Genomic DNA, 144179 nt, shown 5'->3' on the forward strand with positions numbered 1-144179 from the left:
TAGTTGTCTTTTTTTAATGCCAGGATTCAAAGCACAATACCACACAAAGAACTTTTGACCCACAAGAAATATATACATTATTTCTACTTAACACACACCGAGTATTATTATAATGGTTAGGAGAAAATGAATCAGAGCATTTTAGAGAACTTTAGGACTGTCCAGCGAACAGCCCAGACGCAGGGCCTACCTGGCCTCGGGAGCCTTTAGCCATCTTGTCGCTGTCCTCGGGGCCGATGGTCAGCGCACGCAGGACAGGAGGAAACTTCTGGATCACTCCCCGAAGACCCAGGGCGCCCCTAGAGACAGGGCCCTGGAACCCGGGACAGAGTGGAGGGAAGCAGAAACATTGCGAATCGGGGGTGGCGGCAGCAGCGACGTGGGATTCTTTGCCCTCCGCCCTCTGGGCTGCGGGACCCAGTGACTTCGAGGAGGAGCGCGAGCGCAGCCGCGCGGGGCGCACCCGGATCCGCCTGGCGCGGGAGCCGCCCCCTTCCCGCCGCAGGCGGCGCGGGGCTGCGATTCAAGTCCAGGACTCGGGCCAGTCTCTCCGGAAAACAAGACTAACCTCGCGCCGCGGCGCAGCAGGACGCGGGTTCTGAGAAGCGCGTGGCTCCGGCGACAAGACCCCAAGCACCCTCGGCCGGTGGCCCGGGCCCGACCACCCCAGCTGCGCGTCGTTACTGGCCACAAGTTTGCGCTGGGCCAGCCAAGTTGGCGACTTGGAAGCTTCTCCCGGGCTCTGGAGGAGGGTCCCTGCTTCTTCCTACAGCCGTTCCGGGCATGGCCGGGCTGGGGGCGTCGCTCCACGTCTGGGGTTGGCTGATGCTCGGCAGCTGCCTCCTGGCCAGAGCCCAGGTAAGAGCCAGTGCTCCGCGACACCTGTTTTCGCGGAGCCTCCGGCGGGGACTCAGCTTTAGCGACACGGAGGCCAGGTGCGCGCGAGAGCTCATTCATGTTCACACGTCCACAAACGCCCCGGCACGCACCGAGGCGTACCCGGCAGGTGCTGGCAGGCAATTAGTGGAGGGAGCTTCAAAGATCTGCTTTAGTGGAGTGATGTCCTGGGGCCGGCACTGTTTAGACCAGAATCCTGGCATCCGCAAAGTAAGGTGATATTTCCGAACAGCGGAGTCGTGGATCAAGAGTGTGAGGCTGGGAAGGTGAAGGAACTTTTCTTACTCTTAAACTCCGTGGTCCCCATTTAATTAATCGAAATGACTTTTGTCTGCTGGTAATTTACCATCGCTTTTGAGAATTTAAACTTACAGGATCGATTGTGACCACTATCTGAAAGAATAATTGGCTGTCTGTGATACAGAATCACATACATTCAAGTTAGGAGACAGAATAAAAATACCAAAATACAGCTCATTTGTTAATGTTAAGAAGCGGTGGCTGTCACTTTTGTACTGCTAATATCATTTAGAGATTTTCTGGGCGATCTTTCACAATGAAGCCTCTTTAATGTGCAAGGCACAATTCATACGCACTTTTTTTTTGAGTCAAATCAAATGTAGGGTTTACAGTCAGCTTTTCAGATGAGCTAGAGAGATGCGTGTAGTGGTGGATGTTATGCAGTTCAAGTGCCCTGTGAATTTAAACCGAATCAAGGTATTTCTCTCCGGTTCGGTAGGGGGTGCACCTAGACCGTCAAATGAAGGCCCAATAAAAAATTATTTCACCGTGAGAATTCAAAGCAGTGATTTATGTATTGATACTGTCTAAACTTAATACTATGTTCTCGGCTTTCAGATGACTAGTTTAAATTTCAATTATTCTAAAAGTGCAGTTTAAAAAACCTATCTGTTAAAGTCATAACCAGAGACATTAAAACTTAAAGGGGATTTCTAGGCTGGGTGCCACACTAAAAGTGGGCTTTACTTAACATGACCAAGATGTTTCATGTAGATTTATTTTGTTAATAAATAAATTTTGTTAATAAACTAAACAATTTGCGTGTCATACATTGACTAATAATATTAGCAATGGATAGCTGAAAGTAAGATACACTTAAACCTGAAAAAATTCATCAAGTTACCAGAAGGAATATGAATGCATGGAAAAAAATTTGGTGATAAATTTCCATGATCGTTATAGAACTCTGGTAATCTCTACTATACTTCCTACATTTTTATCTCATAAGATATTTGGATAATATGCTTAAAAATGGCATCTTCTTGTATACAAGAGGCAACTGAACTCTAACCGTTTATTTTATTTAGTGTTCTAGATTACTTTTTATAAGGAAATGGGGAGGTATTATTTAGTACAATAAGAAAAAAAAAAAAAGGCTTGGTGTGGTGGCTCATGCCTGTAATCCCAGAACTTTGGGAGACGGGAGGATCTCTTGAGCCCAGGAGTTCGGGGCTGCTCTGAGCTATGATCATGCCACTGCACTCCAGCCTGGCAACAAAGTGAGACCCTGTCTTGAAGGAAGGAAAGAAAGAAAAGAAAGAGAAGAAAGGAAAGAGAGAGAGAGAGAGAGAAAGAGAGAGAGAGAGAAATAAATAAATAATAAATAAATCACCATGGGATTGTGGGCAGAACATTTTCTTTTGCTTTCAATAAAACAATCAGGACACTGAATACTTTTTCTATAAATTTAAACCAGGGTTTCCCAACCTTGGCATTGTTGACATTTTGGGACATATATAATAATTCTTTGTTTTGCTGGGGGTGGGTGTGTTGTCCTGTATATTGCAGGGTATTTAGTGCCACCCCTGTCTCCTCTATCCACTAGATGCCAGTAACCCCCCTCCCCCTAACTGAGACAACCAAAAATGTCTCTAGATGTTGCTATACATAGTTTGGAAGGCAAAATCACTCCTGGTTGAAAACCATTGCTTTACACTGATTTCCATTTATATCTATAGATTATGAATTGCATAAAATGACAGTTTGTGGTGTTATTTTACATTTGCCAAATTTTTGACATTTTAAACAAAATCTGGAGGTTAAATTCAAGTGATTTACATTGACAAACTGATGCATTTTATGACCTTCAGTTTCTTCATCTTCAAAAGAGTCATATTGGGCTAAGATTCTTTTAATTCTATAAGTCTTGGTCTATTACAGTCATTCTCTACTCTGAAATTCCATTAGTTAACCTGGAGTATAATAGAGACTAAATACATTCTGGGTATTATTTACTTCAAATATCAATTGCTGATATTATTAGCTTAAGTATGAGAGACAAGGTATTTATGAAAAATGAGCCTGGCTTTATTAATTTTTTTTAGCATACCCAGTTAATGATGAATATATTGCTAGCTAACACAGATATTTCAAAAAAATTATAACATATTGATAGAAAACCAAAGGGAACTCACCCAGGCAGAATGAGCTTGTGTAGAGTAAATATTTAGTATTCGGTAAACATTAGATCACACCATAAAATAGATGATATAGACCAGTGCTCATCAATTGTTTTAAGGGTCTCTGTGGTTTCTGGTTGGTAAAGATATACTTTTGTCTCAAAGCACAGTTTAAAACCCGTGCATTCATACATCATTACAGAGCCCAGCAATGCATTTTCTATAGTCAGATTATCACATGGTAATGAGGACCACTATATAAACATGTTCAGTATTTTCTTTACTGTGTTAGTGGATCCTCCTGGTAACAGACTGTAGGATGGAACTGGGGTGCCAGAGGTTTATTAGGGGAGGAGGTAATGCTTGTGAAAGTTGAAAGGGAGAGGGAGAAGGATTGGACAGGGGTAACCTCAGACTGGCAAGCAAATCTGACAAAATTTTGTCCAACTCAAAGGAGAACCTTGGGGGAAAGGTGCCCATCAGAGGAGTCCCATGCTGTGAAAAAATGGCCAGGTCTTAGAATTCCTACTGTTGACCTTCCAGCATGAAGATTCAGAGCCTACTAGAAAATCAGAAATCTCTTTCTAGGTGTGGAAAAATGGTAATCAGTAATGCTACTTGCCAAGTACCAAATACTGTGCTAAGTACTTGATTCTCTCATTTAATTATCATAGTAACGTTATGAGATGGGCACTGTAATTGTTCACATTTTTATAAATGAGAAAACGGGGCTATGAGATGTTAGATAATATACTCAACTCACATAAGCAGCCATGATTTATACTCTGGCTTTTACCTCTGGGGCCCACCCCTCCTACTGGTACCCTCATTGTGGAGATCAGCTGGGCACTGCTTAGTGACATTATGTATACACATGTCCTCTGTCCCAGCAATCTCCGCCCCGAGTCTCTATCCCAGGGAATTTCTCACCCAGGTCTATAATGATTCTTGCAGTAATTCTGTGGTGTTAGAGAATTAGGGACAATCTGGGTGTTTATAATGGGGTATTGTGCAGCAATAAAAAGCAATGGCTTAAATGTGCACAAATCAGCATGGACAAGATCGTAAAAACAGGATAACGTGACAGAAACAATAGGATATATGGTATGATGTCATTTACATACATTAAAATACATGCACATAGAACAGTAATATATGTTTTATGAACATATTCAGATAAAAGATTTGTGTGTGTGTGTGTGTGTGTGTGTGTGTGTGTCTCACATAAATGCTTGTATATGGGAGGTAGAGAAGTAGGAGTGGGGTATAGACATCAAATGGGATAAATCAATAAATCAAGTAGGCCTACACTCTGCATCTCAACGCATGTGTTAATTACAAATTGTGGTGATAATAAACAGAACTGTCAAAACTATTACTGATGGAGTTAAGAATGAGGACAGCCGGGCGCAATGGCTCATGCCTGTAATCCCAGCACTTTGGGAGGCCGAGGCGGGCAGATCACTTGAGGTCAGGAGTTCGAGACCAGCCTGGCTGACATGGTGAAACACCATCTCTACTAAAAATACAAAAATTAGCTGGGCATGGTGGCACACGTCTGTAGTTCCAGCTACTTGGGAGGCTCAGGTGGGAGGATCGCTTGAACCCTGGAGGCAGAGGTTGCAGTGAGCTGAGATCATGCCAAGTCCTAGAATATAGGCAGCTTCTCCAAAGTGGAAACTAGGGACTGTCTTTGGCAGAATGAAATGGAAACTCAACAGTTGATTATCTCTATACTGTGTTTATTGCCACAAACACTATTGTAGTTAAAGATAAGAGAGTTGGTTTGTTCTCATTCTTTTCTGTTGACAACCAGAACTATTTCCATTTGTCTTCTAGTTATAAGGAAGTCTTAAATCCCTGAGGAATGGGCTTCCTGGTGGCTGCATTAATTGTGAGTAGTCTCTTCAGCCCTGGTAGACCAGAGGCAGTGAGATGGAAGGGTCCCAGGTGTGGCTCTTCCTTGCCAATGCACAGAGAGTAGGTTTCATATTCCCAGAACTTCCTCAATTCTTTGTGACAAAATAAAATATTTTCAACAGGCATTCATGCATCTCACTTATTTTCCTGTCTTGAACTTCAATTGGTTTTGTCATCTACTGGAACCCATCTTGTCCTTTCTTTCCCCTCTGTTTTGTTTTGTTTTTTCTCTGGGTTATTCATTAAACAGCCATGTAACTTTAGGCAGTTAATTTTGTCTCTTGGTTGTCTCCACTGGCTCCACTGTAAAATAGGACTTACTCATAGAATAAGCATTATAGTGACATCTACTCATAGAATGTGAGTCTTGAGTTAAAAATATACAAACAAAAAGCTTAAAGGTGCCTGATAACAAAAGATGTCAGCTCTTTCCTCTTCTTTTATTAGCAGATCAGTTAAGTTATTTTTAATGGAATGATTACTAGATTAAGATTATTTCTAAGCATTAGTGAGAACTCCTGAAGGCTTTTAAATGGGGTGTGTGTGTGTGTGAGAATTTTGCGAGGCTATTTTCTCTTCCTTATATTTCTTACGGCTTCTCCTTCAGAACCCACATTTTTTCTGATAGCAATTGGACATTTTCTTCATAACACTGATAGCTGTTATAATATTACATTTATTAATATAAGTACTTGATCAATATCTAACTTCCTCATTGCTTTTGCTCAAAATTTGTTTCTTTCTTGCTGATGGATATTACCACTTTACTTTTCCCGGTTGTTATTGTCTCCCAGGATCGCACAGCTGTGCTGCATGACAGATCTGTTGCCTAGAGGGAGTGACACTAGTTAGAAATGAATAGAACATTGGCCACTGTTGCTATTATGTGTAGATCTATAATTTGGCCTTCAGCCTGATTTTCTGTAATCTCAGATTCTCATTGCCAATTGCTGGCAGGAAACAGTCTTCTTGATGATTTGTCATGTCCAAAAACAGGTCAACACTATTTCTAGAGTGATAATCATTGGCTGATTTCATTTCCCATGAAATGAACTCCATCACTGAGTAGAGCTGCCATAGAATAGCCTTGAAAGGCAGAGGTAGTGCTGTGTGAGGACACTGTACTGGGAGATAGGACACCTGGCTGTAGTCCACGTTTTACTATAAATTAGCTGGGTGGCCACAGATAAGTGGCAAAATTCTGGGTCTCATTTTATCATGTCAAGAGTATAAGGTTTAGAGTTCCAGCATACCAGAGATTCATATTTTTTCAGGTTATCAACAGAGCTAGCTTTAAGGAGTGTTTTTACTATATACATATAACAGGGATCAAAAGCAGAAACTACCCACATTTCTATTTAGTCTTTGTCTATGTACCTATTCAATTAATATATACTTTCAATTATGTCATAAATGAAATTTTATATATATTTTCACTTGACATTATACAATCCACTTTTTTTCCATTTTCCTATGACTATTTTCCTGTCTTATGTACTCATTCTCTTTCTCTCTCACTACTGTCCCATCTCCTCTCAATCCCACTCAGATAATACTGTGTATCTTCCACCTCTTTCTCCATAATTTATTTGCTCATATAAAAGATAAACACAGATGTAGTTATTTCATCTTTGTTTGTTTAAAAAGTGACCACACACACACAGAATGTTTATAAACAATGTAGAAGACTGGCAATTTGAACTCATTATATTATATTACAAATGACAGAGAGCCACCACTTGAATCTTGAGAAAGTTATCCTCCTTTCATCTTGGAGTGTTATTATCATGGTATGTGCTCCCCATGTGATGCCACTGTAGCAATTTCAGACACAGCTACATAGAAGTCATGATTACAGAAACTCCAAGAGCCAACCTTACCAGAGACAGCATTTGACACTGTCAAGTGTCACTGATGTACCGAAAGAAAAATTAGGCTTTAAGGAATGAAAGTGTAAAAATGATTCAGTGCTCAGGAACTATAAAGTGAGTTACTTCAAAATGGAATTTGAGCTCTGTTATGATTTCAGTAGTCCAAGAACTACACTTAATTATTCCTGCATTAACCATTATTTTTATATTTTTGAACATTTTTAACATATGGAATGTAAAATATTGACTAAATGGAACATGTATTATTTTTACATTCTTGAAGTTTTCTATGTGTTGCTGAAAACCACTTATTTATTTGTATTACCTAATTAGCCACCTTGAATAATGTTACAACTAAAAGTGTAAGGGTTGAAGAAGGAAGAAAGAAACACAAAAAGTGGCTCAACAGTCAAAGACAGAATAAACCTGAGATGGGCTTCTGGCCAGTTTTGGTCAGGAGCATGCTCTCTTGCAGACTAAGAGTATTTAAGGGTTCAGTGTGGGAGAGCTTATCACAGGCTTGGACTGCTTCTGTGCCTCTTTGTCTTGCTTATCTGGGAGGGAGAGTTTTTGTGTTTGTTCCCATACATCTTCCTGCAGCTGCAGGCATATCCCCCAAGTCTGCTTTTAGCTTCCCTATCTTAATGCACCTAATGGGAAAGGAATATGCTTACTAGGGCCCACTGTTTTACTGGGGCTCATTGTATGAGTGTGAAGTTTGGTGGTTACTCAAGAGACTTTCCCCCTCCTTCTGTGCCCGAGCTGTCTTATCTTTGTTTTACTGTCTGCTCTTTCTGGTTGCTTGTTTAGAAGAGAAGTGATTTTCTTGAAATGCTTGAGGTTAGAAAGGGAGCTAGAACTTAAAATGGTGGTGTTTGTCCAAGATGACAGTGCTCCTGCTCTGGCAAAAGCAACTAAAAGTGGAGTTTAATATAATAAAAGTTTAATATAAAAAATATAATTTAATAAAAGTGGAGCCCATTTAATATATCTGGTGACAATAGTAGTTAATGATATTTTTGTATTCAGTCTTGTGCATGTGTAGATATAATATATCCCGCATGGTTACATTCCTCACAGTATTCCCCCAAGTTCAATAAAAGCAATAACCATTGTACTATTTCTTTTTCTGATTATCTTTTGAGTCCTTTGTCAGCTAATGAGGACAGTGAATTTTTTTTCAGTTTTTTTTTCTATTAGGATATCTATTAGAATAAGTAATTTTGGGTTGATATAGCCTCAGTTCTCAAACTTTATTCCAAAATTTTTATCCACTAGAACAAAAATGGACAAACTATGGTCTGTTAACCAAATTCATTCCATCATCTGTTCTTCTATGCCTCATAAGCTAAGAATGATTTTCACATTTTTAAGTCACTGAATAAAAATCAGAAGAAGGATCGAGGTTAACATTAAGAGTGAAGTCATGTTGATAGCTTGCACTCTTGATAGGTGAGTGGCACTTTACCTCTGTGGTCTTCCTTTTCAAAACATATTGGCCCAGTTCCATAATGAGAAAACCATAAAAAAAAACCCAACTGTGGAACAAAATGTCTGACTAGTGTTTCTCAAAACTATTAAGATAAATAAAAATGAGGAAAGCCTGAGAAACTATCACAACCTAGAAGAACCTAAGGAGACATGACAACTAAACATGATGTGGTGTCTTGATGAGACCCCAGAACAGACAAAGGACATTAGGTAAAAACTAAGAAAATCTGAATAAAGTATCAGCTTAGTGAATAACAATAGATCAATATTGATTCATTAATTATGACAAATATACCTACTAATCTAAGATTTTAATAAGGGGAAACTGAGTGTTTATGGGAACTCTGTATTATCTTATATAACTAAATTTTTTTTCTGTAAATCTAAAACTATTCTAAGATTTAAAACATTTAAAAGGGGATTTTATTGTATTTTAAAAGGACAATATTTTGTAGGTGTGAAGATTAAATAAAATTAAAATTTCAGTATTCATAAAATTTTATTTGAACACAGCCACATTCATTCACCTACTACCGCTTCGCATGGCTGTTTGGTGCGTTCTGAATTGCAGTGACTCAGTCATAACTTGACACATTTCAAGTGCTACATGTATTGCTCTACATTTTCACTTTACTTTTTTCACTACCAGGGAGAACCCATCATGTCAAAATAAGAAGAGAAAAATGGACTAAATATTCTGCTTCTAAAGGCATAGTGTATGTGGATTTTTTTTTGCTATCAAATAAAATGGAAAAGCATTGTGTTTATTATTCAGTGACACTACAGCTGTGCTAATATAATACAATATATGTTGTCATTCCCAGATTAAGCAATAATTACAGTATTCCCAGCTGATAGCACAGCATTCAGTCAGAAAAAATTAGAAAATTTAAGATGAGATATCTCATCACATAACTTCTTTTAAAAAATGAGGCTGCAATAAAAGTAAAGTTCAAAGTAAGGTTCTCATTTGTTAGCTAAGCGAGGAAAACCATTTACCAATGGTGAACTAATAAATGGGTTAAATCATGTTTGATTGTAGCAGGCATGAAATGTGTCTAGAGAAAATAACTAGTTTAAAACTACTTACCTTTTGAAAAGAATAGAGTTGAGGATGTTGTAGCAACATCAATAATCAATTAAAAAACAAAGCAAATGATTTTAAGGGGTTTTCCTTGGCCCTTGATGAGTAATATCAGTAACAAATGTTACTGATATTAATCAGTTGTTTATTTGAGGAGTCAGTGCTGAGTTTGGTTTACTGAAGCGTTTGCCTTGAAAAATAGTCTGTGTGGGAGAGCATTTTCAAAGAATTTGAGAAAATGACTAATTTAGTTCAACCTGAAATGGAGTGTGCTAAGACGTGTTAAAAATGATGGTGTTAAACCTTTGTGTGGAAGACCAATCAAAAGCTCATGAAAATATAAAGCATTTAAAATCAATGGTTATTTATTGTATTATTTATCTGCAAGCACTTTGTAGGAAATATTTGAATATATCATGTGTTATTGAACCAATAATGTCAATGGCCAACTTTGTTCACCCTTACGAACTTAATTATCATCAGTTCTTTAAATTTTTGTCAGAAATAGAAGCCGCATACTTTGACTTGCCCTACTATGGCTTAGCCATGATAAAGCTTACTATGATTTTTCTGAGCTCAGGGTTAAAATGTTGAAATTAGGTGAACTACTTTTTCAAGCTATCTGCCGTTCTGTATGTGATGGTTAATACTGAGGGTCAACTTGATTGGATTGAAGTATACAAAGTATTGATCCTGTGTGTGTCTGTGAGGGTGTTTCCCAAGGAGATTAACATTTGAGTCAGTGGGCTGGGAAAGGCAGACCCACCCTTAAGCTGGGTGGTCACAATCAGCTGCCAGCATGGCTAGAATATAAACAGGTAGAAAAATGTGAAAAGAGAGACTGGCCTAGCCTCCCAGCCTACATCTTTCTCCCGTGCTGGTTGCTTCCTGCCCTTGAACATTGGACTCCAAGTTCTTCAGTTTTGGAACTCGGACTGGCTCTCCTTGCTCTTCAGCCTGCAGATGGCTATTGCGGAACCTTGTGGTTAGTGAGTTAATACTTAATAAACTGCCCTTTATATATATATCTATTCCATTAGTTCTGTCCCTCTAGAGAACCTTGACTAATGCAATGTACCTCTCAATGAAGACTGGAAAAGAAAGAAGGGATGAAGAAAAAAAGAGTTTAGTTTTAGGTAACAAGAGTCTCTTGATCTTTGGTACTTTTGTTTTTCTTTTTTAGAAGGGGTTTATAATTCAGTAGTGATGGATGAATCTCATATTAGTTTCAGGAAATTTGTTAAAGCTGCCAAAATGTCCTTCCTAGATTTCATTATTTATCTCTCGAAATGCAGTAAGGATCCATTTTACATACATTGTATGTAAAATTAGTCTTTTTTTGCTATAATCCTGGAAGCCGAGTAACTAGGCATGTGTATAAAGAAAGAAGAGAGAGAAAATTCCTATGCCAAAATTTGTAACTGGGGTGTAGCTAGATGTTTTTTCTCTTGGAGGCAATCTAGTTCATTTGCAAGAAATGGTGTTGAAAATACATGGATTTATTTATTTGAAAAATTCCAGGTCTGTTTGTTACAATAAAGCTGGTCATAAAAACACAAGTACTTGTTAAGAGAGAAGTACTGACACAAGTACTTGTTAAGAGAGAAGTACTGACACAAGTACTTGTTAAGAGAGAAGTACTGTTCAAAGGTGGGAATCTTTTTTTTTTTTGAGATGGTGTCTCACCCTCTCACCCAGGCTGGAGTGCAATGGCACAATATCAGCTCACTGCAACCTCCTCCCGGATTAAAGCGATTCTCCTGCCTCAGCCTCCCAAGTAGCTGGGATTATGGGCACATGCCACCATGCCCAGCTACAAAAGTGGGAATCTATGGTCTAACAGGAGGAGAACATCATTAGAATAAGCTGGATAAAATAAGAAAAGCTACATAGAAAATCCAGGAGTAACTGTGCAAGTCAGCCATATCTTGAGGGGAGAAAGAAAGGCAAAATATCACAGAAGTAGATCAGTCTTGCTTATCACTGCAAAACATGAAAAATCAATTTTAACTATGTTAAAATACAAATACCTTATGAGCAATTTTGGCTTTATTCTGTTGATTCTGCTATTTGCAGATGTTAGCAATACTTTTATAAGAAAGCCATGAGAATTTACTAGAAACTATTAAAACTAAAAAGAGTTCAGTAATGTCACCAAGAATGACATTAAAAATAGGAAGTAAAATAGCTTCCTTATGTGTAAAAAAACTACCACTTAGCATAATAAAAATATCCTATTAGTAATAGCTATCAAAAATAAAATAACTAGAAATGAATAGAAGAATTATGCTGAACCTATATGACAGAAAAGAAAGCTTTACTAAGCCTTAAAAATATAAACATTAAATAAATGAAGAAATATACCATATACTTATCAAAGGACGATAAAGGGAATGTCTCATATTTTCAGGAGCCTATATAAGTTGTGAGGGACTACCTAATACATGATTTCTTTTGCACTCAATTTTTTTTTTAAGGAGGAAGAATTTTAGCAAATTTTATTAGTGAGTATAAATGAAAAAATCAAAAGCAAAATAATAGCAAACCAACTCCAACAGTGTATGAGAATGATAATACACCACAAATATCATTCCAGCAAATACAGAAAGAAAGTGACATACTTTAACACCCATCCATGAAAGAAATTCTTAATAAAATAAGCATAAAAGGGAATATTTACTTTGAAAAAAGGTACTTAGAAAATATTATCATAAACATTATACTAAATGAGATAGTTAGAAATATTCCACTTAAAGGGAGAAATAAGATAAAAAATTTCATAGTTTTCTGGTTTATCTTTGAGTTTTGTTTTACAAAAATGTATCTGTATATTTTCCCTCTTTTTTTGCACAAAAGGTAGCATTCAATTTATACTCTCTGCATTTTGTTTTTCTTACTTCACAATACATCCTGGAAATCATGTTAGGTCATAGAGTTTTCTCACTCTTTTTTATAGCTTCATAATAGCCTATTTTGTAGAAGTACCAAATGTGTGGGCATTTAGTTTGTTTCTATCTAATATTTTACATGTATAAATAATACTACACTGTATAGTCTTTATGTATTTTCATATTGTTGAAGCTATAACTTAAATGTAAATCCCTAAAAGTGAAGTCAATCCTTTGGGTATATACCCAGTAATGGGATGGCTGGGTCAAATGGTATTTCTAGTTCTAGATCTCTGAGCAATCGCCATACCAACTTCCACAATGGTTGAACTAGTTTACAGTCCCACCAACAGTGTAAAAGTGTTCCTATTTCTCCACATCCTGTCCAGCACCTGTTGTTTCCTGACTTTTTAATGATTGCCATTCTAACTGGTGTGAGATGGTATCTCATTGTGGTTTTGATTTGCATTTCTCTGATGGCCAGTGATGGTGAGCATTTTTTCATGTGTCTTTTGGCTGCATAAATGTCTTCTTTTGAGAAGTGTCTGTTCATGTGCTTCGCCCACTTTTTGATGGGGTTGTTTGTTTTTTTCTTGTAAATTTGTTTGAGTTCATTGTAGATTCTGGATATTAGCCTTTTGTCAGATGAGTAGGTTGCAAAAATTTTCTCCCATTCTGTAGATTGCCTGTTCACTCTGATGGTGGTTTCTTTTGCTGTGCAGAACCTCTTTAGTTTAATTAGATCCCATTTGTCAATTTTGGCTTTTGTTGCCATTGCTTTTGGTGTTTTAGACATGAAGTCCTTGCCCATGTCTATGTCCTGAATGGTATTGCCTACGTTTTCTTCTAGGGTTTTTATGGTTTTAGGTCTAACATTTAAGTCTTTAATCCATCTTGAATTAATTTCTGTATAAGGCGTACGGAAGGGATCCAGTTTCAGCTTTCTACATATGGCTAGGCAGTTTTCCCAGCACCATTTATTAAACAGGGAATCCTTTCCCCATTGCTTGTTTTTTAAATCATGCTGCTATAAAGACACATGCTCACGTATGTTTATTGCGGCACTATTCACAATAGTAAAGACTTGGAACCAACCCAAATGTCCAACAATGATAGACTGGATTAAGAAAATGTGGCACATATACACTGTGGAATACTATGCAGCCATAAAAAATGATGAGTTCATGTCCTTTGTAGGGACATGGATGAAGCTGGAAACCATCATTCTCAGCAAACTATTGCAAGGACAAAAAACCAAACACCGCATGTTCTCACTCATAGGTGGGAATTGAACAATGAGAACACATGGACACAGGAAGGGGAACATCACACACCGGGGACTGTTGTGGGGTGGGGGGACGGGGGAGGGATAGCATTAGGAGATATACTTAATGCTAAATGACGAGTTAATGGGTGCAGCACAGCAACATGGCACATGTATACATATGTAACAAACCTGCACGTTGTGCACAGGTACCCTAAAACTTAAAGTATAATAATTAAAAAAAAAAAAGAAAAAAAAGTAAAGTCAAAAGATAAATGTACATTTAGGACTTTTTCAATTTTGCCTATTTCTTCTCCATAGCAGTGGAAACATTTTACATTCCCACGAGCATTGTATGAGGCTATTTTTTCCACACATATTTGCCAACAGAATGTTGCACTCAGTTTTTTTTTTTTGCTAATGAAGTAGTCTTAATATATTTGACCTTACTTTAGCTCAAAATACTATATTGCACTTAATTTATAATTAAAATTTAATTGGTGTTTTTCATGTTGTAGTCATTAAACTAAACAATTCCTTAAAAACTTTAGCAGATGAATTTTTAAAAATCTGTATTTTGAGAGAATTATAGATTCACATGCAATGTAAGAAGTAATACAGATACTAAATACCTTTCACGTAGTTTCTTTCAATGGTAACATCTTTCATTACTACAGTACAATATTACAATCAGGAAATTGACATTGATATAATCCCTCTGTCTTATGCAGATTCCATTGGTTTTATACATACTTGTGTGTGTGCACATGTATTTAGTTTATGCAGTTTTATCACATGTAAAGTTGCATGTGATCACCACCACAGTGAAGATATACAATAGTTCCAGCACAGGAATCCTTTCATAGCCACAACCACTTACTTCTCCCTTCCCTGCAACACCTGGCAACTACTAATTGGTTTTTTGTCTCTGTAATCATTATATAACTCTTAAAAATTTAACCGTGCTTTGTTTCTAAGTATAATTGGAGCTCTACAAATATCTATAATAAATGCACATGTAGTTAATTAAAATATAAGAGAAAAGGATGAGTAATAGCTTTGAAGGATGACAGCTCAATGTGATCGTATTCTCAATGTTTTCATTTAACTGTGTATGAGCCATACCACAGAGAGATACAAGTTTTTCTTAAATCATTTTCAGTTTGCTTCTTGCATGAATAGGGTCGTGGGGATTTTTAGAATTTGTAGCCAAATGTGCAAAATCAACTGATCTTCAGATTTAGTTTGAATTAGAGTTCATTATATGAAAGGATTAAAAACTTAAGAAGCCAAGACATTTTCATATTGTGTGTGTGTGTGTGTGTGTGTGTGTGTAGTGTCTGTGTGAGTATGCATGCTTCCTTGTGTGTGTTTGTATATATATTTATGATGTATATCTTATCTGTTTTTCTTTTTTTATGTTGAATTAAAAAAGGACTAAACAAAAATAGTTTCATGGTTCATAAAGGTAGATGATTCAATAATATTTTTCTCAAAACTGTAATGTTTATTATAAGATTCCTTTATTTTAAAGCAGTATTACAGACAATACATTCTAAATAATTAAAAACATGTTTTCATTGTTAAACCTCCTTTAGAACATAAAAGCTTCAGCTACTCTCAAGGGAATCACACTCGTGAGAGTGACATTGGCATTTAAGAAAAGGAAAATAAAACAATTATAAGTTCATATGAACTTTTTTGAGGCCTGTGGGAAAACATGGAGTAGAAAGTTCATAAAACTGATTTGTTACTTGGCCCATTCACACTGGAGTATATGAGAAACCCTGAATTCCAAGCAAAATTCCTTCTTATAGACCAGCTCAGTTTTCTCTCAGACTACGGAAAATAGAATGGCTAGCTGTGTTAGAGTTCTTCAGGGAACAGAACCAGTGGGATATACATACAAAGAGATTTATTGTGAGGAAGTGATTTACACAATATGGAGGCTGAGAAGTACTAGGATTTGCTATAAGCAAACTGAAGATCCAAGAAAGCTAGTGGTATAATTCAGTCCAAGTCTGAAGGTCGGAGAACCAGGGGAGCTGATGGCATAAATCTCATTTTGAGGGCTAGAGAAGATGAGATGAAATGTTGCCAGGAAGGGAAAAAAAGGGTGCAAATTCCTTATTCCTCTGCCTTTTATTCAATTGAAACCTTCAACAAATTAGATGAGGCCCAGTTACATTGCGGGAGGGCAATTGGCTTTGCTGAGTCTACTGATTCAAAGGTTAATCTTGGATGAAGACAGACACACAGACACACCGGAAACAAATGTAATCTGGGCACCCATGGCCCATCGAAGTTGCTACATGAAATTAACCACCACACTAGCCTAGAGGGGAATTCATTTTTAAAAAACATATCCTTGTGATCCTTTTGAAATTCAAGTAAAACTTAATATATAAATGTTATTATAACTTTCCAAGAGAATATTATATTCGTTAAGTAGACTTCACTTTAGGAAAGATATATTTTTGTAAAGCTATAAAATAATCATATCTAAAACATTTTTATATACCTTTTTTTATGATCACCTGTGGTAGATTCTCATTTACTAGAATGAGGTAATATTTTGTGGTTTTTTTAAGTGAGAGAAGAATGCTTCTTTTTTTAAAAAATGATTTTTTTGGTGATAATTGTAAATTCACATGCAGTTGGAAGAACTAACGAGAGTGAACATGTGTATCGTTTACCCAGTTTCCCCCCTTATCACTTGTAAGATAACATCTTATAAAACTACAGTGAAATATCATAACCAAGATAATAATATTGATAACCGTCAAGATACAGAACACTTTCTTCCCAGAAGGATCCCTTCTGATATTCTTTATAGCCAAACCCCCTTCCTTTGCACTTCCCACTCCTCAACTCCTGGCAACCACTATCTCTTTTTCATTTCTATAGTTTAATTTGTGTATTCTTCCTTTTTTTTCTTGGTTGGCTTTCTAGAAGCTTGTCAATATTATTGGTAATTTTAAATCACCAGCTCTTTGTTTCACTGACAGTCTGCATTGTTTTTCTGTTTCAATTTCATTGATTTATCCTCTTAACTTTATGATGTCCTTCTTTCTACTTGCTTTGGTTTTATTTTACTCTTCTTTTTCTAGGTTCTCAGGGTGGGAGATTATATTACTGATGCAAAACTTTTCTTCTTTTCTAATGGATGTATTTAGTGCTATGCATTTCTCTTAGCACTGCTTTAGGTCTGTCCCACAAATTTTGATATGTTGTTTTTGTATTTTCATTCAGTTCAACGTACTTTTGATTTCCCTTGAGACTTTGTTTTTGACCCATGGATTGTTTAGAAGTGTGTTTAGTTTCTAAGTGTTTGGAGAGTTTGGTTATCTTTTTGTTATTGATTTCCAGTTTGATTCCATTGTGGTCTGAGAACATTGCGGTCTGAGAACTCTGTATGCTGGCAATTCTTTTAAAATTGTTGAGATTTGTTTTATGATTCAGGATATGGTCTACCTTGGTATTTGTTCTGTATGTATTTGGAAAGAAAGTGTATTCTCCATTGCTGGGTGAAGCGTTCGGTAAATGTCTATTAGATCCTGTTGGTTGATGGCATTGTTGGGTTCTATATCCTTGCTGATTTTCTGTCTAGTTGTTCTATCAGTTGCTGAGAAAGGGGGTTGAAGTTTCCAATTGTAATTGTGGATTTGTTTATCTCTTCTTTCATTCTATCAGTTTTTGCTTCACATATTTTGCAGCTCTGTTTTTTTGATGCATACGCATTTTTGAGGGCCATGTTTTCTTGATGGAGTGACCCTTGTATTATGATATAATGTCCCTCTTTTAGTCTCTGGTAATTTTGTTTGCTCTACTTGGTCTAGTACTAATATAATTGGGGAAGTGGGATTATCACCTTATTACTGCTCATAGAAGTAGAAGTTTTGGTTCCTCCATCAGCTATCACTGACACCTATGGTGGGCTGCTCCATGGTCCTGATGTGTGGGGGTATGAGTGCTGCTCCTCATGTGGCCTCCACTGTCACCACAATGGGAGTAGCCTTGTTACTGCTAGGCTGACTCTCCACTAGGTCTTCTCTGACCCCCCCTCCAGCAGAGGAGTAGAGGGACACTGTGTTACTGTCAGGAGGGGTGGAAGTCCAGGCTTCTTATATGCAGGTTGTGAAGAAAAGGTGGGGGTGTCCAGAAGCCTTGTTTCAGGCCAGTGAGAGGGAATGTTTTAGTTCTTTACTTTGCTCTTAAACCATTCTGGGAGTTTGCAGGGGTCCCTTGTCATTTTGGGTTGGGTTTGTGAGACAGCATGTCAGGCAAGTGTTCTTGTATAAGTGGTTAGCTGTCCTTGTGTTGCTAGCTGTCCTTGTGTAAGCTGTCCATGTAGTAAACTGTGGTTTGGAAAAATTTCTTGCGATAGTTCCCATTATCCAGCAAATCATGTGTGAGAGCCCTGCCTTCATGAGTCTGCCCTGTTCCACTTGCCAAGGCTTGACATAAGTTACTCTAGTTTGGATCTTACAACTTCCACATTTCTCTGAAAGCATCACTGATCGACTCTCCTGTGGGTTGGTTTTAATTGTCCCTTGGTGCTGAGATGCACCTGTCCTGGATTGTTGGTATGGTCTCACATTGGGAAGAAGTGATTGGCGACTGGGAATCAGTATCAAATCACTTTCAGCCATATTTGAGCAACAAGCCTGACCTGGAGAAAGTGGCTCTCAGGCTAAATCTTCCTGGAGTCCACAGTTAAGTTCAATTTTGTTGGTTCCATAAGTATTGGTTATCATTTGAAGCACTGGCCCAGCATTATTCTATGAGGAGTGTTGTTTCTATAGAATTGGGGCAGGACACAGTTAGGTCCAAAGTTTAAAGGAAATAATACAAAGTAAAACCAACAGGAGCATAACGAATTTATTTTGTACAATGATTTTGAACCAAGAGGCCAAGCCTGAGGCCAAGAAACTAAGCAAATCAAAAGACCACTGGGAAACCGGGTGAGACCTGTTGTAGCCATTGAGATCAATGGACTAAATAAAAATTTCTAAAGCTCTAATGAAAAAACTAATGGGTTCATGAAGCTGCAAATCAAAATCAAGCAGAACAAAATAATTACATAAGATTGAATACTTCTTAAAAATTATAATTTTTATGACTTTAAGGAGAGTACATCATTGTGAAGGCAATGATTTATGACTTGCAAATCACATGTAATGAGATGGAGTAAAAAGCTGAACCCTTGAGATATTGAGGTAGGAGGCGGGGCTCAGAGACTGGACCAAATTGAGGACTAGCTAAAAGAGGGACATGGTGGAAGCAGCTTTCCATAAGACACATCCTCCAGTGTTCCATGCCAGTTTACCATTGCCATGGCAACACTGAAAGTTACCACCCCTTTCCATAGCAATGACCCAATGACCCGGAAGTTACCACCCTTTTTAAAGAAATTGCTATATAATCTACCTCTTAATTTGCATATAAGTGGGTATAAATATGACTGCAGAACTGCCTTTGAGCTGCTACTCTGGGCAGACTGCCTGGCCCTGCTCTGCAAGGAATAGTACCTCTGCTGCTGCTGTATACTGTCACTTCAATAAAAGTTGCTGTCAAACACCACCAGCTTGTCTTTGAATTCTTCCTTGGGCAGAGCCAGGAACCCTCCCAGGCTAAGCCCCAGTTGTGGGCTGCAGCTTTTTCTGTGGTGTTTTTCCAGGCTGTCTTTTTTCTTCCTTGGCTAGAGAGCAGGCTTCTCTTGAGACTTTTAAATTTTCCTGCCTGTGCCTATTGATATTCCAGAGTTTCCAGCTTCTTTTACTCCAAGGTGGGGATGTATGAGGCAGAAAGAAAACCCAGGGAATTTACTACCATGTTGTTTTCCAGGATCTGTAGCCTGCTCTGCTATCTCCTCTCTGCCTTTTAGAATATTGTTATATTCATTTTATATGTAATGTGTAGGGCTTTTGTTTATATTTACTGAGAGGAATTAGGGAAAGCACATCAACTCCATCATGCTGAAAGTTCCAGAATACCTCTTAAATTAAGCTAACTTATGGATTTATGGTTACTTAAAAATTGAATAAATGTGAATATTGGGTTAATTATGAAGATTTTCATATCTTGACATTAAAATTGGTATCTATATTTATAACTTTAGGGGCTTTTAATAAAGTACAATTTACCAAATTAGGGCTTCTCTTAGCTATCATATATGTGACAGATTGGAATTTAACATTTTATTTCAAATCATAAATGATCATTTGTCCAGGAAAAATTACTAACATCTGTTTTTCTAAATGTAACATTTTGTTTTGGGTGCAATTGTTGCTTTTGGAGAACTAGACATTGAAAATGTAAACTGCTCTTCTGTTTGAAGTACACTATCATTTTAATGTCATTCTATGTTAAACAGTTCTTGTATCTATAACTAAGGAATAAAAAGAAAGAAATATAAAAAACAAGTACTTATTTGCTTTTACTGGAAATGACTGATTTGGTTTGGCTGTGTCCCCACCCAAAATCTCATCCTGAATTGTAATCCCCATAATCCCCACATGTCAAGGGTGGAAGCAGGGGAGGTAATGAGATCATGGGGGCGGTTACCCCCATGCTGTTCTGATAGTGAGTGAGTCTCATGAGATCTTGTGGTTTTGTAAACGTCTGGCATTTCATCTGCTTGCACTCACTTCGTCCTGCTGCCCGGTGAAGAAGGTGCCTCCTTCTCCTTTGCCTTCTGCCGTGATTGTAAGTTTCTTGAGGCTTCCCCAGCAATGTGGAACTGTGAGTCAATCAAATCTCTTTCCTTACCCAGTCTTGGGTATTTCTTCATAGCAGTGTGAGAATGGACTAATACAATGACTAAAGATCAATGTAACAGATTGTGATTTAGCACATTCTGATCATACTTGCTCCTGGCTAAACTGATGAGATGTTTTAGAACAAAATATCTTTAGAAGCTGTAGTTTATAAAATGCATGGCTTCCTGAACAGGTTATCCCTATAAAAAGGCTGCATGTACACAGAAAGAAATACAAAATAATATTTTCGAGTAAAAATGGCACAAGGGGTGATTTGAAATATTCACGTTTGATAATTGAAGTCAAATTTCTCTGAATCAAATGTATAGTTCTGAAATTTGGTCACAATTTATACAATGTTTTCTAGGATTGAAGTAAAAGGAAGTAACGGTTTAACTGAAAAAACAGCCAGGAAAAAACCAAAACAAAACAAAACAAAAAACTTCAGGTGTGCCTGACTGTTTCTAGAGAACGAATGGGAAGGAGTCAATTTTTCCTGCCATGCCCACTCAGAGACTCATGTGTTTCCAGTTCATTCACTCTTTGATATGTGAGATTTTAGGCTCACTTTCAGTGTATCTACTTACAACTCAGAATCCATGTTGTATTATATCGATAGATAAATTCTGGTATGTATTTCAACCCCCAAAATTAGTTTTTGCTTATTCTCTCATTTCCTAAAAAAAAATTGTTAAAGTAAATATGGGCATTGAGCTATGAATATAATCCAGAAATCTCCAAAACTATATATCTGACTATTCACTGAGATTCTCTTTGTGCTGTAGATATCTTAGAAAATAATACCCAGCTATGCATTTCCCAAACTGTGAAACAAATTAATATTTGTTATTTTAAATCACAACAATATTTTGGGATGTTTTGTTACACAGCTATAGGTGATAAATACAGATGGTTTCTTCTTTAAGGTTCTGTTCCTCTGGAACCAACCACTCTTGGTACTAAATAAATTGTATCATGTTAGATGGAATTATAATATTGCAGGAAATTATATATATTTTTGTATATTGTTTATTTTTTGTAGTATATTATCTCTAATATAATTATTTTATTTTAAATATTTTTTCTTAGTATAATATCTCCATTTTATTTTTTGTAGTCTATTATCTCTAATATAATTACCTAACTATATTAAAATTTTCTCACTTCTTCTGGTATGAGATTTTTTAAAAGGCTAATCAGGTAAAAGTAAAATTGTTCTAAAATCTTACACATTGATGGATTTTGAATTTTGATTCAGATAAAGGACTATTTCAAATAGCTTGATATCAAACTCATTTTCAATTATATTAGAAGGTGAAATAATGAAAGCTTGTATCCTGGCTTGAAAAAACATGATGAAAATGTTTGTATTTTGTTCACTTCTACAGCTGGATTCTGATGGCACCATTACTATAGAGGAGCAGATTGTCCTTGTGCTGAAAGCGAAAGTACAATGTGAACTCAACATCACAGCTCAACTCCAGGAGGGAGGTAAAGATGCCAAGAAAATCGGCTCTCCTTGTGCCTCCTATCCGTTCTCATAAAGATCGCACATTTCCCTCCTTCTTTAGTGTTAGGGAGATCCTTATCAGTCAATCCACATTTCCATGTGGAGGGGTGTGCAGCAGAATAACGACACTCTTTTCATCTCTACCCTACATGCTTTTCCTTCCCTGTGGAAAAAGTAACTTGCCTGATAGTGAGTTTGAGAATAGCAACTGGGCATGTGCACATCAGCCTATCCCTTAGTCCTTTCTTCAGGGTTTGTCTGCCTGTAGAGAGCATGCATACTGATTTGCCCTCGACCATGCAGTAAGCTTGGAGGAGTAGGCTCTGTCCCTGTGGACATTGCCTCTATTATAAAATATGCAGTTCAAAATCTACTTCAGACTTCTCTAAATGCCAACAAATAAATGTGATTGATTTCTCAATTGTTTATGATCAGAGAATGTGGTCTGCATGATACTGAGTTTTAAAAATGTGTTGGGACAGCCGGGCGCGGTGGCTCACGCCTGTAATCCCAGCACTTTGGGAGGCCGAGGTGGGCGGATCACCTGAGGTCGGGAGCTCCAGACCAGCCTGGCCAACATGGTGAAACCCTATCTCTACTAAAAATGCAAAAATTAGCTGGGCGTGGTGGCGCATGCCTGTAATCCCAGCTACTCAGGAGGCTGAGGCAGGAGAATCGCTTGAACCTGGGAGGTGGAGGTTGCGGTGAGCTGAGATCGCACCATTGAACTCCAGCCTGGGTGACAGAGCGACTCTCTGTCTCAAAAAAAAAAAAAAAAAAAAAAAAAGTGTTGAGACTTAATGTCTTATAGTCTTGTCAATTTTGATAATTTTCCATGTGGTCTTCAAAGGTATGTATGCCCTCTAGTTTCTGAGTACAATGTTTTATAGTGTCCACTAGATTAAGCTTGTTAGTTGTGTGGTTCATATATTCTGCATCCACAATGATTTTTAAAATGTGCTTGACCTATTATTTTCTGAGATATATATATCTTAAAATATGCTACTATGATGATGAATTTTTCAACTTTTCATTGAAAAATTCACTGGATATTTTTACTTCATATATTTTGAAAATAGGAGGTTATTTAAGTTTAGAAATATTAGATTTCCTGGTGAATGAAACCTTTTGTAGATATGCAGTAGCCCTCTTTATCTCTAGGATACTTGTCCTTCATATTTAAAAAATATGTACAATTTAAAATTACTATATTTAAAAAAATTTAACAATACTAATTTCCTTCTTTCTTGGTTAGTATCTGCCTTGTATATCTTTTCCAATCCTTTAAAAATGTTTTAATTGTGATAAAATATACATAGCATTAAATTTACCATTAAAATTTTTTTCATTGTACTGCTCAGTAGTGTTAAGTATATTCGCATTGTTGTGCAATCAGTCTCCAGAAATTTTCCATCTAAATTGACACTCTGTACCCATTAAATAACAACTCATATTTCCTCATTCTTTTATTAAACTTTTCTGTATATTTACATTTCAGGAGTATCTTTTACAAACGGGACACACATAGAGTTTTTCTCATTATCCATTCTGATAATCTTTGTCTATTAACTGAAGAATTTAGCTCAATTACATTAATTGTAGTTACTAATATACAGTATTTGAGTTTAATTCTAAAATCTCATGTGGGCTTTCTATTTCACCAGCTCTTCCTCTGCCCTTCCACTTCCCCAGTTCCAACTCTCTTTTGGATTGATAGAGACCTTTTTCTCATTTTATTCCATCCCCTGCCACCCCCAACTAGTATGGAAGATATGTATTATATTTAATTCTTTTAGTGGTTATCCTAGAAATTTTTCACATATATTTAATTTCAGAAAGTTTAAAGTTTATCATTTGCTTCCTTTTTCCAAATAATAAACACAGTTTGAGATACTTTAATTGCTTCCAAATTATATGCTCTTTAGTTCTACCTTAATTTTATGTTATTATAATTTTTCTTCTTTGAATAAAATGTCCTTTATTTATATATTTTTGAATCTTTATGTTAGAATATGTTTATAGTGATCTCAGTTTTTGTCTGTTGGAAAATGTCTTTATTTTGGTGTCAACCTTGAAAGATACTTTTTCTGGACATATGATCCTTGGCTAAAAATTATTTACTTTTATCACCTAAAGATACTGTTTTTTTTTTTCTAGCTTCCATTGTTATTACTGACAAATCAATTCTCAGCCTTTGTTGGTGATTAGCTTTTTCTGTCTGGCTTCTTTTTTTTTTTTTTGAGATGGAGTCTCGCTCTGTCACCCAGGCTGGAGTGCAGTGGCATGATCTTGGCTCACTGCAAGCTCCGCCTCCCGGGTTCACACCATTCTCCTGCCTCAGCCTCCCGAGTAGCTGGGACTACAGACGCCTGCCACCACGCCCGGCTAATTTTTTTGTATTTTTTGTTTTTTGTATTTTTTTAGTAGAGACGGGGTTTCACCATGTTAGCCAGGATGGTCTCAATCTCCCGACCTCGTGATCTGCTCGCCTCTGCCTCCCAAAGTGCTGGGATTACAGGTGTGAGCCAGCATGCCCGGCCTCTGTCTGGCTCTCTTTAAGAACTCTTTAACATTGATATTCTGCAGTTTCACTCTGTATCTAGGTATAGATTCATTGGATTTCCTGAATCTGTACATCTGTATCTTTATTCGGTGATTGGAATGTTTTAGTTATTTTGCCTCTGAAATTTTGCTCCCCTTTATTCTCTCTCATCTCCTTCTGGAACTTTAATAAGACAAATATGGGACCTACTCATACTACTCTTTGTGTGTCGATGTCTTATGTATTTTCCTTTTCTTTGTTTCTTTACTGCTATTTTGGTAATTTCTTTGTATATATTTTCCAGTTTGCCAGCTCTTTGTTCAGCTTTGTCTAACAACTGTTCAATCCATCCATTAGTAAATTTTCTTTATGTTTTTATTTTCTGAAGTCTTCATATTCAATTTTGATAGTCTCCTGCTCCTTCAATATTCTTTCAAATCTCTTCTTTTTTTCCTAGACATGCTTTATATGCTGCATATGATAATTGTAATATCTGTAGACTGCTGGTCAATGCTGACCACCACACATGATGGCTTATTTCCTTGTGTGTCTAATGATTTGTGATGAGCAACTCATGAGGTTCTTGTTTAAAGAACATTTCTTTAGAGAAAATTTGTGTTTGCAACTGCAAGGTGCCTAGATGAATTATTGACCTAAGTCCAATTTAAACTAAATTTAGATCACACATAAGTATAGGCTTGTGGTTAGAAATGTTTAGAGAAGAATTTTCCCTCCACTGTTTTCTATTCCAACTCCAAATGTAGCCAAGAATGACACAAACCAATCTCTTTCTGAAGGATGGTTTTATTTCTTGCCCACCCACTTAGTGGGAGAAGTGTCATCTTTTGGGGATACTGACTTTCTAGAGGGGTCTCCTGTTCAATTTCTCCACCCCATCAGGCCTCAAGCTCTTCTTTTGTTACCTGAACACCACCAAAACTCTAAGTAAACAGGTCAATAGAAGCCTCTAAGGTAAACCCCAAATGTGGAGCTTGCTGCTCCTATATTTCTGGCCTACAATTTATTCCTTTACTTTACAGCCAGCTAAGCCATATTTAAAGAAAGAAGGCTTTTACATTAATATAGCCTTTGTAGGTATCTTGTACTAAGATGAAGCTTTCTGAATGGCTACTCTAATAGTGTCTGAAAAGGGAATCACTCGTGCAACTTCTAAAGAATGCTGATCCTAATATCTTAGATATGGAAATCTACTAACAAAGATATACATCATCATGAAAAAATTTGAAAGCATTATTATCTGTGATGGCCGAGTAAGCTGTTTTCTGTGAAATCTTGTAAACTGTTGAGCTAGAAGATATTTCAGAGATCACCTAGGCCAACATTATCATCGTCAGTGTCCCTTTAACAGTTCAACAAATATTATTATGTGCCCAGAGTAAGCTCTAAAAAGTATGAATAAGTTTTTGCCTTTTCCCTGTGGGGTTAATGGCTTAATAAAGAAGGCAGGCATCTTTCAGGATGGTGTATAATTTTAACAACAGCGGTGTTTTAACAACTATAGAACCACTGAAGAGGAATCTTAATTAATCAGGGAAGGCTTCCTGGAAGAATAATGATCTCATCTTAAAAGTAAAGAAATAGGAATTAGATGTGATGAAAGGAAAGTAAGACTGTATTAGTCAAAGTTCTCCAGAGGAACAGAACTAATAGGATATAAGTATATGTGAAAGGGAGTTTGTTAGAAAGAATTGGCTCACATGATCACAGGGTAAAGTCCCACGATAGGCCATCTGCAAGCTGGGGAAGAAAGAAGACAATAGTGGCTCAGTTAAGTCCAAGAGCCTCAAAAACAGGGAAGCCTTCAGTCCATGGCCAAAGACCTGAGAGCCCCCAGCAAACCACTGGTGTAAGTCCAAGAGTCCAAAGGCCGAAGAACCTGGAGTGTGATGTCCAAGGATAGGAGAAATGGATGGAAGCATCCAGCTCAGGGGAAAGATGATAACTCAGCAAGCCAGCTTATCCCACCTTCTTCCCCCTGCTTTGTTCTAGCCAACTGGAGGGTGCCCACCCTCATTGAGGGTGGGTCTTTCTCTCCCAGTCCACTAACTCAAATGTCAGTCTCCTCTGGCACCACCCTCACAGAGACACCCAGAAACAATACTTTGCCAACTATCTAGGCATCTTTCAATCCAATCAAGTTGACCCTAATATTAACCATCACAAAGACATTTCAAAAGAGGAAATAGGATGGGTCAAGATAAGCAAGTGTGCATCAGTCACACACCATATGAATTATACATAAAAGAATAAATTAACTGGTAGTAAACTTAGGTCACATCTAAAATTTGTGAAGATGTGGATGATGTGAAGCATGTAGATAAATAAATACTGAAAGAGAAAAAACACTTTCTTCGAGATCCTTATTTGCATGGAGATCTTTCTCTATGCAAGTAAGACAGAATTAAATGTGGTCAAACTTTGGTTTACCTTTCAATTAAAATGTCTAATTATATATAAATTGACTCAAGTGCTCTTTACTTTAAAATTGTAAAACACTAGAATGACATTTTGAATTCACTAGCTAATTTAAGGAATTTTCATTTTTACATTCTTCTAAAATCAAGAGATGCATATCAAAATATTTAGGAGTGAGCTGTCAGACTGTCTGTACTTTAAAAATCTGTAGCAAAAAATAAATTAGATTAACTATTGCAAAATATTAGCAGCTGTCAATTCTAGTTTATGAGTATATGATTTTCTGTTTTATTTAAGAAAGATTTTTTTAATAAAAGAACATGAGAACATAAAAGTTTTCCTAATGTTTATGAAAGAGAGAAAAGGATATATAAATGCAAATATTCAGCTCTAAAACTATTCAAGTACTTAAAAAACACAGACCAAAATATTATTGATCCAAAATATTATTATTTCAAGTGTGGTCACATTTCGTTTGAAAAGAGAAAAACGTTCTCCAAATTTTAGATTGTTCTGTGTAAATGTCATGGTTTGACAAGCTTCACTCATAATTAGTTTGTCCTGGCACACAAAAATAATTACAGAGTTATAATTAATGGTGCTAATTTATAAAGAGAGATGGGGAGCCATTAGTCAATTAATTAGGTCCTTGCCAAATAGTGAAAGTATTTACTCACATTGGATGGCAATCTGATCAAGGAGAGAATGCTAGTTAAGATCTCTATTTTTGGCCAGGCGCAGTAGCTCGTGCCTGTAATCCCAACACTTTGGGAGGCTGAGGCGGGCGGATCACCTGAGGTCAGGAGTTCAAGACCAGCCTGACCAATATGGTGAAACCCTATCTCTACTAAAAATACAAAAATTAGCTGGGTGTGGTGGCAGGTGCCTGTAGTCCCAGCTACTCGGGAGGCTGAACAGGAAAACTGCTTGAACTCGGGAGGCGGAGGTTGCAGTGAGCTGAGATGGTGCCACTAACTCCAGAGTGAGACTCTGTCTCAAAAAAAAAAAAAAATCTCCATTTTCTATGTGAGATTCATGGCTTCTTCAATTTTTTCAACCTTTTGTGAACATTTATTATTCTCTTTGTCAAAGAGCAACCAAAAAAATAAGCATGATCTACAGAAATATTTTGGGAAAGTGTCAGTTTTCTAAAAATTGGGCAGCATGTGTGAGGCAGTATCTTGCAGGGAACGAGAAAGCTGTCCCTTTTAGAGCATGAGGAAAAAAAATTTCCATAGCAGTTTTAAAACTATATAATTATAGAATAAACTGGCCATTGGCTTTTGCTAGAAAATAGCACATGACATTGCAGCATACATTTTGGAGGGATATCTAGTTACCGAGAAATAAGAATGTGTGTCCAGGTCCAATTTATGTAATTACACAATAGATACTGGGCACATATCGACTGGACAGTTCAGATATATAAAGACATGTGGCTTGTTAATGAAAAGGTGAATTGAAAGATATCAAGATATACTGTTGAGGGCAAAGTTGTTGGGAGAGGTGGAGTCATTACATTCTGTATAAATGAAAAGGAAAACATACAAACAACAAAGCAGATAATGGTGGAAAGAGAGGCAGGTGGAGCTGTGCACCAGAAGCAGGAGCCAGTGGGATGGGCTCCTGCCTTGCCTGTGATATGTAAAGCTCGGGCTTTTATTATGTGAGCAAAGCAAGGCTTTTTCTAAGAAAAATGTTTTTGGAAAGACATTTTCTTTTCTTATTGCTTCGGCAATGCACAAAGCAAATCAAGTATTTGTTTCTGTGTGATATGGTGGATGCTAAGAAGTTAATTTCAGGTTCATAACTGAATTTATTTTTCTGTAGAGATCAGTGTTTCTGTAAGGTTCTGTTATGCCGACTGTTCAAAACTAAGCAAACAACTTGACAAAATGAACATTAGCTACAACAAAAATCCTCAGCACAGTTAGTGTAACTGGTAACTAAAAAATTGAGAGAGCTATAATGGGTAGTACTTGTGGTGGCAGAATGATGGCCCTCCAAGGATGTCCATGCCCTAATACCTGCTGTTGTGCCTGTGTATGCTGTGTCACATGGCAGAAGGGACTTTGCAGATGGAATTAAGGTTATGGACCTTAAAATGAGGGAGCTTATTCTGGATTGTCTGAGTTGGTTCCATGTGATCATACGGGCCCTTTAAAGTGGAAGAGGAAGGCAAAAGAATCAGAGTTGAAGCAGAAAATGAGAGAGGAGGAGAGATTAAACATGTGAGAAGGACTCAACCTGCCTTGCTGACTTTGAAGATGGAAGAAAGGGACCAAGCAGCTTCTGGAAGTTGGGAACAGCTCTCAGCTGACAGCTGTCAGCAAAGAAATGGGAACCTTGGTTCTATGTCTGCAAGGAGCTGAATTCTCCCAACCACCGAAGTGAACAAGGAGACAGATCCTCCCTCAGAGCCTCCAGAGAGGAATGCAGCCCTGCCCAGCCCTTGATTTTGGCCTCACGGGTCTGCAAGGAGAGAAACAGCTGAGTCCAGCAGACTGTTGACCTACAGAAATAGTGAAAAAACAAATTTCTGTTATTTTAAGCTGTGAAGTTTGTGGTAATCTGTTACAGTAGCGATGGAAAACTAATACAGCAGTCACTAAAGGTATCTATTTTTGAGAAGTTGGGGTATAATTTGGCTGACAGGCTGTCTTCTTGGAAGTTCAGTTCATCACTAATCAAAAGGAGTCCTGCAAGAGCACAGAGAATTGACACTGAATATTTGTTAATCCTCCACCAAGTGCCAGGTGCATTCCCAGAATGTGGCTAAAGCTTGAGACAAAACAGGCAAAAATCTCAAGTTTCTTAAATCCTGTGACTTAGGAATATAATAATAAAATAACACCCAATATTGGAAGGTGATGAGAACTCAGGTGAAAAATACAGCAGGAAAAGGTATAAGGAAGATTTTGGGATGCAATTTTAGATAAGCGTGTTTACTCAGAAGTTGACATTTGAGTGAAAATATGAAGGAGGTAAGGGAATAAGTCTGTCTGAGTGAGAGGGCAGACCCTATGGGCACTTCAGGCATTATAAAAACTTATATTTTGAGATGGGGAGCTGTTGGAGGATTTGGGGCTATAGTGTCAAAAATAAAGGAAAGAAAGTGTGAAGCAGGTTTACTGTGCACTAGTTACCAACTTGTCTGAGTCCAGTGAGGCAGAATACCCAGCGCATGAGTTATATGAAACGGGTTTATTACTCATAGGTAGGCAGCAAGGAACAACAGAAGCCTAGGAGTCATTGGGAACTGGTGCCCCATGGTTCGGGAAAGCTGCCTGGGCTGGATAGAATCTCAACTGCTCATGACCTGCGTGCACCACAGCAGAGGGACCCCATAAAACAGCCCAACCCTGATTACATACCTCAGGGAACACAGAGTGCACTGGGCTAATGTCTGGAGACATCCTGTTTCTGGGAGGGCTTGGAACTGAGTCTGGACTGTTCCAGGCAGTTCCTCACCCCTTATCTCAGTATGTTGCATTCCCAGCACATTCTATAGTTATTCTTGAGAACTACAAAAAAAAGGGACAGAGAGAATTGGGTTCATCCAATGCCACCCAGAGAACTGTCCTGCAGAAAGAAATGTTGGAATCAGGAGCACCAGTCATAGACTGTTGCACTCATTCAGGTTGGAGATGAAGTGGCTTGGACTATCGTGGTGGCAGTAGATGTTGTGAGAAGTGATGAAGTTCTGGATTCATCTTGAGAAGAGTAAAGTTGATGAGAATGTTGTTTGAGATGAATGTTAGACTCAAGGAGAAGTACTGGTAAAAAGATAAACCTGAGTCTTGGGGCTTGCCAGTGAAGTGTGCTGCTTCAGGTGTTATGATCTTTAAAAACAGTTTCCAAGAATGTAGTGTAAAAATGTAGTTACAACTTTGGTGGTCAGAAAAACTTTATCACAGAAGTGGTTCACAATGATTTCTAATGTTTCTTATAAATTAATTGCTATAGATGCCATAACTAGTATGCTGGAATAATTTGAATATTTTTGATGTATGCAAAGCAAATGTTCCTATGAATGAGCCTTTGATGAAGCACACAGATGAATTTTGGGACATTTGCATCATGTCTATTCTATCTAGTTTCAAAAACTACCAATTTGTTTTAATTTTGCTACAGACAATGACCTAAAATTTTGTTTTTTGAATGCATTTGTTCTCTGGTTCTAACTACATTTTTCTTTGTTTATTTGCTTTAATTTTTTTTTCTCATTAGAAGGTAATTGTTTCCCTGAATGGGATGGACTCATTTGTTGGCCCAGAGGAACAGTGGGGAAAATATCAGCTGTTCCATGCCCTCCTTATATTTATGACTTCAACCATAAAGGTATTGAATTTTTCTGAAATGATTAATTTAAAACAAACATTTACTTGTCCATTTTCTTGATAATAGATTCTAAGGGAACTGAGCGATCTCAGCATCTTTCATGTCTTTACAGGAGTTGCTTTCCGACACTGTAACCCCAATGGAACATGGGATTTTATGCACAGCTTAAATAAAACATGGGCCAATTATTCAGACTGCCTTCGCTTTCTGCAGCCAGATATCAGCATAGGAAAGGTAATGGAATTTCTCTATTTGTGAATTCCTAAGGGAAAGCAGAATAATGTTTTAATGCAATTCTCCATTGCCAGCCATTATATATAAAAACCCTCTTATTCAACGACACAAGGATCATAAAAGATAAAAGCAATGTTGCAGTCTTTTCAGATGCATATCAATCATTCTGGTATTTTCTATAGCCTAGAGCTACCTGACTGAGATACATACATCCATACTTATACCTGTGTGTGTGTTATGTTTATTATGTTAGATTACATTGTTTACATTGCATTTTATTGTGCTATATTATGAATAAAAATCCCAATAGGTAGTTAGTAACATGATTCATGATTTCTTCTTAGTTACCTATGAATGGCTACATCTCATGTGTATATTCCAGAAGGACCTTTGCATTTTAGAGGTGTATTTTCCACCTCATAAGATTTACCAATAGATGATCTCATTAGCGTATAAAAGATTAGAGTTTTAGGATTAAAGGGGAGCAAGGGGCATCATATAAATCTTCCAGCACAATATATTAATTTCAGAGATGTGAGTCAACTGAGAACCAGAGATTAGGTGTTGGTCAAAGTGACATAGCTCGGTGGCAAGAGGGTTTAATGTAGAGCCCTTATGTCCTAATTTCACATCAGTGCTGTTTCCAATATAGAAATCATATGTAAACTTCGGGATATTCTAGAGAGTTACTTTTAAGTTATAAAAGTTGGTTTAAAAGTCATGTTTAAATTTATATCACTTAGACCTCGTGAGTAAAAATGCATGATGATATATGCATATGATGCTAAGAGTTAATGTGATAAATTAGCTTTATGAAAACCCTGAGAATAGTCCATCATACATAAACTCTTCGAATTTTTGACATATTTCTTTATGTCTGGTGATGCTTTGGGGAGGTGGGGGGGAGAACAGCAGCAAGAGAAGTAGTGAGTTGAAGGTTTCTTTGATTTTGCATTAATAGAACTTCCTGTCTTAACTTTCTACCTTAATGAGTTCTTTAGGAATTGGCAGAAAGACTTTCAGTTATCTGTTTAATTGTTGAAAAGCTTCTTAGATAAAATAAGTCAATATGAGGAGATTGTTAGGTACTCTACAATGGAACTAACATAAGTAACATCAACATTCAGTTAAGCTAAAATGCTTCAAAAGAATTTCAGTCTCATTGATAGAAACAAACATTCACTGATACTTAGTGTACTCTGTGATTATCTTCATTTTTGCATTGCGTGATGAAAAATGCAAACCTTTCAGAGCTGTTAATGGCCATTAAATTAAATCATGGTTTTATTTATACTGAACTCTAATCTTATAACCATTTTCTGTGATTTCTGTATATTTTAAGAATAAAAATAACTAAAGATGGTTGATGTACTCAATATATATACTAGTTTATGTAAAATGATTTAAAAGTTAATAGAAAATTTGAAGAATTGTGTTAGTATAATTTAATCTCCTTAATTAAAAACACAAAAAATGTTTTCTATTGTTTGCAACCTTTAAGTAATAATTTGGAAAAACCCAAGAAAACAAAATATGTCTAATAAGAAAACTAGATATCTCCTGAAGGTTTGACACACAGTAGGGCAAAATGATATTACTTATTTGTGAGATATTAATTATTAATAGTTAATAAAATTTTTTTATAAGGAAGGAAAAGCAAAAAACTAAAAAAGTGTAAATTTAGAATAAATGCCACATTTTTATCAGGAAAACAAGACTAAGATATTTTTGAGCACTATTTTTTTTCTCTAAATTTTTATATAATTGGCTTGGCAAATGAGGTAATTATTTTGGTTAAAAAAAGGGAAGGAATTCTAATGATAAGTCACAAGATTATTAAATTTTTTAGAGTGTGATATTTAAAACAGTAGCATACCGTAGAAACTACCATATAATACATCCGCTATCCAAAGGCTAGATGTACTTTTGGAAAGCCATTAAGCAGTATATATTTAAAAACTTCAAATGAATAATATTTTTTGATCTTATAAATTTACTTCTAAAATCAAGCATAAGGATTTAGAATGGGGGAACTGAATGGAAAAATATGTTCATTGAACAAATAATTATTATAATGAATGTTTCAACGAGTTTAAATTTCTAATGAAGAACTGGTTAAATAAGCTCAAATATATGCATATAAATTTTATAAAGAGTTTACAGCCTTGGGCAATTATGTTGTCACACAAAAAATTCAGGAATAAACTTGTATATAAATTGAGAATGCAGATGCTTAAAATAATAGGCAGTGCTTCACAGAAATAGAATGAAATGAAATAGATGAAGTACTAGCTGGGCATAGTGGCCTGTGTCTGTAGTTGCAGCTACTTGGGAGGCTGGGGCGGGAGTTCAAGATCAGCCTGGGCAACATAGGGAGATGCCATCTCTTAAATAATAACAATAACAACTTCAAGAAATATGTGAAGTGCATGAAGTACTAACAGTGTTTCTTTCTGATTGGTTAGAATTTGTAAGATTTTTTTTCTCCTCTCTTTTATGTTTTACACATTATTCAAATATTTTCTATGAAAAGTTTTACTATTTTATTAAGAGAAAATAATAAGTAGTTAATATTTTTTTTTAAAAGAAACAAGAGGCAAAGTCTTCCTGCTTCCAGTCAGATTGTAGGCAGTCGCAACAATAAGTTGGCTTAGATGCAAAATTAATAATTTGTAAAAATGAGTTGAGGATGCCAAGAAATCTAAATGAACTAAATTCCAGAAATGGGCAAGCCCTTCCTATGAGAGAAGAGATCCATGGCTGCGTGTATCCCTAGGACCACAGTAGAAGGGGAGAAAACAGGCTATTGAAGGGGACAAAGAGAAAAGAGACAAGCTTTTATACCAATAGCAGACAAGGGCTAGCATAAAGAGTTAGAATCCCAAGGAGTAAGCCCTAGTCTTAGTGAGCTATAATCCACCAGGCAATTCTTTGCCGTGAGGTCTTCACCGAGTGCATGGGGGAAGTATGCCAAAGGCTGGGGCAGGCAGAGGGCTCAGAGAATTTCCTTGAGATGTGCACAGGGCTCTCACAGAGTGAAAGGCAGCAGTTGGCTGAAGGCATGGATCAGGACAGAGGAGCTGAGAGGCATCCCTTGAGGCACAGGGGGCCCTCACTAACTGCATGATTGATGCAGCCCACAGGCCAGGAGAAGGGCAGGGAAGCTGAGACAAATCCCCTAGAAATGCATAGTTCCCACTGAGCACAAGGCAGCAGCCAATTGCAAGACCCCCCTGGAACTTCTGAGTAACCACCTTCAAGTTGGGGTTCCCACGAACCCCTCTTTAGGCTTGATTAATTGCTAGAACAGCTCACAAAACTCAGAGAAACACTTACGTTTCCTATATATTATTATAAAGGATATTTTAAAGGATACAAATAAACAGCCAGGTGAAGAGACATATAGGGCGAAGTCTGGAAAAGTCTGAAGTGCAGGAGCTTCTGTTCCGGTGGAGTTGGGGTGCACCACCCTTCTGGTAAATGGAGGAGTTCTGGTTCACCTTCCTGCAAGCCTCCATAAATTCAGCTGTCTAGCAGCTCTTTATATCCCATTTTCTTGGCCCTTTTATGGAGGCTTCATTGGATTAGCCTGATTGAAACATGGAAAACGCTTGTTGAGTTTCCCCATTTAGTCTATTAGTATTAGATTACATCCTTTTTGTCCAATCACATTTCTACACCATTGTCCAATCTTAAAAGATCCCATACTGTATAATTCTACTTATATGACATTTATGAAATGACAAAATTATAGAGACAGAAAACAGATTAATGGTTGCCAGGTGTTTGGTATGGTGGAGAGGAGGAGGTGTCACCATAAGGGACAGAACAAGGAGAACTTTGTGCTGGTGAAATAGTTCTGTACTTGATTACAGTAATGGTTACAAAAATATACATATGATCAAATGACATAGAACTATAAATATGCGTGTTGCATCAATATTAAATTTCTGGTTTTGATATTTTAGTAAAATTACGTAAGATATAAGCTTTGGAGAATACTGGGTGAAGGGAACCTGGGGCTTTTCTTACACTATTTTCTACTTCTTTTGAATCTATAATTATTTTAAAACAAAATAATTGAAAAGGAATGAACCATTTATACATGTAACAATATCGATGAATATAAAAAACAGTATGTTGATAAAAAAGTATATACTGTAACATGTAATCCTAAGAAGTCTAAGAATAGTCAAGAGGTATATGAAGTATGTGAACAGAGAAAGCTAATTTGTGGTGACAGATATTGGAACAGTGATTTCTTGGGGGTGGATAGCGGGTGTTTTTTTGACTAGCAAGGGGCACAAATGAACTTGGTTTGTCAAAACCTATCAAAATGCTCACTCCAGATCTCTACATTTTATTGCATGCAAATTACACCTCAAAAAAGTTAAAGAGAATTAGAAATAAGATTCCAAAAATGACATACTATTTCTTTGCCAGTTTATTGGTAAAATAGTCCCATATCATACATGAGCATCTCTTCCCTTGCAGCAAGAATTCTTTGAACGCCTCTATGTAATGTATACTGTTGGCTACTCCATCTCTTTTGGTTCCTTGGCTGTGGCTATTCTCATCATTGGTTACTTCAGGTGAGTGATGCCCATCACTTTTTCCATGAAGGGACACATTGTTTTTCCTATCCAGAGAAGACATAGCAGTCTCACAATATTTTCCAAATGTTTTCCTCAAATGCAAGTTTTTGAATTCAGCCTAATGTTATCATGTTATTTGACAATTAATTTTTCATGACAAATTCAGGGTTCTTTGTTTAAAAACTTAAAGTATCAAAGTAGTATGAAACCTTTAAGACAATAAGTATGTATTGCAGTATATTTGTTGCAAAGTAAGACAGCATCGAATTGAATGAGTTCCCGAGAGATTTTGGTGCTATTGGACAAAAATTCATCTTAAATAATCTCCCAAATTATTGGATATCAGCACATAAAGAAATAGTATTTATTGCTTTTGTTATGGTTTATTTTTTATCCACTTTAACATGTGTCCAATTCCATTCAACTTAATCTAAATCATTACAAAATTTTGAGCACCAATTCAGTCGGCCCTTCATATACTGGGATTTCACATCCCCAGATTCAATAGACTGTGGATGGAAAATACTCAGAAAAAAAAGTTTGGTTGTGTTCATACTGAACATTTACATACTTATTTTTTGGGTCATTTTTCTCTAAACAATACAGTATAACATCTATTTACATAGCATTCACATTGTATTTGGTATTGTAAGTAATCTAGGGATGATTTAAGGTAACAAGATGATGTACATAGGTTATGTGCAAATACTGCACTATATCGTATAAAGGACTTGAGTATCTGCAGATTTTGGAATTTGTGTGGAGTCTCGAACCAGTCCCTGCTGGAGGGGAGCAGGCTGGTTGGTGGTGGCAGCAGTCGCACTGGGTGTTTCCCCCATTTTTAATTTTATCCAGATTTAAATACTGAATATTTCTCTCCGTAGACGATTGCATTGCACTAGGAACTATATCCACATGCACTTATTTGTGTCTTTCATGCTGAGAGCTACAAGCATCTTTGTCAAAGACAGAGTAGTCCATGCTCACATAGGAGTAAAGGAGCTGGAGTCCCTAATAATGCAGGATGACCCACAAAATTCCATTGAGGCAACTTCTGTGGACAAATCACAATATGTAAGTGTTTTCACCATTTTCTCTCATTACTAATTTGTATAACACTACAAATAAGTACAATTTTACAGTCCACTAAACATGTTAACTTGCTTTTACTTATCTCTGAACTAACTAAAATGGATTATCAATTTGTATAGTGATGTTTTCTCCCTCAATTCTGTCCTTTCATGTCTAATCAATCATTTTATTAAAAGTTCTTGGGTTTTTTCCTCAAGAATATTCTGGAATGGAAACTGCAAAACGCACAAGATTGGAATGGTATTTGGCGTAGGCACCACAGCAACTGTCATAGGGCTCACCACTTTCGGAAGTAAAAATCCCATCAGGAAAACCAGAAGCTTGCAATTTAAAAGCCCATGATATTTAGTCCCTTTACTGAGTACTTGAAGACTTGTTCCAATATAAAATTTTATGTTACTTGATTCTGCTCTTGGATGTCCTGATGGTAGTAAATAGATTGATCCAATAATTCACTCAATTAGATCATTGAAGCAATATATCTGAAATTAGGTATAGTAGATTGATTGTCTTGATGGTGTGAATTAATACCCTGTCTGGATCTGTGTCTTTGCCCTGTAACTTTATAGTCCCTGCTGATTCTGATTCTGGGCTGGCACTGAGACTTGCTTTCCCCAACAGAAGGAAGTGGAAGCAATAGTGTAGCAGTTGAGAGTAGACCTCTACTCAGTGAGCCTAGCCGAGACAAGCCTAGCCCAGATCAGCTGAACTACCCAGCCCATCCACAGATTTATAAGATATGTTAAATGTTTATTATTGTAAGTCACTAACTTTGGGGGCAGGTTGCATAAAAGACCAAAATAAAATAAATTCAAGCTAAAAATATGGGTAACATTTTCTTCTTTATACTTTTCTATATGTTCCTAATTTTCTGTGATGGTCATGTATTATTTTTATAAAGTGAAAAAATTGAGAAAAGGTGATTTTTTTTGGTAACTTCTTAAAGAAAAAACTTATTTTAAAAATAGAATCAAGTTCATAGTCTTGAAAAATGATGCATTAAAATAACTGTTTTGGCGTCTCAACAGTTTTGACTTTACTGTTATAAAGGAGACATATTAGCCTGAAAAAGAAACTGAAGACTTGCTTTTTAGTGGCCTAATGTTGGCATCCAGTACAACAAAGAGTTCTAATATGATGAAATTATGGTTTATTTGTAATAGATCGGGTGCAAGATTGCTGTTGTGATGTTTATTTACTTCCTGGCTACAAATTATTATTGGATCCTGGTAGAAGGTCTCTACCTGCATAATCTCATCTTTGTGGCTTTCTTTTCGGACACCAAATACCTGTGGGGCTTCATCTTGATAGGCTGGGGTAAGACATTTATATCTCTGTTCCTTTCAAACTGGATGATGCATTTGATGACATTCTGTCATGCCCATCATTAGCATCCCTACAGCCATTTTCCTGAAACAATCCCTCCCATTCTTATTTTTTATCTCCCTTTCTTTTATTGTTCTATTCTTAGACAAAAATAATTAAGATCAAGTCTATAATTCTCCCAGTGGTGACAAACTTTTAAAGTTATTTGTGGCTAGTGTTCTTAGGCCAGATTCTTGAGAGGATTCTTTAGAAGAAATATAAGAGAACTCATTGTAAGCCATACACATGTACAACTAAATGTCAGTGTTCTGCTTTATCAATAATTTCATCTTAAAATTTTTTATTTTTGAATTTCTAAGCTATAATGATATATTTTTGGTTTGTATTTCTAGGTCATATGATGAGAATGCCAGAAATGAATTTGTAGGACCATCCCGACTGTATTTAACAAATACAAATTACAAACTAATTATGTGGACTTACCATGTGTTTTAGAAGGAAATTATTCAAATTACTTCTGGCATAAGTAATTAAAAAAGTATTCAGTTCTCATTTCAAAAATGATTTAGCAGTACAAGGGGGATTACTGGATTAGACACTGACTCAACATGACATGGAGAAAAGAAATTGCTTGTTAAAAATTAAGGGAAATTAAAACTCATGTGGTGAAAATTGAGAAGAGGTTGGAGATTAACAGTTGCAGATCTCAATTGCTATTTTAATATTTAAATTAGGAGGTGCTCAGCATAGGAAAAAAATTCACTAAGTAGCTCACGACTAAATTTGAAGGTTTTTTTCCTCTCCAAAATAAGAATATGCCTTTGCCTATTTTGCCTTAACTTTTTTTCTTAACAACTGAAATGCGAAGTAAAGAATGCTGAACTTTCTGCTAGCTAATTAATAACCTTTAAGAAGACAAAGAAAATCAATTTACTGTTAAACTTATTTATTATGAAATAATCATCACAATTAAAGTTGTATTTTTGTAGATAGCTCGTCTGTTTTAAGGCTCTTTCTTATCTTTGACTAGCAGTTACTGAAAATAAAAAAGATAATATTTTGCTTTTTTAGGATCCTTTGGAAATTTTCTTGACAATTTGTGGTAGTTTGCCTTCCCTCAAATCAAAATTATATCTGTGAACCCACATAATTATTAGGAGTTGGAAAAGGTGTTGATAGAAAATTCAATAATGAACGTAGACATTTGTTTATTTGGGTTATATTTTATTTTTCAAATTTCTTCATCATTGCTTACATTTTTAATAAATTCTTTTTTTCTCTTTATTTATGCCTTGATAGCTACCTGGTGCAAGCCTCCTTATTAACTCTTTATTTGGGCTTTATCACTCAGTCTGTCTCTCCTTACAGTTAGGAGTTTGTCCCACCGAATCTCAGAAAACACAAATCTTTCTATGAAAAAGAGAATGTAAAGACAAGCTAAGGTGCTAGTGAGCTTCTATGCGAGTATGGTTTCTTACCTTCCTTTACAGCTTTTATTAATTTGTCCACAAAAGTTTAGGCATAGAAATGACAACTACAATAGAAATCTTCATTTCATGAAATAGTTTGAGAACACACATGAAAACCAGTTGACTTCTCATGGAAACTGTCTGTGAAAGCATTTTACACACCATATTTTGCTCACTTAATTAGCCACAAGTCAAAAGAGTAATAACTATTCTTTATGGAATTATGGTTCTACAGCTAGTCTGTCTTCTGACTTTCTCTTTGCATTTCCATTCTTTAAAAATATACTCTAGTCTAGGGCATATATAATGAAAATAATAGTAGTAGTATTTTAAGATTCTCTGTCTGCTCCTAAAACACAGCTATCACTGAATGAAGTACATATCAAAATCTGTTTGATTTATGGATTGTCTTTCTCTTATCTCAACACTGACTGATTTAAAAACGTTATTTATATATCTGACTCATTTTTCTAAATTCATTATCTAAATGATCAAAAACATTATATATGCTTTGCAGGATACTTTGCTAGAATAACTGAGAGCAAGTCCAATTTTATACTTACTTCCAATGATGCAATTTACCTGCTTCATTAGAGCAGAGAACTTGCTTAAATTCCTTTGTTACTCATTTGGACCCAAATGTTTATAACTTTAAGCTCTTTTCAGCTAGATAAATACTCAGAACTCTGTTAGTCACATTGTAGTAATGTGTGGAGTTACACTTATATTGATTGTGATGATCCTTTTCTTTTTAAATGTTTTATTATTGTATTTCTTATTATTTGTTAGAGATGTGGTCTCGTTATGTTGCCCAGGCTGGTCTTGAACCTCTGACCTCAAGCAATCCTCCTGCCTCAGCCTCTCAAAGTGCTGGGATTACAGATGTGAGCGACCGTGTGCAATCTGATTGTGATGATTCTTAAAAATAAATTGGAAGGAGGCTGGGCGCAGTGGCTCACGCCTGTAATCCCAGCACTTTGGGAGGCCGAGGCGGGCGGATCACGAGGTTAGGAGATTGAGACCATCCTGGCTAACACGGTGAATCCCTGCCTCTACTAAAAATACAAAAAATTAGCCAGACGTGGTGGCAGGTGCCTGTAGTCCCAGCTACTCAGGAGGCTGAGGCAGGAGAATGGCGTGAACCCAGGAGGTGGAGCTTGCAGTGAGCTGAGATCACGCCACTGCATTCTAGTCTGGGTGACAGAGCGAGACTCCATCTAAAAAAAAACAAAAAGAAAAATAAATAAATAAATAAATAAATAAATTGGAAGGAAAGGAAATGACAATCTGAAGAAGAATAGGTGTCATATCTGACCTTTACTAAATTAAGGACAAATATTTAAAATAACTGTTTTTACATTTTATTATTATAAAACAAGATGCATAGAGAATAAAGGTGAATACTAGTGATAACTGTTTCTTTTCTTTCAACCAAGCACATTGTTATTTTCCCCATCCTTGTCTCAGTTTTCCCATAAATAAGGTGCTTTATTCTTAGTTCCATTTTATTTCAACTACACATTTTCCTCTATTTTAATTCTGTATGTAAAAGGTATCTCTTTTTTTTATTGTTACTAAATATGGTAATTTGCTTCTATATTAGTAGCCATCCTTAATTTTCAACTGTCAGATGAAACACCAGTATGTACATATCATCATATAAAAGCACCTATCCTAGTAATACCATCTTACATAGAATATTTTCACATAATATGTTCCCTGAAAATAATCAGGAAACAGTCCCACACTCCCATTTTATTCCCTTTGTAAAATATCTTAATCCAGCAAACATTTTTTGATCATCCACTTGGCAGTAAGCGTTTAAACACAGAGACATGTGTTAAAGTCTCCCACACAAGATGCATGCACTCTGACCCTTTAGGTTATTTTGTTTGTTTGTTTTCTTGTTGTGATCATATGTATCATATTCAACATTTTTAATTTGTAATTATTTTAAAGTTAATTTAAAGTTTTGTCTTCACAAAACTTATTTATTTTGTATTGACGTGTCTTATGAAAATAACTCCACTTTGGGAGGCTGAGTTGGGCAGATCATGAGGTCAGGAGATCGAGACCATCCTGGCTAACATGGGGAAACCCCATCTCTACTAGCTGGGCGTGGCAGCGTGCGCCTGCAGTCCCAGCTGCTGGGGAGGCTGAGGCAGGAGAATGGTGTGAACCCGGGAGGCGGAGCTTGCAGTGAGCCGGGATCATGCCACTGCACTCCAGCCTCGGTGACAGAGCAAGAATCCATCTCAAAAAAAAAAAAGAAAATAACTCAACTTTCAGTAAATGCACATACTAGATAACATTTAAATTTATATTAAATTGACTTGATTTAACATTTAAATTTAAAACAACATTTACATGTCAAGTATTTTTGCCTTTATTTCTGTGTTATAAATTGTGTAACAATTCATATTAAGACTCGTGATCAAAAATCCTTAAAGGATCCCAAAGTAGTTTTCTGTTCTTTATTCTTCCATGGTAGTCTCTATGCTAGTCTTATGCATAAGATTCTCTAAGAAGATGAGAAAAGCAATTCTATGAAGACATAATGCCTGTGTACGATATTTGACATAATTATCATCTAAAGCATAATGCCAACTCAACCACCATTAATAAATACTGTATAGAACAGCATTCAGGAAGTACCTGATCAGAAGAATGTAAAGGAAGCAGAAGATGCAGATATAAGAATGATAAGATGTGAAAATTGATGAAAGACAGGCAGACACTTTTTGAAGACAACCAAGATAGAACAGCTGAGGGATCTATGTCAGGCCATATGGTAGGATCTATGCCAGGCTGTATGGTGGATTTATATCTAATCATCCTACCAGAAGCAGCTGTCCCCTCCCCATTACATAGTATCACTTTTATTTATTCTTCATAGCACCAATTCATAACCAAAAGCAACTGAAGTTGCTTTGTTAATTTTGACTGCTTCACCAGAATATAAGTTTTAGAAAACAGGGATATTGTTTATTTGTTCATTATTTATATCATTTAGAACAATCTTTGACACATAAATAGACACTTAATAAATGATTAATGGAGAAATAGATAGATAGATAGATAGATAGATAGATAGATAGATAGATAGATAGATAGAATATGCAAACTGAACCTAAGAAATAACCAGAAATAGGTAGGTCTATTTTGACAAAAAATTCCTAGAACACAGAATTTGAGCAGATTAAAGAAAGAATACTATAGAAACAAGAAATAAAATTGGAATATAGAATCATAAAATTCAGTAGTGATATAGGCAGGCTGAACTTAAGTTAGATGGTCACCAAGGAGACCAAAGACATTATTGTGCATATCATCATTTTCATCTTTTTCTGAAAATTTTCTTTTTCTAAGCCTATTTCTTTGTTCACTTTGTTGCTAAGAAAGAATATAAAAAAATTACAATTTTTTTTAAAGGTTAAGAATTTAAAGTTATGCTTGATAAACAATGTTCTTGGCTAGACCAAAATTTTGTTTTCCCCTTTTGTAAGGTGCTTCCTAGATTCTAAAATGTTTTCCTTATGGTTTCTCTATATCCTTTATTTAAACCTCTTTCATAAAGGCCACATAATGAAAAGTCATCTCTTAAGTCTTTCAGTCCCCTACTGCAGTATTCCATATAAGTTATGGTTCATGATTTTTTTGTGTGTGATGTCAGAGTTTAATCAAATACAACATGAGCTGGACAGTGAACTTTTACTGGGGGGCAAAAGAAAGTCGGTTTAATGGATTTGATGTTACAAGCCCAGAAGGTGTTTAGCACTTATGACGGACAAATATCTCGTGCTCAAATCATCAGACAAATATAGCGGTCACCCTTTTCTATTAATGCATGAAAATGCTTCTGTCTTGTGCCAATGTGAACTAAAAGAAGAGACTAAACTGGTTAAAACTTCCTGATTTTTATAACTTGCCTCAGTATGCCTTCCACTTTTAGGATGAAAAAATTCTAAGTTTTTAAAACAGCAGCATCCCTCAGCTTTTCAGGAGTCCCTGTTGTTGCTTCACTCCTTGAGAGCATATGATGGTCAGCGTTACAAGAGTCAAAGTCAAATGCCAACCATTGCTTGCTTCCAACCCTAGGAACTTCACTCTTCTCCAAATATGGCTTTTCCCTACACCCCTCAAATGAAAATTAGGCCAGTTTTTATCTTCAGACTAGAGGAACAAATAACATCAATATTCTTGCTAATTTCTCAAACTGACATAATTAAAAATTAAGTGGACTTTTCTTGTTCACATATCAGAAATTTTCATGTCTATTTTTCTCTCTGAACCGCTAATAGTATATTCTTATGTATGGTGAATTTGAGGAAAAAAACTCCTTAATCTTAAAATAAATCTAGTCTCTGAATCATTTTCTGATTTCAGGGTTTCCAGCAGCATTTGTTGCAGCATGGGCTGTGGCACGAGCAACCCTGGCTGATGCGAGGTGAGTGAAAAGGCAGGGGAAAAGAGAGAACCTCAGATGTTCTCAAGACTCAGGCTTCCTGCTCAGAATTCACACTCGCTGCTGTTCTTGATGCCATTGCTCTTTAGGGATGCCACAAGGAAAATTACCTTGATGCGATGGTAGCTTCCAACACATTACCAGCAAGCTGTCTATTCCAGAGGTCATAGAGCAGAAACACTCGCAGGCTAGATGAAGGTGCCTGACCTCCATAGATTAAGAAACAAATTTAAAATATAATGTGAGAAGCAAGTGGAAAGAGATGGGTAAGAGAATCCACTTAGGATTTAGTGAAAGCAGGTTGAAGAACTACACTACCTGATTCCTAGGATAGGCAGCGTTCATACTCTCTCTCTCTCTCTCTCTCTCTCTGCCACATCAACTTTTCCTGAGGATGGTGTGGTTATGAGGACCTGGGATAAGGTGGCACAAAGGGGAACTACAGACAGAATCTGGTGCCCTGGGCCAGTGACACATACTCCCTCGTAGAGATGGAGGGGCAAGTACACTGGCTACATTTGTAGCTTCTGAATTAGCCTGCAGAGAAGTTCTGGGTTTTATTTGTGGCCCTTGGGAAAAGGACATGTGGGAAGGAGTTCCATCAGTCCATGAATCCTCAAAATCAAAATATTTTTGAGGCTGATGATGCCCTCAAAAATATTAAGAACTTCCTGTGTATCAGGGATTGTTCGTGGCTCTTGTATATTTAGTATATTATGAATGTTTAGAGCTCAGTTGCCTCATGTGTCTTTAGTACCTGTGTTTAACACACGTGTGGTCTACTAACTCATCCTTATCTATATTTAATGCAAACTGTGGGTTTCATGCATCCCATTTGTTACCATATCTTCTATAGCAGAATTAAATATTTTAAAATAATAAACACACAATAGAAGTGGAATTTATCTCTGTGAGTCATTAAGTTCTTCCAGGTAGCATGGAGCTAATTTAATGTGTCATTTTAAAGTACAGGGCAACAATGCTATAAATCATTTAAAATGTATCATTTTTAAGGATACATTTGAATGTATCATGGTACACCTAATACATTTAAATAACCATTTAAGTGTAAAGGGTACATTTGCATTAAATAGTAAAGAATCCTTTCTTTATATTTTGACAGACCTGAGTTCAAATCTTGATTTAATTGCTTTGCTAGGTTAGGGACCAACGGACCCAAAACACATGATCTCTTTGTGTATCAGTTTCTCGTGTATAAAGCAGAGATAATAATGTATAGATGACATTAATACATTATTATGAACACTTAGCATAGTACCTGGCACTAAATGGGAGTGTGCTGAGAAGGAGCTCAGGTACAGGTGTCTTATAGGCTTGTTCTGCTACTTCTTGGTTCTGGAACAGCAGATGTACAACCTAACCTCTCTGAGCCTCAGTTTTCTCAGCTGTCAAATGCAGTTAAATTAATACTACTCTTTACAGAGTTGTTGTTGTAAGAATAAATGAGATAATGTATGTAAAATACCTAATGCAAAGTTTGGAATGTACTGATAGTAAGTGCTAAATACTTGTTAGCAAGTATTATTCTTTTGCTTCATTAATTTGTATTCACAAGTAATGTCTAAAGAATTAAAAAATAGCATTTTTGTATATTGTTATTTCATTAGAAAGCCAAACTCATCCTTTCATTAATCCTAGCTTATAATATTTTGATTTTTATCCTGTCAAGTTGATGGAACCCTGGTTCTGCTGAAGCTAGAGCTTATAAATTAGGCTGTAGAAAAGATGAGAGGTGGAGGCTTTATAGACCCTCATAGGCCAGATTAGGATGTTTGGTCTTCGTTCAGTGATAACGACAGCAAATTTGCATTTTGTGAAGATAATTACCAGAACATTGGGTAACAATACGTGATGTTGGAGGAAAGTAATAATGAAAACATTTGCTGGCATTTCTGAGTGCTGATCACATTCCAGGTACTTCATAATTTTGCAAATATTAAGTAAGTTAAAACTCATTATTAACTCTATGAAATTGAGGTCAGAGAAGTTGTGCCCAAGGTTGCACAGCCACGAATGGTAGAAAAGTACTTTGATCTCAGATATTCAGGCTCTAGAGGCATTCAGAAAACACTTATAGGCAGATGAGATGTTTCTATTGAGATAAGTGGAATTTTTATTATATGTGAAGGAATAGAGTTGAAGAGGGATTCTTTTTACAGTATCACTGATAGCTTCTCACTCTTCAGTTGATTTAACACATCTGGTAATCAAGAGTACACAGTGGAAAATGTCCAGCGTACACTAGACAGTTTTTCTCTTATCTTCACTATGTCTAGCCTTTTGTCTTTTTACCTCAGAGAGGTAAAACTTCTAGTTCTTTCTGTTCTCTAAATCAGAAATAGGTTATCACCTACCACGAACTTTTCAACAATTCCCATTTTTTGTTGACATATAAGCTCATGCCTGTGTATTTGTATTGCATGTATACGTGCAGTGTTGTCTCCTGACATATGTTTTTCTCATTCACATGATAAAATTAAATATATCTGCATTTCATGGTGAAAACCATAACTACAAATGCTCTACCTTGTTAGTGCATTTGAAATCTACTATTCTGCCATATAAATCTTCCTTATCAAATTCCTGCAGCATTTAGTATGCATATTATATAATTATTCCTTTCTTATCTATCATCTTATTTCTCTAAATGTGCAAGTGTAACTGTCTCATTTTTCCAACAAACCATGAATTCCAAATGGGCATAAATGAAATTCCCTGTTTTACAGTAGATAACTCTTCAGTGCATGCTGATCAATTCTTCTGGATTCGGCTGACCATTTTTCTCTCTTTGCTCCATATCTATTAAGCAATGATAAAGTTTGAGTTAATGCAAGTTGTGAGTTATAAGGAGATGTGGTTTTTCTTCCATTCATGACTTGCAGCAGTTATTCTCAGCCTCAGTCTTCCATCTGTAAGATGAGAATAATATTCTTGGCCATGACTAATGCTGTGAGTTTGCAGGGGACAGATCTGAGAATTAGATGAGAGGCCAGTATGAAAGGGCTTTGTAAACTCCAAATTTTAGACAAACAATAAATGTTACCTTCATTGTGGGTAAAGAAACAGTAACTTTTAAGTCCCGATCATTATATATAAATAGAAAAAAATCTTGACCGCCCATCTCCTATCATTCCTTATAAGTGTCTGATAGCTTGTAAGTCGCCCTTTACTTCTGTCTGACCCAAGTGCCTCTGGGGCTGACTGCGGGGAGGCTGCCTGGTAAAGGCTTTCATTTGGCTCAAATGGACTTTGGCCAGAGCTCCCCAGTTGTCTGTGTTTCTCTTGAGGGGCTACATGATGAATGAACATGAAAAAATTCTTTTTTTTTTGGTATTATTTCTATTTAAATAATGATGATAAAGAATAGGAAAAAGTAGAAAAACATTCAGGTAACTGCGCTTTGCTCTCATGGTCAGGCTTATTGCTATGGACTGAATTATGTCTCCCAAAATTCACATGTTAAAGCCCTAACCCCCAATGTGACTCTATTTGGAGATAGGGTCTATAAGGACCTAATTAGGGTTAAGGAGGTCATGAGAGTGGGGCCCTGTTATGAAAGGATTAGTGTCCTTATAAGAAGAGATGCCAGAGAGGCTGGCTCTCCCTCTCTCTCTGTGCACACAAAGAAGAGGTCATGTGAGCACACAGCGAGATGGAGGCTACTTACAAGCCAAGAAGAGAGGTCTCACCAGAAAAGGACCATGCTGGCACCCTGATCTTGAACTTCTAGTCTCCAGACTGAGAAAATAAATGTCTATTGTTTAAGCCACCCAGCCTGTAGTATTTTGCTATCACACGTCAAGCAGATTAACACACTTATGATAAAGAAAAGGTAATTTAAAGAGAGGCAGCTTTAACCTATATATGCAGTAATGCCAAGCATTCTTTTATGTTAATAGAGAACAATTTAATATCCACAGATTGTGTACACTTTGTGACAGCAGTTCCCTTTTTGTTATCTCCTGAGAACTTTATTTAAGCCAATATATTGTTTTGAGTTACTAGATATTTCCTTCAGGAATTATTTTTTCTGTTATGCACTGAAAAAAAAATCACATACTGTGAATACCTAAACTCTATAAAGAACCTGTCACTCACTGCTCCTGAAAATTAGAACTGTACAGAGTCATTGTCTTTAGGTGCAGCCTTCCTCCTACTTGCTTCAAAGCTCCCCATTCATCAGCTTCCCTCAGTTCTAAAACTTGTTGGCTTTGCATTTTTCCTTACTTTGATCCCTTTATGCTTTTTGAATTTGTTAACAATTGAAGGTTGATGTTATCTAATTGACATCATTATTGCTATATACACACAGTGAGATTGCAAATCTCAAAGAAAACTTGCAATACCTGTTACTTGATTTACATGGGAGGGAAGTTGCATCAGTAAAGAGGTACTAATTAATGCTATCATGATCATATTCTGAGATGTGTAGCTGTATGACCTAGATTCAGAATTTTGGAGATGATAGGACTTAAGGCATTTTCTGGTTCAATCATCCCATATTACAGATAAGTAAAATGTGATCCAGAGACATCAGGACACATTCTCAAAGCTTACCGCTAGACTGAAGCAGAATTTTGACTCATTCATTCAATTAGTTATATCATGTGACCACCTTGCAAAATATTTCACTTTCTTCCTAACTTATCAGAATAAAATCTTGAATTCTACAGTGCCCAGATCTGGGATAATTGGATGAAGGGTCATTTTATATTTAATTTTGCCTGTAAACATAAACTGTGTTGCCACTTCTCTGAGATGATTTCAAAATTGCCTGATTCAACTTCACATAAAATTCAGCTTTTCTATAGATAAAGTTTTTGTGGGTTTTCTTGGGTGTTATCTGACCTATATAGCGCCATATGACAACACTCTGGGGAGAGAACAGATTTTAAATATCTTCAAAGGATGAATGGGGTTAATATTCATGTCTTATATTTGAGACTCACTGTTTTCTAATCTGGGCTTTCAAAGTGAAACCTCTGATTTTCTCTGCATCTTGGCTATTTAGAGATAAGCATGTCAGACCCAGTTTTAAAAGATATCTTAAATTCTATTGATATACAAAAGAAGTCTCTTTCAGATTTAAAATGCTATTAGGTGTTATTTGGACTGGGCAAGGTGGCTTATGCCTGTAATCCCAGTGCTTTGGGAGGCCAAAGCAGGCTGATCTCTTGAGGCCAGGGGTTCAAGACCAGCATGGCCAACATGGTGAAACTCCATCTCTACTAAAAATGCAAAAAAAATTAGCTGGGCGTGGTGGTGCGTGCCTGTAATTCCAAATACTTGGGAGGTTGAGGCAGGAGAATCGCCTGAACTGGGGAAGCAGAGGCTACAGTGAGCCAAGATCACGCCACTGCACTCCAGCCTGGGCAACAGAGGGAGACTCTGTCTCAAAAAAAAAAAAAAAAAAAAAAAAAAAAAGAGTGTTATTTTACTAAGGTCAGCTAAGATAATCAAGTAGGTTGGGCAAATTAAATTAAAAAGTGAGCAATTTTGTTCTCTTTCTTTTTACTTACAAAAGCAAAAACACCTTACAAGGTAATCTTATTATCTTCTCTTTGCCTCATTTGAAGGAGATAAGAGATGCCAATGAGAGAAGAAACCCTTAACTTCTTTGCAGTATTTTTGTTTCACCATCCAGCAGCGAAGGTGGGGGCTGCAAAGGACCAAGAAGCCATCTGACATTTCTAGAACATCTGCACAGGCTTTTGGGGTCAGCTTCTCTCGCTTCTTCTAATCTTACTGACTGTAAGTTGTGGAGAGAAGGTAGTGCTCAGCCAATTCAATTCTCTGGATCCCTTGGGCAGAACAACACACCTGTTTTCAACCCTGGCTGTAGGAAGTTCCACTTTCTAGTCAGACCTTTGTATCTCATGCTTCACCATCCAGAACTGCATTTCCTAGAAGGTTAAAGTTTATTAAAAAAAATTTGAACAGAGAGTACTTTCTGGGACGTGTTAACAAAGACAGTGTGAGTGGGAGCATTGAAGAATTAACTAAAAACAAGCATTAATAGCATTTTTTTTAAAAAGTTTGAAATCTCAATTTTCTTTCCTATATCACAGGGGAAATTTGAAACTTTGACACTGAAAACCATCAAAGACAAGTGTTTCATGTTTTTAGAGGTAGCTGGTTTTGACCTACTTCCAAATGCAAGCATTTTATAGAGCCTGAATTGTATAATTGAATCCCAATGTGTTAGGAGACACCATGATGAAATGCCATTAAAGCAAAGAAAGAAGACTGTGAAGATATTACCAAATGTCAAAAACTGAAAAGAAAATGTATGGAATCTGAAAGCCTTGTAGCTTAGATCTTGGCTAAGTGAATCAATGTTCAATTTACAGTCACATGATATATGCCACCTTCCTTATGGTAGAAAGCTTTTTTAGGGTAATGTAATTCTGCATAACTCAGTAACATTGTCTTTTATCTTTCTTGTCTGGTTAAATAATGTGAAAAACAGTTACATGTAAATAATGCCAGAAAATGTTCAATAATATGCAAGTGTAAGGTTTTTGTGTCTTAAATTTCCATGTTATTTAAACTTCAAGACCATTGAATATGTGCATTTCATTTTGGCTGGACCAGAATTATACTTTAGTGTAGGTTCTGGTTGATTTGGCTGTGGTATATTCTCCCAGTGGAATGTGGAGCTGCTGAGCTCTATTGGTACGGATATGCAAAGAAATAAAAAATACACTTTTAGAAGGAAAAAGCAAATTGCAGAATAGTGCATACACGACATTTTTGTATGATAGAGGAAAGTAAGAATATAACCTTTGTACTTGTTTGCATATGCATAAACATGGGAAGCATACACAATATGGTAATAAAAGGTGTTATCTGTAAGGAGAGGGATGGGGGCAGAGGCAGACAGGAACATGGGGAGGACTGAGACATCTCAATAGCTGTCTTTATATAGTTTGATTTTAAAAATGAGAACATATTGCCTATATGTAAAAGTTAAACTTTAAAAAAATGTAGTTCTTAGTATGTACTGAAAATGTTTTACCCTTAAGGAAAAGTCAAAATGGTATTTTATTATCTATATCTTGCTCATTAATAAAAAGTAACTTCGTGATAAGTTCATTATCTAGAATTAAAAAACTATCATTATATCCCACAAATTTGTTTATATTATTTACCATTGCCACAATCAATACTGGGTTTTGTGAAAAGAGAAAGAAACTTAAGACTTTTATTTATGCGTCTTTAGTTAAAAAAGACTGTTTCAAGTGTTATATTAAAGTGCCAAGTGGTACTAGTTTCTTATCATTTCTGCGCTATTTATTCCAGTGTAAGATCTTTACTAGTACAAACCAGATTGGGTGAGCATGAGTAAAACTTAATTTGAATTCAATTGATGTCAGTTCAATCCAATAGATATTTATTGACTACCTACATACTGTTCTAGGACTTGCAATACATCAGAACACAAAAACAACAGTGATCTCTGCCCATGTAGAACTTAAACTCAAGTTAGGGTGGAAGGGAAGCACCAAATATAAAAAATAGGCAAATTATATAATTTTTAAATTAAGTACTGTTAAAAACAAACTTTTTAAAATTAGGATAAGGTCATGGATCTTATACAAATAGAAAATGAACACCTGTCAAAGATTTTTAAAAAAATTTTTATTTTAGGTTTGGGGGTACATGTGAAAGTTTGTTCCATAGATAAACATGTGTCACAGAGGTTTGTTGTACATAATATTACATCACCCAGGTATTAAGCCCAGTACCCAATAGTTATCTTTTCTGCTCTTCTCCCTCCTCCTACCTTCCCCCCTCAAGTAGACCCCAGTGTCTGTTGTTTCCTTCTTTGTCTTCACAAATTCTTATCATTTAGCTTCCACTTATAAGTGAGAACATGTGGTATTTGGTTTTCTGTTCCTGTGTTAGTTTGCTAAGGATGATAGCCTCCAGCTCCATCCATGTTCCTGCAAAAGACATGATCTTGTGTTTTTTTTGTGGTTGCATAATATTCCATGGTATACATGTACCACATTTTCTTTATTCTGTCTGTCATTGATGGGCATTGAGATTGATTCCATGTCTTTGCTATTGTGAACAGTGCTGCGATGAATATTTGCATACATGTGTCTTTACGGTAGAATGCTTTATATTCCTCTGGGTATATGCCCAGTAATGGGATTGCTGGGTTGAATGGTAGTTCTTCTTTTAGCTCTTTGAGGAATCGCCATACTGCTTTCCACAGTGGTTGAACTAATTTACACTCCCACCAACAGCATATAAGGGTTCCCTTTTCTCTCTAACCTCACCAGCATCTGTTATTTCTTGACTTTTTAGTAGTAGCCATTCTAACTGGTGTGAGATGATATCTCATTGTGGTTTTGATTTGCATTTCTCTAGATATTTTAACCTTATTAATTAATGGGGGAACTACTAAGATGTTATGATTGGTTCCAAGGAGAAATCTAAAGAACCACATTTACATTCAGTACAATAAATACCAAAAATTTACAAATAAATGCAAAAACGACTCAATATTTACAGGATACTAATCAATTACATTCCACTGAACATCACAGCTAATTTTCATTTCTATGGACGGAATAGTTTGCGTTCATTTTCTATTGCATTTCTATGGATAAGAATAACTTGCATTATTGTAAGGATTCTACAATTTTTAAGTAAAATAGAATTGCCGTAATGTCTGTGAGAGAGAACTTTCTTAATCAATGAATTTAAATTATCATGGCTCATTCCAATAATAGTAAAAGTGAAGTATCAATTGTATGACATTTAGAAGACTATTACCTTTTGTGGCTCTGGAAACATGGTTGACTCTCGTCACAATAAAAGTAATTCACTAATATTTATAATTCTCTACTCATCTTCAAGGGGTAGCTAATAATATGAAAATCAATACCCATTACACTTTTTTCCCCCCACTGGCTTGGGTGTTTTAAGATAAGATTTCTTTGTCTATTTGTTTCTTAATTGGAAGTGTGGGGTTGGAGTTTTTGGTAAAACTTAAAATTCTACTTAATACTACCCATTTGCTTTGCCAATTTATTCATGACAGCTTTTTTTCAATGTCTCAGGTGCTGGGAACTTAGTGCTGGAGACATCAAGTGGATTTATCAAGCACCAATCTTAGCAGCTATTGGGGTAAGTTTAAAAGTTTGTATAGTTAAAAAAGGGATGAAAAATTAACCTGCTGCTAAAACCCAGAGAAAGTGTGTCTGTCACTGCATTCTACAATAGATTTGAGAAACTGACAAGTACAGCAACATCTATTGGGAGAGTCTGGGACAGAGATCAGACCCTTATTATGACTGACACTGAGATCCATGCAGAAAGCCTTCCTTTAATCAGCTAGCACTTGGGGTCAATTCCGAGACTTCAAAATATCTATGAGCATTTATATGTTTAGGGAGTTGGAAGGCCCTTTGTCTCCTTTTCATCCATTATATTATTTTACCACTTTAGCATTCTGATCACCTGGTAGTAGGTCAGTGTGGCAGGGAGGAAAATGTGGAATAGCAGGAAAACAGAGAAATTACTGAGAGAGAAGAGTGGTAATATGATGTATAAAGTATTCCCTAAAGTTTTTATTTGGCATACTTCCCCCAAGGAGTTAAGTACATCCTATACCAAGAAATATCCCACATAATTCTATCTAATAGGTATTAGATAGAATTGAAAGTAATGGCAAAAAACACAATTACTTTTTCACTAACCTAATAATAGGGAGAAAGACCACAATGCATGTTGCACAGGACCTTATCTGCCTATAATATTTCCAATGCACATTGCATCTGTGTTGCAAAGGAAAACAAAATCACACACTTCTTTGTATCTAATAAAACTTATCAAAATGTTTACTCTTGATCTTCTTTGAAGACTTTAAGGCATCAGCTTCTTTTGGGTTGTTGAAGAAATTATACCACCTTGTGTTTTCCTGGTGTTCATGTATGTAATACATATTACAAGCATTTTAAAAAAATAATTACTATCTTGATAATAAATGTTAAGTTAGAAAACAATGTAGCAACTTGATTATTAACTAATTTTGATGTTTTTCTTTGTTTCCCAGTTTCATATTCTTCTTGTTTTCTTTTGGACAATGTGTCACCTACTTTGTCAGAAGGGCAGCTATTAATGTAGTTGAGGTATTGTAACCTCATCCAAAGAATCAGATAAAAGCTTATTTACCTCATAGGAAAAATGCATAAAGAAAATAGGAGAGATCAAAAGGAATCTTCAGTTTAGAAGCCCATTGAAATAAATGTTTAGAGAGGGAAATAAAATACAGAACACGTTTAGAGAAGCTAATTTGTATCCTTGCTAAACCATCCAATTAACAAATTGGTCCCAATTCTATATATCCTAGGAGAAGCTCAAAAATCGATTATGGATGAATGCATGGCTTAAATGTATAAACACCTGTAATTTTAATTTTTGATGTAAATCAAATGCTACTATATTAATTTAGTGATAAAAAATCCTAGATTTGTAACTATATCCCTGAGAGACATCAGTGAACTTAAAGATAAAAATTAACTGCTCAGATTTCCCTTTCACTCATTGGTATTTAATCCTTATTTATACTTTTAAGCCTTTTATTTTCCTCCTTTCTAGTTCCTCCTCTGTGTGTTTGCTTCTCCATATCTTACTATTATCTTTTTAAGGGGACAATCTTTATCTTGTTACTTTTTCTTTGCCTTCAGTGTCTTGTACTGAAACTGACCAATAAGAGTTAATTAATGCTGTTAATTTTACCCACATTTTAATATAATGATTATATAATGATTAAATTTGATTTTACATTTGATGAAAAGGAAGGACATATTGAAATCCAAGAGATCCTTGTAAAATTATCAGGAATTGAAGCAAAGGGCAGTGGAGAAAAGGAAATCCTAGGGCATTTTCCATGGAAATGACTGATTTTTATCCAAAGCTTTATAGTTTGTTTACAGATCTAAGTCACTCACATCATCAACATGGATGAAAAATTTATTTTCTGAGATTTGTAACTTGTAATGTGGAACAGTAAAGCTAGGTGATTAAAGGGCTTCTGAAGATTTGCTGTTGGTGAAGGAGAAATAGAAGTGATGGCACACTCAATAAACTTTGAAGAAAATTAATGTAGAAGGCCATTTTCATCTTCTTGAGCTAAAATTATGACAGTTCTAAGCTAAGAATTCTGAAGTACTTTTCCTATATTATGAAGTTGATTTAATCTCAAAAATCACAGCTGAGACTCAAGAATATCTTTCTGTTCACTAAGAGTTACCTTTTTGTTTCATTATTATAATTTAGTGTTATCACAATTCCCTTGAAGGTTCTTAACTTACTCACAATCTACTAGTGTATCTGAAAGTTTTCATAAAATGTCAAGAATTGGATTTGAAATAAATAATTTACTTATTTTAATCAATAATTTAGAGAAGGCTAAGTTATGAAGGAGAAAAACTAAAAAAGCAAGTGGAAAACTAAAGGAAAGAAAAAATAGAATTATAATGAAAATCTCCAAGGTATAGTTTTCAATTCAGAAGAGGGGAATATCTCAAGAGACAAGAAGATACACCTCAAGAATATAGAGCTCCTAGGAGAGAGATTTGGCCCTCCTGAGAATAAGAATGTGGAAGGCCTGTGTGGATAATTGTGTGATGTGTAACACCAGGTAGTTAGACTGCCGGTGGCACCGGTTCAGAGGATCAACTTGAAGCACACACAGAAATCCTGGAAATCCAGGAGCTTGGATTATACATAGTGAACCCAAGTTGATATGTTTTAAAACCTGGATTCCAAGGATAGTGATTATTTCACTTAGAATGCCAAAGACCAGAGCTCTGTAAGCATGATTAACATTCAGGAAAAAAGCTAATTTAATATCTGCATTGGAAGTAAATAATAAACACAAAATCATGAGCAAAGGTGGTAGTGATTAATGGGGGAAATTTATTCATCACAGGTTGGCAAGTGGTACGAGAGCATTCCAATGGTCTGTGCCAAGGTTGAGCGTGGGTGTGGAATAGTGTCAAGAGCTGAGGCTGCAAAGGAGGCCGGGCCAGACCCTGAAGGGGCTTCTAAGCCTCACTAAAGAATTGACACCCAATCTTGCAAGGGATGACAACCAAAGGTTTAGACATTGGAAAGTGAAGGAATCAGGTTTTTCATTTGGAAAGATCTCAGGGCTTCATTGAAGCTGGCAGTGGGTAACCACTGTGGGTGTCTCCTGGGTGGGGGTTTAAGCCACAGTGCTATGAAGTGGAAAGGACATGGGGCTGAGAGAGTTAGGGCTTGGAATTCTGAGCACTGTCCCTTCACACTTGGCATACACATTTTCCTCATTTCCATGGCCTGGTCCCTTCTTCCTCCCCCATCTCATGTCACCTCATCTTCTCCCTCCTGCTGCCTCAGCTCCACACAATGGCTTTCTTTAGTTCCCTGAACATGCTACACTGTTCCCACCTCAGGGCCTTTGCCTGTGCTGTTCTGTATGCCTGCCATACTGTTCCCCCTGCTTGTCCATTCTTCCTTCAGGTCCCAGCTTACGGACAACCTCTTCAGACATCCCTTTTCTGACCACTTGACAGTGTCACAGTGGTTACAGCATAGGCTCTGGGCGAGACTGCCTTCGTTAGCATCCCAGGTCTGCCCTGTTGTTGAGTGTGCAGGCTGAAATTTTATGGTACAGGCTGGCCTTGGGCAAGTTATTTAAACTCACAATCCCCTTTTGCCATCTAAAAGATGGGAATAATAGTGTAGATTACGAGAGTTAATCACTGGGCTGCATTAGGAACAGTGGCTGGCACACAGCGCTGTAAGCATTAGCTATTATCATTTTTACTTTTCACGTGTTAATAACTTGCCCACACTCCAGGTAGATTTCTCCTACTCCCTGCAACACAGTAACTTAAAAAATGTCTCCATAAAGTCATAAAAATAATGTTGGTTTCTGGACAGCAATAAGGCTAACACATTCTACCTTGTATATCAGGAAGTGGCCGTTCAGGCCTGAGGGGACTCCCAGGGATGATCTGGCTTCCCAGACTCCACGATCCCCTAGGATGACACCATGATTGCTTCTCTGTTTGTGCATAGGCACTTCTGATTACAGAATGTCCACTCTCCTTGTATCCCATAAAACCTGGCATACCATTGGTGTGACTATTTTTTAAAAGGCTATAACCTTATCTACCCAAAATGGTATAATTATTAACTCTTGTTGGTAGGAGTAGAGCTTATTTTTACCCCTTTGTTAAACATTTTAATATTCTCCATTTTAGGGTATCAGAAGGCTTTACTTTATAATCGAGAAATCGATATTTACATTTTGAAAAAGTTATTAAGCTCTCACTTTTGTAATTTTCCAGGTAAACCATTCCATGATTCACCTTCTATTCAAACACAATAAAACACGAGGTGAGAAAAGTATAACATAATGTTATTTTCACTTTCGCTTTCTTCCTATGTGAGGTCCTGTTATTAAATGCAATAAATATTTGATTAAAAAGAAACCTCTTCCTAAGTGCATTCTATGATCTTCCCCGTGACTTGCTGGCAAACCAGGCAGACAGTAAGTTAGCACCCCTGTGGTGAACCTGACGGGCACCTGAGGTCTCTTCTCTCCAGGTCTGCGTGAAGATGTAAAGACGGGGAAAGCTCTGCCACACCAGTGCATGGTTTGTCTGTCCAGCCCATTTGAGATGCACATGGACACAGTATGAAGGACCAAGGAGGTCTGCCCTTTCTTGGGAGTGATGCCAAATGTGTCACAGGAGTTACAGCATAGATTTTGGGCCAGGCTGTCTTTGTTAGCATCCCAGGCCTGCCCTTCTGTTGAATGTGCAGGCTGAAATTTTACTGGGCAGGCTAGGCTTGGGCAAGTTTTAGAAAGTCAGGGTCTACTTTTGACATCTATAAAATGGGAATAGACTGGGCATGGTGGCTTGTGCCTGTAATCCCAGTGCTTTGGTAGACATAGGCAGGAGGCTCGCTTGAGGCCAGGGGTTCAAGACCAGCCTGGGCAACAAAACAAAACCCCTAATTCTTTTTCCCATAATGACTGTACCTACTCACACTCATACTAACAGGGTACACTTTTTTTTTCTCTCCACATCCTAGCTAACGTTTATCTTTTGTCTTTTTGAACTACCAACGGCCATTAAGCCATTCTTTGTTTGTTTGTTTTTTTGAGACAGGATCTCACTCTGTCACCCAGGCTGGAGTGCAGTGGTGCAATCATGGCTCACTGTAGCCTTGATCTCCTGGGCTCAAGTGATCCTCCTGCCTCAGCCTCCTGAGTAAGTAGGACTACAGGCATGTGCCACCATGCCCGGCTAATTTTTGTATTTTTTGTAGAGATGTGATTTTGCCATGTTGTCCAGGCTGGTCTCAAACTCCTGGGCTCAAGCAATCCACTCACCTCTGCCTCCCATAGTGCTGGGATTACAGGTGGGAGCCACCATGCCCAGCCATATGAAGCCATTCTAACAGGTATGAGGTGATAGCTTGTAGTTTTGATTTGGATTTCCCTGATAGTTAGTGATGATGATCACTTTTCACATACTTGTTGGCTATTTGTAAGTCTTTTTTTTTTTTTTTTTTTTTTTTTTTTTTTTTTTTTTTTTGTGATGGAGTCTCACTCTGTCACCCAGGCTGGAGTGCAGTAGTGCGATCTCAGCTCACTGCAACCTCTGCCTCCTGGGTTCAAGCGATTCTCCTGTCTCAGACTCCCGAGTAGCTGAGATTACAGGCATGTGCCACCATGCCCAGCTAATTTTTAAATTTTTAGTAGAGACGGGATTTCGCCGCGTTGGCCAGGCTGGACTCAAACTCCCGACCTCAGTGATCTGCCCGCCTCGGCCTCCCGAAGTGCTGGAATTATAGGCATGAGCCACTGCAGGGCCAACTCCTTTTTTTTTTTTTTAAATATTTTAATGCATTTTGGTAGCAGACTGACAGGAACAGTGCAAAAACAACATTAAAAACATGTACTTGCATGTAGGATTACTCAGAAAAGTATAGTGAGTGGATGGAATTTACTGTATGATAAAAGTGCTACAAACACCAGTTAGTTGCTGTCAAGAAATTTGTTTTTTTAAAAAATCCAAATGCTGGCATTGTTCAGAAAAATTTAACAGGTCTATTTATAACTGCTATAAAGGTGAACTGCTGAAACTTGTTCAGCTGAAACATTTGGTGTGCATTAATACTTTGTTTCCATGCATTTATATTACAAATTCACACAAAAACAAAAATGGAAAAACTGCCAATACCTGATTTCTATTCCCTATTTTTTCACTCACAGTCATTTACTTAGGTGCCTTTTGACTCCATGGGGGCAGCGGCAGGGGGAATCTAACGCTCAGAAATACCAATAAGAGGAAGAAGAGCTTTTCATTTTTTTTTCTTTGAGAATGAAATGTTTCCCATCATAGTGGATTGTCAAGCAAGTTCTCCATGAATGAAGCATGGATGTCTTTTGGCATAATTGTTACACATTTGGCCTGGATTGCACACAGCTCGGTGTCTCCAGAGAGGCCAACCTGATAGATGTCACTTTTTTCCTGCAAAGCACCAGCAGCTGTGCTCTGGATGTGTTGATCTGTTTTGAAGTCCTTAGCAGTTTCTTGCACCAGATGCTAGGAGGAAAGTTTATGGATTAGGCATTCAGTGGACTTCTGATAACATCTAATTTCACCAAGTGCCTTGGTATCCAGCCTGTTAACGGTGAAGTTTCTTCACCCCTCCAGTAGATGGCACACTGGCCTTTGTAGTTTTTTTGTAGGTTGCTTTGAGGGCAATCTGCATGGCATAGAGACCTCCTAACTCACTCCACTTGGGCTTGGTGAGCTAGAGCTGTATGTCTTCTTTTGAGAAACGTCTATTCAGCTCCTTTGCCCATTTTTAAATTGGGTTATTTCTTGGTATTCAGTTGTCTGAGTTCCTTATATAATTTGGATATTAGCCCCTCATTGAATACATTAATTTTTATTGAATACATTCAATACATAAATATTGCAAATATTTGCTACCATTTCACAGGTTGCCTTTTCACTCTATTGATTGTTTCCTTTGCTGTGCAGAGGCATTTTAGTTTAATGCAATCCTGCTTGTTAATTTTTGTTTTTCTTGCCTGTGCTTTTGGTACCTATTTCTAAGTATTTTATTCTTTTTGTTGTTATTGTAAATTGATTTTGTTCTTATTTTTTTTGGATAGTTCATTGTTTGTTCAATTTGTTCAACATTTCAGCCAAATTCTTCTTATCAGCTAGCTTTTGGCATCTGTCCCAGGGAAGAAAGTGCTTACATTCCATCCTCCTTGGAGATGTCAGACTTTCCTTAAATTTCGGGTTAATTGGTCATCCTGTAACTTTGTTCTCTGATGCATTTTAAAAAGTAAAAAAAATTTTTGTCAGATTATCCAGCATTTGTTTGTTATAATAGCAAACAAACGGTGGGAGCAAGTTTTCTTTTCTTTTCTTTTTTTTCCCTCTAGCTTTCTACTATTGGGGAAATATAATTTAATACAAAAATCTTCTCCTAACCTAAAAATCTTCTCCACAAAGGTAATACAGAAGAAAAACACTTTTAGTATTAAGTTATTCAACCAGAATGTGGTGTGCACTACACGCAATCTGCTAAGAGATTGCAAAGAGAAAGAAATCTCACTCCTTTTTATAGCCAAGCAGTTACAACTCATTATATACACGTTTTCAAGAGACACAATAGCTAGTTCTCAAGTAAAAGGGACTTGACAATACTATATGCTACACATGATTCATCCTAACTTTACCTGGTAATTGGGGTGACCACCTGTTGTGGCTAAGTAGCTTTATTGGAGGAAAAACAAGCTTGTCATTTCTTTATGTCAGGAGGAATTTTTGCAACTTCAAGATAGGTGCCTACAGAAGTTAAGCTTCTATCCTACAAAAACTGAGAGACAGGGATGCTATCTCTCTTGATGTTAGCATTTCAGAAAGATGGTTCCTAGGTCCTTGCGAAAGACATTCCTGGGCCATAAAGCTGACCAAAGGCCTAACTAATCTTCAAAACGATTTATAAACATTTCAAAGAGATGAGAAAGTACATACAAGTTTTCTAAGGTAAATGCTCTAAGAAAAAGGAGGAAAGTGAAATCTCTTCCCTCATTTTCAACAGGGAGAATGAAGCCTCTTATTTTTAAATTTGTATTTGGCCTCACACCGTCTCCTATGCAGCAGCTGACATCTCTAGGCTAATCTGATAATGAAATGGTCTTGCAGTGATTTCCAGCAAAGCTCTCCTATATATTTTCCTCCTGGGATTTCAGGCCACATTATTAGGGACCATGAAGCCTACATACCTCATATTACTTTAGAACCTGTCTGTAAAGGGAGAAATAAGCCCAGAACTTAACCACCATGTGTGCAGAGGGTGGTGCTCCTTCTTCTGAGTTGTTCTATGTGGTGAAGCCAGGAAGGATGAAGATAATAATAACAACAACAAACACGACATAGTTCTTACAATGTACTGAGCAGTGTTTTAAGTGTTTTATGTACATCAATGTATCTAATCCGACCAATAACTCTAAATAAGGAAACTGCCCAAGAATACCCAATATTAAGTGATGGAGCCGGGTTCTGACTTCAGGATCAATGTCCCTACCCAATGAACTCCATGCACTTATAATAAAATCTAACATCTCTGCTAATCCAGCAAAGATGGCTCACTGGTGCTTGTGCCTCTTTACATGCCACACCCTGGCTATGTTGCTTTCCAGTCAGTTGCTTGACCTTGTCTGCCTGTGTTTTTCTCAGGGCTGTTCTACATGCCCCACTGTACTTTTAGAAGGTTGGAATGTGCTTCCTTCTGTGCCTCATTTGAAATACTACTTTTTCTTTGTGACCTTGATGCCGTCCAATCTAAATTAGATTACCAATTATAATCTACAGGGCACAGAGAGGCTTTTTCTTTTCAACATCACAGTATATCATGTCTTTCATTGTTGAATGCCCATCTTGTTCACCGAACTGCAAGGTTTATGTAAACAAGAACCATTTTTTTTTCTAAACTTATGATACCTAGAGCTTAGCTAGTTTTCTGGCACAGAATGACCACTCAATAAATACTTGTTGGAAAAACAAAACATGCATATAAAATAGATATCATGGGGAACTGGGAAGAGGAAAGAGGCAAAGTAAGAGCACAAAGCAAGTAAAATTAAAGAACTTGTGAGTTCATTTTATGCAATCTTTTCAATTTCTAGAGGAGAAACTACAGCTCACCCAGATATAGGTCACACGACTAGTATGATGAAACAGACTTTAACATGTGTTTTGTGGCCATGTTCTTTTCACTTGCTTTCTAAAACCTGTCAAACTGTGTCTTGAATTTATGGGAAAAATCTTTCCATTTATATAGCTATGTGCATAGTTTTAAAAATAGGTTAACTTTAGGATATGAAGTTGTTTTTTAGCCATGCATTGCATGTGGCATGGTTTTAAGTAAATATATGCATCATATATGCTAACAAAGAAACTATTTGCCCAGAATTTGAAATCCAAATTAGATCCCTTACTTAATTCTGTCTTTGGCTATTATAATACTGTAGATTCTATTAATTTGATGTTTGTATATCTAGGAGTAACATTAGATAAATTATGGTCAGAATTTCTAAGCAATATATGAGGTAAACTAAATTTAAGAGAGTAAAGGAATTTGTTAAGTATGAGCAGTCAGGAGAAGTCATGTCAAGATAACTGATTTTTAGAGATAACCATAGACTGCAGTATAAGTTTGGAAGGAATCACTTAATTTTGGAATTGTAGGGTCTATAATTATAGCATTGTTGTTTTCTGTTTTGTTAAAGTGTGTTAAAATTATGTTTAAGAGAACTAGAGTCATTGGAAAATACTAAATTTTGTTCTGAAAATAAATGTCCCCAAATCTAATCATTTATCAGACACCTGTGTCATCTTGATGTTGATTTGAGGATGATTTTTTAATTCTTCCCTGTAAGATCAAAATATAAGAGAAATGTTTCCTAATTAACAAAAGAACGTGATGCCTTGTTTTGGTTCTGGGCCTCCTGGAGCATCATGAGAAGGCGTAGGGATGCTCAGCCTGAAGAGCAGGAGATGCTGCAGGCAGGACAGCTGGCCTGAAAGAAGTGGGAAAGGTGAGATCGGTTGAGTCAATACATTTTGACCAAGCTGGGGCACTGACTGAGACACAAGCACCTGCATTTGCACTGATGTCAACCAAGAGGCACTATAACAGCTGAAACAAAATAAAACCAGAGACACAAAAATACAGATTGGGAAATTGAGCAGACTTACTCTTGGGTACTTATGAAAGGGCCTTGAGAATGCCAGTATTATGGTGTGGAGAGTTATATGGTACTAGCAGAAACCTGAGATCTTGAATTTACAGGTTAGGGAAAAGAAAAGGAGGAACTGTGGTATTTGTCTTTATGTAAGTATTTCCTTCATGCTGTGTTACTCTCCCCATTCACCCATCCTTTCATCCAGCATCCAGTGATAGGTGATCAAACTGTCTTTCTAGGCCCTGCTCAAATTTTATCTTTACCAAAATGTTTTGATGTGGTTTGTCTGTGTCCCCATCCAGATCTCATCTTGAATTTCCACGTGTTGTGGGAGAGATCTGTGGGAGGTAATTGAATCATAGGGGCAGGTCTTTCTTGTGCTGTTCTCGTGATAGTGAATTTGTTATGAGATCTGATGATTATATAAGGGGGAGTTTCCCTGCACAAGCTCTCTTCTCTTATCTGCCACCATGTGAGAAGTGCCCTTTCATCTTCTGTCATGATTTGAGGCATCCCCAGCCACGTGGAACTGTAAGTCCATTAAACCTTTTTTTTCTTCCTATTCTCAGGCATGCCTTTATCAGCAGCATGAAAACAGACTAATACAGTAAATTGGTATCAGTAGAGTGGGGCACTGCTGAGAAGATACCTGAAAATGTTTAAGTGACTTTGGAACTGGGTAACAGGCAGAGGTTGGAACAGTTCAAAGGGTTCACAGACAGGAAAATGTGGGCAAGTTTGGAACTCCCTAGAAACTTGTTGAATGGCTTTGACCAAAATGCTGATAATGATGTGGACAATGAAATCCAGGCTAAGGTGGTCTCGGATAGAGGTGAGGAACTTTTTGGGAACTGGAGCAAAGGTGACTCTTGTTATCTTTTATCAAAGAGACTGGTGGCATTTTGTTCCTGCCCTAGAGGTTTTTGGAACTTTGAATTGGAGGGAAATGATTTAGGTATCTGGCAGAAGAAATTTCTAAGCAGCAAAGCATTCAAGAGGTGACTTGGGTGCTGTTAAAGGCATTTAGTTTTAAAAGGGAAACAGATCATAAAAGTTTGGAAAATTTGCAGCCTGACAATGCAATAAAAAAGAGAATCCCATTTTCTGAGGAGAAATTGAAGCTGGTTGCAGAAATTTGTATTAGTAACAAGGAGTCAAATGTTAATCCCCAAGACAATGGAGAAAATGTCTCCAGGGCATATCAGAGGTCTTCACAGCAACCCCTTCCATCACAGGCCTGGAGGTTTAGGAGGAAAAAGTGGTTTTGTGGGCTAGGCCCAAGGTCTCTGTGCTGTGTGCAGCCTAGGGACTTGGTGCCTTGTGTCCCAGCTGCTCCAGCCATGGCTGAAAGGGGCCAGTGTAGAGCTTGGGCCATGGCTTCAGAGGGTGCAAGCCCCAAGCCTTGGCAGCTTCCATGTGGTGTTGAGCCTGTAAGTATACAGAAGTCAAAAATTGAGGTTTGGAAACCTCTGCCTAAATTTCAGAAAATGTATGGAAATGTGTGGATGTCCAGGCAGAAGTTTGCTGCAAGGGCAAGGCCCTCATGGAGAACCTCTGCCAGGGCAGTGCAGAAGGGAAATGGGGGTTGGAGCTGCCACACAGAGTCCCTAATGGGGCACTGCCTAGTGCAGCTGTGAGAAGAGGGCCACTGTCCTCCAGACCCCAGAATGGTAGCTCCACCAACAACTTGCACCATGTGCCTGGAAAAGCTGCAGACACTCAATGCCAGCTTGTGAAAGAAGCAGGAGGGGGCTATACCCTGCAAAGCCAAAAGGGCAGAGCTGCCCAAGGCCATTGGAGCTTTCCTCTTTCATCAGCGTGACCTGGATGTGAGACATGGAGTCAAAGGATGTCATTTTGGAGCTTTAAAATTTGATTACTTCAGTAGATTTCAGACTTGCATGGGCCCTGTAGCCCCTTTGTTTTGGCCAATTTCTCCCATTTGGAATGGCTGTATTTACCCAATGCCTGTACCCCCATTGTATCTAGGAAGTAACTAACTTGATTTTGATTTTACAGACTCATAGGCAGAAGGGACTTGCCTTGTCTTGGATGAGGCTTTGGAATGTGGACTTTGAGCTGTTGCTGAAATGAGTTAAGGCTTTGGGGGCCTTTTGGGAAGGTGTGATTGCTTTTGAAATGTGAGGACATGAGATTTGGGAGAGTCCAGGGGTGGAATGATACCTAAATAATTTCCCTCCAATTCAAAGTTCCAAAAATCTCTAGGGCAGGGACAAAATGCCACCAGTCTCTTTGATAATAGATAACAAGTCACCTTTGCTCCAGTTCCCAACAAGTTCCTCACCTCCAAATCTCATCTTGAATTCCCACATGTTGTGGGAGGGACCCAGTAGGAGGTAACTGAATCATGGGGTCACTTTCCTGTGCCATTCTCAAGATAGTGAATAAGTCTCATGAGGTCTGATGATTATATAAGGGGAAGTTTCCCTGCACAAGCTCTCTTCTCTTGTCTGCCACCACGTGAGATGTGCCTTTCACCTTCCGTTATGATTGTGAGGCATCCCTAGCCACATGGAACTGTAAGTCCATTAAAGCTTTTTTTTGTTTTCAGTCTCAGGTATGTCTTTATCAGCAGCATGTAAATGGACTAATACAGTCTTCCTTTGTCTCTTAAGAACGTTAATCTCCTATATTTTATTAATCATCTGATGAATAAATATTTGAGTCTGTTTTTGTTTCAAGCATATTTCAGAGTCTTTTTTTGCATTAATCCTCAAATACCTCAAGTAGGTATTTTTATTATTCCCAGTTTGGGTTCAAGAAAGGTTATATAACTTGCCTGAGGTTATACATTTAGAAAATGCTGAAGCCAAGGTCAAACCCAGGCAATGCCATGCCAGAGCCCACAGTTTTCGCTCTTTCTTGCCATAGGATTTAAGCTAGAGCAGTGTTTCCTTATGTAGGGGCACATACCCTGGTGCATGAGAGGACTTAGGTGGTATATGCAAGGTCATTAAGCAATATTGAATCGTATATGAATACTGGTCCCTTTCCAACCCTTCTGAACACATCAAGGAGAAAGTTTTATTTTTGTCCTGGTCTTGAACAACAACATGTGTGGTGTCTTTCTTTGGGGGTAGGGAGAGGTAAGACAGGCAACCCAATCTAGATAACATTTCATAAGGCTTTTTGTTTCCATCATATGTATTTCACAGTTGTCTTTTATTTATAAAAGCTTCTACTGGTTCTTTATTTATGTTTAATGGTATGAAATTTGAATTTTAATAATTTAATGAAAGTTGATTGAAGAAAGATATGAAGTAGGCAATAGTAGGTAAATAATATCAATATGGCAAAATCATGATGATGGTACCCTAAATGACTTATTTGGAGAACACTGGACTGGACAAATTCCTTTAACAATGAAACCTGAAATTACACAAAAGTCCTGGCCAGTGTAAGCAGTGGGTGTTCACATGGTTGTGGGAGGCTAGTTGTGTTTCATGTGATCAGACACTTTAGAAGTGTACCATATTGCATTTTACTTACTAGCTCTGTCTTCCCTGTGTGCTCCTCATGGGGAGGGATGATCTATTCTTTTATTTTCCTAGAATGCCTGACCTTTATTGGTGCCTAGGAAATATTGGCTGAATGAAAATATAAATATATATTTAATGATATTACTTATAGTGGATCATAAGATTATTTGATAAGCATGCCACATGTAGGTACCTTACAATCATTTAAAATATAGTTTTCTTCATAGTTAACTGACATAAATATATCCATATTATTGTTTCAATTTTATAACTGGCAATACCGGCACACAGAGAAGTATGTGACTTAGAATTGTAGGGTTTTGGAGCTGGGGTTATCTTAGATTTTGTTGAGTCTCACTAACTTCACTAGTCTACAAGCAGTCAAACTCATATCCAAGGTCATACAGGTCATTAGTGGAGGAGGTGCAACTCATAATAGTTTTTATTATAGGGTTGGTAGTTGTGTGAACAAGTGTATGAATCCTGTGTGAACTCTTACCAGTTGCTGACTGTACTATGATTTAGCCCCTTTTAAAATGAAGTTTTCTAAAAAGGAAATTGGATATCATAATATCTACTTCATAGGGTTATTAGGAGGACTATGTAAAATTATTAAAGGGCTTAATATAACCTATGAAAAGCATTCAGTAAATAGTAGCCTATAATACAGCCAGTAATACTACTACTAGTGGTAGCATGGTAATAGTAGAGGTGTAGTAACAGAAATGGTGGTTCATGTAGTAGTGATATAAGCTTATCCAAGTCTTTCTGACGCCATCATGAAGTTCAGAATAGGGAAGAGACAGCACCAAACTCTGTCTGGAGGGCTTAATAAAGGAAACACCAAGAAGGTGAGATTTGAACTAAAAGTATAAAGGAAGAGTAGAAATCACTTACCTAAATCACTTAATAGGTAAAGCGCAGAGAAGGGTTTTCCTGGCATAGAGATTAGCCCATGCCAAGTGGGCATGTTATGTTTTCTATGGCTGGAAGGAACAATGCATCTGCAGAATATGCAGGAGATCAGACTGTGAAGTTTGATGGGAGTGGACTCACATGTCATGCTAAAGCACGTTGGAATTTTCCTTAAAATTGTGATGAGACATGAAAATATTTTAAGCAGGTTAGTAAGTGGATCAGATTTGGGTTTTAAAAAGAAAACTCTAGAGGTATTATGATGGATGGATAAGATGAACTAGCTTGGAGACGCAAATGTCTAAGAGAGATACTATTCACCTTTAAGTGCATAGTCCTATTTGATTGATTCTGACATCTGTATGAGAGACTGTACTCCTGATGCAACCTTCTAAGAAAGAGACAGGAATTAAAGAGTTTTATTAAAATGGTAACAACCGTAAATAACTGTCAGCTGCTGATGTGAGTAATGGAAGGAGATCAGTGCTGCGGCAGCTGGTGAGCTTGGGCAGCGAGCGTGATGGCAATCCATGGTTTTTGCTATTTGATGAGAGTTAGTCCCACATATTCCATTCATTTAAATCCATTTCTTTGGAGATGCTGTAAAGTCTCAAAATATTTTCCTTTATAATGAGTTGATTCATCTTAGCTGAATTAAAATGTGAATGTGCAATAAGGAGAACTTTTTTTTAAAGAACCAAGAAAAGGTAAATATTGTCATAAAATGTAAATGTATAACTAATTTAATGACATATCTTTTATATTTGAATAATAGAAATTTCTTCCAGGGTCACCTTTCTTATAGTACATACATCTAAGCTATGCTTACAGAATAGGAGTAATAAAAGAGAAAATCCTAAACTCAGTGTTAAAGCAACCCTTAACTGGCATTAAAAAAACAAACACACCATAAAACCTATTAGGGAATTAGGGTCTGGTACTCATTGAGACTTTAGAATTCATATGCTTATTTTTTGCAGTAGTTCAGGCAGTAGTTCCTTTTCTGGCAACTCCATAAAAATAATTCATAGAATCAAAGAATGTTCAAGTTGGGAAGCATTTTGGGGGTATCTTGTCCAATGTTTATCTGACAACATTATTGCAGAGATTTTGACCTTTAAATAACCCTCCAGAGAACTAATGTAACTGACACCTTGTGGTTTGCATTAGAGATGTTGATGGGTATTAGGAATATATGGGGCAGTGGAGATTATTTCTTTTTCAGGTCACTTTTTATTGGCATATATTTACATACTTTTAGATGTTTGTTTCATCATGCCTCACATCATCATTGTGTATCCAAGCTAAGAACTAATCTTTCTGGTCAATAAACAGTTTGTGGTGTTTATCATGGGTTTGCTCATTGTATCAGTAATGATCAAATTTGAGTATTGAATGACATTGAATGACTAAGCAAGTAGGTGACTCCTGAGGAAGCTGCATATTACATAGAGTGCATTAAATACTGAGCTAAATTTTTTTAAATAAATGTTTTGTTTTGCATACCTGTCCCAGGGTATCTTAGGGAGCTCTGGCAGAAGGAATAAGATGATATTTCTAGTAACGGCCTTTAGGAAATATTTTAGGTGATAAGTTTTAAAAATATTATATCTAGTGCACTTTTCAAAATATGAAAAGAAAGGGACAAACAAGGTACATGCTTCTCAGCTGCTCTTGGGTGAGTGATTCATTTTCTCCCAGTTGCAGGGAGAGGTGCAGTCACCAAAAACAAGGGCTGACTAGGAAGGAAGGAATTTTAAGAAAAATGGATAAAATTTAATCTCTGATCATTGACACAATTATAAATACCAAATTGATTTTTTCCCCAGAGAAAAATCTCCTCTTCAGAACTCCTTTTCTTTTCTAAGTCAGTTAGAAATATAACTTTAAATGAAATTAAAGCTCTAACATTTGCCATAGAAACTGTCTCCAAGTTATAAATTGAATTCCAACTGATTAGAAATGAACTATATATTTTGTCTTTATATTTGTGATACAGATAATCAAATTATAGTATTTGATAGAGATCAGGGAGTTTATTACCTGTTATGTAAAAGTTCAGCATTTAGTACCAATATGCAAATAAACAAAGCAAAAAAGTTCTTATATTTGTGATATTGAAAAATAAGCCAATACATGGGGTGAGCAGATATGATGTATTTAGAGTGTCTCTGAGGGAAATTAACACATAGCATCTCTCTTGGCTGCCCTGATTCTAAACATGTTAAGATATAAAGCAAGGGAGTGAGGGAGAACCTTATTGCTGTGGGAGGCTGGGGCGGATGATGTGACCGTAGCTCAGTTAGACAAGTGGATCCACTGAAGAACCCCATAATTAGTCAGGATCTTCCCACCTGGGCACAGGATGCTGAAGGGTCTCCTGCAGAGAAAATCTGCTCACTGCAAGTTACGTTTTCTATGCCTAAATTTTGACTTCTTTAAATGATTACATCTTTTGCGAGTTATGCCTAGAAGTGAAAATTCTACATTGAAGGGGGATGTGCTGATTTACCTCAGTATAAGTAGTGTTTAGAGCACGCATATCTCATTTGCCTATTTATTCACTCTCATTGGACAAATCTTGATTAAACACCAAGAACATTGCAGGCCCTGTGTGAGGCAATGGAGAGGAGAGAGTAGAGGAGAAGATAGACACGAATTTCTTCTCCCACAGCTAAAGTTTAGTGAGTGAGACTAACATTTAAACATGAAAAATGCTTCTGAGAATAAGTGACGTTCAGCCTGAACCCTGAGAACTGAGCTAGGAAGGGCGAGTGAGTGGAGAGAGTAAAGGATCCAGGCAAAGAAAACTCCAGGAACCAAGTCTCGGAGACAGGACAGCCTGAGCAGCCGGCACTTCCATGGCTGAAATGTTTTCTTTGTTTTAGTTCATCTGTGGTTCACTCTGAACAAATCTTTACATTTATTTAAATCATTAATTGCAGACTACATATTGGGTACAGTGTACACTGCTCAGGTGATGTGTGCACTAAAATCTCAGGAATCACCACTAAAGAACTTAGCATGTAACAAAAAAAACCCCTCTACCCCAAAACTATTGGAATTAAAAAAATGAATCTTTAATTGCAAAATAATTTGATTTCTATATTTGCATTATTTTAAAACGATATTTACAAAAAATTCATTCTATGTGTTATTGGCTTTAATGTTTATTAAAGGTCATGTTATTCTAAGCCTTCTCTCTTTTTTTAAATTTCTTTGCTTTGTTTTGTCTGTAGTTTGCTTCAAGAAAAATTTTTCCTATGTGAAGTTTACATGAAATACGCAAGAACCTTTTAATGATTTTTTTCTTAGAATTATGTCTTAATTTAAAAAAATTACTACTACTACTACTAGTACTAGTACTACTACTACTAAAATCTCACCAGAAACTTCCTCTTTGTCTTATTCTCTTTTATTTCTTTTGCCTGGTATGAAATGTCACCTTCACATTTGCAGACTCAAGTCTTCCTTTAGTGCAAGATTTTTCTTCTGTTATGTTTTTATTGATTTATTCTATTGTCATCTTTTCTTCAGAAAAAGAAGTAATCTGCCACATCCTCCAGATAGGCATCTTATACCTCATATACCTCCTCACACCTGTCTTTGTTCTTCTTCTTTTCTTTTTTTAGTGGCTTAAAAGAACATGCATTTGTTCTCTTACAGTTATGGAAGTCAGAAGTCCTAAAATCAATGTGTCAGCAGGGCTGCCTTCCTTCTGGAGGTGCTGGGGGGAGTCCTTATCCTTTTCAGCTTCTGGAGGCCACTGGCATTCCATGACTGTTGGTCCCTTCCTCCATCATCAAAGCCAAAAGTGTAGCAATTTCCACTCTTATATCCCTGGCCACATCCTCACTCGAACACCCTTTCTGAAACTCTCAAGTCTTTGTTCTTTTTCCCTCCCTTTGGGAGGATTCTTCAGGTGTCTCCTAAATTGCCGAATTCATTTTCTTGCTTTGTCAGATCTACTGTTTTTTGTTCTAATATTGATTTTAAAACTTGGTTATATTTTAGATTCCTTATAATCTTTTGTTAATCAATCCTGCTCTTAAATTTCTGTCTCCATCTCAGTCTACTATTAACTCAACTCTATTTTATGGACACTATAGTGCAGTGGTTAAGGGTGTACAGTGTGGATCCAGGCCGCATGGGCTGCATTAAGGCCCTGCCGCTTGCTAGCTGTGTGGCTGGGCAAAATATGTGCAATCTGTGCCTCAGGTTCCTCATCTGTGAAATGAGGACAAGAAAATGCCTGTCTCATAGAGCTGCTGTGAGACTAAGAGTCAGTTCATTTACCATAGTTAGTAGTCAATAACTTAGTTTCTAATTAACCCATAGTCTATATTTTTCTAAATTATTCAGAATAATTATTTAGAATTTCATCCAGCTGTTCTCGCATGTATCAATATGTGTGTATATATGTCATGTGTGTGTTTTGTTACTTATCTTTTAAGGCATCAAGTTTTACTTGGTCTTAATATTTTAAAATTCTTAATTCTTTCCATAATCAATTTGGTTGTCCTTGAATGTATCTTCTCAGTTATTAAATGGGTGGACTGATCGGCATGTATTTCCTTTAGTCAATTTTTCTGGGGGTGGGGGGTGCAGATTTATTTAGTGTAGTCTACTAAAGGACAGAGTGCTTGGTCCTGGGTCTTTTAATAAGGTGAAGCTTAAGGTTGGCTCATCAGAAGCCATCTATACTTCTTCCTTTTCCGGGATAAGGTGTGACAAATGGCAATCCAGCTGGTATTGCCCCACGGCTCTTCCAGCTTCAGCTCCTAGCACTTAGTCCTTCACCCAGCAGTTCCATGCATCACTCCCCAATATCTTCACCTCAGCTACATCGTATTGCCGGTAACTGTTGTCTTAGAGAGACAGGAATTAATGGGGCATGAAATAAATCTTGTCATTCAGAAAGTAGCACTCACGTGCTTCTTTCTCAGTGACCTGAGCAGTACTCAAGTAGCTTTTCCCCTTCTTATTAAAACAAAATCTATCTGTGAGCTGCGAGTTGTAGTGGGTGAAGATGGAAATCCTCAACTCTCATGTTTTGCATCTTTTTGTCCTCCTGAACAGAAGGTATCAGATGGTGGTTAAGGATTCACAATACAGACTCACATAGACCTGGTTCAAATTCTAGCCGATTGGTGGATATTCCAGGTTAAAGCAGTTAATCTCTTTGAGCTAAAGTTTCTTCATCCATAACAAATGGATGTAAAAAAATAAAAGTGTCTCCTCCATGTTCATGTAAGGTTTTAAATTAGAAAATGTTCAATAAATGGCAGCTATTATCAGCCTGGAAACATCCCTTTCCTTTCATCAGCTCACAGCACAACTTTGTTTTTCCCCCATGTGTGGGGCTCAAGACCTAGGCCTCAGTTCTTGTAGAAAGTTGTGATTGTTGAGAGGTGCTCACAGGGTCATCAGTGGTCGGATAGCAGTGAGTTTGGTGGGGTGTTCAGGGCTGATACAGTCAGTCAGCTGAATTTGGGACTGAGGTGCACAAATCCTCTGATAACAAAAATTCTTTAACTTCTAGAAATGATTGAGGACTCTGCCAGACAAGTTACCCCCAGGACTGCAGGACTTGATGGCTTTTTCTTCTGCCCCTGCTCTGGCAGGGACAAGTGCCTACTGTTGGCAATCTACATTTCCATTATTCCTAAGCACTAGCACTTTCTGGAAAGCAGACATCTCCCTGAATGGAGGGACCCAGAGTTTCAGGCCTCCATCCCCTTATGACCCCAGACCTGGAGACATGTTCTTCGTCTTCATCTGGAATGTCTTCACTGATCCTTGAGGTCCTCAGACAGAAAGGGGCTTATTCCTTCAACACTCCCCTCCCTCCCCTTTTAAAAGCCAGAACTTGATTATCTCTAGTGGTATTCACACTTATAACATTCAAAAAATCAATCTCATTGACTACACTGGGAGCCTTTTCTTATATAACATCTTACTTCCCTTTAAAAAAAAACACACCTCATATCACCTTCACCCAATACTTTTCATACATCATAGACAGAGTGAATCCCCAAAATAGCTCTATTATTCCTCTCTCTAAAGTAGAGAAGTAGCTGAGAATTCATTTTAAAGAGGACAGTTGATTACATTTATATAATAACTATTACCCTTTGTCCTGCCAGTTTGCCAAAGGGCTTCATCTAAACTTCAGTTTAGAAAGCTCCTGTGGATCCCAGCAGATCATCCTCTGGTATTTTCAGTGTTGCTGAAACTTTGTGTTTCTTTGTGTTTTCATGAAGGTGAATCAAGAATCACTAGCCTTCCAATATCTGATCTCAGGTTCCCCTGTTCACATTTATGAAATGGGCAATTTTTCTTATTTGAATGGAAAAAATTTCAATTTATGTAAATGTTTATAAAAATCTTGAAGACTAACAATAATTCTTTGTAATCTTACCTTCTTTTTCAGCTGAATTTTATTCTGTTTCTGAATACGGTTAGAGTTCTAGCTACCAAAATCTGGGAGACCAATGCAGTTGGGCATGACACAAGGAAGCAATACAGGTAATTTCAGGACAGGCATCCATCAGAGGAAATATTTTGGTTACTATTTCTTTCCTTTTTTTTTTTTTTGAGACAGGGTCTCGCTCTGTTGCCCAGGCTGGAGTGCAATGTCACAATCTCGGCTCACTGCAACCTCCGCCTCCCGGGTTCAAGCAATTCTCATGCCTCAGCCTCCCGAGTAGCTGGGAGTACAGGTGTGTGCCATCATATCCAGTTAATTTTTGTATTTTTAGTAGAGATGAGGTTTTGCCCTGTTGGCCAGGCTGGTCTCAAACTCCTGACCTCAGGTGATCTGCCTGCCTTGGCCTCCCAAAGTCCTGGGGTTACAGGTATGAGCCACCATACCTGGCCTTTGGTTACTATTTGAGTAAAGAACAGATATAAATTGATTTGAAATATCTTTAAGAGATTAAATTTATGAATGTATATTTATTGTGTGATTTATCAGAAAAGCATATATATATTAAGAAAACATAAGTAACCCCAAAAGCTACCCCTTGTGCTTAAATTCTAAATATATTTTAAGATCTGTTTTTAGCAGATTGGGATGTTCTCATCAACTATATATGAACTCCCAGAAAATATCTTGATGATCTTGGCAGACAATTTTATTTGCATTCTATAAATATGTCATAACTGAAAAGATCAGGTGGATTTGCTGTATTGTTTTTAATCTTTACATCAAATTGTCTCTCACTAAATATGCAAATGTATTGACTGAGAGAGGTCCATTCTTCAGCCTTTCATGAAGAAAAGGACAAATTGAATGTTTGTGATTATTATCAAACTATCTTAAGGTTGTGTGCATTTTGCATAATGATCATTTTGGAAATTCTGAATATTAGTGGCATCTATCCAACTGGACACATACATCTAGTAATCAGGTAGATGTGGATTTGGCTTTATAATCTCCAGTTAACTATTTATTTCTGTCTCAGATTGTTATGAAATGCTATCTCAGACACAGAGAGGAAAAACATCATAGTCAGCATTTTGATCTTCTCTCACAAATCTTCCATAAGTCCTTGTTGAATTAGTCCTCTCCACCATTTAGGTAGTTATTGTGGGATCTGGCCAGCAGCCCGCAATGCAACGGGGCTCTCTCTTTGTTCCCAGGTGGATCGGCAGGTTGAGAAATAATAGACACACACAAGATAGTGAAAGCGGGGTCTGGGGGGTCACCGCCTTCTGGTCCTGCGGTGCCAACAATGCGCTGGATATACCAGCATTTATTATTAAGTTTAGTGAGGGTGGGGGTAGGTTAGTGAGGGATTTAGGGTCATTTGATTAGGAGGTGAGATGGTCACGTGGGGATGAAGTAATGCTTTAACATAACATTTGTATGCAGAAGTACAGTATACAGGGATAAGAATTTACAATATAGTGTGTGCATCAGTAATTTCTAACAGAGCCTTAAAACAGAAACACATTCTTTCCATAACCTATTATTAGCAAGATATTAATCAGCAGTAACAGTTGCAGCAAAAGCTGGTTACAAACAATCCATAGAAAGAGGACGTGAAGCTAGACAACCGGTTAGACCAGAAATTCTCAGAAGGGAGTATGCCTTAACCCTAAAGAGGCCTGGAAGAGCTATCCAAGATGAGGGTGTTTATAGCCCTATCTTATCCATATGGACAGGCAACCCCCATGCGTCCGTTTATAGGCTCTCCACAAGGGTCACGTTCCATTCCCAGAGCTATGAACATCTGCTTTTCTGGGATAGGAATCTTGGTGATGTGAAACCTCCCTGACTGCACGTCCATTCATAGGCTCTCTGCAGGGGGAAGCACATCACGTGCTGTTGGCTCATTCTGGCAGTCCAACCTGGCATTGTCTTTACACAATCCTGCATGCAACTTTGTATTTACAATAATCAAGAGCATTTCAACTTTTATTCCTTAGCAATAGTTTCAGGGGGGGTCCCTACAGGTAGTATTTACTGCTGAGCTGCAAAGACTACAGGTATGACCTGCAGGATTCACAGTATCCTATGCCCATAGAATGCACAGTATTAACAAATCAGCAGCTGCTAGTGCCAGTTATTTTTAATATGCTGTCAGTGGTAGTATTATACATTGTGCATGAGTTTATGGTGAAAGGTCTATGCTATACTAATATAGCTTGTCTCTCATGTCACATCCCATCTGAGAAGACATAGGCCAAAGGATAGAATAATAAAAAATGTAAATAACTTTTCACTCTTCTTCATAAAGTGGAAGAGTGTAGTGGTGTTTAGAAGCTACTTATTTCTCTAGTTCTGAACAAAGCTGCTTATTTCTATAATTCTGAATGACATGAACTAATACTTTTAGTAAAGTGTTGCCCAAAAGACATGAGAAATTTTGGAGGGAACAAAGGGTGGCCTATCTTTAAAAATGGATAGAATAGACAATATTTTGAATTAATTCATGGAGGATTATTTCCCAGAACAATTGAAGAGAATAATTTATCAAGGATTGAAATAATCAACTACTCAGAATTCAGAATAACTTTGAAATAATCTGGTGCCCAGAAGATTTCAAGTATGAAATTGTTAATGAGAACAGTTTAGACTAGTAGAAGTCAGAAAAAGTATTTTTCGGCTAAATACATTTTTTAATGGCTGAAACATATTTAATATCCTTAATTATGTCCAAAGTTAAGTCACAGATAAAAATGTAGTGAAGAGTGACTCTTTTTTCAGAGAAAAATGTGGGAACCTACTTGACACCAATTTGAGAATTCAATTCCATATTCTGTTTCTGAGGCCTTAGATTTCCAAGTTTAAATAGCATCTCACTTTTTAAATAGGCTTAGGAAAATTAAATCTGTGTCCCTGTCTCAGTGACGTTCCTACGATGAGGGTTAATTAAGTATTTAAATTTATATCAGCTAATTTTTGTACCTTTAAACTTATCTTCCATTCTGTTATTACCTTTGTCTAACAAATGTTCAAATATTCTTGCTAAAATAAAACAATACAAAATTTCCAAATGGTGGCATCTAAAACAGTTACAGAGCATGTTTCCATGCATACTACTATGAAAAACAGAAAACACCTTTCGGAGCTGAGATAATCTCTCCAGGTGAATGTGTGCTCACACACAAATAAGAAAGACTTCTGAAAAGTACATAAAATCCCTTAGTTGGCATGGTGGTTTAAAAATGGAAATGAGTTAATCAATCAGTTCTTAAAACAACTTTTTATCTTGAGATAATTGTAGATTCACATACAGTTGCAAAAATAATACAGAGAGATCCCATATATCCTTTAACCAGTTTCCCTCAATGGTGGCATAGTGTGTAACTACAGTTTACAATCATTTACCCTAAAACAAAATTGTGTGAATAAAATTCAGTCATCTATTAGATTTAATAAGATGGATAATACATTTTTTTCCTTTTAAATTACAACTCAATTACTTCATAAAGTAAGAAGAGGTTGCCAGGTCTGGAAAAACAGATATGAAAAAATGCAAGATTCAGTGAAAAAGAATACTTGAATGCTTTGACTAATTTCACTTCCCATTTAATGTTAGACAAAACTCATATTTAATGTTTATTTTTTTAAATAAATCCAACCGGTATTTATTACATAGCATGAGAGTAAAGAGGAGAGGTTTTAAGGCCGCATCCATCACTTACTGCATCACATTGAATGGATACTTTCTCTCTGTGAGCCTCTATCCTCTCTTGGCAATGGGATAATAATAGCTCTCTCCCATGGTTGTTAGAATAAAATGAAGCAAACAGCATGGGATGTAACAGGAGCATGGTGCTTAATGGCCAGTAGTGTCATGCTGAGTGCCCTCCTTGAACCCCCAATTTAGGTGGGGATGGGTAGAGACAGAGAGAGTGGGAGAGATAGATACTATGATTGATTTAATTAAATAAAATGGGGAAAGTACCAACAGAGATGCCCGTACAAAGTGCCCATACAGAAAAGAGTGAAGGATTAATTCAAGGCCACGGGAATTGATCAAGAAAGGCTTAAGAGCAATAGTAATTTTTTAAAGCTAAATTGATTCTTAAAAGAAAATCAGAGATTTTCTAGAGCTGCTCACCTGGAGAGACATCACCTAGGGAGAGAGAGCACAGAATTAGGAATCTATTTTCTAAACAGGACACTGAGTCCCAAAACCACCTGACTTCTTTGCATTCCTCTCGTGGCTTTGCCCTTGGACACAGAGCACACCATGTTTCCAGCAAACCAGAAGACCGCTATCAGTTGGTACATCCCTGAATCATCTTATTAGACAGCTGTGCATTTTCAGAGAGCCAGGGTATAAAAACATACAATGTGCGTGGGTGACCATATGGACGCTGAAAAAAATCAGTACCCAGGATTGCTACATGATTTGAATAGAGAGTAAAAGTCCATTTTAAGTGAACAGCCAGACCCATGACCCATGTACACATTTGCCTGGCATATGCAAACTAGCAAAGCTCATCAGTATTCACAGGGCTATAATTAGTTACATTCCACTGGAGAGAATTTGTATTTCTATGGGCAGGAATTATTTGCATTACTGTGGTAGGCATATTTCTATATTGGCCCCCAAGATTCCTGCCCATGGCTGTATAAGCCTTGTAAAATCCTGCTCCCCTAATACCCTTCGCCTTGAGTGTGGTTAAGACCTATGATGGGGTAGCCTTTCCATTTGTTAGTTTACTTTATATGACAAAGATGTTAGGATAGTCATTCCTGTGATTATGATGTGTTATATAAGATTCCATCCTGTGAGCTTGGAGAGAGATTCTCCTGCTGGCTTTGAGGAAGCAATCTGACATGTTGTGAGGGCCTATAGCTAGAACCTGAGAAAAGCCTGCAGGTATTGAGTGACCGCTGGTTGACAGCCAAAAAGCAGCCCCGCAACTGCAAGAATCTGAGATTTTTCAAGCAACATGAATGAACTTAGAAGTGAACCCTGAGGCCCAGATAAGAATGCAGCCAACACTTTAATTTCAGCCTTGAGAGACTGTGGGCCAGGGGCCCAGGGTATGTGCCTGGACTCCTAGCCTATAGAAACTGAGAGAGAACAAATGAGTATTGTTTTAAACCACTAAATTCATACTAGTTTGTTATACAATAGAAAATGAATATAATTACTACCTGTTTTTAATAAACAAACTTCTATCTCCATGGAGTTATAAAAGAGCTTAGTCCTAGAAAAAGAGGGAGAAAACCGAGATGGCTGAGCCTGGAGGATACCCACTACATTTTGGTTGCCTAAAGCAAATTTTCCTTATTCTGCATTGAACCAAACTGTCCCCAATGTTTACATTTGTGATAATTTCACAATGTGCTACACTGGTGTATTTTTTGTTTTAACTTAATTTTGGGCTCCTAGTCATACGCAGTAGGAAAAATCAGTAGCTTGATTTTGAGAACGGTCTCTGGGAGGATTTACCCTTTCATCTTAAAGGAGGAAATATAATTTTTGTTTAAGAGTGATGTTAGACAAGACTTTCAAGGTTTTGCAAGTGAGTTAATTCTGTCCCTTTTTATCTGATTAGGCTGAACTAAAATGCCATGAAGGCACTCAGTGTCCTGCCCACATAGGCAGTGGTGGGAAGGGGGCACTCACCATCAGGATTCAGGAGAACAAGCACATCCCAGGGAGCCCTGACGTTTGAAAGGACCAGTTAGGTCAGAGGAACCCACTGTTTATCAAGGATCTTGCCTTGGATGGAACAGATTTAAGGTAGAATCTTCATATTGAATAGGCAGTAGGTAACTCAAAGTATGAGGTGTGAGTACCAGGAGCAGCATAGGAGAAAGCCCATAGGCTGCAGGGAAGCTCTGAATGTGAGGATGAGTGGGTGGAGCAGATGGTTCAGGTACTAGTGAGAGATAAGACAGGCAGAGGACAATGAGGTGGAGGAAATGTACAACTCCACCTACTTCTACATTAGGCATTTCAATATGATTTCAACATGATTTTATGGGACATTCTAGCTCCTATTGTCAAGAGGGTTATGATAGGAAAGTGTATGTACATGGAAGATGATTCCCAGTAAAGCCTGAGAATATTATAGCTCATATGGACTTCTAGGCCCTATTTCCTCATTTTGGAGATAAAACTAAATCACACTCACACAGGTAGTTAATATCAAGTATGGAATCTGAATCAAGATCTCTGTAGCCTTAGTCTAGTGTGATCTGTACTCACTCATACAGCTTATTTCCAAGAAGAAAAACAGATAAACAAATAAAGCAGCAGGAGGAAAGACTAGTGAGAAAGAGGGTCAATTGTTTGAGATTATTAGAGTGTAAATAATTCACAGAGAAAGGGAGATATTTGCAATAAGTATGAAAGAAGAAGCCAGATTTGGCCTTGGATAAAAAGTATAACCTCACCCACTCCAGGAAAACCTCCCAGAAAATAGTATGCTTGAGGGTGCTAGCTATCTATTGCTGCAAAAGGAATGACCACAAACCTAGTGGCTTAAAACAACTCCCTTGCTATTTCCCAGTTTCTGTAGGTCAGGAATCTGGGTATGGATCCCCTGCTTCAGGATCTCTTACCAGGCTGCAATTGATTTGTCAGCTGGGGCTGTGGTCTTATCTTAAGGTTGGACTGGGGAAGAATCTACTTCTAAATTCTTGTGATTGTTGGTAGGATTCAGTTACTTGCTGGCTGTTGTCCAGATGCCACCTTTGCTTGCCACATGGGCCTCTCAGTATAGCAGCTCACAACATGGTGGCTTGCTTCATCGAACCAAGCAAGAGAACCAGTCTGCTAGTGAGATGAAAGTTACAGCCTTATGCAATGTAATCTCAGAAGTGGGATGCTGTCATCTTTGCCATAATCTACTGGTGAGACACAAGTCCCAGGTCTTGCCTACACTTAGAGGGAAAGGATAAAACAGGGGCAAAAACAGCAGGAGGGGGGATCATGGAAGCCCACTTAGAATAACCATCATATTGGAAAGCCTGGAATTCTTCCAAATACTTAAGAAGACTTGTAGAAAGAGGCAGTTAAGGAGAATGATGAAACTATATCAAACTACTTAGTTTGCCAAAAAAACAGACAAAATAGACCTAAAGGCACTTTGAGACAGAGTATTTGGCAGAGAATATTCAGAGAAGGCAAGATGAACTGACCACATATGGCTCATAGAAAAGTATAAAATGTCTCCCAAAATAAGCATCATCAGTGAAAAATGGAGATAGAAATGTAAGAAGAAACAAGGGAGTAATTGATTTTAAAATGAACAAAATAAGCTAAACTACTTCTATGAAAGTAAAGGCAGTTAATCTGGATGGAAGTAACACTTCTTTAAGTCTCAAATATAGAAGTTAAAGGAAACTTAGGACAGAAAAAAGGCATTCTACAACTTTATGTAATAGATTCCTTTAAGCAAGAAGAGTGGAAATAAGACTGGAGAGATTTAGTGGCTAGCAATTATAGGGAGTGAGAATAAACTACCTGATTTAGTATGTAAGTGACAGAAAGAGGAGGAAAGGGAAAAAACTAGCAGAAGCAGTGGGATCCAAAGAGATAGAGAAAGGTCAGCCCAAGCCTGGGCAACATGGCGAGACCCCGTCTCTACAAAAAAAATTTAAAAAATAGTCAGGCATGGTGGCAAGCACCTGTAGTCACAGCTACTTGGGATGCTGAGACAGGAGGATTGCTTGAGCTCAGGAGGTCGACGCTGCAGTAAGCTGTGATCACGCCACTGTACGCCAGCCTGGGAGACAGACAGAGTGAAACCGTGTCTCAAGAAAAGATAAAAAGAAAGGGTCAGCCCCACCCCCATTAGCTCTGCTAAGTTTTTTTTTTCCTCCAGCACGCTGTCTTTACTGAAAGGCACTCTAGTTAATGAATGAAAAGACTTGCTGTTCTCCTTTAGGAAACTGGCCAAATCGACACTGGTCCTGGTCCTAGTCTTTGGAGTGCATTACATCGTGTTCGTATGCCTGCCTCACTCCTTCACTGGGCTCGGGTGGGAGATCCGCATGCACTGTGAGCTCTTCTTCAACTCCTTTCAGGTAAAGGGTGCTGCCTAGTCATCTGATTCTTGTAATTTGCAGGTTTTTTTTTCTTTTGGTCACTTACAACCTTTTTCTCTGCACTCTCTCTGGCTTTGATGCACCTGTCTGGGGAGTCGGGGGTGGCAGAAAGGTCAATATTTCTATAGTGCCTGTGCTTTTCTGTCCTATAGAGGTCAGGTTAATCCTCTGCTCACAGCAGGAGCAGTTCTGGAGCTGTTCCTCACACAAAAAAAGCCTGGACAGAGAGATAAGGAAACATCTTGTTGTAAAATATGTAACACCTATAAGAATGAGGACCTCTGCTTGTGTGTATGGAAGATAAACAAAAGTAAAAGAAGGTGAAGGCAGGAAAGAGCAAAAAGGAGTGGGGAGGGGAGACAAAACTGAGGAAGAGGTTGCTGGCACACATTTTATCTCATTTGAAGCTGTAATTACCATCATCTCTCACATGGATTACTCTTTGTCCTGCTTACTCATTTGCTAGTCCACATATGATAGTCTGGAGAATCTTAAGAATATACATTTGATCATGTCATATACTTGCCAGAAATACTCAAAGATTTCCAGTTGCAGTCAAACTAAAACTCACATACCATTGTTTGGCATACACAGCCCTGCATGTCGTGGAGCCTGTCTGCCTCTCACCCTGTATCACACCAGCCTCCATGTAGCTCATTAAGTTAGGGCACAATATTGCTTCCATACGTTCTGTTGCTTAAGTTCACCTCTGCCTCCAGGGCTCACACTTGTATTCCTTTTGCCTGGACTGCTTTTTCCCCAAATATTTACACAGCTGGCTACTTGTTCTTGTCACTCAAACACACTTGAATATCACTCTCAGAGATACTTTGTTGAGTTCCTCATCTAATACATCCACTACATTACTCTTTTTAAAATCACTCATTTCTTTTCTTGCATAACCCTTATCATTTTGCATTTTTCTCATGTGCTATTTGTTTATATTTTATCCATGTCTCTTCCTTTCTAGAACAGGGAACTTGTCTGTTTTGTTTACATTGTTTATCCCTGCCCCGTCATGCTGAACAGCTACCACACTGCATAAGCTCAATAAATATTTTTGAATGAACGAAATAAAAGGTTTCTTTGTATTCTTACCATGTAATACTTTATGTTTGTAGTTTTCAGCATTTACAGCTTATAACTTCCTCTTACCAAGCAGAGGATAGGTATTATGTGATCCATGGGTCACAACATAAATGAAACTGATAGGATAGAAACCTATTACTTGTGTATCTTGGAATGCTTTATTTAGTGATTTATTTGGTTCAGCTGACACCAAGGAAAGACGTCAAACAAATTTAATGTAAACATAAGGATTTGGAAACACTAGGAGAGAATAATTTGTATATAATTCTCTGAAGGAATCATAAAAAACAATTTTTGGACGTACACATTTTGGCACAAGATGCTTAAGTGCTGTGAGTTTCTGAGTTGGCAGTGGGCTAACTTTCTCTTTTGTCTGCAGGGTTTCTTTGTGTCTATCATCTACTGCTACTGCAATGGAGAGGTAGGTTTGTAGGAACCTTGGACAGGTCTGGCTTCAGCTTGTAAATGGCCATCACAATGTATCCTGAATCTCTTTAGAATTTCCAGGATTTCCAGGATGGAATGGGTGAGGAGAAGGAAGCTATTTTAATCATAAATTATTTTGGAAAAGAAAGAATTAGTGCAAATAACCTAAAGTCTTCCTCTTCTAGCACTTTTAAATGTGAACTCATCTGTACACTCTGACATTAAAAAGCAACTTGTTGGAATACAGACAGACACTTAGATGGACAGTGAACGTCATATTCTGGTTAATACTTAAACTTCTGTTCTATTTCAAGTTCTGTACAAAACTCATAAGTTTCCCTGGGACAAATTCATTCAAATATTTTGATGTTTTTTGAACTAGAAGATGATGATGGGACAATTTCAGTTCATTTAGGAGTTGGCTGGAGAGAAGTAACTACACTAGATAATAATACATTTTAACTTGTAACTTTTAATATGCCCTGCTGTTGGATGAGCTGCCATGTTTCTTCTCTCAAATTTTAAGCTTGCTGCAGGCCCCAGAAGTGCATGGGTACTTTTATTGCAGTAGACCAGCTGATGCTTCTGACCATGTTTAGGGTTTGGACATTGTGGCATGCTAGTCCAGTGCTTGCAGAAAGAGCTTAAATTAATTTCCTGACTTACTTGTGTATTGTTCTTACCTTATTTTGCAGGAGGGGTAAGTAGGTCAGTTTAAGAGTTAAAGAAAGAGGAAAGGAACCCAAAAAGCACTCAACAGTCAGAGATGGGTTTATTTTGGAGAATAAACCTGGGAGGGGCTTCTGGCCAAGTTAGGTCAGAGAGCCTTCTCTCTTACAGACTAAGAGTTTTTAAGGGTTCAGGGTGGGATTGCTTATCACAGGCTTGGACTGCTTCTGTATATCTTTGTCTTGCTTATCTGGGAGGGAGAGTTTTTGTGTCTTTTCCCATACATCTTCCTGCAGCTGCAGGCACAGCCCCTCCTACCCCCCGACCCCCAAGTCTGCTTTTAGCTTCCATATCTTGGTGTACCTAAAGGGAAAGGAATGTATTTATTAGGACCCACTGTTTTACTGGGGTCCATTGTAGACTGTGAAGTTTGGTGATTACCCAGGAGACTTTCTCCACTTCCTCTGTGCCCGAGCTGTCTTATCAGTGTTTTATACTGTCTGCTCTTTCTGGCTGCTTGTTGTTAGAAGGGAAGTGATTTCCTCAAAATGCATGAGGTTAGAAAGGGAGCTGGACTTAAAGTGGTGGTGTTTGTCCAAGATGATGGTGCTTCTGCTCTGTCAGTCAGGTGTTGATTTGTTTTTGCCAAGATGAACAGATAGAAGTTTGTTGTTTCAGGTGACATCAGCATATTAGATTTCCACTGCTTCCCATGGAACTTCCAAATAAACTCTCCTCTGAAAAGTGGCAATTGAAGTAGAAATGAATCTTCAGTAGTAGGAATGGAAATAAGAGCCCCACCCTATTAAGAATGCATTTGCAGTGCCTGCTTTTCTATCCACGAGCCTTCTTTTCTCACTCTGACTCCTTTAGGCTGCCGATGTAGATTGATAGCATGACAGTTACATTTCAAATTGAGTACCTTCTACGCCATTCCTCAGCCTCAGCTGGTGCCAAAGACATCAGCAATTTAAGTGGTGAAAACAGATTTTATTCAGTAACTACTGACAGTAGGGGAAAGAGCTGAGCCCAATTCCACTTCACACAGAAGTGATTTGGGCATTTTAAAGGGAGAATGAGGGAGGTGGAGTGTAAGGGCTCAGTAGAGTCAAAGAAGTGAAAAAATATTTGGTCAGTATAAACACGTTTAGGCCAGCTGTGCTAGCAATCAGGCAGTTATTTAAGATAGAATTCTGTCTTCCCACAGAGACTGGGAGACAAGAGGCCTTATCCCTCTTGATTTTTATATTTTGAAGGGTTGGCTCTCAGGTCCTTGAGAGAGATGCTTCTGAGTTAGAAGAGCCACATATTTACAATTGTGAACGTTTTTAGTAAATGCCCTAAGAAAGGGGAGTCATGGGCCTATCATCAGGTGTGTGCTGGCTAGAGCAAATAGTAAATTCTCCCGGCAGCACTGAGCTTTCTCAGGCAGGCACTATCAATGGCTGAGATCATCCTAGGGATGCCACCTTGTGCTGCTAGAACCATGCTTGAGTTTGGGCAGGTCTCAGTGCAGGGGTTCCAGTGGGCTTGTCATGTGCCATGCGAGAGTTCTGAAGTTCTCACTGGCACTGTTTATCTTGAGTTTCTCTTCCAACCCAGAATCTCCTCTTTTTCCTCTCCCATATGTCAGATATTTCTATGGGCTGCATTTAAACTTCTGTTTAAAGTCTGATCTTGGACAAGTCCCTTCACCTCTCTCTAAGCTTCAATTTGCTCACCTCCAAAACTAACACCTATCTCGAAGGTTTTTTGAGGTTGAGAGAAAATACATAGATAAAGTCCCTGGCATGTAGAGGAACCTCAATCAATGATTATTGCTGTCATTGAAATCAAGGCAAACATCTGTGTAACAAGGCTGCAGGGTCTCCTTTAGGATTTCTCATGCACAGCATGTTTCTCGTGGCTTAGGTTCAGGCAGAGGTGAAGAAGATGTGGAGTCGGTGGAATCTCTCCGTGGACTGGAAAAGGACACCGCCATGTGGCAGCCGCAGATGCGGCTCAGTGCTCACCACCGTGACTCACAGCACCAGCAGCCAGTCACAGGTGGCGGCCAGCACACGCATGGTGCTTATCTCTGGCAAAGCTGCCAAGATCGCCAGCAGACAGCCTGACAGCCACATCACTTTACCTGGCTATGTCTGGAGTAACTCAGAGCAGGACTGCCTGCCACACTCTTTCCACGAGGAGACCAAGGAAGACAGTGGGAGGCAGGGAGATGATATTCTAATGGAGAAGCCTTCCAGGCCTATGGAATCTAACCCAGACACTGAAGGATGCCAAGGAGAAACTGAGGATGTTCTCTGAGTGGACATTTGTGGCTGACTTTCATGGGCTGGTCCAATGGCTGGTTGTGTGAGAGGTTTTGGCTGATATTCCTATGCTTGAGTTCAAAGGCTGAAAATTCAGAGTTAAGGTGTTACTTAATAAAAGTTTTTAGGTTCCATGAATTGGCTCCTGTAAATACTAACGACATGAAAATGCAAGTGTCAATGGAGTAGTTTATTGCCTTCTATTGGCATCAAGTTTTCCTCTAAATTAATGTATGGTATTTGCTCTGTGATTGTTCACTTTTTTCTGCTACTTTTGGGTAGAAAAAAGATTCAATTGCTTGGCTGTAGCTTTCTCTCATATATATCACCCTAAATATAATGAAGATCATTTAGTGTGTATCATTTTCCTTTTAGAAACTAGTATTCTCTTATTTCTTACTTTAATGTACTTCTATCACTGCATTTATTTTGCCTGTGCATAGGAGCAATTAGGATCTAAAAAAATATATGGGAAGATAAAAGATCTAAGAACAAGTACTTGCTGGAAAATTAGTTGGCTGGACATTGATAAAATAATGCATTTATAACAATTACACGTGTTTCTGGGAACAAGGAAAATTTCTCAAAAAAGAATATTTCACACATCCCTTCTTTTGAATGGCCTCTTTGTGACCAGCCAGGCCTCAGGTCTTCACTCTTTCTTCTTTGTAAACCATGTCATGTAGAAAGATTTCCTCAGTTAGTGAGCTTGTGTCTGCAAATTGATTTTGTTTGTAATGTATTTTGATAGCAAATCATGCTGCATCTATATCTTTTTCTTGTTTGAGCTGTTACTACATTGTACATGGCATGTGGGATCAATTAAAAATTTGTTTTGGATACATTTTGGATCACTTTTTAAAATTTTTCTTTCAATGTCTCACTTTATTTTTGAGAAACACCAAACTTCCCTTCTCCAAATGTATACATATCAACATTTAGCTTTTGTACTTTACTTAACTTGAAATTTCAGTATGTTGCAGTTTTGAAAACATGTATTGAGGGCATATTATGTATCAGCAGGCATGCTGCTAGGTTCTTACAAGCATTCATCTATTTAATTCTCACTATAGTTTATGGAGTAAGTCTTATTACTGTCACCCCTTTTACAGATGACAATGTGACTCGTGGAGGTGGAGTTAACTTGCCCAAAGTCACACAGCTGGTCATTGACAGCTCTATTGACTTTAAGTCCCATGTTCTTAATCATTATGTTGTATTGTCACCAGTATATATGTAGCCTATTAACCCATCAAAAATTCAATAAGGCTGGGCGCGGTGGCTTACGCCTGTAATCCCAGCACTTTGGGAGGCCGAGGTGGGTGGATCACCAGGTCAGGAGATCAAGACCATCCTGGCTAACACGGTGAAACCCTGTCTCTACTAAAAATACAAAAAATTAGCTGGGTGTCGTGGCACACGCCTATAGTCCCAGCTACTTGGGAGGCTGAGGCAGGAGAATCACTTGAACCCGGGAGGCAGAGGTTGCAGTAAGCTGAGATTGTGCCACTGCACTCCAGCCTGGGCAACAGAATGAGACTCTGTCTCAAAAAAAAAAATTCAATGAATTCTGAATAGAGAGTGCTTTGGAGTCTTGCACTGTAGTATGTTTTAGCCTCTGATCCTCATAACATTTCCACTCAAGTGGAGAAGACACACCTAGGAAATAAAAAAAATCACAGAACAATATGTTTCCAGATAAAATGGTATGGATCAGGCTGATCTACGTCATTTTGCTGAATGACTTAACCAATAGGCAAGTAGTTTCATGACGAATAAGGTGCTCCAATATCGATAAACCCTCTTGAAAAACATTACACTTTCCTTCCGTGCTTTTTCTTTCCTTCCTCTTCTGTGCCATAGCAGAGGCCATTTCCACCCTTCCTGTTTACGAAGGTGCCATTGTGCATATGTAATTCACCCGATTCAATTCTATATTGTTAATTCCCCAGGGTACCTCCCTGTTAGGAGAGAACCATCATGAGCTGAGTCAGAGATTAAGTTCTATTGCTAATTTTATGCAAGGCTTTATAAAATCACTTACCTTCCCGTATAGTTCAATTTTTCCATCTTTAAAATGAATACAATATATGTCTAGCTCAGAGCGATGTTCTGTGTTAAGGCAAAATAACATGTTGAAAGCACTTTGTAATATAAAATTTCCATACAAATACTTGGTTTAGGTTCTTGTTTTAAGTTAAATCTCATTTTACCCCTTTATATTATAAAAGCTCTCATTAGTCACTGCAGTATTATAGAATTACTAGAATAGATATATTTTGATAATATAGAAAATACAGAGTTCTTACTTTTCAAGCCAACTCCAAATTCTAAGGCTACACCACTATTCCTTTTCTTCTATTTTCTTGCTGCCTTTGAAGACAGAATATTTCTTTACATTAACAAGTATAACAAAGCCCTCAGAGTTACCAAGATTTTTCTTAAAGCTTATTTATTTGTTAATTCAACAAACATTTACTTAGAGCCTATTATGGAACAGATACTATGTTAAGTGCTGACCCACAAAAAAGAACAAGGCATAATCTATTTTCTCAAGGAACAATCTGTTTTCTCAAGGAACAAAGAACTTAGTTGCTAGGGCTCTTAATCTCTCTCTCAAAGATGAGGTTTTGCTATGCTGCCCAGGCTGGTTTCAAACTCCTGAGCTCAAGGGATTTCCGCCTCAGCCTCCTGTGTAGCTGGGACTACAGGCACGCTACACTGTGCCTGGCTTAATCTTAGTTTGTGCACACGTATTTTTCCTTCTAGGTTTTGATAATGTCTGCATCCAATTAGACCGCACAGACAATAAGTTATGCCAGTCTGTTGATTTTTCTTGTAAAATATTGGGCAGTTATTGAGGATTGGCTGATCTAGATCCAAAGGTGCAAACTACTGGCTCATGAGCTAAATTTGGTTCATACTTATATTTTATTTGCTCTGCCAAGGGGTTTGAAAATATATTATTTACTTGCCAACATTTAAAATTTCAGCTATTTCTCATAAATTACACTTCCTGACTTATAAAAATACCCGAGGATTTAATGAGACAACCATGAGCTGGTATTGACTGATGGCTAGCTATTCAGATGGGTCAAGAGCTCCACTGTGGCCAGGTGGGCACTGGGCAGTATTTTGTGACTGTCAGAATAAAATGTAACTCCAGCTGCCTGGGCTCTGGACACATTTGTTCTGTGTCCTCTGGCTAGATGATGCACTTATATACAACAAAGCAATCATTTTCTAAAATATTGTTGAGGAATGATATCTATACAGTTTCTCATTTTTACTAATGAAATCAATTAACCAAATATCCTTAGGTATAATGGAATTTAATTGTAGCTTGACATATCAACAGTTACTCTGTTTAAATGAGCCTATTAAGAGGGAAACCCATTATAATTTCTGTATTCATAATGTAGATACCAACCACACTATTCAAAGATTCTTTTTTTATCCCTAGATTCAATACTTTAGCTTTTTATTTTCTTGTCAATTGTATATTTTTTTATATGGATGAAGCTGGAAACCATCATTCTCAGCAAACTATCACAAGGATAAAAAACCAAACACCGCATGTTCTCACTCATAGGTGGGAAATGAACAATGAGAACACTTGGACACAGAAAGGGGAACATCACGCACTTGGGCCTGTTGTGGGGTGGGGGAAGGGGGGAAGGATAGCATTAGGAGATATACCTAATGTAAATGACAAGTTAATGGGTGCAGCACACCAACATGGCACATGTATACATATGTAACAAACCTGCACGTCGTGCACATGTACCCTAGAACTTAAAGTATAATAATAAAAAAAAAGATTCACTTTCTAAATCATCACTCTGAGGTACTTATCTGTGGAAGACATTGTCGTCTTTTCTAAAGAGTTTAAAACATCTTATTTTATGGGTTGGATAGCAGTTTTCTTCTCTCTTTAGACTTGCTCTGCCTATTCAAGTCTCAGGCCCTCTCCCTAAGACACACAGGGAATCAATTGTTCAGTAAATCTCTTACCTGTGCATCCAGAGAAGTGCTAGGCTAAAAAATTGGCTTCCCTACGGTTGTTTAGGAATAAAATAGAAAAACAATTAATGTAACTTGCTTTATTTTAGAAACTGAGCATAGTATTTTGGGTATATTTTATCATATAATGATTGTAACACACAATGGTGTCATTATCCCCATTTCAAAAATGTAGAAACAATTAGAGAGGCTAGATGACTTGTTGCAGAGTAAAGTGTCTGAGTCGGGATTTGAACCCAGTTCTGATTGACTCCAAGGCCCCTGATCATTCTCCCACCTATGTGGTCTTTACTTTCTTTATGACAAGTGTAATAATAAGCCAAATCATTAAGAAAATAAGTAAGTATTCATTTAAACTATTTTGATGATATACTAATAATTATGGGAATGTGAAAATCAATAATTACAAAATTATAGTTTTAGATATAAACATTCTTATCTCCCAGTATTTTGTGACTACAAGAATAAAAAGTAACCATTAAATCTAAATTCTCCTTTCAACCCCATCCAAAATGTATAACTAGATATAAAAATCTAAATTCTGTTCTTAAACTGCGTCATAAGACCATGGAAATTTGCCCACGTATTGTTGTAAAAATAACTTTGAACAACTTTATCTTTAAATTACTCATCTGTATCACATTTAAAGACAGCTTTTATGTAGGTTTCCATTTATTCACTATTATAATAACTACCCAAGGCAATGGAATATATATAAATGGTGCAGAAGCCAGGGAAAATGGGCTAACATTCTTATCCCTTACTGACTCTTATTTTAATACCATTAACATTTAAATTCCATTCCTGTTTAGACACCTAATCTCTATTAAAACTCCATTTTATTTTGGGAGCTTATATGGTTTATTTGATTAATGATTTAAACGATGAAATACAAAAACAAGATTAGTACATAAAGATGTCATTTGCACACATTTTTTCTCATCTCTAGGACATACAGTAGATTCTTGTTGACCAAAGATATTTCCAGCATTTACCCTACTTGATCTCCCCAGAGCATGGCAACAGAAATCTGTGTGTCAGAAAAACGCCAACCTGAGCAGGCAAAAGCCAGGCACCCCCAGTTCAGCTTAATTTCAGGGGCACTGGAGGCACTCTTTTCCAGCTCCATTCCAATTGGCTGACAGGGCATCTAACATTTTCAAAGGCAGAGTAACTTGGAAAGAATGCCTTACTAAATCGTAAGAAGTCCTTAAAATCTGCACGTACCTCAAAAACTGCAATGCCTGATTTAACCTTGTTGGATCTAGTTTTGGGGTCTGATTACGAGCAGAATAAAGCAAGAAGGTTTTCACAGCTTTTTTTGGCCCACGTAAAATGACTTCTTAACATAGGACTATTTAAACAAGTGGTATTTCCCTTAAAAAAAAGTCTTATTTTATTCTGGTTTAATAATGAAAAACACACACACACAGAACAAAAAACTCAGACAAACTTAGATTGAGGGACAGCTGGTCATACTTATATTGAGGATGCTCGATTAGTACTCCCGAAGACTGTCAGGGTCAGGAAAAAAGGGGATAGATAGCCAGGCATGGTGGCTCACAGCTGTAATCCCAGCACTTTGGGACGCCAAGGTGGGCAGATCATGAGGTTAGGAGTTCAAGACCAGCCTGACCAACATAATGAAACCCCATCTCTACTGAAAATACAAAAATTAACTGGGCTTGATAGTGGGCGCCTGTAATCCTAGCTACTCAGGAGGCTGAGGCAGGAGAATCGCTTGAACCCGGGAGGTGGAGGTTGCAGTGAGCCGAGATCTCACCACTGCACTCCAGCCTGGGCGACAGAGCGAGACTCCATCTCAAAAAAAAAAAAAAAAGAAAAGGATGGATTCAGAAGCTGTCATAGGTCAGAGGAGACTGGCGACACATGACAACTAAATGTTAGATTTAGTACATTTGTTACTTTAGGTGGGTGATAGGACAGAAAGCAGAGATTAATATTAAAACTGGTATATCCAAATAAAGCCTGGAGTTTAATTGTTAGCAATGTGCCAAATGTATATTGGTAATGTAAAATGTTAACCATGAAGGAAACTAGAGGTCAGGTATATAAAAAATCTGTACTATTTTTGCAACTTTTCTATGAATCTAAAACTATTCCAAAATAAGTTTATTTTTAAAAATCTCACTTTAGCAGTTTAGGAATAAATTTAGTAAATAATCATGAATACTATAGTCCAACTCCACTTGAGTTTTTCCATATCAAATATTTGACATGATTGGGCTGACATATCACAGAAATCACACACCAAGATTCTTTAGTTTATAAATATATACAATATCTATTCTACATTTGAGAATAACTAAAAATTACTGAATGTTTTTATCTGAAAGGGTTAAATACTTACTTTTAGCTGTTCCCATATCAAGCCTTCTGCCTCTTTCAAATTCAGTAACTACACTATACATTTTCCAGTTTTAATTTGTCTGTATGATGTTATATCTTAGATGAATTTAGCAATGTTTTATTTAAATGTAAGGGTTTTGAGGCCCTTGAGGAAAAATGATAAACTCTGAAAGTGTAGTCGGTGGCCTTAGCTTTAGGAATCTTCCCTTCATCACAGTTATTTTTGGTAAAGCTTCGTTGCCACCTCCCACCTTCCAGATCTTTGAATGCCATTTTTATTCTAGCTGAATTTCTATTACACTGAAAAGTAGTTGGTAAAATGTCATATTTAGAGTTCAACTCCTGTAATTTTATTGTATTGGTTGTAATATTTGTAATATCATCAAGCATATCACAAGCACCTCTCTGCAGATTTCCTGTTTGACAATTGCTCTTTTGTGAAGTTATCAGTTTCTATCATGCAATCTATTTTACATGATTTTCTTTGTAAATAAAAGTTACAATAATCCCATTGTCCTCTCGTTATAATTTTCATACACATACACATTTATTGATTAGAGCTGGAGATAAGTAAGGAGGAGAATTTATTCTTTGTAGAGTGTTAGGCTGTATGTTTATAATTTTTGAAACTGCCAACTGAGCAACAGGGGTATGTCAATTTATTCTTTCATTTAATCAACACCTATTGAACTCTGACTAAAAACTGTAAGTTTAAGACACAGAAATAACAGACTGCTCTCTGATTTATAAATTCAACTGCTCTCAAGAAGCTCACAGTTGAATTTATTTATATATTTAAATTAAAAAAAATTCAGTAGCTTTAGGGATACAAGTGGTTTTTGGTTACATGGATGCATTGTATAATGGTGAAATCTGGGCTTTTAGTATACCCATTACCCATATAGTGTACATCAGTGGTCCCCAACATTTTTGGCACCAGGGAACGGTTTTGTGGAAGACATTTTTTTCCACTGACTGGAGTCAGGGTTGGGGGGATGGCTTCAGGATGATTCAAGCACATTACATTTATTCACTTCAGTCTATTATTATTACATCATAATATAGAGTGAAATAATTATACAACTCACCATAATGTAGAATCAGGGAAGCCCTGAGCTTTTTTTCCTGCAACTAGACAGTCCCATCTGGGGTTGATGGGAAACAGTGACAGATTATCAGGCATTCAATTTTCATAACGAGCATACAACCTAGATCCCTCGAATGCACAGTTCACAGTAGGGTTTGCACTCCCATGAACTCTAATGCTGCCGCTGCTCTGACAGGAGGTGGAGCTCAGGCAGTAACGTGAGCCATGGGGAGTGGCTGTAAATATGGATGAAACTTTGCTTGCTTGCCAGCTGCTCATCTCCTACTGTGAGGCCCAGTTCCTAACAGGCCATGAACCGATACTAGTCCGCTTGGGGGTTGGGGACCTCCAGTGTACATTGTACCCAATAGGTAGTTTATCCTCTCCCAAGCCCCTCCTTCCCTCCCCCTTTCTGAGTCTCTAGTGTTCATTATATCACTCTGTATGCCTTTGCATACACATAGCTTAGCTCCCACTTATAAGTGAGAACATTATTTGGTTTTCCATTCCTGAGTTACTTCATTCAGGACAATAGCCTCCAGTTCATTCAAGTTGCTGCAAAAGACATTATTTCATTCTTTTTTATGGCTGAGTGTATTCCATGGTGGGTATATATACCACACTTTTTAACCATTCATAGGTCGATGGTCTTCTAGGTTGATTCCATACCTTTGCAATGCTCACAGTTGAATTTAAAAATTGTTATGAGAGAAGACAGTTATGAGGGTGCAAAGGAGGGGAACTTCGTTTACATATGGAGGTAAAGTGGAATCCCTAAAAGAGATAAGAAATGAGCAGGCAGAGAAGTGAGGAAGACGTTCCAGGCAGTTGAAATTTAGACGGGAAGCTACAAAAGTGTGGGAGAATTTAGTACATTTGGGGAACTGCAAAGGTTTCATGACGAAGTGTGATCTGGGAAGGAGGAGACATAAGCAACAAGGCTGGAGAGGCAGGGGAGAAGATCGGGAAGGGCTTTTATCCCCTACTATGCCAGTAAAGGTGGTGAGGAATCCCTGACAGGTCTAAGTAACAGTTTTTTAAAAAAAATTTTAAAGACTTCATTTTTTTAGAACAGTTTCAGGTTTGCAGCAACTTTGAGAGGAAGGTATAGAGATAGCCCATATATCCCTGTCCCCACACATTCATGGCCTCTCATTATCAATATCCTCCACCAGATGGTACATTTTTAAAAATAGATGTTCTTACATTAAGCCATCATTATCACCCAAAGTCCACAGTTTACATTATGGTTCACTTTTCGTATTGTACATTCTATGGGGTTGGACAAATGTGTAATGATATATTCCACCACTGCAGTATCATGCAGAGCATGGTTTATTGGTATCTCACTGTTATTTTAATTTGCATTTCCCTAGCAACATATGATGTGGAGCATCTTTTCACATGTTATTTGCCATTTGTATACTTTTTGGTGAGGTTTCTGGTTAAGGTCTTTGGCCCATTATTTAATTGGGGTGTTTACTTTCTTATTGTTGAGTTTTAAGAGTTCTTGGTATATGTTGGATAAAAGCCCTTTATCAGATGCGTCTTTTGCAAATATTTTCTCTCAGTCTATGATTTAGCTTTTCATTCTGCGGACAATGTCTTTCATAGAGTAAAAATTTTCAATTTTAATGAAGTCCAGCTTATCAATTATTTCTTTCATTGACCATGTGTTTGGTTCCATATCTAAAAAGTCATCACCATACCCAAGGTTGTCAAGGTTTTCTTTTATGTTATGTTCTGGGAGCTTTACAGTTCTGCATTTTACATTTAGGCCTGTGATTTATTTTGAGTCAATTTATATGAAGGGTTAACATCTATGTCTGATTCTTTTTGTTTTTTCTTGCATGTGAATGTCCAGTTTTTCCAGCACCGTTTGTTGAAAAGGCTCTCTTTTCTCCACTGTATTGCCTTTGCTTATTTGTCAAAAATCAGTTGACTTTATTTATGTCAGTCTATTTCTGGGTTCTGCTTCCTGTTCTATTGATGTATTTATTTTTTCACAAATACCACACTGTCCTGATTACTATAGTTTTATAGTAAGTCTTGAAGTAGGATACTGCGGGGTTCCAGCTTTGTTCTTCTCCCTCAATGTCATGTTGACTATTATGGGTCTTTTGCTTCTTTTTATACACTTTGGAATGAATTTGTCAATATCTATAAAAAACGTGCTTGAATTTTAATAGGGAATTCATTGAATCTATAGATCAATTTTGGAAGAACTGACATGTTGACAATATTGAGCTTTCCTATCCTGACAAAGGAGTATCTCTCTCTACTTATTTAGTGTTTCTTTGAATTCCTTCATCAGATTTTGTAGTTTTTCTCGTAGAGATTTTGCACATATTTTGTTAGATTTATGCCTAAGTATTTTATTTTTGGGGGGATGCTTATGTAAATGTTATTGTGTTTTAAATTTCAAATTCCACTTATTTATTGTAGGCATATAGAAATGCAATTGACTTTTACCATGTACTCCACAATCTTACTATAACCACTTATTAGTTGCAGGTTTTTTTGGTCAATTCTTTAAGATTTTCTACATAGACAATCATGTTATCTGTGGACAAAGATAGTTTTATTAATTCTTTCCAATTGGTATACATTTTATTTCTTTTTAATGTCTTAATTCATTACTTAGGACTTCCAATACGATGTTGAAAAGCAGCAGTGAGAGGGTCATTGTTCCTTACCTTGACCAATCTTAGTGGGAAAACTTTAAGTTTCTCACCACTAAGTACAATATTACTATAGGTTTTTTTGGTATATTTTTAAAAAATCAAGTTAAGGAAGTTCTTCTCTATTTCTACTTTACTGAGAGTTCCTTATTTTGAAATTGGTATTGAATTTTGTGTTTGAATTTTCTGCATCTATTGATGTAATCACATGCTTTTTCTTTTTTAGCCTGTTGATGTGATGGATTACATTAACTGATTTTTGAATATTAAACCAGCCTTAAATACCTGGGATAAATCTCATTCAGTTGTGACTTACAATTCTTTTTATATATTGTTGGATTTGATTTGCCACTATTTTGTTGGGAATTTTTGCATAAATGTTCATGAGACATACTGATCTGTAGTTTTCTTTTCTTATAATGTGTTTGTCTGGTTTTGGTATTTGGGTTATGACAGCCTCATAAAATGAGTTGGGAAGTATTTCCTCTGCTTTTATCTACTGAAAGAGATTGTAGAGAACTGGCATAAAATCTTCCTTAACTGTTTGGTATAATTCACCAGTGAACCCGTCTGGGCTGTGTCCTTTCTGTTTTGGAAAGTTATTCATTATTGATTCAATTTTTTAAATAGATTATAGGCCTATTCAAATAGTCTGTTTCTTCTTGTGTGAGTTTGGGCAGGTTGTGTCTGTCAAGGAATTGGTGTATTTTATCTAGGTTATCAAATTTGTGGGCATAGAGTTGTTACTTTATTATCTTTTTAATGTGCACGAGACCTATACTGATGTTCCCTCTTTCATGTCTGATATTGGTAATTTGTTTTCTTAGCCTGGCTAGAGGCTCATAGACTTTATTGATCTTTTTAAAGAATTAGCTTTTGGTTTCACTGATTTTCTCTATTGAGTTCCTATTTTCTTTTTTAAAACTTTTATTTATTTATTTATTTTAAGTTTCAGCGTACAAGTGCAGGATGTTCAGTTACATAGGTAAATGTGTGCCATAGTCATTTGCTGCACAGATCAGCCCATTACCTAGGTAGTAAGCCCCGCATGCATTAGCTATTTTTCCTGATGCTCTCCCTCTCCCTCACACCCCTGACAGACCCCAGTGTGTGTTGTTCCCTCCCTGTGTCTATGTGTTCACATTGTTCAGCTCCCACTTATAAGGAAGAACATGAGGTATTTGGTTTTCTCTTGCTGCGTTAGTTTGCTGAGGATAATGGCTTCCAGCTCCATCCAGGTCTCTGCGAAGGATGTGATCTCATTCATTTTTATGGCTGCATAGTATTCCATGGGGTATATGTACCACATTTTATTTATCCAGTCTATCACTGATGGGCATTTGAGTTGATTCCACATCTTCGCTATTGTGAATAGTGCCGCAATGAACATACTCGTGCATGTATCTTTATCTTAGGTTGATTTACATTCCTTTCAACATATACCCAGTAATGGAATTGCTGGGTCAAATGGTATTTCTGGTTCTAGGCCTTTGAGGAATTGCAACAATATCCTCCACAATGGTTGAACTAATTTACGTTCCCACCAATAGTGTAAAAGCATTCCTATTTCCCTACAGCCTCACCAGCAACTGTTGTTTCTTGACTTTTTAATAATCGCCATTCTGACTGGGATGAAATGGTACCTCATTGTGGTTTTGATTTGCATTTCTCTAATGACCAGTGATGTTGAGCTTTTTTTTTTTCATGTTTGTTAGCCACATAAATGTCTTCTTTTGAGAAGTGCCTATTCATGTCCTTTGCCCACTTTTTAATGGGGTTGTTTTTTTCTTGTAAATTTGTTTAAGTTCCTTGTATATTTTGGATATTAGACTTTTTTTTTTTTAGCCAGGGTCTTGCTCTGTCACTGAGTCTGGAGTGCAGTGGTGCGATCTCAGCTCACTGCAACCTCTGCTTCCTGGGTTCAAGCAATTCTCCTGCCACAGCCTCCCGAGTGGCTGGGATTACAGGCACCCGTCACCATACTTGGCTAATTTTTGTAGTTTTAGTAGAGACAGGGTTTCACCATGTTGGCCAGGCTGGTCTCGAACTCCTGACCTCAGGAGATCCACCTGCCTTGGCCTCCCAAAGTGTTGGGATTATAGGCGTGAGCCACCACCAGATGGATAGATTGCAAAAATTTTCTCCAATTCTATAGGTTGCCTGTTTGCTCTGATGATAGTTTCTTTGCTGTGCAGAAGCTCTTTAGTTTAATTAGATTCCATTTGTCAATTTTCGCTTTTGTTGCACTTGCTTTTGATGTTTTTTTTTTAAATAAAATCTTTGTCTTTGACTGCGTCCTCAATGGTATTGCTTAGATTTTCTTTTAGAGTTTTTATAGCTTTGGGTTTTACATTTAAGTCTTTAATCCACCTCAAATTAATTTTTGTATAATGTGTATGGAAGGGGTCCAGTTTCAATTTTCTGCGTATGGCTAGCCAGTTCTCCCAGCACCATTTATTAAACAGGGAATATTTTCCCCATTGCTTGTTTTTGTCAGATTGATTTCCTATTTTCAACTGCTTTGATTACTGCTCTAATTTTTATTATTTATTTTCTTTTTTTACATTAAATAGATGTTAAAATTTATTTTTTTCTTTTACCTTTTATTTTAGACTCAGGGGTGGGTACATGTGCAAGTTTGGTACATGTGTAAATTGTATTTTGCTGAGGTTTGCTGTGCAAATGATCCAGTCACCCAGGTAGTGAGCATGGTACCTGATAGGTAGTTTTTCAGCCCGTTTTCCACTCCCTCTCTCCCTCATCAAGGAGTCCCAGTGTGTATTATTCCCATCTTTGTGTCCACGTGTATTAAATGCTTAGCTCTTTCTCTCTCACTTGTAAGTGAGAACATGTGGTATTTGGTTTTCTGTTTCTGCATTAATTCCCTTATGATAATGGCCTGTAGCTGCACCCATGTTGCTGCAAAGGACATTATTTTATTCCTTTTTATGCCTACATAGTATTCCATGGCACATATTTACCACATTTTAAAAATCCAGTCCAACATTGATGGACATCTAGGTTGAGTCCATATCTTTGCTATTATGAATACTGTTGTGATGAACATATGAGTGCATGTGTCTTTTTGGTAGAACAATTTATTTTTCTTTGGATATATATCCAGTAGCGGGGTTGCAGGTTTGAATGGTAGTTCTGTTTTAAGTTATTTGAGAAATCTCTACACTGTTTTCCACAGAAGCTGAAGTAATTTACATTCCCACCAACAGTGTAAAATTGTTTCCTTTTTCCACAATCTTGCCAACATCCATTGTTTTTTGACTTTTTCATAGTAGCCATTCTGATTGGCATGAAATGGTATCTAACTGTGGTTTTGATTTGCATTTCTTTAATAATTAGTGGTGATGAGTGTTTTTTCATGTTTGTTGGGTGCATGTATGTCTTCTTTTGAAAAATGTCTGTTCATGTCCTTTGCTCATTTTAAAATAGGATTATTTGTTTTTGCTTGTTGAATTGTTTAAGTTCCTTGTAGATTCTGGATATTAGACCTTTGTTGGATGCATAGTTTGAATATTTTCTCCCATTCTGTAGGTTGTCTGTTTACTCTGTTGATAGCTTCTTTTGCTGTGCAGAAGGTCTTTAGTTTAAGTAGACCCCACTTATCAGTTTTTTTGTTGTTGTTGCAATTTTTTTGGGGGAGTTAGTAATAAAATCTTTGCTAAAACCAACATCCAGACTGGTATCTCCTAGGTATTCTTCTGGGGTTTTTATAGTTTGAGGTCTTACATTTAATCCATCTTGAGTTTTTTTTTAATATGGTGAAAAGTAGGGGTTCAGTTTTAATTTTCTGCATATGGCTAGATGGTTATCCCAGAACCATTTATTGAATAGGGACACCTTTCCCCATTGCTTGTTTTTGTCAACTTTGTTGAAGATCAGGTGGTTTTTGGTATGCAGCTTTATTTCTGGGTTCTCCATCTTGTTCCCTTGGTCTATGTGTCTGTTTTTGTTCCAGTACCGTGCTGTTTTGATTACTGCAGCCTTGTAGCATATTTTGAAATCAGGTAGTATGATGCTTCTCACTTTATTCTTTTTGCTTAGGATTGCTTTGGCGATAATCCACAATCAATGCACAAAGATAAGTAGCATTTTTATGCACCAATGACATCTAAGCTGAGAGCCAAATCAAGAACACAATCCCATTTATGATAGCCACATAAAGGATAAAACACCTAGGAATACAGCTAAGCAAGAAGGTGAAAGGTCTCTACAAAAGGAATTATAAAACACTGCTGAAAGAAATCAGAGACTACACAAACAAATGTAAAAACATTCCATGCTCATGGATAGGAGGAATCAATATTGTTAAAATGACCATAATTGCCCAAAGCAATTTATATATTCAATGCTATTCTTATCAAACTACCAATCTTATTTCTTTTCTTTTGGTTATTTTGGATTTAATTCACTCTTCTTTTTGTAGTTTCCTGAAATGGAAGCTTAGACGGTAGATTATAGATCTTTATTCTTTCCTAATATATGCACTTGATGCTGTAAGTCTCCTTCTATGTGCTGCTCTTGCTGCATTTCACAAATTTTGATAAATTGTGCTTTCATTCTTATTTAGTTCAAAATACTTTTAAATTTCTTTTGAGATTTCTTCTTAACCCATGTGTTATTTACAAGTGTATTGCTTTTAATCTTCATGCATTTGGGGATTTTCTAGTTATACTTCTGCCATTGATTTTTAGTTTAATTTTATTATGGTCTGAGAGCAGACATTGCATGATTTCTGTTATTTTACATTTGTGAAGGTGTATTTTATGACCCAAAATGTTGGTCTCTCTTGTGGAATATTCCATGTGAGATTGCAAAGAATGTATATTCTGCTATGGTTGAATGAAGTAATCTACACTTGTCAATTATATCTAGTTGATTGATGGTGTTGTGGAATTCAACCACATCTTTACTGATTTTCTGCCTGCTGGATCTGTTCATTTGTAATGGAGAGGTGTTGATGTTGTCAGCCATAATAGTGAATTAGTCTATTTCTTCTTGCAAGTTTATTAGTTTTTGCTTCACATATTTTAGTGCTCAGTCGTTAGGCACATACACGTTAAGGATTGTTTTGTGTTCTTGGAGAATTGACCTCTTTATTATTATGTAATGGTCCCTTTTTATCCCTGATCACGTTTTTGCTTAGAAGTTTGCTTTGTTTGAAATTAATACAGCTACTCCCACTTTCTTTTGATTAATGCAGAATTCTAGGTTGGTGGGTTTTTTCTTCTTAACACTAAATATTTTACTGCATTCTCCTCTTGCTTTCATGGCTTCTGAGGAAATGTTGGACCTAATTCTTATCTTTGCTCCACTAGAGGTAAAATGGTTTCTCCCCACCAGCTTCTTTCAGGACTTTTCTTTTATCTTTGATTTTCTATAGTTTGAAAATGTTATGCCTAGGTGTAGAGGTTTCTTTTTTTCTTAGAATTTATCTTGCTTTGTGTTTTATGAACTTCCTGGATCTGTGGTTTGGTGCCTGATTTTAATATTGGAAAAATTCCCAGTAATTATTGTTTCAAATATTTCTTCTCTTTCTGTTTTTCTCCTCCTTCTGGTATCCCCATTATGTGTATTTTACAGATTTTGTAGTTATCCCACAGTTCTTGAACATTGTGTTCTCTTTTTCCCCCACATTTTGTTCTCTTTCCTTTTCAGTTTTAAAGTTTCCTATCACTATATCCTCAAGCTCAGAGATTCCTTCTTTATCCAGTGTACACATGAGCCCATCAAAGACATTCTTTATTTTTATTACAGTGTTTTTGATCTCTAGCATTTCTTTTGGTTCTTTCTTAGGATATCCATCTCTGTGCTTACACGGTCCACCTGTTCTTCCATGCTTTTTCCATTAGAGCCCAAAGCATATTAATCATTTTTGTTTTACATTCCCTGTCTAATAATTCCAACATTCCTGTCACACACATAATGCATGTGAATTGTGGCCAAACTGCACCTGTGCTGCTTCTGGCCAGTAGACCACTCAAGTAAAGAGAACAGCTGCAACACTAACAAGAACAGTGCCTTTACTAGGCTCTGCTCACCTTCTCCAGATAGTTTTTTAGAATTTAATCATACATTTGTATGATGCCATTTATGACTAAATTCCTAGCCTAGCCTGATTATCTATTATCAGACAAATTTGCCAGTTGAGGTTCTGCTATCTGGTCTTATCAGATAGTAGGCCTATTTAGTACAAAAACTGTGATTCAGAAAGTCAATTAATTTATTAATTTTAGAAGAAATAGCTCTACTAAAACAACATTTGGAATTACTAGCACTCACCGTGTGTGATCTATTTGGAAATATTGCTTACTTTTGAAACAACACAATTCTTACTTTTCCACAAAATATCTGTGACTGCAACTGTCTGGGTAAATCAGTTTGTAATACTAGTTAACACATACAGAGAACATCCTAATTATACGTATTTCTTGAGTATATATATGTATACACACATATACATACATACACAATTCTTATGACAACTTTATGAGATAAATACTATTATCCCTATTTGACAGATGAGGTAATTGAGGCAGAGAGCAACAAAGTAGCTTTTGCAGAAAATACTTTCTTAATCAATAAAGAAAAACTCCACTTTTTAATGAAAACCGGGCTATTAGAGCTCTTTAAGTTAAAGTAGCCGAGGATGAGAGCTGAAGGAAAGGTGAGGACATTACCTCTGAAGGGAGATTCTATATCATGGCTCCAGCAAATCCCTAGCCCCAGCAGTGAACCACCCTGTCTGCTGAGCAGCCTATTTCTCTAGAGCTCTGCTGGCTACACCACTGAGACTTTCCTAAGCATTATCTAACAGGCTCAAAGAAAAGAGTCACAGTTTACTAATTTAAGGCTGTTAAAGGGAGGAATGAGCCTTGATAGAGGTGCTGCTCTCCTGTGTTTGGAGGCATTCAGGCAGAGCAGTAACCAGCCATTAGGAGCTGTAGGAATATCCATAACAGTAAAAGGATATTAAATAACAGACCCTCTGCACTCCTTTCTGTTTTTTTTTTAACTCTGATAAAAACATAACAACTGTGTAAGGCTAAACAATATTTAAATAAAACATAGGCCTTATTCAAATTGTGACTGATGGCAATTAAAGGATTAGAGGACATACTGTAGAGGATGTTTTTGTTTGCTTCCCAGCATCAGTTCCTTCTCCTAGTATTAATGCAACTAATTTATTTTGGGAAACCACTTTTCGCTTATGTTCAGGCAGATGAATTAGGTGAGATCAGCTCCACGTTTAAGTCCCAGGTGGGACCTGTTAGGCTTTATCAAGCAGCTTATCCCTTCCCTCTGGCCAATTATTGGGTTGGCAATGAGGCCATAATCAAGAGGAGATAGATTGGGCTCCTGGGGAAGAGATCTGTTCCCTAGAGGACTGAGTGTTAAGACATGTGGCTGAATCTGTCATCATACAGAGCTTGGCAGTAGAGCCAGCCCTAGCTAGGAAAAGCTGATGTGTGCATCCTGGTGACATTGTGTGAGGTACGAATTCCTCCTTCTCACATACAAACTTTTCAATGATGAAACCAATAAAGTTTTTTTTTTGCCAAAGTTTTTCTGTCATTTTCAACTGAAAGGATTTTGATATATAAATATGTCACATTTTATTTAGAAGTTTATTTTATTCAACAAGTATGTAGCATGTGCCAGGCTGTGTTTAAGAAGCTGGGATTAAAGCAGTGAACAAGATAGATAGGATCTTTATTCTCAAGATGGTTGTATTCTTTGGGAAAAGACAGTACTAACAGTAAAGAAATAAAATGTTGGCAATGAGGCCATAATCAAGGGGAAATAGATTGGGCTTCTGGGGAAGAGACATTTTCCCTACTGGGCTGAGTGTTAAGACATGTGCCTGAATCTGTTATCATACAGAACTAATAATTTCAGATTGCATTGACTGCTGTGAAGAGAATTAATAGGGTGAAATGATTGAGGGTAATGCTGGAAGAAATGCTTAAGATACCGTAATTCAGGGAAGGCTTCTTCCTGAGGATGTTGCTTCTGAGTTGAGACACAAAAAATGGAAAAAAAAAAAAACTAGCTATGGAAATACATTTGAGGCAGATGGCACAGTAAGTGGAAAATTCTTCTGCATGAACGAGCTTTGGATATTCTAAAAACATAATGAAAATCAGTATTATTTGAAGATAATGAGCAAGAGAGAGAAAAGATATGACTGGAGAGGTGAGCTTCATATGCCTCTCTTGTGAACAAATCCTACCCTCTCTTTTAACCCAGTTATGGGTTGGTGATGAGGATGGATTCCTACTTCATTCACATAGTAATCATTCAACTAGAAGTTATGCTGTTTATGTGCCAGGTTCTGTAATAGGTACAGCAAATAAAGGGGTGAATAACTCAGAATTCTTATTCTAGAAGATCTCATAGTATTTGAAGTTCTTCTCATTTATAACTTCTATAATCTCATGAACTTCTCAGTTCTGTGATGTCTTTTTAGTGTTCTAAACTTGAAGTTCATCTCCTCACATTCCTCACCAATTCCACCAAGGACTATCACTCCCACTGCGCAACCCATTACATTTTTCATGGGACCTTCTCAGACCTAAACCTCTCTCCTTAAAATTGAGCTCCCACTCGCTGGGTTGTAAGTAGTTTTTTTAATTGCTAATCTTTGTTTGCTACCAAATAGCAGAAATGTCATCAAATTTGATATATTATTCGTTGTCATAGTTGCTGGTGGTCTTAGCACATGCATGCTCATCAATATAACTTTTTATATATACATATTTTAGGATAGTCTCAAGTTTGCAACAATAAATTTGGGAATTCTATAGAGAATCTAAAGACTATTCTAATGATGTTAATGAAGATTATATGTTTGAGATTCTCTATAAATTTTTTAAAGAAACTTAAAGCCAGGCTAGCAGATAGATGGTAAGAAACAATTAGAGAAATTTGCACATGCACACAAATCTGCCTTCTCAGTTAGGAAATCCAGGAGAAATAGCCTTAAATTTTTATCAGTCTGTTAGAAGAAACCTCTTATATTAATATCAGACAGAATACTAGGAAATCAATGAGAGAAATAAACAAGATAATTTTCAATCTTCCACTGGCAAATATTTATTAATAATTATTTTATGCAGGTCAATGAAGCAAGATTGACACTGTACTATCAACTTGCATAATTTTATAATTATGAAAATAGTGTTTGAAAGCAAAATGAGCAATTGTGGAACAGTTCCAAATAGTGAAAATGTTTGAAAGCTTGGATATATCAAAATTCATTTTATTTTGTCATTCAGAATGCTGAGACAAGTACTGCACATCAATCCTAACCATTGCCCAAGCAGGAAAATGAATACAAATTTAATTAACTTCACCTTACTTTCCCTCATTTATTATTTATTTTTCCTAGATTTCTAATGTTATCATGTAACAATCCATATATAGATATCCAAGTATGAATTTTATATTGATTCATCTAAATGTATTTAATAAATAGTTCTTTCAATTAAATGCCACCTCCTTTATTCTTTATTCTAATAGAATAGCATAAGAAATGAGGAGCATGTAATGAATATAGGGATCACAATAAAAAGCCATGATGTTCAAAAGAAATAAATAGTATGTAAGTTTCCAAAAGGCAATTATGCATGAAATATAACATATACATTCAGTAATGTAAATTATGAAACATAAGCTAAAATTCACTGTGTACTGAATTTGTGTAAATATGAAAAACTATGTCAAAATAGGAAGACAAAAAAGATAAACTATATGTGCCATTTTGTTGCATAACTTACCAATACCACTTTAAACATGAACTTTGCCTCTATAATCAAATGCCTCTACCTGTGACATAGTTGGGAGAAATGCTAACAGGAGGAGAAAGGACTGGGTGATGTAAACCTCCCTCCTAAGCCACTGCTGAACCAAAGCAATCTATTTTCTTTGTGATTAACTTGTTACTGTCTCCAAATGATTCCATTGTGATTGTAACATAATTTAACTTAAAATGGTTTGTCTTTATACTATTGTAAACAAAACTGAGAAGAAATGTGAATATTCACATTTTCATGCTAGGTTTCCTAGTGATTCCATTAAAAAATGGTAACGTACAGTAAAAATGTACCTATTTTCAAGTACAGTGAGTTTTGATGAAAGCATATTCCTATGTACCATGGTCACAATTATTAAGATTTATCATCCCCAAAAGCTTATTTACAGTCAATACTCCCTCCTCACTGCAACTCATTGAGTTCATCACATGAATATAATTCTATGTCATGCTTATTTCTTTTGTTCAGCATAAAGTATTTGAAAATCATCCAAATTGTTAAGGTATCAGTACTTTGTTCCATTTTGTATTAGGATGTTCTCACATTGCTATAAAGAAATGCCTGAGACTGGGTAATTTATAAAGAAAAGAGGTTTAATTGGCCCATGGTTCCACAGACTGTACAGAAAGCATGATGTGGCATCTGCCTGCATTCTGGGGAGGCCTCAGGAAACTTACAATAGTGGTGGAAGGCAAAGGAGGACCCACCACATTACGTGGCCACAGCAGCAAGAATGAGAGAATGGGGAGGTGCTATACACTTTTAAGCAACCAGATCTCATGATAACCTACTCACTTACAATCATGAGAACAGCACTGAGGGGATGGTGCCAACCCGTTAATGAGAACCCTGCCCCCATGATCAAATCACCTCCCACCAGGCCCCACCTCATTCAACATGAGCTTTTGTAAAAGACACAGATTCAAACCATATTATTCTGCTTTTGGCCCCTCCCAAATCTCATGTCCTTCTCACATCTGAAAATCTAATTATGCCTTCCCAATAATCCCCAAAGTCTTAACTCCTTCCAGCATTAACTCAAAAGTCCAAAGTCTCATCTGAGACAAAGCTAGTCCCTTCTGCACATGGGCCTGTAAAATTAAAAACAAGTTAGTTACTTCCAAGATACAAGAAGGTATAGGCATTAAATATTCTTGTTCCAAAAGGGAGAAATTGGCCAAAAGAAAGGGCCTACAGGCCACAAGCAAGTTTGAAACCCAGTAGGGTGATCATCAAATCTTAAAGCTTCAAAATAATCTTCTTTGACTCCATGTCCCACATCCAGGGCACTCTGAGGCAAAGGGTGGGCTCCCAAGGCCTTGGGCAAGTCCACCCCTACAGTAGGCTTCTGCCTGGACCTCCAGGCTTTTCCATACATCCTCTGAAATCTAGGTGGAGGCTCCTAAGCCATAACTCTTGTACTCTGTGCACCTGCAGGTCTAATGTCATGGGAAAACTGCCAAGGCTCATGGCTTGCACCCTCCAGAGCAGCTGCCTGAGCTGTACCTAAGTCCATTTGAGCCATGGCTGGTGCTGGAGTGGCATAGATACAGGAAGCAGTGTTTTAAGGCTCTGCAGGGCAGCAGGCCATGGGCCTCGCCAATGAAACCATTCTTCCTTCCTAGGCCTCCAAGCCTGTGATGGGAGGGGCTGCCACAAAGGTCTCTGAAATGTCTTTTAGGCCTTTTCCCCATTGATTTAACTATTAGCACTTGGCATCTTTTTACTTATGCAAATTTCTGCAGCCTGCTTGAATTCCTACCCTGAAAATGAACTTTTCTTTTTTATCACATGGCCAGGCTGCAAATTTTTCAAACTTTTATGTTTTGCTTCCCCTTTAAATATAAGTTCCAACTTTAGGTCATTTCTTTGTTCATACATATGTGCATAGGTTGTTAGAAACAACCAGGCTGCTTCTTGAGCACTTTGCTGCTTAGAAATTTCTTCTGTCAGATACCGGAAAACATCACTCTCAAGTTCAAAGTCCTACAGATTTGTAGGGCAGGGACACATGCAGCCACATTCTTTACTAAGGCATAACACACGTGACCTTTGCTGCAGTGCCCAATGAGTTCCTCATCTCCACCTGAGACCTCATCAGTCTGGCTATCTGTCTCTATCATTCTCAACATTTGTCTCACAACTATTCAACAAGTCTCTAAGAAGTTTCAACTTTTCCTTCATCTTCCTGTCTTCTTCTGATCCCTTCAAACTCTTCCAATGTCTGCCCATTACCCAGTTTCAAAGTTGCTTCCACATTTTCAGGTGTCGTTATAGCAATGCCCCACTCCCAGTACCAATTTTCTGTATTAGGCCATTCTTGCATTGCTATAAAAAATACCTGAGCTGGGTAATTTATAAAGAAAAGAGATTTAATTGGCTCATGGTTCTGCAGGCTATCAGGAAGCATGATGCTGGCATTTGCTCAGCTTGCGGGAGGCCTTAGCAAACTTACAATCATGGTGGAAGGCAAAGGGGGAGCCAGCACATCACATGGCCAGAGCAGCAAGAGGGAGAAAAGGAGGAGGTGCCACACACTTTTAAACAACCAGATCTCATGGGAACTCACTCGTGATGGCCGGGACAGTACCAAGGGGATGGTGCTAAACCATTCATGAGAACTCTGCCCCCTTGATCCAATCACCTCCCACCAGGCCCTACCTTCAGCACTGGGGATTAAAATTCAACATGAGATTTGGGCAGGGACATGGATCCACACCAAATTACATTTATTGTTGTATGGTATTCCATTCTGTTGCATGGATATACAATAATTTTTTCAAAATTAATTTCCTGTTGACTGACATGGGTTGTTTCCAGCTTTCAGTCATTATAACTAATGCCGCTAAAAACACTTACGAGCAAGTCTTTGTGTGAACGTGTGTTTTTATTTCTCTTGAGTGAACACTTAGGAGTGGAATTGCTAGGTGGTATGTTTAACTAAGTGTATGTTTAACTATATAAATAACTACTTAGTAGTGTTGGTTGTGTTATATTACACTCACATTAGCAATACATGAAAATTAAGTTGTTCCACATCTTTGTCAACAACTGATTGTCTATTAAATTAACATGTGATTTTAATTTTTTTTTCTTTTTCTTATGGGTAAGGGGAGCCAGTTATGTGTATGTGTGTAGAGGTGAGGGATAAGGAATGGGAAGTCCCCACTGGGAGAAAGATGCTTCAAGAAGTTGCGCATTTGTGTCTCCAGTGCCCCCATCAACAACTCTCTGCTGGTGGATGGGCATGTTCTGGTCACTGGTGATGACACAGATGGTATCCATCTCTAGGACCAGTGGAAGGAGGGCCTCTTAATGGATATGAGGTAGCATGAGGAGTACATTGAAGACATGGCTCTGTATCCAGCTGAGAAGCTGCTGCTGATAGCCAGCTACAACCTCAAAGCTGCCTTCCCTCCCCATGTTCAATAACTTCCTGAAGGGGAACTTGTGGCTAAGACTGTTGCCCTACTTTCTACAGTGGAAATGGCTACCTTGGCATTTTCAAAATCAAGAGATGTTGGTTTGAGTTGCAACATAGTGATCTATCAATGTAGTTTTAATTAGAATTTCTATGATGACTAATGATTTTATCCTTTTTTTGTGCTTATTGGCCATTCATATATCTTCTTCTATGAAGATATACAAAAGATATATTTATTTTTGCATCTTATTAGGTTATTTGTCCTTTAATTGTTGAGTTGTATAAATTCTTAATATTTCTGGATACAATTCATTTTTAGAAATACGTTTTGTGGTTTTGTGAATATTTTCTCTGCACTAGTCTTCTTATTTTCTAAATGATGCCTTTTTAAGAGCTGAACTTCAAAATTTTGATGAAGTCAATTTTTTTTGATTAATTGTTTTTATGGCCTAAGATCTTTTTCTATCTCAAGGTCAAGGATTTTCTCTTATGCTTTCTTCTAAGAATGTTAGGGTTTATGTTAAGAATTGTGATTCATTTTGAGTTTATATTTGTATATATACACATGTGTGTATATGTATAAATTTGTATATATATATACATATATATGAGGAATTGTTCAGTGCTTATTTTTTCCTATGTAGATATTCAATTGTTACAGCACTATTTACTGAAAAAGACTATTCTTTTGTCCACTGAAATTACCTGGGCGGCATTGTCTAAAATTAATTGACTATGTTGTTGTGGGTTTATTTATGTACTCTCTATTCTGTTCCATGAATCTATATATCTACCTTTATGCCAAAAATAAGTTTTATTTTAAGCTTTATAATACATTTTAAAAACCAGGCAAGAGTTTTTTCCCTCCAGTTTTGTTTTTTTTCAAAATTACTTTGGCTATTCTTAGTCCTTTGCATTTCTCTATAAGTTTTAGGATCAACTTTCAGCCTCTGCAAGAAAGACTGCTAAGATTTTGATTGGAATAGTATTAAATCTATAGATTAATTTGGGTAAAACTGGTGTCTTAACAATATTAAGTCTTCTGCTCCACCAGTGTATTATATCTCTCCATGTATTTACATCTTTGATTTCACTCAGCAATATTTTGTAGTTTTCTGTGCATGGATCTCACATATATTTTGTGAAATTAATCCCTAAGTATGACATGCTTTTTTTTTTTTTTTTGACAGAGTCTCACTCTGCCACCCAGGCTGGAATGCAGTGGTGCAATCTTGGCTCACTGCAACCTCTGCCTCCCAGGTTCGAGTTATTCTCCTGCCTCAGCCTCCTGAGTAGCAAGGATTGCAGGTGCCTGCCACCATGCCTGGCTAATTTTTTGTATTTTTGGTAGAGATGGGGTTTCACCATGCTGGCCAGGCTGGTCTCAAACTCTTGATCTCAGGTGATCCACCCACCTCAGCCTCCCAAAGTGCTAGGATTACAGGTGTGAGCCACTGCACCTGGCCAATTACATGCTTTTTGATGCTATTGTAAGTGACATTTAAAAATTTGAATTTCCAAGTGTTTATTGCCAGTTTGTAGAAATATTTTGATTTTGGAATATTAACCTAGTATCCTGCAACATTACTATACACACTGAGAGTTATAATTTTTACATAATTTTTTTCCAGCTTTATTGAGATATCATTAACAAATAAAGGAGTCTTTCTACAGAGTCATGTCAGCTGTTTGGCTTTGTTCTTTCTAATATGTATGTATTTTCTTCCCTTTTCTTGCCTCATTGCCGTAGCTAGGACTTCAAGAACAATGTTGAGTAGATGTGGTGAGAGTAGATATCTTTGCCTTTTTCTCAATCTTAGAGAGAAAGCAATCATTCCTTCACCATTGAACATGGTGTGAGCTGTGGGTTTTTTATAGATTTCCTTTGTCAGAATTAGAAAATTTTCTTCTAGTTTGCTGAGAGTTTTTATCAGGAATAGATATTACATTTTGTCAAATATACTTTTTTCTGCATCTATTGAGATGTAGATCATATATAGACATATATTTTATTCAACAAAATGGTGAATTGGTGAACTATATTAATTGGTTCCATGATGTTAAATCACTAAGAAAACTTTTTTTGGTCATGGTATATTATCATTTTTATTATTGTTGTTATGATTTTTTATTATACTTTAAGTCCTGGGATACATGTACCAAATGTGTAGGTTTGTTACATAGGTATACATGTGCCCTGGTGGTTTGCAGCACCCACCAATCTGTCATCTACATTAGGTATTTCTCCTAATGCTATCCCTCCCCTGGGCCCCCACTCCCTGACAGGCCCCACTGTGTGATGTTCCTCTGCCTGTGTCTATGTGTTCTCATTGTTCAACTCTCACTTACGAGTGAGAACATGTGGTGTTTGGTTTTCTGTTCCAGTGTTAGTTTGCTGAGAATGATGGTTTCCAGCTTCATCCATGTCCCTGCAAAGGACATGAACTCATCCTTTTTTTTTTTTTTTTTGAGATGGAGTCTCCCTCTGTTGCCCAAGCTGGAGTGCAGTGGCGCAATCTTGGCTCACTGCAAGCTCCACCTCCCGGGTTCACGCCATTCTCCTGCCTCAGCCTCCCAGGTAGCTGGGACTACAGGCGCCCGCCACCATGCCCGGCTAATTTTTTGTACTTTTTTTAGTAGAGACGGGGTTTCACCGTGTTAGCCAGGATGGTCTCGGTCTCCTGACCTTGTGATCCACCCACCTTGGCCTCCCAAAGTGCTGGGATTACAGGCATGAGCCACCGCGCCCGGCCGAACTCATCCTTTTTTAATGGCTGCATAGTATTCCGTGGTGTATATGTGCCAAATTTTCTTTATCCAGTCTATCATTGATGGGCATTTGGGTTGGTTCCAAGTCTTTGCTATTGTAAACAGTGCCACAATAAACATATGTGTGCATATGTCTTTATAGTAGAATGATTTACAATCCTTTGAGTATATACCTAGTAATGGGATTGCTGGGTCAAATTGTATTTCTGATTCTAGATCCTTGAGGAATTGCCACACCGTCTTCTACAATGGTTGAACTAATTTACACTCCCACCAACAGTGTAAAAACTTTCTTATTTTTCCATATCCTCTCCATCATCTGTTGTTTCCTGACTTTTTAATGATTCCCATTCTAACTGGCATGAGATGGTATCTCATTGTGGTTTTGATTTGCATTTCTCTAATAACCAGTGATGATGAACTTTTTTTCATATGTTTTTTGGCCACATAAATGTCTTCTTTTGAGAAGTGTCTGTTCATATCCTTTGCCCACTTTTTGATGGTTTTTTTTTCTTGTAAATTTGTTTAAGTTCTTTGTAGATTCTGGATATTAGCCCTTTGTCAGATGGATAGATTGCAAAAGTTTTCTCCCATTCTGTAGGTTGCCTGTTCACTCTGATGATAGTTTCTTTTGCTGTGCAGAAGCTCTTTATTTAATCAGATCCCGTTTGTCAAGTTTGGCTTTTGTTGCCTTTGCTTTTGATGTTTTAGTCATGATGTCTTTGCCCATGCCTATGTCCTGAATGGTATTGCCTAGGTTTTCTTCTAGGGTTTTTATGGTTTTAGGTTGGATGTTTAAGTCATTCTTCCATCTTGAGTTAATTTTTGTATAAGGTGGAAGGAAGAGGTCCAGTTTCAGTTTTCTGTGTATGGCTAGCCAGTTTTCCCAAAAACTTTCATTAAATAGGGAATCCTTTCCCCATTATTTGTTTTTGTCAAGTGTGTCAAAGATCAGATGATTGTAGATGTGTGGCACCACCTCTGAGACCTCTGTTCTGTTCCATTGGTCTATATATCTGTTTTGGTACCAGTACCATGCTGTTTTGGTTGCTGTAGCTTTGTAGTATATTTTGAAGTCAGGTAGTGTGATGCCTCCAGCTTTGTTCTTTTTGCTTAGGATTGTCTTGTCTATACGTGCTCTTTTTTGGTTCCATATGAAATTTAAAGTAATTTTTTTCTAACTCTGTGAAGAAAGTCAATGGTAGCTTGATGGGGATAGCACTGAATCTATAAATTACTTTGGGCAGTATGGCCATTTTCATGATATTGATTCTCCCTATCTATGAACATGGGATGTTTTTCCATTTGTTTGGGTCCTCTCTTATTTTGTTGAGCAGTGGTTTGTAGTTCTCTTTGAAGAGTTCCTTCACATCCCTTGTAAGTTGTATTCCTAGGTATTTTATTCTCTTTATAGCAATTGTGAATGGGAGTTCACTCATGATTTGGCTCTCCGTTCGTCTATTATTGGTGTATAGTAATGCTTGTGATTTTTGTGCATTGATTTTGTATCCTGAGCCTTTGCTAAAGTTGCTTATCAGCTTAAGGAGTTTTTGGGCTGAGACGATGGGGTTTCTAAATATACGATCATGTTATCTGCAAACAGAGACAATTTGACTTCCTCTCTTCCTATTTGAATACCCTTTATTTCTTTCTCTTGCCTGATTGCCCTGGCCAGAACTTCCAGTACTATGTTGAATAGGAATGATGAGAGATGGCATTCTTGTTTTGTGCCGGTTTTCAAAAAGAATGCTTCCAGCTTCTGCCCATTCAGTATGATACTGGCTGTGGGTTTGTCATAAATAGCTCTTACTATTTTGAGATACGTTCCATCAATACCTAGTTTATTGTGAGTTTTTAGCATGAAGGGCTATTGAATTTTGTTGAAGGCCTTTTCTGCATTTATTGAGACAATCATATGGTTTTTTTTCATTGGTTCTATTTATGTTATGAATTACATTTGTTGATTTGCATATGTTGAACCAGCCTTGCATCCCAGGGGTGAAGCCAACGTGATCGTGGTGGATAAGCTTTTTGATGTGCTGCTGGATTTGGTTTGCCAGTATTTTATTGAGGATTTTCATGTTGGTGTTCATCAGGGATATTGGCCTGAAATTGTCTTTTTTTGTTGGGTCTCTGCCAGGTTTTGGTATAAGGGTGATGCTGGCCTCATAAAATGAGTTTGGGAGGAGTTCCTCTTTTTCTATTGTTTGGAATAGTTTCAGAAAGAATGGTACCAGCTCCTCTTTGTACCTCTGGGAGAATTTGGCTGTGAATCCATCTGGTCCTGGGCTTTTTTTGGTTGGTAGGCTATTTACTACTGCCTCAATTTCACAACTTGTTATTGGTCCATTAAGGGATTCAACCTCTTCCTGGTTTAGTCTTGGGAGGGCATATGTGTACAGGAATTTACCCATTTCTTCTAGATTTTCTAGTTTATTTGCATAGTGATGTTTTTAGCATCCTCTGATGGTAGTTTGTATTTCTGTGGGATCAGTGGTGACACCCCCTTTATCATTTTTTATTGTGTCTATTTGACTCTTTGCTCTTTTCTTCTTTATTAGTCTGGCTTGTGGTCTATCTCTTTTGTTAATCTTTTCAAAAACCACCTCCTGGATTCATTCATTTCTTGAAGGGTTTTTTTGTGTGTCTATCTCCTTCAGTTCTGCTCTGATCTTAGCTATTTCTTGTCTTCTGCTAGCTTTTGAATTTGTTTGCTTTTGCTTCTCTAGTTCTTTTAATTGTGATCTTAGGATGTCAATTTTAGATCTTTTCTGCATTCTCTTGTGGGCATTTAGCGCTATAAATTTCCCTCTCAACACTGCTTTAGCTGTGTCCCAGAGATTCTGGTACATTGTGTCTTTATTCTCACTGGCTTCAAAGAACTTATTTAATTCTGTCTTAATTTTGTTATTTACCCAGTAGTCATTCAGGTGCAGGATGTTCAGTTTCCACATAGTTGTGCAGTTTTGAGTGAGTCTCTTAATCCTGAGTTTTAATTTGATTGCACTGTGTTCTGAGATACTGTTATTATTTCAGTTCTTTTCCATTTGCTGAGGAGTGATTTACTTCCAATCATGTGGTCAATTTTAGAATAAGTGTAATGTAGTGTTGAGAAGAATGTGTATTCTGTTGATTTGGGGTGGAGAGTTCTGTAGATGTCTATTAGGTCTGCTTGGTCCATAGCTGAGTTCAAATCCTGAATATCCTTGTTAATTTTCTGTCTCATTGATCTGTGTAATGTTGACAGTGGGGTGTTAAAGTCTCCCACTATTATTGTGTGGGAGTCTAAGTTTCTTTGTAGGTCTCTAAGAACTTGCTTTATGAATCTGGGTGCTCCTGTATTGGGTGCTTATATATTTAGCATAGTCAGCTCTTCTTGTTGCATTGATCCCTTTACCATTATGCAATGCCTTTCTTTGTCTTTTTTGATCTTTGTTGGTTTAAAGTCTATTTGATCAGATACTAGGATTGCAACCCCTGCTTTTTTTTTCTTTTTTTTACTTTCCATTTGCTTGGTGAATATTTCTCCATTCCTTTATTTTGAGCCTATGTGTGTCTTTGCATGTGTGATGGGTCTCCTGAATACAGCACACCAATGGGTCTTGGCTCTTTATCCAATTTGTGAGTCTGTGTCTTTTACACTTAAGGTTAATATTGTTATGTGTGAATTTGATCCTGTCATTATGATGCCAGCTGGTTATTTTGCCTGTGAGTTGATGCAGTTTTTCATAGTGTTGGTGGTCTTTACAATTTGGTGTGTTATTTCAGTAGCTGGTACTGGTTTTCCCTTTCCGTATTTAGTGCTTCCTTCAGGAGCTCTTGTAAGGCAGGCCTGGAGGTGACAGAATCTCTCAGCATTTGCTTGTCTATAAAGGATTTTATTTCTCCTTCGCTTATGAAGCTTAGTTTGGCTGGATATGAAATTCTGGGTTGGAAATTCTTTTCTTTAAGAATGTTGAATATTGGCCCCCACTCTCTTCTGGTTTGTAGGGTTTCTGCAGAGAGATCCACTGTTGGTCTGATGGGTTTCCATTTGTGGGTAACCTGATCTTTCTCTCTGGCTGCCCTTAACATTTTTTCTTCATTTTAACCTTGGCAAATCTGATGAGTATGTGTCCTGGGGTTGCTCTTCTTAGGAATATCTTAAAGGTGTTCTCTGTATTTGCTGAGTTTGAATGTTGGCCTGTGTTTCTAGGTTGGGGAACTTCTCCTGGATAATATCCTGAAGAGTGTTTTCCAACTTGGTTCCATTCTCTCTGTCACTTTCAGGTACACCAATCAAACCTATGTTTGGTCTTTTCACATAGTCCCATATTTCTTGGAGGCTTTGTTCATTTCTTTTTTGCTCTTTTTTCTCTAAACTTCTCTTCTTGCTTCATTTCATTCATTTGATCTTCAATCACTTATATCCTTTCTTCTGCTTGATCAATTCGGCTATTGATACTTGTGTATGCTTCACGAAGTTCTCGTGCTGTGTTTCTCAGCTCCATCAGGTCATTTATGTTCTTCTCTAAACTGGTTATTCTAGTTAGCAATTCGTCTCACCTTTTTTCAAGGTTCTTATCTTCCTTGCATTGGGTTAGAACTTGCTTCTTTAGTTCGGAGGAGTTTGTTATTACCTACCTTCTGAAGCCTTCTTCTTTCAATTCGTCAAACTCATTCTCCATCCAGTTTTGTTCCCTTCTGGTGATCCTTTGCAGGTGAAGAGTTGTTCTGGTTTTAGGAATTTTTAGCCTTTTTGCGCTGGTTTTTCCTCATCTTTCTGGATTTATCTACCTTTGTTCTTTGATGTTGATGACCTTTGGATGGGCTTTTTGTGTGGACTTCTTTTTTGTTGATGTTGATGTTATTCCTTTCTGTTTGTTAGTTTTCCTTCTAACAGTCCGGCCCCTCTGCTGCAGGTCTGCTGAAGTTGGCTGGAGGTCCACTTCAGACCCTGTTTGCCTGGGTATCACCAGCCGAGGCTGCAGAACAGCAAAGATTGCTGCTTGTTCCTTCCTCTGGAAGCTTTGTCCCAGAGGGGCACCTGCCAGATGCCAGCTGGAGCTCTCCTGTATGAAGTGTCTGTCGACCCCTGCTAGGGAGTGTCTCCCAGTCAGGAGGCATGGAGGTCAGGGACCCACTTGAAGAGGCAGTCTGTCCCTTAGCAGAGCTTGAGCGCTATGCTAGGAGATATGCTGCTCTCTTCAGAGCTGGCAGGCAGGAACATTTAAGTTTGCTGAAGCTTTGCCCACAGCTGTACCTTCCTTCAGGTGCTCTGTCCCAGGGAGATGGGAATTTTATCTATAACCCCCTGACTGGGGCTGCTGCCTTTCTTTCAGAGGTGCCCTGCCCAGAGAGGAGGAATCTAGAGAGGCAGTCTGGCTACAGTGGCTTTGCTGAGCTGTGGTGGGCTCTCCCCAGTTTGAACTTCCTGGTGGCTTTGTTTACACTGTGAGGGTAAAACCGCCTACTCAAGCCTCAGTAATAGAAAATGCCCCTCCCCCGACCACACTCGAGTGTCCCAAGTTGACTTCAGACTGCTGTGCTGGCATTGAGAATTTCAAGCCTGTGGATCTTAGCTTATTGGGCTTTGTGGGGGAGGCATCTGCTGAGCTAGACCACTTGGCTCCCTGGCTTCAGCCCCCTTTCCAGGGGAGCGAATGGTTCTGTCTCGCTGGCATTCCAAGCACCACTGGAGTATGAAAAAAAAACTCCTGCAGCTAGCTTGGTGTCTGCCCAAATAGCGGCCCAGTTTTTGTGCTTGAAACCCAGGGCCCTGCTGGTGTAGGCACCTGAGGGAATCTCCTGGTCTGCGGGTTGCAAAGACCGTGGGAAAAGCATAGTTTCTGGGCTGGAATGCACCGTTCCTCACGGCACAGTTTCTCATGGCTTCCTTTGGCTAGGGGAGGGAGTTCCCTGACCCCTTGTGCTTCCCGGGTGAGGCGATGCCCCAACCTGCTTTGGCTTACCTTGTTTGGTCTGCACCCCCTGTCTAACCAGTCCCAATGAGATGAGCCAGGTACCTCAGTTGGAAATGCAGAAATTACCTGCCTTCTGCACTGATCTCGCTGGGAGTTGCAGACCGGAGCTGTTCCTATTTGGCCATCTTGCCAGCCCCTGGTATATTATCATTTTTATATCTTGCTCTTAAGGATGTTTGCATCTAAATTCTTAAGGATTAGAGTCTTGTCTTCTTATAAAGTCTTTTTTTGAATTGCTTATTTTATTTTTTCATCCAACTTTCATTTCTTTTTAAAAACATTTTTTGACGCATATTTGTACACACTTATAGGGTACATAGGGATGCTGCAATACATATAATGTACAGTGATCAGATCGGGGTAATTAACGTATCTGTCATCTCAAACATTTATTATTTCTTTGTGTTGGAAATATTCAATATCCTTCTTCTAGCTATTTGAAAATACATACTATTGTTAACTATAGTCATCCTACAGTGCTATGGAACACTAGAACTTATTCCTCCTATCTAGCTATAATTTTGTGTCCTTCAGCAAATCTCTGACTGTCCCTGCCTTTCTGCTACTCTTCCTTGCCTCTAGTAGCCTCTGTTCTACTTTTTGCTTCTACAAGATTAACTTTTTCTGGCTTCCATATATAATGGAACATGTGGTGTTTAACTTTCTATTCCTGGCTGATTTCACTTAACAATGTCCTCCAGTTCCATCCATATTGCTACAAATGACAGGAGGTTTGGGGCTGAATAGTATTCCATTGTGTATATATATATATATATCATATTTTCTTTATCCATTCATCTCTTGTGATATCTTTGTCTAGTTTTCATATCATGGCAATATTGGTCTCATAAAACGAGTTAGGAAGTCTGTCTTTTTTCTCTGCTTTTGATGTAATTTGTGTAGGTTTGGTATTTCTTCCTTCCATGTTTAGCCTCTGTATATAGAGTTCTCTTAGTGAAAATGCTTTAAATTTTGAAGTCAGTTATTTAAAAATTTGATATGGGTTTATTTGGCTTTTTTACTTCTTTTTGATTCAGTTTTGATTATTTGTGTCTGTCAAAGTGTTTCTTAATCTAAGATGGCAAACTTACTAGTGTAATGTTATTCACAATATTTTGTTAGTTATCTTATATTTTTTGTTTGTTTGAGATGGAGTCTCTCTGTTTCACTCAGACTGGAGTGCATTGGCACAATCTCAGTTCACTGCAACCTCTACCTCCTGGGTTCAAGTGATTCTCCTGCCTCAGCCTTCAAGTAGCTGAGACTACAGACATGCACCACCATGCCTGGCTAATTGTTGTATTTTTAGTAGAGACAGGGTTTCACTATGTTGGCCAGGCTGGTCTCGAACTTCTGACCTCAGGTGATCCACAGGCCTCAGCCTCCCAAAGTGCTGGGATTACAGGCATGAGCCAACACACACTGCCCCTAATTATCTTTTTAATGTCTGTAGTTATGTTCTTTTTTTCATTCTTTATATTGCTAATTTTTTATTTTTTATTCAGTCCAACTAAAGGTTTATGAAAATTTTCAACCCTTTCAAAGAATCAGCTTTTAATTTCCTTGATTTTCTTATTGTTTGACCATTTTTCATTTCATTGATTTCTATTCGTATCTTTGTTATTTTATTCTTTCTATTTTGTGCTTATTTGCTCTTATTTTTATAGCTTTATAAAGTGGAAACTTAAATCATTCATTTTAGAACTTTCTCTTTTTCAAAATTAAGCATTTAAATTAAGCATCTACCCCTTTACCACTACCTTTGCCAGCCTTTGGTAATCATTATTCTTCTTTCTATCTTTATGAGTTTAATTAGAGAAGTTGGTTAATGGGTACAAAAATATAGTTAGATTGAAGGAATAAGATCTAGGGTTTGGTATCACAATAGGGTGACTATATTTAACAATAATTTATTGTATATTTCAAAATAACTAACACAGTGGAATTGTAATGTTCCTAACAAAAAGAAATGATAAATGCTTGAGGTCATGGATATCCCAGTTGCCCTGATTTGATCATTACATATTGTATACTTATATCAAAATATCACATGCCCCTGTAAATATGTACAACTATTATATCCACAATAATTATAAAAATAAATTTTTTAAAGATAAGCATTTAAAATTACAAAGTTTTAAAGCACTGCTTATTAGCATTGCAGATATTTTGATACATCATGTTTCATTTTTATTGTTTTCAAAATATTTTCTAATTTCCCTTGTGATTTCTCTTGGACAAAAGTGTACTGTTCAACAATGTTCACTATGCGGGTCACAGGTATGATAAAAGCCCAGTCTTCACTACTATGTAATATATGCATGTAAGAGACCCGGACTTGTATCCCCTAAATATATCTTTTAAAAGTGTACTGTTTAATTTCCAAATACTTGGGAGACTTTTCAGATATGTTTCTGTTGTTTGTTTCCAATTTAATTTTATTGTGATCGGTGAACATATTTTGAACTACTTCCATTGTTTTAAATTTATTGAAACTTGTTTTATGGAACATTATTATATGGTATATCTTTGCTCATATTCCACATCCACTTGAAGAGAATGTATATTCTGCTGTTGTTAAAGAGTTAGTTATAGTTAATATAGAGTTATATCAGCATTTGTATGGTTAGCGCTACAATATTGTAATATTAGTCATTGAAGCACCCATTATTATTAGCACTGTCAGTGGGAGTTTTGTGTATCTTACATAAGATGCTTTTAACCTTAAGATACACCCATCTCTTATTCAGTAATCCATGTAATTATCAGCTGGAAATGATTAAAGAAGCAGGTGTAGTAAAAATTTTTTGAAAGGCAGTAAGTCACACTCAATTTGCACCCAAATCCAACACATCTTCTGAGAATGGTTTAGTTCTTAATTAAAATTTGATTTTGAATGAAAATAGCTTTTCCTGTCAGCCAGTGAAAAGCCATGGTCATACGCTTAGAAAGAGTTGGAGTGGTCTTTATCTTAGGTATCCACAGGAGAAACTACCTCAGGTGGTACATACACTAATATAAACCACAGAAAAAATTAAAATCAAATCTAGAACCAAATTCTGGGAGAGGGGAGATTGAAACTGATATGAGAGAATTTTCTGAGGACATGGAAATGTTTTATTTCATCATGAAGGTATAGGCTACACAGTAGCACACATTTGTTAAAATTGTACATATAAGGCCTGGCACGGTAGCTCACACCTGTAATCCTATTACTTTGGGAGGCTGAGGTGTGTGGATTTCTTGAGCTCAAGAGTTCAAGACCAGCCTGGGCAACATGTTGAAACCCTGTCTCTATAAAAATACAAAAAAATTAGCCAGGCATGGTGGCACATGCCTGTAGTTCCAGTTACTCAGGAGGCTGAGGCACAAAATCACTTGATCCCAGGAGGCAGAGGTTGCAGTGAGCTGAGACAGCACCACTGCACTCCAGCCCGGGCAACAGAGCGAGACTCTGTCTCAAAAAAAAAATGTACATATGAGATTCCTTTAAAAGATATTTCACTGTTTAAAGCAAACAATAATACATTGTGAGATTTATGACATATAGAATTTTACTTTAGAAAAGTAAAAGTGATTTGAAAGTGTACAATAAAAAAACTTGTGGTTTTTTTTTTTTTTTTTTTGAGATGGAGTCTCGGTCTGTCACCCAGGCTGGAGTGCAGTGGCATTAGAACAGCTCAGTGGAAACCCACAGGGGTCAGCTCCTTTCCTCAGCCAGAGTGTCCCATCATAAATTCACCTCCCAGCAGAGAGGGTAGCTCCTCTCTGTAGCTGGTCATTCCAATGTCTGCAGCTCTCAGCAGAGAGGAGGCTCTGGAGTGGGTAGCTCCTCTTTGAAGCTAGTCATCCTGACATCTGCTGCTCTCAGCAGAGAGAAGGCCCTGGAGTGGATACCTCTTTTCTGCAGCTGGTCATCCCCACATCTGCTGAGCTCTGGCTGAGTCCAGGACTTTTATGGGAGGAAGTGCATGCTGATTGGTTCATGGGCAACTGTGGGCAGGCCAGAAAAGGCATCACAAGGTTGATGGTGCCTGGCCTAAAGGTGGGGCCTCACCAGAGACCCGCCCTTTTCTGCCCAGGAGTCTGTCTGCCTCTGGCTGCCATTCATGGCACCCAGGCTGTTTGTGCCAAGGAGCACCTGCAGGCCAGTGCTGAGTTGCCCTCCATCCCCCTTGGCTTCCCGCCCATGCTCTTCCACGGCCAAAGTCTGGAGGGAGCTGAGGTGACAGAGGGCTGGTGTGTCAGCACTGCCCTGAGTGTGTGCATACCCTGCCGGTCTGTGACAGCACTTGGGCTCAGTCCCAACTTTGCTCCAAGATCTGAGCAGGTGCTGACATCAGGGAAAAGCAAGGCAGTGGGAGCAGGCATTTCTTTTCTTTTCTTTCTTTCTTTTTTTTTTTTTATTTGAGACAGAGTCTCGCTCTGTCACCCAGGCTGGAGTGCAGAGGCATGACATTTCTGAGCCGGTGAGGGCAGGGAGGGCCTTCCCAGGCCCCAAGAGTTGAGGGATGCCACGGAGCAGGAGACCCGGGTCTGCAGCCATGACTTAGGCAGCTGTGGCTGCACCCGGGGAACTCCCGCCCCGGCAACTCACAAGGGGCAGGCCTCCCACTTGTCACCGGCTCCACAGAGTGTGCAGCCCTGGCTGTGCCTCCCTGCTGCAGCTGGTATGATGGCAGTGGCCACTCCAGACTGGCTACTGCTGCCATCAATAAGCTTTAGAGTATGAATGTCATGTTATTAGCACATATAACGAATACTTTTTCTGTTGAAGCAATGAATCTCTTCTTTTGATATCAATATGTAGAAAAAACAATTTCCTTTTGAAAATTTACTGACAAACCCTCTGACACCACTTCATAGAACATGGGGCCATCAAAATTCCATTTTGAAGCCAAGGGATAATGTTCGATATTAGGTTCAAGGGAGTGAGGATAAGCTTGGTTTCCCTTTGTCTTTGACTGTTGTCAATTTCAATATGATAGTATTTTGTAGATGGATTAATAAGATCGAGGTAGAGGTGTTTGCATGTATGCTTGTGTGTACATGTTAATAAAAGTGTTCTGTATGTATTATCAATAAACCATATTGATTTTGATGTTACTCTTTTAAGTACTATTTTATTATAAAAATGAAGGAAGTCTAAATATATCTTTCATCTCTCAAAAGCCTCACATTTCAAAATGAAGTAGATATTTATTAGAAAATGTTTGCTAAATCGAGGAAGGAAGAGATTTTAAAGTAGGAAAAAAGTGGAAAGCCTCTCAGGAAAATAGTGCACGTGGATGAAGGCTTTTAATGCTCCTTTTTCTAAGCATATGTCAAGATTTTGATTTTTTTCTTCTTCTGAACTAGATATAGAACTCTTAGGGATGATTCTGTTCATTATATCACTTTCAGCAGAAATCACATTACAAAGAGGAAATTGTGATATTATGAAGACTGAAAATATCTATGTTTTAGTATAAATCTACTGCAATATTTTATCATGTTGCTAAATGCACTTTCCCTAACAAGCGAAATTGTTCCGTAACTCCATTTATAGGTTATATTTTTTTTTCCCATGGGTTATTTTGTTTCTGTGCACTTTTCTCCTCTTCAATATCTCTTTACACAGATGCAACACATTGGTTTCCATTTCTGTGAAAGTTAGTGAAACTTGAAAGTGCATGTTGCAGTCAGTCATTTCACTCTTTCAAGCAGACACTTTACGCAAAGGGAAGGAATTATGCAAAAGTTGCCCCCAACTAACACCACAAAGTGAGTAAATACAAGGCCTTCAATTTTGCTGTTAGAAACACAATTTGTCCTGCTAACAAGAATTTTTAACGGTTACTCAGAACTACAGGTGTAGAAAACATTCTTTTATTTTGTATAACTAGGGTAATTCCTCCATTTCAGCTGGCCTGCCTCAGGCTGTTCTCAGGGTGTTCCTAGGACCACTAGGGTGTCCCTAAGGCACTTTCACACAGTTTACAAGGTTCTCTTTTAACCAACTATATATCTGGATGAGGCCAGATTTTCTTCATATACTTCCACCAAAAACAACACATCACAACAAATTGGATACCAAAGTTATAAGAATCCAACTGTCTTTTGTTAAGCACAACATGAAATAGCTTTTTCCAAAATGTAAGACAACTAGTTTTCTTTTAAAAATATAGTCATTTTAATACAGTTTGTATTATGTATATTGTACATCATATATACTATTTTTATTGTATAGATTTATAAATAAATACTATTTTATTGTATAATGATTTATAAGTAAATATTTCTAGATGCCACAGTATTAATTTCAAATCTGATAAGTATTGATGGATATAACTGACACAGCGTAAACATTCCTTTGGGTTCCTGATTTTTAAGAGTGTAAAAGGTAAAATCAGAGTGTAAAATCTGAAACGAAAAAGTTTCAGATTTAATGTTTTAGAGCATGCCATCTACCTACTAAAGCAGAAGAAAACTAATTTTTTTCCTTAAAATAAGAATTTGAGGAAATATATTTTTGGGTTTATTGTCTCAAGCATATATTTCAGGGTAGTTTTCATGGCATTGGTGTGAAAGTCTAAGGATATCATTGCTAAAAAACAAATGAAAATATTTAGAATGTAAGGTATTTATATTTTTTTCTAGTTGTGTGACTCAAGCTTCTATATGAATTAAATTAACAATGACATTTCCAAATAAATAATTCCCTTGGTGTTATGTGAATTAGAGAGTGAAAGGTCATGAGTACAGGCACACCTCATTTTATTGCTCTTCACTTTATTATGCTTCACATATATTGTGATTTTCTTACAAATCGAAGATTTGTGGTAATCCTGCATTGAGCAAGTCTATCAGCAACATTTTTCCAACAGTATGTGCTCACTTCATGTCTCTTGTCATATTTTGGTAATTCTCCCAATATTTCAAACTTTTTCATCATTATTACATCTTTCATAATAATTTGTGATCAATTATCTTTGATGTTACCATTGTAATTGTTTTGGGGTGCTATGAACTGCATGCTTAGAAGACAGTCAACTTAATCAACAAATATGCATGTTCTCACTGCTCCACTGACTAGCCATTACCCTATCTCTCTCCTTCTTCTCTGGCCTCCCCCTTTCCTGAGGCATGACAATATTGACAATAGGTCAATCAATAACCCTACAATGGCCTCTCAAGTGTTCAAGTAAAAGGAAGGGTTGCACATCTCTCACTTTAAATCAAAAGCTAGAAACAAGTAAGCTTAGTGAAAAAGGCATGTTGAAAGCCAAGATAGGATGAAAGCTAGGCCTCTTGTACCAGTTAGCCAAGTTGTAAATGCAAAAGAAAAGTTCTTAAAGGAAATTAAATTGCTACTCCAGTGAACACCCAAATGATAAGAAAGTGAAACAGTTTTATTGCTGATACTGGGAAAGTTTTAGTGGTCTGGATAAAAGATAAAACCAGCCACAGTATTCCCTTAAGCCAAAGCCTAATCCAGAGCGAGGCCCTAACTCTCTTTAATTCAACGAAGGCTAAGAGAGGTGAAGAAGCTGCCGAAAAAAAGTTTGAAGCCAGCAAAGAGGTTGGTTCATGAGGTTAAAGGAAAGAAGCCACATCCATAACATAAAAAGCCACATCCATAACATAAAAGTGAAAGGTGAAGCAGCAAGTGCTGACGGAGAAGCTGCAGCAAATTATCTGGAAGAACTAGCTAAGATCATTGATGAAGGTGGCTACATTAAATAACAAATTTTCAGTGTAGATGAAATAGTCTTGTGTTGTAAGAAGATGCCATCGAGGATTTCACAGATACACAGAAATTAATGAGTGATTTCAAAGCTTCGAAAAACAGGCTGAGTCTCTTGATAGGGAGAAATTAATGAGTGATTTCAAAGCTTCAAAAAACAGGGTGAGTCTCTTGATAGGGGCTAATGTAGCTGGTGACTTTAAGTTGAAGCCAGTGGACATTTGCTATTCCAAATATCCTAGGACCCTAAAGAATTATGCTGAATCTACTCTGTCTGTGCTCTGTAAATGGAGCAACAAAGCCTGGATGACAGTACATCTTTTGGCAGTATGGTTTACTGAATATTTTTAGCCCACCGTTGAAACCTCCTGCCCAAAAGATGTCTTTTGAAATATTACTGCTCATTGACAATGCACCTAGTCACTCAAGAGTACATCTGATGGAGACATACAAGAAGATGAATGTTGTTTTCAAGCCTGCTGCATCCATTCTGTAGCCCAAGGATCAAGGAGTAATTTTTGACTTTCAAGTCTTAATTCAGATATATATATATTTTGTAAGGCTATAGATGCCATAAACGGAGATTATTTTGATAGATCTGGGTAAATTCAAAACCTTCTAGAAAGGACTCACCATTCTAGATGTATTAAGAACTTTAATGATTCATAGGAGGAGGTCAAATATCAACATTAACAGGAGTTTGGAAGAAATTTATTCCTACCCTCATGGATGACCTTGAGGGGTTCAAGACTTCAGTGGAGGATGTAACTGCAGATGAAATGAAAATAGCAAGAAAACTATAATTAGAAGGGGAGCCTAAATACGTGACTGAATTGCAGCAATCTCATGATAAAAAACTTGAACGTATAAGGAGTTGCTTCTTGTGGATCAGCAAAGAAAGTGATTTCTTGAGAAACTAACTGCTGGTAAAGATGTTGTGAACGTTGTTAAAGTGACAGCAAAAGATTTAGAATATTACATAAACTTAGTTGTCAAAACAATGGCAAGGTTTGAAAGGGTTGACTCTAATTTTGAAAGAGATTCTACTGTGAGTAAAATTCTATCAAACAACATTGCCTGCTCCAGAGAAATCTTTTGTGAAAGGAAGATTCAACGCATGCAGCAGATTTCATTGTTGTCTCATTTTAAGAAATTGCCACAGCCTCCCCAATCTTTAGCAACTACACCCAATTGATCAGCAACCATTAACATTGAGACAAGACCCTCCACCAGCAAAAAGATTATGAATCATTGAGGGCTCAGATAATTGTTAGCATTTTTTTAGCAATGAAGTATTTTTAAAATAAGGCTTGTACATTTTTTATACATAGTATTGTATACCTAATAGATTACAGTATAGTGTAAATGTAACTTTTATATGCACTGGGAAACCAGAAAATTCATGTGACTCACTTGTTGCAATATTCACTTTATTTTGGTGGTCTGGAATCAAATCTGCAATATCTCCAAGGTATGCTTATATTCTAAATTATGACCAAAAATTATTTTGATACTTGCTTTCATTTTTATACCACCTTTGTTCCCCATTTGCAGTTGCTATTTGTTATTTATTTACTGCATTTAGGCATCCAAATTCTTTTTTGAATCAAGTTATCTTCCTTTTATTTATTTCATGCTAGTTTGGATTATTTTCTTCCAAAAATTATAAATACCCTATAGAAAGAGTTATGTTTAAATTTGTTGCCCCTCACTTATATACTGTTGGTGAGAATGTAAATTAGCCCATCCACTGTAGAGAGTGGTTTGGAGATTTCTTAAAGAACTAAAAGTTGAACTAACACTTGACCCTGCAATCTCATCACTAGGTATATACCCAGTGGAAAATAAATCATTCTACCAAAAGAACACATGCACCCCTATTCACAATAGCAAAACCATGGAATAAACACAAGGGCCCATCAATGGTGGATTGAATAAAGGACAAGCGGTACATATACACTGTGTGTATTAGTTTGTTCTCACACTGCTAATAAAGACATGGCCGAGACTGGGTAACTTGTAAAAGAAAGAGATTTAATTGACTCACAGTTAAGCATGACTGAGAATGCCTCACAGTCATGACAGAAGACAAAGAAGGAGCAAAGGCACATCTTACATGGTGGCAGGCAAGAGAGCATGTGCAGGGGAACTACCCTTTATAAAACCATCAGATCTTGTGAGAATTATTCACTATCACAAGAACAGCATGGGAAAAACCCACACCCATGATTTAGTTACCTCATGACAGGTCCCTCCCATGACACACGGGGATTATGGGAGCTACAATTCAAGATGAGATTTGGGTGGGGACAAAGCGAAACCACAGCATTTCACTCCTGGCCCCTCCTAAATCTCATGTCCTCATACTTCAAAACAAAGCATACCTTCCCTCCAAAGCATAAGTCCTCCAAAGTCTTAACTCACTTCAGCATTAATTCAAAAGTCCACAGTCCAAATTCTCATCTGAGACAAGGCAAGTCCCTTCTGTCTGTGAGCCTGTAAAATCAAAAGCAAGTTAATTACTTCCTACCTACAGTGGGGGTACAGGCTTTGGGTAAATACAGCCATTCCCAATGGGAGAAATTGGCCAAAACAAAGGGGGCTACAGAGCCCATGCAAGTCTGAAATCCAGCAGGGCAGTCAAATTTTAAAGCTCCAAAATAATCTCCTGTCTCACACACAGGTCACACTGATGCAAGAGGTGGGTTCCCATGGTCTTGGGCAGCTCCACCCCTGTGGCTTTGCAGGGGAAAGCCTCCTTCCCAGCTACTTTCATGGGTTGGTGTTGAGTTTCTGCACCTTTTCCAGGTGCACTGTGCAAGCCGTTGATGGATCTATCATTCTGGGGTGTGGAAGATGGTGGCCCTCTTCTCACAGGTCCACTAGGCAGTCCCCAGTGGGGATTCTGTGTGGGGGCTCTGACCCCACATTTCCCTTCCATACTGCCCTAGCAGAGATTCTCCACGAGGGCTCCACCTCTGCAGCACACATCTGCCTAGACATCCAGGTGTTTCCATACATCCTTTGAAATCTAGGCAGAGGTTCCAAAACTTCAATTTTTGACTTCTGTGCACCTGCAGGCCCAACACCATGTGGAAGCTGCCAAAGGCTGGGGCTTGCACCCTCTGAAGCCATGGCTGGAGCTGTACTTTGGCCCCTTTTAGCTACAGCTGGAGTGGCTGGGATGCAGGGCACCAAGGCCATAGGCTTCACACAGCAGGGGGGCCCCGGACCAAGCCCACGAAAGCATTTTTTCCTCCTAGGACTATGGGCAGGCAAGCCGGTGATTGCAGGGGCTGCCTCAAAGTTCTCTGACATGCCCTGGAGATGTTTTCCCCATTGTCTGGGTGATTAGCATTTGGCACCTTGTTATTTACACAAATTTTATGCAGCTGGCTTGAATTTCTCCCCATAAAATGGGTTTTTCTTTTCCATAACATTGTCAGGCTGCAAATTTTCCAAACTTTTATGCTCTGCTTCCCTTTTAAACATAAGTTCCAATTTCACATTCTCTCTCTCAAGTTCAAAGTTCCACAGATCTCTAGGGCAGGGGAAAAATGCTGCCAGTCTATTTGCATAGCAAGAGTGACCTTTCTCCAGTTCCCAACAAGTTCCTCATCTCCATCTGAGACCACCTCAGCCTGGATCTTATTGTCCATGTCACTATCAGCATTTTGGTCAATTCATTCAACAAGTCTTTAGGAAGTTCTAAACTTTACCACATTTTCCTATCTTCTTCTGAGTCCTCTAAACTGTTCCAACTTCTGTTCCCCAGTTCCAAAGTTGCTTCCATAATTTCAGTTATCTTTATAGCAGCACCCCACTTTACTGGTACCAATGTACTGTATTAGTCTATTCTTATGCTGCTAATATAGACATAACCAACACCAGGTAATTTGTAAAGGAAAGAGGTTTAATTGACTCACTGCTAAGCATGGCTGGGGAGGGCTTACAGTCGTGGCAGAAGGCAAAGGAAGAGCAAAGGTATTTGTCTTACATGGCAGCAGGCAAGAGACTGTGTGCAGGAGAACTACCCTTTATAAAACCATCAGATCTCATGAGGCTTATACACTATCATGAGAACAGCAAGGGAAAAATCTACCCCCATGATTTAATTACCTCCCACTGGGTCCCTCTCACAACACGTGGGAATTATGCAAACTACAATTCACGATGAGATTTTGGTAGGGACACAGCCAAACCATATCACTGTGGAATAGTATGTATCCATAAAAATGAATGAAATCATGTCCTTTGCAGCACCGTGGATGCAGCTGGAGGCAATTTTCCTAAACAAATTAATGCAGGAACAAAAAACCAAATACCATATGTTCTCACATGTAAGTGGGAGCTAAACATTAGGTCCACATGGACATAAAGATGGGAACAATAGCTACTGGGGTCTACTAAAGGAGAGAGAGAGGAGGCCGGGCACGGTGGCTCACGCCTGTAATCCCAGCACTTTGGGAGGCTGAGGCGGGTGGATCACGAAGTCAGGAGATCGAGACCATCCTGGCTAACACGGTGAAACCTCGTCTCTACTAAAAAATACAAAAAATTAGCTAGGTGTGGTGGCGGGCGCCTGCAGTCCCAGCTACTCGGGAGGTTGAGGCAGGAGAATGGCGTGAACCCAGGAGGCACAGGTTGCAGTGAGCCAAGATCGTGCCACAGCACTCCAGCCTGGGCAACAGAGCAAGACTCTGTCTCAAAAAAAAAAAAAAAAAAAGAGGAGGGAGAGAGGAAGGAGGGCAAGGGTTGAAAAATTACCTATTGGGTACTATGCTCACTACCTGGGTGACAAGTTCAGCCATAACCCAAACCTCAGCATCGTGAGAAATACTTTTGCAACAAACCTGCACATGTACCCCCTGATTCTAAAATAAAAGTTGAAAAGGAAAAAAAAAATGGTCCCTAAAATACAAAATATGGTATAGTAGGTACAAAACAATCCTTATTAAAAATGAATTAGAAGGTGTCATAAAACTTAGTTGGTACAATTAATATTACATCTAATAAATCTAATTGTTTCTTTTGGGTGAAGTCGCAAAAACAGTGATGAGACTTATGGGACTAAATTGTTTCTATAGTCCTCTTACGCTTTATACTTAATGAAAATATGTCTTCTCAGAACTGAGTTTTTAAAAATTGTTTTCCCCAAATCAAAGGTTACAATTTAAACATCTTTTTGTGTGTTTTGCTTACTGTGTTCCCACTTTCTCAAGAAATAGAAAAATGCACAATATCTTTGTGAAATATTTATTTCATGAACTTTAAATAAAATTGCTATGATACAAAGAGATGGATGACACACTTAAATCAGAGAGTTAGAAAAATGGTTCTTTGCTTAAAATGTCAGTAAAATCAGCCACATCTAGACCTCCAAATTCATCCCCACTTTAAACTCACTTTAACGTGATTTTAGTAAGTTTGGGCGAAACTTATTTCAGGTTTAAGAACAGCTGGGGTTTTTTTTGTCCCTTTCAGAAGTCACTTCCAAAAAAAACTGTTTATTAAAAATTTTAAACCTAAAAGTTTAAAATTCAAAACCAATTCAACAGTAGGTGTAGCCTACAAAGCAGTAAGTGTAAAATGGTCAGGAATGAATCAGCAACTGTAGGGAAAGCTGGTCTAACAGTCTGACAGAGAGGCTATTATGGCATCTACAGCTCTGCCTAACGGAAGAGGATTTTGAAAACTGAATTAAAGCTGAAAACTGCCACATATACCAAAGTATATGTTTCAAAAAACAAAGCCAGCAGTCAGAAGGGGCAGAGAGGGAAAGAGCGAGAGAGTGAGAGAGTGAGAGCAAGAGTGAGTGAGCGAGTGAGAGAGAGAGAGAGAATAAGCTTCAGGAATGCACAAAGAAAAATGTCATTCCTATTATGCAAATTAGAACGTAAAGCAGTGTCATAAGCAAAAACTGAGATTTTTCTGTCATTAATAAATTCCCTAATAAAAACTGCAATGATCAACTGTTCAGATTATCAAAGAACACCAAAGATTATAGAAGAAGACCAGCAAAATTATATAATCGTAAAAAAGAGTATTAAGACAAATTCTTCAGCCACGTAATCCTTAATGATACAGGATTTAAAGTCAATATCATTTGTAAGTATTGGTATCTAGTTAACCATATTGTACACAAATTAAATATTGTATTTAGGAAATTATTATCCTGTATCAGTGTTTCTCAGCCTGTTTTTTTTTAAATTATCAGCCCCATATAGAGAAAAAATTTAATTTAAATTTACCTTTTACCTAATGAGATAATTGAATACTAAAGAATAATATTTTGCTTGGTAAGTTACAAACCCAGCAAGATTTGCTGCCCTGTCTCCACCAAAAGAACTGATCTTACTTCCTTGGGGGGCAATATTGCTGTAGTTGAGAAGGCACGTTCTATTTGAATTCAATTTTTCTCATTTTTTAATGTCAACCATTTCAAAATCTTTCCAATTACAGGTAAAAAAAATGAGAACATTGGCCGGGCGTGGTGGCTCACGCCTGTAATCCCAGCATTTTGGGAGGCCGAGGCAGGCAAATCACGAGGTCAGGAGATCGAGACCATCCTAACTAACACGGTGAAACCCCATCTCTACTAAAAAGACAAAAACAGAATTTGCCGGGTGTGGTGGCGGTCACCTGTAGTCCCAGCTACTGGGGAAGCTGAGGCAGGAGAATGGCGTGAACCCGGGAGGTGGAGCTTGCAGTGAACCGAGATTGCGTCACTGCGCTCCAGCCTGGGCAACAGAGCGAGACTCCGTCTCAAAAAAAAAAAAAAAAAAAAAAAAAGAACATCAGTGGGAAAATTACTTACCTTTTACAAACCTATTTATCCTTTGTTAAGTGGGGTTAATTGCCTGATCTCTCTCCTTTCTGATGGGAGCTGAGCCACGTGTAGGTATGTCTGGAAGAAAACCCAGTGACAGGGAAGTGGGCCTCTTCCCATAATGTTGGGGGCTAGGAGGAGTCCACAAACATTCCAAGAGAGAAGTATTGAAGGTACATTGTCTAGAATGGGAACAGAATAAAGACCAGGAACTCAAATCCAAGGGATCATTTGAGATGTGAAGCCAGATACCACAAATTTTGATTTTAGAGATGTTTACATGGGAGGTTGGAGGTTCTTCAAGACTTTCACAGACCATGTATTTTAACACACATTTGTAGTCAGCCCTTTTTTTAGGTCTTGTAGCTTCTTTTGCTTTTTCCTAATTAACTGAAGTCCATACTTTATTTGGATTTCCTTAGTTCTAGCATTGTTCCTTTTTAAAAACCTTTTATTTTAAGTTCAGGGGTGCATGTGCAGGTTTGCTACATAGGTAAACTTGTGTCATGGGGGTTTGTACAGATTATTTCATCACCCAGGTATTAAGCCTCATACCCTTAGTAATTTTTTCCGATTTTCTCCCTTCTCTCACCTTCTACCCTCTGATAGGTCCCAGTCGTGTTGTTCCCCTGTATGTGTCCATGTGTTCTCATCATTTATCTCCCACTTGTAGAACATGCAGTATTTGGTTTTCTGTTCCTGTGTTAGCTGAGGATAATGGCCACCAAATCCATCCATGTATCTGCAAAAGACATAATCTCATTTTTTTTTATTGGCTGCATCATATTCCAAGGTGTATATGTGCCACATTTTCTTTATTCAGTCTATCATCGATGGGCATTTAGGTTGATTCCATGTCTTTGCTATTACGAATAAATGTTGCAATGAACATACATGTGCATGTGTCTTAAAGTCATATTTTTTGTTGTGCTTCCTCTTGCAACTCCCTTTTAGAAATAGATGTTGTGACTCTTCTCAGTTTTTCTCCTTCCATCTTTTCCTCATTCTTGAGGTTTGATGTAGAAACATTCCTGCTCCACAGTAAAATTCACATTGAAAATCTGCTCTGGAGGATGTGATTCTCAAAATTTTTAAAGCTACGCTTGTGAAGTGTTGGGTTGGGTGTGTTTCTAAATGTTCTTTGCCATCTGAGATCTGGATGTGATCTCTGAGATTTGGTTTCAATCTCCTTAGTAACAGAAGAATTCATCCTTCCCCATGCGAGAGTCATTTCTTATGAAACTCATCAGCATTCTGTGTCAAAGAAAATGTAAGTAGTTGAGGTAATGTTTTGTTATCAGCTAGGAACAAACTTCTATCCCTACACTGTTACAGAGCCTAACCAGCTTGCTGCCACACGCGCTAGAAGCCAATACTATGACACCAGGGGTTTTGGGAAAAATAAAGCCTTCTATTGAAATCTGGCCAACAAGGAGACAGGAATCCAGCTCAAATTTATTCCTTGTGCTGTCTTTAAGGCAGTAATTTGATTAGGCAAGATTTAGGTGGTGGAATCTGGGATTAATAGGTGATTGGTGGAAGGAAAGGGAGGTCTGGAAAATTCTTGGGCATGCTCAGTTATCTCTTCACACTACCTCATGGATAACATGTGCAAATTTGGGGAGGAGTTAGTATGAAACATGCAGTGCAAATTCGGGTTGTGACATCAGCAAGCTGGTTCTGTGCAGAATCTAGTTGGCCATATTGATTGCAACCAATTTTAGCTAGTTGTGTTATCTTGCAAGCAGACACAGTTTCAGTGTTTTTGCAAGTTGTTTCTTTTCTTATCTATCATCGTGCAAACTCAAGAATTTCTGTTAGTCGTTGGTGTGTTTAACTCTTTGGGGCATAGTTTCAACACTATTCCTAAATATTAGGTTGATGCAAAAGTAACTGTGGTTTTTGCCTTACTTTTAACTACAAAAACTGCAATTACCTTTGCACCAACTTAATACATTCAATGACCTCACGTAAGAAGCAGAGGTAAATTTTCTAGTCTGTTAACTCTGCAATTAATGGAAAACTAATGGAAAACATTTTGGACAGTTTATTCCTCCATGTAAATGTTTAACACTATTAATTGTTTCTGGATTATTAGTCAGAGTTCTCCAGAGGGATAAAACTAATAGGGCATATGTATATATGAAGGGGAGTTTATTGAGGAGAGCTGACTCACACGATTACAAGGTGAAGTCCCATGATATGCTGTCTGCAAGCTGAGGAAGAAGGAAGCCAATAGTGGCTCAGTCAGAGTTCAAAAGCCTCAAAAGCAAGGAAGCTGATAGTATAGCCTTCAGTCTGTGGCTGAAGGCCTGAGAGCCCCTGGAAAACCACTGGTGTAAGTCCAAGAGTCCAGAAGCTGAAGAACCTGGAGTCTGATGACCAAGGGCAGGAAGCATCCAGCACAGGACAAAGAAGAAAGCCAGAAGACTCAGCAAGCCAGCTCATCTCACTTTCTTCTGCCTACTTTGTTGTAGCTGAGCTGGCAGCAATTGGATGGTGCACACTCACATTGAGGGTGAGTCTTCCTCTCCCAGTCCACTGACTCAAATGTTGATCTCCTCTGGCAACACCCTCACAGACATACCTAGAAACAATACCAGCTATCTAGGCATCCTTCAATCCAATCAAGTTGACACCTAATATTAGCCATCACACTGATGATCAGATTTTCAAAAACATGTTGTATTAGAAATTTGGCTGTATTTCTATGACTATTCTTTTATGAAAACTGTCTCACCAAGATATTGTAATACATCTCCATGGGCAGTTTCTTACAATGCCCACATATAGTGACAGTTTATTTCTTTATGTTTATTTTTCCATTCATTAATTTTTTGAAGAGAAAGACTACATTTAATACAAACTCACTAGTTCAAGTAGAGGTGATTGTTCAGAAGAAAACTTGGAAAAAGATGAGTGTTTTAGAGACTGTGGAACCAATATGAGAAGGAGCTCAGTCAAAAACTCTGACTCTATTTCTGACTGGAAGACAAAATGGTGGTCAAGACTGTCTCTGCTTCTCCCTTTTCTCTCTCTGGTTTGGTAGGACTATTTCCAGATTTTATCTGGAAATAGTTATCATCTAGGCTAAAGTTTAAATTCCCCAGAAAAGCTTCTTTTATAGGGTCGGGGAGAAATGGTGAAGCCCATCTCAATGTGGAATTAAAGACATGTGAGTCATCTCAGAACTTCAAATCCTACATTTAATATGGAGATTGTATATCACAAAAACAATGTTCAGAGGCATTGGTAGAGTTGCTATCTAGATATAAGAACTGGGAAGTAACACAGAGGGAAGTAGAAACAAAGCAAGCTTGGTAGGAAGCAAGAAATTCCCAACACACAGATACTTTGGGCAGTGTAAGAAGTATCTTTATTCAATCACTAGATTTGCCTGAGATGTGTCAACTTCAAAGAAATGTGGGAAACTCATTTCTCTCTGATGTGGAGGAATTACTTATATTTAACAGAATCCCAGAGTTTTGTTTTATTGCACTTATAGTTCATTTGAAACACTTTCCTATGTACTTTTAGAATTAGAGTTGCATCTGCCTGAGAATAATTAAGAGTGCCAGCATTATAATACTACTGCTGAAGCAATGGTTTTGAATGTTTTAGTTCATTTCACCTTAGTATTCAGTGAAAATGAATGACTAGAAAATGGTAAAAGATGGCTGTGTTAGTACTAATGATTAATTGCATAGGTTTCATAATCATAACACTGTTGAAGCAAAGATGGGAGACATGAAGGCTGTGAAAACAGCATCCCTTTTACTGTGTTACTTTTACATGAATAATTGTGTATTCAACCATCAGATAAAAAGGAACAAACTTTAAAACTATGACTCTGGGTAACAATGCAAATATAGGATTCCTGTGTCATATGTTATACTAGAATAAAGTCAAAATTGATCAAATAATTATTTAAAAAGTTAAAGCATGTGGGGAATTTTTTTATTATTCAAAGTAAAAAAGGTCTTTCTAACTGATATAAAGGCCAGGACGACTCAAAGTAAAGGTTAATTATCTCTATCACCAAAAAAATCTGCACTGCATGATCGATGATGAAGCAGAAAGTGAATACTGGCAACTCATACTAAAGACAAGTAATTCTTATAATTAATTTTATATATTTCTGAATATACAAAAAAATCCAAAGCACTTCAAGTAAGAATCAAGTAAAAAATAAAAATGTAATAGGAAAATGGCAAAGGAGCCATCATTTCTACTTAAAGTTAGAGGTAAAAACAAATACATGCAACAGTAATATATATTTTGTCTTCTTGTTTGTTTAAATAAATAAAAATAGTCTATTTTGATAGAAAAGAAGCTAAAACTGCCATGACTAAACCCTAATTTTCAGCGTGTTTGCCTAGAGATTCAGAATCCTAAAACCCGTCAGTTGCTGACACCATAGGTATATTATAAGGTAGATTACTTACCAAAAAACTATGTGTCAAAATTCAGGGAGACTGCAAATATCTGTGGTAGAGATGAAAGTGTTCTGATTAGGAATAAATAATGTATTTCCAGACAATTATTAAATGTCACATAAGCAACAGAAAGGCAACTCAAGATACCAATCTCTTTGATACAGATTAAAAAAATTTTTTTTTGTTTAAAATGATGGGGATAAATCACAAACATATAGATAGCTTCCATTTGACCAGGATGTAGCAGTTAAATGTTTCCAGATGTCACATGTAAAAGATGGATTACTAATATAAAATTTAAAACCCTGTCAGTAAGAATCATATACATACCTTTTCAATTTAGTTTGTATTATTCTTCAGGTTATACCAGTCCTAGCTGTCTGGAGTTTATGGGAAAAGCAATGAATCATATAATGCCAACATGAAAGAGATCTAGGAATTATCTAGCTGTTTTTTATTAATATTGCATGTGCTATTTAATGTGAATTTCAAGTCAAAACTTTATAAACATCTTTTACATGCATCATATTTATCCTCACATTAACTGAAAAGTAGGTACACTCAGCAATGCCATTACTACATTACAGGTGAGGAAACTGACCACAGAAGTAAAAAAGCTGTAGCAGAGGCTGTCAGTTGCCTGCCTATGTCTCCTCTGGAGTCCCCTTTCCTGTGTACAGTAATCACATGGCTTCCAGCTGGAGGCACCTGCGATTGTTTGGTTGCAGGCTTTTTCTGACTGCTGGGAGCGCTGGGGAGTAAACTCACCCCAGGAGCAGGACTTAAGCAAAGACAGAAGCTGGCGAATACATACCCCAGCTTCTTTGCCTGCCTGGTAGAATAAACTCCAAGGTGTGTTCTACACAGTCTACCAAAATTCCTCAGCAGGATTGACCCCATTTGCTGATAGTATAGCCTGCTTAATAACGCCCCCTCTGTTGTCTTCCTTCCCTTCCCTATCACACTTCCCAACGCCCCTAGAAGTGCTTCCTGGGATCCCCTCTAACAAACAATTTGCCTGCAAATACTTTTCTCAGGGTTTGATTCTGGGGGAACCCAATTTAAGGCAAAAACCCATCTAAGAACATACATTTTGTGTGCGGCTGAGGCAGGAATAAAATCTCCAAGTCTCTTGATTACCAATCTAGAGGGAATTTTTTTGTATTACCTTTAGTTTTTCTCCCAAACAAAATATATTTTGAAAAACAAAGACACTGTTGCTTTTTACAAACATAAGTATTTACCAGTAATTAAAATACCAAAATGCTGGACCTTTTTGGCATTTAATTTAATCTTATGTTTTTATCATCTCAAATACTTTAAATATAAATCTTTCTCTCTACCATTGACCTCTGTTACTCATAAAGTACCTCACTATCTTACATGTTGTTTACATTAGATAAAATTGCAATTACTCACTGACATTAATTACATGCTTTACAATGATGATAATTTAAAAACCCTGTTAGTTAATTTTGTGTTGATCAAACACAATTTCTGTTAGACCACTACCAAATGTGATGTAGAATGTTTTCCCTTGATTTATGTTGCTGTTTTTGTCACTAATTATTTTCATGTTATGTGCAATCAAAATTTATAAAATTGGAAAAGGAAAGTTTTAACTGGCTGCATCCCCCAAAGAGTCAGGAAAAGTGTACCTTTTTCCTGGTGGACCTTGAGACATGTTTACATGATACTTTGAGTAGTGCTGAAACTTATATTTCATTATTTTGTATTTCTTAAATTGTTTTGCATGTCAATATGACATGTTGTCAAAGAAAAGTCATATGAAATGTCAGCTTACCCAATATCACATTTTATAATAATTAACTGGTTGGGCATTGATGAAATGTTCATTTCCTAGAGGATCCTGAAACCATAAGACTCAGTGCCCCCAGTGTCCTCTTTTTTCTGCTTTACCTGTTTTGATTTTAGAACCCTTGAGAAATGTATACAGAAACATTGTTCCCAGAAAGAGATATTCTGCTTTGGAGCACCTCCATTCTATACTTCACTAATCACACAGCTTACATGGCTACCACATTCTCCAGCCAGACAGACTCCACGAATCCAAAAATTGTAGGTTTATGTACATGAAACAATCTAGGTGTCTAAGAGACATTTTATAGATTGGGACTTTCTACTAGTAAACATCATAAGCTTTTTATAAAAGGGGTCGGTCAAGGTTATTCATTTACACTGGAGTTTGGATAGAGCAGAGAGGAAATACTTACGGGCCAATTTTGAAATCAACAATGCTATTATCTCCTTCAGTGGATTTTTAGAGATTACTTTTTTGGATACATTTGATTTTCTTTTATTATTTATACTTCCTTACAAAACAGAGATGCAGGTATTACTTCTTATCTAGGAAAGTAAGCCAGGCTGCATATCCCAAGATGTTCATATCCATTTTACCTCTTAAGTGTTTGATACCTACGTGACCAGTGAGTTTCTATGCCAAAGGCAATGATTTCTCATTAATCAATTCACTATATGATTCAAAATTTGAGTCAAAGTTCTCTGTGCTTTGTTTCCTTCAGGGAAGAAAAAAAAGAAAGGGAAATGAATCATTCTAAGAGCCCAGGGAAAGTTTCACACTGTGTAACATAGATTCTTGAAGACAAGGGCTTCGGAATCTTTGTGTTTTTGAGTAACATAAATAGTTCAAATCTACACTGATGATTTATTGACCCAATATTTATAATCATGAATAGACAAGGTCATAGAAAGGCATAAGGACAGAACGCACTCAAGGAGTATGTTTCGCCTGTTTGGCAAGAGGAACTACAAAGTCATATGGCAACTGGATTGAATATGAAAGACAGTGGGTATGAAGAGTTGGGGTCATCATTGCAATATACCAGTGTCCTCATGATGATATTCTCTTATTCAGCACTTATTATTTATACTTACAAAGTAAATAATTATATTTTTATTCCTTTTTATCTTTCATGTATGATAAAAACATCTTTTTTATAATATCTAGCTAGTTTTTGGAAGGGTTAGTCGTTTCTAAAAGGAGCAAAGTTCTTTTCCTCTGAATATTTAAATGGTTAAAATATCATTTAAATAAATGTTTATATAATGGCCTGAAGCTGCTACATCCTTCTATTCAAGTCTGGAATTGGCTCAGAACCTACATAACACTAAGTTTGTAGACATAGATCATCAGTGACCCCAGAGAGATAAGATGGTGCCTGTAAAAGTACATAGATTAAGAAAAGGAAATTCTACTTCAGAAGGGGTGATTCACTAATGTGGGTAGTCATATTCCATGGTTGTAGAGGCTGGGAAAAAGCGTGAGAATGTAAATTTTTAAAAAGAGAATTTAAAAAACTGTGAAAGATGAGATTTTATCCTACTTGCAAGCTAACAAGGTAGCCTGCCAGTTTCATGGCTGCTATCATAAACAGGAGCCTCTTGAGGCAGAGACAAAGGACTTTATTATTATGATATCAAAATATTTGCATCAGTTCCCCTTGCCTCCAAGCCCCAAGCCCCAAGCCCCAAGCCCCATAGGGGTGATGTGTATGAGCCCAGATGAAAGCCTGCATACCAGGAGGTTGCATCACAGAAGGAGAACCCTGAGCCTAAGCTCACATCTTTTTTTTTCTTTGAGATGGAGTTTCACTCTTGTTGCCCAAGCTGGAGTGCAATGGGGCGATCTTGGCTCACTGCAACCGCTGCCTCTCGGATTCAAGAGATTCTCCTGCCTCAGCCTCCCGAGTAGCTGGGATCACAGGCATGTGCCACCACACTCGGCTAATTTTTTTTTTTTTTTGTATTTAGTAAAGATGGGGTCTTACCATGTAAGTCAGTCTGGTCTCGAACTCCCGACCCCAGGTGATCCACCCACCTCAGCCTCCCAAAGTGCTGGGATTACAGGCGTGCACCATTGAGCCTGGCCCAGCTCAAATTTTTTTATAGCAAACAGTAGGCATATCAGCCCTGTGGTCCAGATGGAGACATTATCTTATCTTCCAAGGCTGTTTGCCATGCAGAATCTTTGAAAAGATATCCTAGAACAAAATGTCAGTGCCTCTGCTTGTAAGCTGTGCAGAAACCGAAGAGATCCTATAAAAAAGTTGTCTACTAACAGGAAAGAAACCTCAGCAGAGTGACTGGGGAGAAGTCTCTCTGATAAATGGAGGAGTAGTTCTATTTTTGCTCTAAGTAAAGGTCAGTCCAAGGTCTTGTGATGGTTAATTGTATATTTCAACTTGACTGGCTATGGGGTGCCTGTATATTTGGTCAAACATTATTCTAGGTGTTTCTGTGAGGACGTTTTGGGTGAGATTAATATTTTAATCAGAGAGATTGGAGTAAAGCTGATTGTCCTCTCTAATGTGAGTGGGTCTCATCCAATCAATTGAAGTCTCGAATAGCGCAAAGAAGCTGACCTTTCCACAGAGTAAGAGATAATTCTTCCTTCCTTCAGACGAACTGAAACATTGGTGCTTCCTCAATTTCAAGCCTCCTAACCTTCAGACTGGAGCTACATCACTGGCTTTCCTGCATTTCCTACTTATTAACTCACCCTGCAGATCTTGGGACTTAGCCTCCATAATTCCTTATAATAAGTCTCTTCAGATGTGTGGAGTGTGTGTTGGGACTTAGCCTCCATAATTCCTTATAATAAGTCTCTTCAGATGTGTGGAGTGTGTGTGTGTGTGTGTGTGTGTGTGTGTGTGTGTGTGTGTGTATTTCTCTGAAGAACCCTAATTCAGGGCTTAATAATAGGTAACTAGGAGTATAAAACTTTTATTAAGGGCATACTGTATGTCAGTCTCTGTTCAAAGTTTTCAAATTTAACTTTCTAAATTCACCAACAACCCCATGAAATAGGTATCATCATTATTTTTGTTTTACTGATTAGAAAAAATGAGGAACAGAGAGGTCAGTAATCCTTCCCTATAACACACAGCCAGAAGAATACAAACCAGTCTGAATTCATAAAATGTGCTGTTAAACACTATACCATACTGTCTTTCAACACAAGGTAACATGCAGTTATGCATCAACTGACAACAATATATTCTGAGAAATGCATCATTAGGCAATCGTCCTTGTGTGAATATCATAGAACATACTCACACAAAACTAGATGGTATAGTGTACTGCACACCTAGGTTGTATGGTATAGCCTATTGCTCCTAGGCTATAAACCTGTACAGCCTGTTCCTCTACTGAATACTGTAGGCAATTATAACACAATGATAGGTATTTGTCTATCTAAACATAAACATAGAAATGGCACAGTAAAAATATATTATAATCTTATGGGACCACCATCATACATGCAGTAGGCAGGATTCATGTCTGCCATTGTGCTATTTGTTTTCTATATGTCTTATATCTTCGTTGTTCCAATGTTTCTCTATTTTTGCCTTTTTTGGTATATACAGAGGATTTATATTTCATTGAGTCCCCTTGTTGTTTCTTTTACTATATATATTTTTAGTTATTTCCTAGGTGATTGCTATGGTGGTTATAATTAAAATCCCAAGTTAAAACAATCTAGCTCAGTTTAACATCAACTTTATTTCAATAATATATAAAATGTTTGCTCAAATATAGCTCAATTTCCTCCTCACTTGTGCTACTAATTTTATACCCACTATATCTTTAACATGTAGGCTTATAAACTAGTGTTTATAATTGCCTTCTTCTGTTGTGTTTTAA

At 37.5% G+C, this 144179-nt stretch overlaps 1 protein-coding gene across 1 annotated transcript; it reads left to right on the top strand.

Moving 5' to 3' along the window:
* Window positions 1-457: 457 nt before the first annotated feature.
* PTH2R (parathyroid hormone 2 receptor) lies at window positions 458-88199 on the top strand. Its single transcript, XM_004033134.5, has 13 exons — window positions 458-858; window positions 21985-22087; window positions 31315-31425; window positions 31538-31659; window positions 36154-36251; window positions 37139-37328; window positions 38510-38663; window positions 44528-44588; window positions 53702-53768; window positions 74767-74861; window positions 82701-82839; window positions 84329-84370; window positions 86956-88199. Exons 1-13 carry the CDS (start codon window positions 784-786, stop codon window positions 87349-87351), a joined length of 1653 nt encoding a protein of 550 aa, XP_004033182.3. The 5' UTR covers window positions 458-783; the 3' UTR covers window positions 87352-88199.
* Window positions 88200-144179: the final 55980 nt, after the last annotated feature.

This window comes from Gorilla gorilla, chromosome 11 (genome assembly GCF_029281585.2).
Source record: "Gorilla gorilla gorilla isolate KB3781 chromosome 11, NHGRI_mGorGor1-v2.1_pri, whole genome shotgun sequence".
NCBI lineage: Eukaryota > Metazoa > Chordata > Mammalia > Primates > Hominidae > Gorilla > Gorilla gorilla.

Coding starts and splice junctions, on each gene's coding strand:
- PTH2R (XM_004033134.5), top strand. CDS start 784: ATGGCCGGGCTGGGGGCGTCGCTCCACGTCTGGGGTTGGCTGATGCTC. Junction 859..21,984: donor GCCTCCTGGCCAGAGCCCAG/GTAAGAGCCAGT, acceptor TCACTTCTACAG/CTGGATTCTGATGGCACCAT. Junction 36,252..37,138: donor CTCATCATTGGTTACTTCAG/GTGAGTGATGCC, acceptor TTCTCTCCGTAG/ACGATTGCATTGCACTAGGA.